Here is a 110,240-nt window from a genome sequence, read left to right as displayed (position 1 = left end):
TGCGGCATCTCCCGTCTTTGCTGCTCAACTGCCGCCGAATGGCAGCGAAATAGCGAGGTCTTGCGTCCTACCAGCGCATTTTGCATTGCAATCATGCCAAGTTAAGCTTTTCTCGGTGCTGACTTGGTAAAGATTCTTATATTGATAGAAGGGTTCTGGATTAGACTCCTTTCAATTAAAAATGCGAAACTTCCATGCCTCCTGCTCAAAGAGAAATAAGAGGAAGTGTAGTTAGTTAATATAGTAATCTTTCTATCTGATGAAGAAAATCCTCTTCTAGAGGAAGACTATGCCACGGTGATTAGTTATATTCGAGGAAAATATCGGCATGAGTGTGAGAACCCGTTGCTATGTGACATCCGCTGACTAGCGAGTGATTTGGACTCCTTGCAAGCCATCCATAAATTTTGAAAGGTGAATAGAGCCGCTAACTAGGTCGCTTCTTTTGTTACTCGACACTTCGGAATATTTCTATGAACGTATGATGTAGTGACCCCTCCTTGTTTACGCCATTTTCTTTTTTTAAACTCAATTGGGTGTACTCTAACACGAGCTATATGAGCTGTCGCTGCACCAAAAAAAACAAAAAAAAAAATTTTATTTGTTTTTCCAACGGCAAGTTTATAGGCAGGTAAGGAAAAACATTAAATTAGAAGTAAAAATTAAATAATATTTCAAAAAAAAACGAGAGAGAAAATAGGGTGTTTTGCCGAAGAAAAAAACCAAATTATTTTCATTTGCTCAACTTTAAAAAAATAATAAAATAAAATAAAATCCATTTGAAGCATCATTAAATCATTATGCCTCTATACACATCTATTAAACACTATAACAGCTGATGATGACAGCTGGGACATGCATAGTAAAGTTTTCTAACCTAGAGAATCAGATGTGATGCAAAAAAATTTGAAGGATCCAATCTTTTTCCTACACTATCCTCTCAAAGATGCCATGTTTGATTACATAAAGTATCAGGAATTGATTGGAACGTAGATGGATGAGATCAATTTCCTAGCCAAAAAAAAAAAAAAATCTAAGAGAGTTATTAAACAAGAAAAAGAAAAGCTTCCATCTCCATCGCACCTGCAAGGAACCACATGCCGAATTGCCGGTGAATTTAGACAGCTTTTCCTGTTACAATTTTTGAGGCCATCCTACAAGTTTCTGCACCACCTCCTAAACAATTATATGCTGTTGCAACACCATAACCAGCTCTCATCTGCTCCCAACAAAAATAACGGACGTTTGTCCTAACGGCCGCCGATAATGGCCCATAATGCTTCACTTAACGGTGATTTCGACTCCCCAAAACAAAATTCCCGTTAGACCCGTTACGTTTCTTTCAACTTTAAGGAGAGACCGCCGAAACCGTGACAAGTGTCCGAATATTAATCCGAGTTCGAGTTTCCATCGGCGCCCAGAACTCCACGTTCGCTTCCTCTCCCAAAACTCCTAGTCCGCACGAATCACAATGCCGCTGAGCTAGCACGGGAGCCGCATGATTCTTCGGGAAAGACCGAAGGCCGCCGCGGCCTCCGTCTTTATAAACACCCAAACCCCTCGGCAATTTCTTTTAATGCCCAAAGATACCATCAGAAAAGGGGCGACGAAGGCATGGGAGGAGGAGGAGGAGGAGGACGACGAGGACGACACCGGTCCCAGCCGCCGGTGGCCACGGTGAAGGCGGCGATGGGTTCGAAACGGCCGGTTCAGATCCGGTCCGTGTGGGCCGACAATCTGGACCGGGAGTTCGCCCTGATCCAGTCGGCCGTTCGGCGGTACCCGTACGCCGCCCTGGACACGGAGTTCCCCGGCGTGGTCCACCGGTCGGCGAAGCACCCGTTCGTCCTCTCCCCCGACGAGCGCTACGCCCTCCTCAAGGCCAACGTCGACGCCCTCCATCTCATCCAGCTCGGCCTCACCCTCTCCGACTCCGCCGCCGGCGCCGCCTGCCTCGTCTGGGAGTTCAACTTCTGCGATTTCGACCTCCGCCGCGACCTCCACGCCCCGGAGTCCATAGAGCTCCTCCGGTCCCACGGCGTCGACTTCGAAAAGATCCGCGGCCGGGGGATCGATTCCCGCCGCTTCGCCGAACTCTTCGTCTCGTCGGGGCTCGTCCGGAACGGAGCGGTGAGCTGGGTGACCTTCCACAGCGCCTACGACTTCGGCTACCTGATCAAAACCCTGACCCGCTCCGATCTGCCGGCGAGATTAGAGGATTTTCTCCGGCTGGTCAGGGATTTCTTCGGGGACCGGGTGTTCGACATCAAGTACATGATGAAATACTGCGATAGCTTATACGGAGGGCTGGAAAGGCTGGCGAGCATCTTGAAGGTGGATCGGACGGCGGGGAGGTGCCACCAGGCGGGATCGGATAGCCTGCTCACGTGGGAGGCCTTCCGGAAGATGCGGGAGTTATACTTCGGACAGGATGGCGCGGAGAAGCACGCGGGCGTCGTCTATGGACTTGAGGTCTGCTGAGATTTTAAATTATTATCTTTTATAGATATCATAATAGGCTGTTCGCGTAGGAATATGATATACCACCGTCCATCTCCAAACGGATCGGTCATGCCCCGGGATATCACAGCTCAGTGGTGCTTTCTTTTGCAATAAAAGAACTGATTGAAAATATGCCTTATATTTTAATATTTTTCTACAATTGCTCTCCCTCAACCTCACCAAAGAACCCTGCATCACCTATGCGAGGCGTATTATTTTTGAGCGAGACTCGATCATGATAATCGAATAGATTTAGAATCGAAAGTACGCTGCTGGTGGGATGTGACTGTTCCATAATATATGTAATCTTTTGAGTGAGTATGCTTTTTATCGGACTATACATGTCTACAAAGAGACGAATAATGCTATAGATTGGGTGGCATTCTATGCAGCTCATCACTTCGAATATTTTATTTCGGAGAGCATGTATGTCTCATCTTTCTTGCCCTATTTTTTTTTTAGTTTTATAGGCTGCATCCACACCTGTTGTATTATGTGTGAGTCGTTGTTATACCCAAAAAAAAAAAAAAATCCAGGCTAGCCACTGGACTCCTTTGAAGAATTTAGGCCGAGTCAAATATTTTTTTGTCTGTAGAGTTTTAAATGATATGGGCTTTTACTAGTAAAATTTTTAATAAAAATTTATCATTCGAAAAGTGCAATGGCACTAAATATATACTCTATTTTTTTAAAAAAAAATGGAACTATACCATGCAATATTGTACAATATTATCATGCAATACAATGCGACCTATCCTATTCTACACCTTATTATCCAATTCTATACCATCCTATCCTATTCTATACTATCCCATACATTACTAAACTACACAATGCAAGGCAGTCGCATGCATTGCTATGTTATCTAGCCCTGTACTATACTATTCTATCCTATTATATCCTAGACTATACAATGCTCTTATCCTAGACTATATTATATATGAAGATTTTGCATACTCATTTTTATCTCTACAGAATTTCTTTAAAATAAAAAACACTTTCTATTAGATCTTTTGCACAAAACTCAAAATTAGAATTTTCCTCTAGTATATACTCTTTTTTCAGCTTTTAGAAGAGTAAAAAGTTGCTTCAAAATTTTTAATACGTACATCAAAATTATTCAAAAAAGTTTTTGGCTCTCCTACTACAATACGCAGCGGGAATTTATTCCCTCTACTCTCCGAGCAACAGCCGTATATTTGTTTTATGACATTTTTCTAGTAAATAATATTTCAACATTACGAGAAGGCTAATGTAATAAAAGAACTATTTTTTGTTAAATAGTATAATAGGCAAGTGATGAATAAACCCGACACGTCACATGGCAACTCGGAAAAAATTGTAAAGATAGCTTAATAAAAGAAAAGTTAAATTTTCTTATTTCGAATACATGTATAAATTGACAAGAAGTGGGGATGTTGTCACCGTCGCTACCAATATAGAACATGGGCTATTGTGGGGGATAAATGAGAAATTCTAAAGCCTTTTGGGCTTAAAAGCAATAGCGATATTAAGACAATGGATATTTCAATGTTCAGTGCATTCTACTACACCCTATTCATTGGGAAATCAAGATAAGGTACCCTTGAACTAAGCCAAGTTTCCATCCATCCGGTCAAAAATCCATTCTCAACCGTGCACAATTGTCTTTAAATTGGCAAGCTGTGCCAATTGGCCGATCCGTCCTCAAAGCTTCCCTAAATCGTGCCATCTTGGGCCGTGCCAGAATTGCTCCTGTGCAAATTCTATCAGGAAAACACTCCCCGGCCATAGTGGGAACAGTGCAAATGGATTGGCTCGGGCCATGAGTAACCCAGACCCAATTCGATTCTTTGTTCGGATTCTAATTTTGGACCCAGATCCAATCCAATAGGTCGGATCAGATCCACTGCTACAATTTTGACCTAACGACTCATTCAGATCAAGTCAGATCCATGTGTAATTCGGATCCAACCAAAAAAAAATTAGATCCGGCTCGGGTCAACCCATCCATAGCTTCAAAATTTGTTTACACCCCCGCGAGCTGCGACCCGTAGACCGAAATAATTTCACAGATTTAGATCGGATCGGATCGTAGATTGAAAATCCAAAATTATCCAAATTTATCGGATTGGGTCTAAATTCAGTAAACCCAAATCCGACACAAAAAAAATAGAACGGTTCCAATTTTAGAACCCAACCCGGCCTCATGGGCCTACTTGACCTATTTGCAGCCGTGGGGTACCAACTAATGGGTCATGCCTCCACTGAAATTTGATGATAACAATCTGAATCTCCACATTGGGAACAGCGGAGTTGGACCAATTGCATATGACGAATGCTAGAGGCAAATCGGCCTGTCTTGGCTCCTGGCTGGCATTAGCGAAACTGGCCCAAACCAGTCATGCGGAAGAGGTTCATGCTAGTTTACTTCAAGGCTGAATTGTGGGAGCCTCCATATAATAATAAGCTCACCCACATCGACTGGGTTGAAACTATATTTGATCTTGATTTTGGAACTCTTTTTGAAGCCAAAATTCATGAGTTTAGTCCAAATAGTTTCATGTCAGAATCGGATTAATTACATGATCCTCTTCCCTTGTAGCCGTTGGTGATTGATTTCTAAGAAAGTAACAAGAGCTCATCTTGTGTATAATTTAAAAAGAAAAAAAAAGATAGAGATGATATACAAATGACTTGCAAGTCGAAAAGAGTAAGGAAAGATAGGTATCCGCAAACAAGGGCTATATTAGAATACAATGGTCAACTTTGCATGTGTGTAATTGAGGTATTTGAGAGCTACACCTTCGCCATATGAAGACCATATTGTTCACTTCTACGTCGACAAAATCAAACATGTAACAACTTCCATATCAGAGGCATATTATATTCATGGAGACACCTTGAATTATTTGCTCCGAACTCCTCTTAAAGAAAGTACATTGGTTAGCCAACAGCCAGTAGTTGTTGTCCCCTCAGGAGTATGCCCCAATACTAACTTCAGCCTTGACTAGCTTTTGTCAACTAACTAATATATAGCTCCCAAATTTTTTATTTATGTGAAAACTATACGAGTTTATGGAGTGTGCCAGACTACTGTTGCAGCAATTCTTCTCTTCGGCAATAATGCCGGATGAGTGAAAAATAACCTTCATCACACTGATTTCTAAAAGGCAGAATCCTACGGAGTCGGTCCACTTCTGGCTGATCAGATTCTGCACTACTCTATACAAAGTTGTAGCGAAGATTCTTGTCCGGAGGTTGCCGGGTATCCTGCCTAGGCTTGTTTGTCTGGAGCAGCGGGCTTTTGTCGCAGAGCAATCCATTTCTAATAATGTGCTCATTGCTCAAGAGTTTATATCTCATCTTCAGAGGGCGCCAGGGCGACGAAGTCTGATGGGCGTTAAGTTGGGTATGAAGAGAGCATATGATAGGATGAGGTGAGACTTTATGGCTTAGTTATTGGAGTGTTTTGGCTTCCACCCTCTCTGGATTAGGTTGATTCAGGGTTGTATCCATGCCGCTTCCACCCTCTCTGGATTAGGTGGATTCAGGATTGTATCCATGCCCTATCCTTTGCCCTTTTGGTGAATGACTCCCCATCGCAGTTTTTCGTGTCATCGGTGGGACTGAGCCGGGGGTCCTTTATCACCACTCCTATTCATCCTAGGCGTAGACTATCTATCTCGGCTACCCTCAGCTAGGTAGGAGGTGGAGGCCTGCAGCCTAGTGCAGGACACGACTCGGATCTCTCACTTGCTGTTCGCGGACGACTGCTTGTTGTTGGCTCGGGCGACGAAGAGATCGACTGTGGCACTGCGGAGGGTGCTAGAGGAGTATTGTGTTGCTTCTAGTCTATAGGTCTACCTAGTAAAATCAACTATTTGCTTCAATCCCAAGGTTCAGGCCGGGTTGAATGCGACCATTATGAGGATCCAAGAGATCGGGGAGCAGGAGGGCATCTTAAGATACCTGGAGGTTCCGAGCACAGGCCGATGTCTTCATAGGAGGGACTGTCTACCCTTGGAGTAGAGTATCATGTGGAGGGTGGAGGATTGGTAGGCGAGCTTCTTGTCCATGATGGGTAGGATTACACTGGTGCGATCAGTGCTCACCTCTATTCCTATTTATCTTCTGTCCAATACTTTGGTGCCCACTAAAGCGCTACAGCATATTGAGCGTCTGTTCAGGAATTTCATCTGGCGGAGGCAGGGGAGCAGTAGTGGTGTCTACCTGTTGGCATAGGACACAATATGCCAGCCGACTAGCTGGGGGGGGGGGGGGACTAGAGATCTACTCTTGCTCGAGCGGTGGGAGATCTTCGCCATTAAGTTGGCAATCAGATTTATACTATAGCTGGCGAGTGTCTGGGGATTCATGATGAGAGTCAAATATGGAGAGCCGGCAGATCCGTTAGCCTTCCGTGTGGGTCAATGTAGCTCATTTGTTTGGAGAGAGATTTGCTCTCGTGATTCCGGAGATCAGGTGGGAGATTGGTGACAGGTGAGCGGTGGACCCCTTGGGGGATAGCTGGTTGGCCGACCTGCCGCTATGTAGGTGGCCTGCCTTACTCGACCCTGGTTGGCTAGAGAGGCGCAGGGTAGGCGACCTAATTATACCAAGAGAGTGGATTTAGGATGAGGACCTTGTTAGATGGGCCTTTAACGAGCAGAAGGCTGAGCAGGTTTTGGCGATGCCGCTCCTGAAGGGTGATGTTGAGGACAGGAGGGTGTGGGGTCGGACTGGCAGGACAAAAGTGAGAACAAAAGATCTATTGGGGCTGGTCAGGAGGATGTTGGCACGACAGATTGAGGGGGGTTGGATCTGGCGGTTGCGCATCCATCCATGGGTGGCGCTGTTTGTTTGGAAGGTGGCTTGGGGGTGCCTGCCTAGCAGAGGAGTGCTAGCTCAACGAGGGATTAGCATTCCCCCAAGATGTTGGGCACACTAGGAGGTGGAGGAGTCTATCTTCGATGCTCTTTTTGGTTGTCAGCGGGCTGTTCAAATCTGGGAGTATGCCTCGGCTCCCTCTAGCTTGACATAGAGGTGAACGTTAATGGAGGAGTTTTGGATCTTCCTGCAGGATTTCTCTCGGAGGCCTGCCTTGGTGGAGCAGAGGATTAGGGCGGCTTATCTGGCATGTCATTGCTGGCTAGATATGAATTCCCGAGTCTTTGAGGACAGAGGTACGCACCCAAGGTTATTGATGAACAGAGCCCTTCTTCATGCGGCACATGTTCTTGGCATCACTGCGTCGCCGCCCCTTAAGCTGGCTAGAAAAATCTGGAGCTTTCATTCCGCTTTTATAGCATCCAGGACTATGCTCGTCTCTTGGGAGCCCCCACCCTCTAGTTTTCTCAAGGTGAACTTTGACGGTGGCGTCAGTGAGGGAGGTGGCAGTGGTGGCGCCGGGTTTGTCATCAGAAATCATAAGGCTAGATTTGTGGTTGCTGGGGGTCGACAGATCTTCGATCGGACTGAGGTCGATGCCAAAGCCAGAGACGCGTGAGAGGGCGCCTCCTATGCGAGGTGAGTGCTGGGCACAAACTGCATCGTTCTTGAGGGAGACTCAGCCACGGTGATCGAGTGGCTTCAGGATCCGAATCGTGCGACCAGTGAGATGTGGTTGATTCATGACATCCACAGACTTTTGGATCAGTACACCTCCCATCGGGCTACTCATGCTTACAGAAAGGCAAATAGTGTGGCGGACTGGATGGTGTCTTTTGCAGCTCAGCATTCTGAAGGTTTTATTTGGGACAACCATATCTCGGTTCCGTTTTCTTTGTATTCTCTCATCCTTTTTGATGTTATGGGCCGCACTCACATCCGTTATATGTGAGTTGCCGATGTAAAAAAAAAAAAAAAAAAAGTAATCTTAGAAGCCCAAAATATAAGTGCATGTATGGTGTTGTAACCTTTATTTCTTAGGAGAGAATGTAGGGAAAAGGTGTGGGGTTAAGCATCCCACTCTTTGTTTGCATCATCTAAACAATGTAAAAACATCTTAATTAATTCTTCCTAATTGCGCTGCAGAATGAAACACACCATTTTTAATGTTTTCAGAACCCATGGTCCCATCGAGTGGTCGGTAGACCATGTGCCAGTGGATACATGAAGGATAAATAAAAACATTTAGCCGCTAGAGATAAATAAAAACATGTTCTCTAAATAACTACTATAATCTGTATCAGTTTAGCTATTCTAGCATGTATCTCCTATATATTCTAACATATGTATATGTGTGTGTATGTTATATGTCCTATATGTATACGTGTATGTATACATACATACATATACATAATTGAAGCTTTTGTTAATTAGGAGGAACAAGAGAACACACGCAAGAGAGAATTAATTTGATCCTACCAATGGATATTTTGCTCTTTTAGAATCCATATGACTGAAGAAATAACAGCAAGAGTTGAGACATTAGCAGCAAATTATATAATGGATTATTTTTTATTGTTTTATTTTAATTTAATTGTTTGGGATAAGTGGCACCATTAGAAACTCAACAGTAATTAAGACACCTATCTGACCAAGATTACTGACTTGCACTCGAGTGTCATGCCTTCCAAGACAAAAATTAATTTTTGAGCCTCAGCAATCAAATGACCACAGACATATAATTAAATGATGTTCAAATAGTCACGAGCCATGCACATAGCCTTTTTGAGTACAAAGGACTCATCATGGTTAGCCATGCCAGGCCATTACTCATCTTGTACCATCTCATGTGCCTGATTAGTGCAAATAGCAGACATGCATGAGAAAATTTCGCAATCTTTTCACCTGGTGTGCTCACTATTCTTTCATAGGATCCTGTACTCAAATTTAATTTTTTGTTTTATAGCGCATGCAAGCGAATGGGTTCAGAAGCTTTTGACATATTTTTTTACAAATTTTATATTGCAAACCGTATCAAATTTTAATCAGGTTTCATATTTTTAATAAAATAATTCTAGTATCGAGTTTAATATTCAAATTAAGATTAAGAGATCATATTCTATAAATATACATATAATATATTATAAAGAAAATTTTTTGAGATATTAATAAAAATATTGTTGAGAAATTTTTTTACTAAATAAATAATTTTTAATTCATTTTTATTTATTTGTTGATCTTTTAAGGTATATTTCATCGATCAATTTTTTTTTCTGGCATTATACGTTGTGGTCAAAATTGAGGTGCCATTCTCTCTTGTTTTTAACTTTTTTTTTAAAAAAAAAAAAAAAAAGCTAGTACAAAAGGTGAAGCAATAAATCCTCTCCCATGATTCAACGCCCCGTTACGTAAATGCATGGGAAACGGCGTTGCCAGCAGTCTGCAATTAATACCTCAATCGTACTCCTTGTTATACACCGCAAATATCTGCTTTATCTCGACAATCTGGTTTTATAAAGTCTTTTTTTTTCCTACCAAAAACAAAAACAAAAACAAAAACTATATCTTACACTAGTATAAGATACTAGACATTATTGCATACATTTTTCCCAATCAAGAGTTCAATCGCTGTATTAAAAAGAAGATGTGATTAACAAGGATGTATCTAAGGTCATGAAAATTAGAAAGAGATAAAAAAAAAAATCTACAGAAATGAGCTTCAAAAGGAGGAGATATAGGAGTGATCGAAATACTTATACAAAAAGTTCGGATGGATATCTGAAGCAGCTTCAATACAAGACTGTCAAGACCCATGAACCAGTAAACAAAAATAAATAATTGGAAGAAATTAGAATATACGTTGCTCAAAGCTCCTTTCCACTGGCCCCTGTCCGGAACTATTCATTGTGTATTGAATACCATTGAAGTCTCCCACCAGTAGTTTAATGCCCAAATGAGCGACCCCACCACCTTCCCTTCTCCTAGCCTTACTTTTAAAAAAAAACAAAAAAGAAAAAAGAAAGACCCCAGCAACTCTAACCTAATTCCACACTCCATCAAAGTCACATCTAAAGACGCACAACCCCAGAAGAATTTAAACCAACCTCTCCTCCGTCCCTGTTCCCAGGCGCTGCTTGGAAGAGAAACCAAATGGGAAGAAAGCTAGGCCTCACCTCTCTCTTCTTCAAACCTAGAGATACGTCAAGGTCGTCTTCCTATTTTTCTTCTTCTCCTTCTCCTTCTCATTCATGGCCTTGGCCTTCTTGTAAGCATCCAAAGACTCTCTCCTTCCGAGCGGCGGATGGCGACGACATCTACAAGACGGTGAACTCGGCCTACGTCTGCTCGACCGAATCGTGCTTCACCCACTCGTCGGAGGAGCGTTCGGAGAGCTTCTCGACGGCGTCGGAGGACTCGGGGGGCGACTCGTTGGAGACAGTCATACGGGGTCTCCGGTCAGACCGGCTCTTCTTCAAGCCGGGGGACACGAGCTCGATACTGGAGGAAGCCAAGGCCGGTGCATTCCCATTCAAGAAGAGCATCGCGTTAGCAATGGAGTCGGAGGACCCGTACCACGACTTCCGGGTGTCCATGGAGGAGATGGTGGTGGCTCATGGGCTCAAGGACTGGGAGTGCCTTAAGGAGCTCTTGCTATGGTATCTAAGGGTCAATGGTAAGAAGACTCATGGGTTTATAGTAGGTGCCTTTGTGGATTTGCTTCTCGGCCTTGCTTCTCCTCCTTCCTATTCTTCATCTTCTTCTATGTCTTTCGAGATTGAGGAGGTGGAAAAGGAGGGAAGTCGGTCATGCTGAGTTAGTTCTCTTGATCCAAAGGAAGGCATGGATCTTTGGTTTTTTTTTTTTAAGCTATAATATATCGTCATCTCGATGTATACTTTAGGACTATATGACATTAAACCTACATATGGTTAGAGTTCTAAGCTCATCCCCTCTCTCTCTCTCTCTCTCTCTCTCTCTCTCTCTCTCACACACACACACACACACACACACACATTTGGGACATGCTCACACGTGTGTAATGAAAGTGCAAAGATGGTTTTTTTTTTTTTTGGTAGGAAAAGTGTCAATGTTGTCAATGTTGATGAAGTTTTTGAACATCGTTGCACTCGGAAGCATGTGATCTTTAATTTGGCAGGCATTGGAATGATATGATTAATTCTTTGGAAGAGCCTGAAAAAAGATGTTAATAACCGGATTAAAGGTAATCAAAATGGACTTTTTCTATCGTTTCCTCCACGGCTTTAATTTTGTCATTATAGTAGGCCAGCAATGTCCCCTCTCTCTTTTTGTTTGAGGTGCAAACAACGTCCCTTTCCAAAAGGTTGAGGCCTTGAAGTTATAACAGTTGTGGCTAAGCATTACATTGTCCCCCAAAAAATTCTATAACCACAAGACAAAGTGTTGCTATTAAAAAATTGGGTACTTTTTCCAGTTCAGCACTTCGTGACAACAATATATATGCACAGCTTAGTAGTGCGGTGCTTTCCATGAATTCAAGCAAGTTGTTTTGTTCCATCCATGTCATCAATTACTTAAGAGAGGAACGATTTCTTTTCCCTCTAGGCATCATGCACTATTCAAAAAAATCCCCAAAGTGATTCGTAATTCAAAATGGTACATGAACCGCTGCTAGAATCTAACTAGGCTAAAAACAAAGTATACTCCATGCTAAATTAATTGGAGATGTGACCGGGTTAGCGTGGGCCACTTGGCCATGTCAAACCTAGCATATTTTAGTCTACCATCACATAGCTAGCCAATTAGCACCTACTATATTTTAATATACTATCACATAATTAGCTAATTAGCCTGGGTCTCCACCTGCAAGCTCAACAACCCCCTTTATTATGTATCTTGCCATATAGTTGCACCAACATTTATGGTTAGGCCATCTTTAAACTATTACATTATTAACATTAAAAAAATAAGATATTGCCTGTGCTTTTTAATATATATACCGATGCGAAAAAATGTCGATAGTTTTATTCCGATGCTTTCTAAAGGGAACTAATTTGGGGCTGAAAAGAAATCAATGGAGTGGGTCGATCAGAAGATTTGGAGGTAAATATAGAACCTAACGATACTTATAAGCCTCGTCTTGTTATTGGCTTCCAATGATGCTTATAAGAGTCGTCTAATTATTGGCTTCTGACGACGCTTAACAAAATGCACCGAAATAGCTTTTTCTTCTATTTCTGACGCTTTTAAGTACCGTAATATATTGATGATACTAACAAGCATCGGCAAATTTTGGCGTGCAAGCCAAACGCTTCTATCTAGAATCGGTATATCAAAATCGAAAATTCTTATTTTTCCTATAGTTCATTAACATTAATGATCGGCATATCTTCAAACTATCGGTAGAAATTAACATTGTATCGCCTTATTTATCATATTCATACCTCGCATGTCATAAAGCCAATGCTATCTTCAAACTGCACAATTTGAAGATGTTTATGCTTCTTTTCTAAATGGAGAAACATGCCAATTGCGGGATTAAGCCTACACTCATTTCATTTCTATAACGTCGTTGCTGGATTAGTAGCTCCGTCTAAGACCATAGAGAAAATCTGGAGAACATAAAAGAAAAGAAGAAAGAAAAAAGGGAGGATCGATTCAGTATTATCCTTTGTATAACTTTCTTTGGTTTATCCCTTTCAATTTATCCAATATTTGAACTTTCTGTTTGCTTCCTCAACTGGCCTCACTTCTAAGCAAAATAGTTCTCCCATGTTCTCGTCACTATTAAGAAACCTCCAACAAGAAATGCCAAAGCTATTGTTGCTCAGGGATAACATACTCAACATAATCAAATGATATAACTATGGGCTTAAACAATGGTGTGTGAGTCACCAGACATCTAATGATGGGTTAGTTGAACCAAGTTTTAAGCTTATCAAACATACAAACCTGGACAAAGCTAGCACATGGAAACACTTATCTATGCCTGCATACACCTAACACATATTCATTAGAAAAGGATCAATGGGTCAAGCCAAACTCTTTTGGTGCCCGTGCAAGTTTCTTATATATGTTTGCAGGGCTCGAGGCTAAGCTTCTAAACCAGTCTGTATGAGCCTCAACCATGTCAGGGTTGCAAAGGCTTGCGCATGGAATTGTTTGTAGAAGGCTTCGACCATGTCCTTTTCTTGTGGTAAATTTATGCAAGCGTACGCTGGTGTTGCGACCAAGGTGGCCAGCCATGACATTGCTTTTAAGAGGACCATAATTGCTTGCTCGCGAAGCCCTAGTGTTTTATTTCTTATCCGCTCTTCTCGATGCAGGTTGGGAGCTCAGTTGCGTTAGTGAGTGAGAGCCACATTGATTAAAGAGTTTTGTTGTTTACAAGATCTGACATTTTTGGTATCCTAAGGCGTTGGATTTCCAAAAACATAAAGTCCTTGAGAATTTGATTAAGATTACCGATAAGAAATTCTCAATGCGAACTTGGCTTGATTTATTTTTTAGCGACTAAAAATAATTTTTAGTCAGCCTTATGAATTTCTTAACATGACCTGCTCTATAGTTACACAACTAACCATCAACTTATGCAATGTGAAGCTTTGCCTCCCTCATCATGAGCGTAGGACTGGTACTTAATTAACAGTGAAGAAGAATTGAGAGGTTATGGTGTTAGAGGATTGGATCCTGCATATTGTAATCCTGCTCGATCTGCATAATCTAGTATGATCAATATATCTAATTTCTGATATGCTAATAATTTGCCACATTTTGATTTAAGTCAACTACATTTCATTAGTTTGCTACGATGTAATCTATTGCTGCTGGAAATCGGTCCGAATAAGATACCGAGCTGGCTGGGCTACTGGAGTACTCCAACAATCGACTGTTCAGGTTTTAAAGATTGCCATCTCCAATGTGGTGGTTTGACAGTTGCTATGCTCGGACGATAATAGCTCCAATACTTATCACTCCCAAGAAAATGTAGGGCGGCGGAGATCGTACTTGGACCTTCACTCCGATACTGGATTCGATCTTAAAGAGCGAAGACAGAGAAGTTCTCTTATCGGAAAGTATCTTGCAGGGATCCTTCGATGCCTAAGTCAAACAAACTCTCAAGGACAGCAGAGTTGCTATGAGAACAGCAGAGTGATAGCTAATTAAGTACGTAAAGAGAGCTCAAGAGCATTTGCTTGGAGGATCTCCAATAGTGGTTTATATAGACGAAAGTCGGCTCCCATTGCCAAAAAAATTGGGCATGTAGATTGGCCGTTTTTGGTAACTGATCATGCATCTTGAAGATTATATGTGGTCAGTGGTCACGATCCGAATTCAACTAGCTTAGCATCTTGAGCACCGTAATCAAAGTAGTTTGGGGACCAGGAGCTAGAAGGCGAATAAGTTGGGCTCACGCCGTCCTTGTTGGGGAGAAGGTGGGTCATGCTACTTCCTCGAGTCTTTAAAAGATCCGAGTTGGTGTCTGCTTCCCAAGTCTTCTGCATTAACCTTCCTCCATCTGACCATCCATGGGGTACTGTTCGTCACGAGATTGGGACGGCTCAAGGCACCTGCCTGTAGAGGTGGATCTTCAAAGCGGCGGTAGTAGTAGCAGGGATCAGGAAAGTCCATAGTAGAAAGTCCGCTTGTTACCGTGCATTCATGGGAAGCCATCTGAAAACTGGGTAGACCCAGAAGCAAGCAACTGCAGCCAAAAGCAGCGACAGGGTTGTCCTATACAGCAGGGGATGATAAAAGCACGAGGGAACAGGCCTTCTGAATTGTTGACGAGTTTTAATGTTTTTTCTTTTTCCATGATAGCCTTTCGATGAACCGGATCCGAACAAATAGACCCAACGGATCCGAACCAGATCCATTTTTTTTAGGTTAAAGACCGGATTATATATGGACCTGATCCTACTCCCATATTCCGTTGGGTCAAAAATTGTAGCCGTGGATCCGATCCGACCAAGTCCAACCCGATGTTCTATTAGGTTGAATGTGGGTTCAAAACAAGAACTCGAACAAGAAATCGAGTTGGTCGACGTCACTCATGATTCGGTCCGATCTGACTATTTGCACTCCTAAGCTAAACTAGGTCGCTTGTTCCCCCGTTGAAGGAAGGCAATCTTCAAAAGGTAATTTAGAAAATCTTTATGCTTCTACTGGATTTGTTGTCGAAGTAAATCCTTCTTGGCAGCACATTGCGTCACCCGCAGGCAAAATAAAGCAACCACGTTGCTTGCATGGGAAACTCGGTGGTGGCTTTCTGCATGGAGAAGCAAGCCTTAACTGCAATGTCCATATAAGGTTGTGCATCGTTCTGACAGAATGGTTTAGAATATTTACAAAACAAAAAAAAAAGTTTAGAACTCCAAATTTCTTGTTCCTATGGATCTCATTCATCATGCATGCAGCTCGTCTCAGATCGTTTCAGATTTTTCCTGTGGTGCATCTGCGATGTAGGGTATAATTTCTCCCTAACCTCCTCTTGCTAATCCTCTTGCTGTTTGAATCTGTAGCCAATTTAACTAACCACACTTCAGCAATTTCTTTGAAGCCAACCTGTAAGCATGCATGGAAAGCTGAACATAAATACTGCGGATACTGAGCAAGGAGTAAACTGGCCATTAATGACAGGAGGTGATAATAATAAGTAGTAGGTTTTCTTACGCAATAAAGTTTTGACATGTGCGACGCTTGTGAATTCAATCGTAAAATAAATATACTGGCATCATGGCAAGCTGGTTTTAGGAACTTTACAGGCCACAAAAGAAAACATTGTTAGTAAATGCTGGCAGCGAACATCTAATTTATGACATGGTAGTATGAAACAAGCGAGTTGCACAATATAGTATGACTTAAGTGCTATATATTAAGCATCATGGTATTAAGGGATGGATTTTTCTATCGAATACATGATTACACGATCCAAATGATGTAAATTAAAACTGATCAGTCAAGTATTACCATTTTCAAGAGTGCAATATATGTCCAACATGATGTGGGACAGATATCTATCCATCGGCCGGGATGTAATGCACGGCAGAACTTTGAGATTCCTTTTTCACTAGATGATTCAAGCAAAAGCATCGAATACTAATCTCAAAGTTGATCATGCATCACTTTCCTCCCCAATCAAAGCATTTCCAGTTTTTGCTATAGAGCGAACCCAAACCATGGTCCCAGTCCGGGCGACGCCCTAGCCGGACATACCTGGTCGATCTCTTGTGATCCCATAACCTTTCAAAGTGAAGAGGAGTGCTCTTAGTAACTTGTGATAAGTCCAAGCTTAAAAAATAAATGATGTGGGGCTCAGCCCTAGCTCATGATCATACATGGTGACAAGATTTCTGCATATATAGAAGCCCAAATGGTCCGCTGAAAGTGGCAACGAGATTGAAGCACAAGATGTACCCAATGCTTCGACCTTTGAAACTGCTCCGAATCATATATCTAGACCAGTTGGCCATCCCTTGCACATTATTTATTTTGGCTAATTTCTATATATCACCATAGCAAGACTAGTTCTCTGAATTGAATCGGGCTTGAGTCTCTCTAAAATTCAAACCATCTTGATCTATGGAATCACGTGGCATGATTTGTAATAGTACTCAAACCATCTCTCTAAAATTCTTCAATAATTTTGCTTGGGGATGATTAATATTGTTTTTCCACCCATTAGTATAGCAGTAGCAAGGAAGCTTGATCATTGCAATCTATCGTGTGTCTTTAAGAGATTCTAATCTTTTTCTATATTTTCATGCATCCCCTCGTATATGCATCTATAACAATAAATATTATAAGCTATATTTCGATGAAATAAGATATAGTAGCTATTATAAATAAAGAAGAATAAAGTAGAATAATTCCATGATTAATGAAAGAACTTCCACAACTCTTTTTGTTATCTAATTGTCGAATAAATATTTTTTTAAAACAATATTTTTAAGGAAAACATTAAAGAGCAGGCACTAGATAAATCCAAGTGTTAAAACAAGTTGAAATAGGAAAAAAATAAAATTAAAATTTTTTGCATGTAAACTCTCTTAAATATGTGAAATTGCAAATATCAATTTGAAAACAACTCTTTTGTTTTTTGTTATGATTCAGAATTCATACCATTCTAGTATGAAGACATTCAACAAAATCAGAAAGTAAAATGTTCCAAAGTGCCCTTGGAGTCGGCATCGTCGGGATCGGCCTGCAGTACCTCACCAAAATTAATATTCGGCTATATTCGAATCTATCTAATTCGCAGCCCCATTTGCCTTACCTTGCAAAAAAGCCCTTACAAAAAAGAAAGTGCCCTCTCTCGCCGGTTGCCTCGCAGCCACATAGAGGGTAAGGTTAGCTATTGGGTATTTCTCGCTGCTTGAGAGCGGTCAAGGTTCAAAGCTGGTAGCGGCATGTACGCTATAATTTTTGAATACCGAGATCAATAGTATCAGCAATCTCTCATATCCTCTTTGCAAACGATTGAAAGATTCCATGTTATTTTTTCACTTATGTGTGAATATAAATATTATATTGGCCTAATTTTGAAAATTTTGTTATCTATTTCTGATATGATTAATGAAGTCTTTCATAATGCCTAACACGAATAAGTGAGTTTGTCATGCTGCAAAGACCATGATCATGATTCCCTCGCCGTTGGCTACCTTGCCCTTCTATGTGGCTGCAAATTATTAAACATCCAAACCACTCTAAATTGTAAAGAAAATTCTAACATTACAACAAGCCTTCATGTATAACATGCATGGCCGTGAACCATGGTGATTAAGTGAATCCATGATCGAAGTTGTCCACTCGAAGATCGGCTGCTGCTCCATGATATTCGCAAAGCACTGGAAAAGTGCGACTCATACCAAACATGCATGTATATCCGTCATCTAGACAGATCACGGGCTATGCCAATGCTTTTATGTAGTATTTTATTTTCTGATTTTATTAACTACATTCACATCCTATGTGAGCCGCCGATATACTAAAAAGAAAAAAACTTACCTATCTCAATTATAGGCCACTTGATTTGCTAAGGGAGAGAAATGGTGAAATATATTTTGGAGAAGTATATATAAATATATATATATATATAGAAGTTTATCAAGTTGTATCTAATATAAAATATCTTTGATCGAGCAAGGGAGAAGGGGCACAGCTGTCCACGCCTCACCTCACTCATGATCTATAGCTAGGCACCTCTGCTCCGGTGACATTGCAGAGAGCCACAGGAGAGCTAGATGACATCGCAAAGAATCCGGAGATAATAGATCCATTGAAAGATATAGTGAAATCTATACAAAAAACGAAAAGAAAAAAGAAAAAGGAAAATCTTGTGAAACCATAGCTCATTCATTAGAACCTCAACCATTGAAAGCTTTGTCATAATAAAGAAGGCAAAAGGCTGGAGGAAATGTGAATGCAAAGCCCACCCCATCCATCAAAACATAACACCACACGCTCCCCCCCAACACCCCATCATTACCATCACATCACGCCTCACAGTACGAAGAGTCAAAAACAGTACTCGGTGATAAGGTCTATAAGCACTCAAAAATACCCACAGGAAGAAAAAAAACCTTTTTTGCCTTCCCTGATTCGAGATCCTAGCGCCACCTGGTGAGATTACCCCACAAGCTACGTCCGGGCCACCGCAGGAGCGACCGCTACTGTCTTTTTTTTTTTTTTTTTTTTGTTCTGTTACTTCCTCGCACGACCGAGTGACGTGCCGGCCGGCGCGCGCGGGAGGGGGAGTGCGATCACCGCCGCCGGCCGCCCGGCCGGGAACAGGAGGCGGAGGCGGAGGCGGAGGTGGAGGAGGATGAAGGGGCCGAGAAGACGCCGGTCCAGATCTCGGCGAAGGCTTGGAGGATGAGGTGGTGGTGGGAGGGAGAGTTGAGGGCGAGGAAACGGCGGAGGAGGTCGCGGAGGTCGTCCCACGCGTAGATCTCCATCTCCATGATCATCTGGAGCATTGAGTCCCTGAAGTCGAGATACGGGTCCGACGACTCCTTCACCACCGCCACGCTCTCCTCCACCACGTCCTTCTTCTTCGCCTTCCCCGTCTTCTTCTTCGACCGCCACTTCGGGTTCTCCGCGACGGAGTACCGCCGCAGCGACGGCGACAACGTCAGGGGGGAGGAGGCAGTGGTGGCGGTGAGGCTGGTGTCCCAGAGGGAGTTGGTGGAGATGGTGGTGGTGGATGTGGAAGGGGAGAAGGGGTCGGGGGATGTGGGGAGTCGAAATTTTGGCAGCGAGGAGGAGAACATAGACGAGAGCTTTGGCCGCCGGCAGCTGCAGCCGATGTCGACGGCCACCGGATGCTGCACCACGAACCTTCTCCGGTTGGAAGACATCGATCCGGACGCAAAAAGGTGGGATTTTTATGGGTTGGGGAGACAGGGGAGGCTCCGAGAGAGGTGTGTGGAGAAAAGGTGCTGGCTTTTGTTTGGAAGAAGGAAATATAGCTCTTTATGGTCTCTATGAACAGAGAAAGATTGGATTTCAGCAGGAGGAACAGCGGTTTTGGCAATGGAGAGAAGGAGAACAAAGGAGTTTTGGTTTGTGGGTTGACGGAGAAGAGGGTGGGAGAGAAAGGAGATAAAGAGGTAAATGGGGTGGGTTAAGACCTGAGAGGCAGTGGCTTTTTCTACGGCGTTTGAGTTGGGTGGAAGAAGGCTTGGGGAGGAGCGAGGAAGGCTCGAAGTTATTTGGCCGTCTGTGAGCTTAGTTTCCTAACAGGGATATTATGGTCGCCAAAGTTTTGGCTATTTGATCATCAAATAAAATAGGGATAGATGCCTGCTAGTGCGAGGGGACGTGTTATATGAAATTGGCAATTAAATACACGGTTCCAACTTTTGGTGTTTCTCACGTTTGTTTGTGATGGTACACCATGCAGATACATGTACGTCAGTACATACGTTAGTAATGTTTTGACATTTATTATTATTTGGCTTTGGTGCTTTTGTGGGAAAAAAAGCAAAGTAATAGAGTGAAGTAAAGCGCTCTCCATGCATGAGTTTCGTCATGTATCTGACCATGAACAGTTGTACCAACTCATCAGCATATTTACGGAAGATATTCGAAGAAGACTGCGGCTTCACAACTGGCGGCGGGTATATTGGGATAATCTGTAATTTTACAAACAAAAAAGCTACGTGAAGTTTAGAAAGCTACTTTCAAATTCTAGTTTCAAGTCTTCATGGAAATCGTAGAATATAAAGTCTATGGCTGATGTAGTCTGAGAATAATAACTTGTTAACCGTTAAGATATTTGAATGCATGCTATTACACTGAACACCTCAAGCTCCAGAGGCGATGTAGGATGGAATCTTCCTTGCAACCCTGTTCATCATCTCTAGGAGCCATTAAAATAAGACTGTGTTGATAGTGTAAGATTATATAATAAAGCAGCAGTTTACACGCACATATGATATAAATTAGGTTTATATGGTGCAGCGCATGTGATTGTCTGATTGATAACTGCAATATATATCATAAGAAGGCTATTGGATATTCTATAAATAGCTGGCGCAAATGGAAGTTTCTCTGAACCGTATCATTTGATTCATGGGCTTCGTGGGAGGAAGAGATTAAAAATTTTCTGGCAATTCTCCAGTAAAATAATATGTTTGAATGGTAAGATAGGATAGAATGGAATAGAATAGAAGCATTTATGATTAAATTAGAGCAGGGGTTGTTTTCTGAGCCTTGAGGCTCGAGTTAGACACTCGTGAATGGGTCCCACCGGTCCACATGGGTCGGGTTGTGTTGGAGATCCGCTCGACAAGGATCCAACAATGTTAGGATCCATGTCCCCATAGGCCAATAAGATCTAATAGGATAATATGATTTGTTGCTCCATTTTTTCCCCCCAATTATCACCTCCAAATTTCACAAATATACCATCCAAGGATTCAAAAGGTATTTCTGTGCCTCTACCTATGCTAATTAGGATGTGAAACAACATCAGAGTGATAATTGAAAGCAGACATTAGGTATAATGATAGCTCGAGTATAATAATAATACCCCTCTGATACTTGATCAGCAGTCGGAGGGAGCACAGGAGACAATCTAGTGGTTAAGAGTTATCAGACACCCATAATTATGCTGTTACTTCCTATAATCCTGTTAGCCACAGGAAAGCAGATCCATCGGTTTGGGGGGGGCAAATGCAGGATTGTGTTCGAGTCTATTAGGAGGGATACGAACCAACCGGTGGCCAGTGAGCTCGTTTATGGGACTCACGTTGAAAAGGGAGATATAAAGGAAGCGCAACAACAGGAGACAAGTGAATAAAAGATCCAACACTCTTTGTCCATCTTTTTTCAGCTTTCCTTTTTATCTCTTTCATACGAAGACAGTGATATTAGTAGGGTAAGCTATGAATGAGGCATTGGCTATTGGTGCAGTGCCTGAATGCCATAAAGAACCTCTCTTGATGTTCAGAAGATTTTTCCCCTGGTGAGTAGGTTGACCAACCTGGAATATAATATCTTCCCCATCTCGCTCCAAATGAGTGGTCACAAGTAGCTCTAAAGCATCCTTCGAAGATTAGGATCCGTCCCAACTATGAGAGGTGGCTAACAATAACCTTGTATATTTCATCTGAACCTTCCATTTTTTTCACCAGAGGCTTCTAACATTAGGATAAAGGGTGATTAGCATGATCTTATTTTAAGCAACTTATAGTACTCAAATACATATTTATCTGCAGGGATTAGCTACACATCTGACCATTATTGATTACTGAAGTAAAACAGCACTCGCATGCCACCTAGTATAAAGTCTTATCCATTCTCCATTCTTTGGATGTTGGGAATTGCTTCTGAAAAGCAAGAAATAATTTAAATTTCCTTGATCTTTTAGCATCTATCAAGCCATAACAAGGGAGAAACCGCCAGTGGCCTGATATATCAAGTGTATGCAGAATCAAACAATTTTCATGTTGCATACGCGGTTGCAAACGAACTGATTAGATACTCAAGATAGATGCATGAATAAACCGATGATAGTATGATCACTAGTAGTGTCAGAAATCGATAAGCAATACTCAGAAAAATATGATGTTGATCCTGTATCCTTGTTTGCATTTCTCATTTTTTTTAAAAAAAAAATGCAATAGTTTGTGCTTGAGCTGAGAGTTATGTTGGTGGTCCCAGCCTCTAAGCTTGGTTGAAACCACGCTTTTCCATAAAACAAAGGCCATTTCCAGATAATACTAGAGACTGTCATAATACAATGGGAGCGGCTACTGCAAAATTTAAGACACGATAGCAAACTTGGGGGAAAATCATCCTGCTGCGAAAAAACTAGCTTATAAAATGTTGATCCAACACCATCAAAGAGCAGTTTGTACTATAAATATAATTAACCATTAAATAATACTTAATGTAGCAGACTCAATACTATAATTTTGAAAACTCAATAGGGCTTATACATGCTGTTATCTTCAAGTTTTTTATAAAATGACTGAAACCATCAGATACGAGTATCTAAAATTATGAGTGAAACATTTTGAAGACCGAACTTTCATGTGAAGTCGCAAGACTCCTCAGCGAGTCTGCTATTAAACATGTCCCCAGCAGTATCATTTCATTAACTGAGTAGACTGTTGACCATGACCCATCAAATTAATTAGCCACCTTTCTAAGAAAAGTGTAGTGATAAGCCAAAAGATTTAATTTATCCTTTGGCTGTCTAACCTTACTATCTTGCAAGCTTCAGTTTGTCCTTTGGAAGAAGTAGCAGACTTCAGAATCTATCACCACTCCCATCGACTGTGAGGATTATATATTCCACCTAAAGATTTGGTTCTATGATCAGTCCAAATAATCTGTTTCAGTTGAAAGATTCAGATGAAGAGTTCCATCATCAGCAGTACTGTTGTTTTCCAAAGCACAGGCTACTAATGTCTGAATCAGTTACCAGGAATTATGCCACTTTCAAGTCATGAACAGCCTCACCGGAAACATTAGAAAGGCAGAGAAAGTAGCATTGCAGCATTGTTCAGCAAACTATTGCGGCACTTACTATCATGATGCTAGTTGCAGTAGCAGAAAATAAAGCCAAACTTAAAAGAACTATAAGGAAAAGAACCTAACCTGCCTTATTTTAATTTGAAATTTGATTTTTGACCAAGTCTGCTACATAGCGGGCAACCCATGCTGATCCAGCCTCACTGCAGCAATAGGCATGTGTATGGCCCTCTCTTTCGATAGACAAAGCAATACCTGGCGCCTGCCTTGAAACCTGCAATCCACCAACCATGAATCTTTAATTGTTTTAAACAACCAGCATCTGGGATGCTTCAGTAAAACCCTTAAGAAGAATCTTACCCGCCTGCCCAAAAACAAGGCTTAAGGAGAAACGATTAATTAATCCCAATTTTCATGATCTCCACCCTTTGCTCTCAGGAGGTCAAAGGCATGATATCTAGTGTTTGAACTTTGACCACATTCTATCTACAAGCACATAGAAGGTTGTCTTTGAAAGGGGTAATTCATGTAAAGAGGGCAGATTACCAGTCACTAGCATGTTGGCAGCGGATGCCGGTACCCATATGCAGTTTGTTTCACTCATTTAGTTATTTATGACATTGTTATCTCAAGTTGAAAGAATAGAACAGTAATCTCACTGCTTCTGCTGTATTCTATTTTATCTACTTTGACATATTAGATTAATTTAATTAATTTCTGAGCCCTAGTTAAAAAGACAACCAGTATGGTCAAGCCAGGCCACAAGATCAAGTCCAAATTTCAACCCATTAAAGGTGATTAACTCAGCCAAATTTTTAAGTGCAATGGATATACAAGTGAGTCCATTCTGCCAGTCAACAGTCAACACGGAGTTAACTGTTGACTGTACTAAATGCAATTACATCAATTGTAAAAAATTAGATTATCCTTAGTGGAAACAATTGCATTATATCAACACGCACAGATATTGAACAATGGAAGAGAGATGTTGGGAGGATATAAATTCACCCATATAACTTTAGTTGAACCAGCTAACTTTGAGAAGCAGAAATTTACACTGCACAGTTGAATAATTAAATCTAGCAGGTAATGCCCAGAATTCCAACTTTTCATGTTCATGATTCTTTCTGGTAAAACAAAAAATGCACACAATATTCACCTCTTCAAAGAGTGATAATGGACCCCAGTGGTCATCAATGCCAAACAAAAGGGTAATTTGGTTTTGTTTTCTTTTCATGAATTCCCAGTCTGGCTCTTCTGCAAGCTAAAAGTTGAAGAACGTAGTTAGCATGACAAAACAAGACATCAGGAATCTTTGCAGCAAATAGATAATATTCTATAAGAAGAATATAGTTACAAATAAAATATATTTGATCCTGGAGCTGACGCTTAGTGTTCTACAAATAAACCTGAAATAAGAGATTTCTTGAGTTGATAAACTACATATTCAATTCAGCAAAAGAAATCGGAAAAAGAAAAGGAGAAATGAGATGGAAAAGTTGAAACTCTTCACTAACTAAATTCATATGGCACAATGGACAAATAGAAACAGAGCTACAAAAATGTGCAAGAGTTTAATAATATCACTATGTTCATGAGGTTTCCCAATCTTATTGTGCTTTCTATGATTCAATTAGAAATTTGTAAGCCACAATATCTCCTAGGATTTGTTTGGTCTTACTTAAGGTTTGAAGATCTGGTTAAAATGGATTGGTTTTTGGCTGGAACCAAACTGAAATTAACCCCAAACTCTGTTTCAGTCAATTTCAGGTGAAACTAACCGAAATCGAACATGTATGCTGCACTTATTCATTATATTGGTACTAAGTGTCATTTTATTTCATTTCTTTATTTCCTTAAGCATACTTTGCTAAATAGTGTTAATTTCTCAATCGTTTTTCACCTTTTTGAGTAAAATGAAAAGGATGATGGAGTGTTTGGTTTGCAGGAAATAAGAGAAAAGCAGTCTTTCCTGGGTACAAAAGACTTCTTTTGGTGTTTATGATATTTAAGGGGCAAACAGAGAAAAGGGTTCTATGAGTTGACATAACCGATAAGATGGTAGATTTGTAAGATTTAAGCTCTAAGGAAGATCTGAGCTTAAATTTTATAGGAACTTACATACTTTTTAGTTTATAAAATATATATTGCTATTTGATATAATGGTAATCAAAATATTAATATATATGAATATTTACGTTGTCAGGCATTTAATGGTTAGGTTGTTATAAAACAATTGAATGTAAATATAGTTCTTTGACATTTTCAATTGTTTCTAAAGTATTTTAATTTTTCATAGATTCAGGCTTTCAGCCCGACACCAAGACCATAAAATCAAAATATATGAATGATACCAAATGCCCCAAAGTTATATAACACATGTTTACCTGCCTTGTTTTATATTTCTCTTTTTTTCTTTTTTTTCTTTTTCCTTTGGCCGAGACTTCAAAAATTGGGCAGAAATTGCTGAGACTGCCAATATCAGCGAAAGTGAAACTCAACAGACCTGACAAAAACCATGTTTTTGAACCTTGGTTTCATTGAACTATGTAAGGGCTGGAAGTGAGTTCAAAAGCGGGTGAGCTCCGGTACTAGGTATTTGCATGATACATAATCAAGCATATTAAATGTTGACCAAGCGTAATCCTAATCAACTCCAAACAACTATGGTCAAATTTGCAACAAAGATATAAACATTGTTATATCTGACTTATTCAAAATGATCTCATAGATTTTTAGGGTCACCTCATGGAAGTGGCAAGTTTGTAATAGAGCTGCATGTGTTACTTGCACACAAAAAAATGCATTGAAGTGGATGACCTCCACCCACCTTCATGCAACCATACTCTTTGGGCCAGTTAGCTAGCAGCTCTTCCTTGCACATGCCATATCATATGACAATTGTGAGTTATGAAAATTCATACTAAAGAAGTTCATTTATAAATTTTATGTGATGATAAAAGAGAAAGCGGACAGAAAGGCCTCCCCTAAGAAGCACACAAAGATCATCTTCTGTTAAAGAGACATCTAGCTTGGTTTAATTTTAAAGTACAAATGAACCTACAATGAAACATCTATACATTAGTCAGAACTCAGAATAGATAACTTAGTCCTTTGAGCTTGTTGTATTACCTTTTTGAACTCTGTCATAGCCATGAAGAGGACATTGCGCATTGTATGGTACTGCATAATTTATGAAAGAAGTCAGAATCTTTTATTTTGAATTCCTACTATTACAACATAGTGTAAAGGATGCTGCATAGAATGCAAAGATTTGTGCAAGTCAGTATGCTTAGCATCAAGGACTTCACTTATTTTTGGTGATAAGGTTGCATTATAGGAGTACAAGTAGTTTATAGACTATCATATCAGCTAAACATAACACAAACGTCAATGTGGCCATGAAATTGAATCCTTGAAGCAATTGGGAAGGAAAATAAAAATAATGCCAGTATTTGCATGAATAAATCCAAATCCTAAAAGTTTTTCTCCAAGAAAGGAACAATTTAGAATTACAGGTAAGGTTCACCATACCGTCTTATACCGGGCATACTGTACCATACAGGCATCGATCTGAGACTTGGTATAGGGTCGTACCGAGTTTCGGTACGTTGAACCGACCCATGTGCCAGGCACACCGATGCTGTAACAACATGGTACCTATTGGGTCCACTACCGGGATGGCAAACCTTGATTACAAGCTTGATTCAAGGTAAAAATATTGCATGTTCCAGCATCTAGTTCAATGGAAAACAACTTCTCCATTGGAATCCAGATGTAGTTCGTGTAGTAATAAAAATCTTATGGTGAAATGAAAATAATTATTAACCTACACTGCTGCCATATTGGTGCACATGCAAAGAAAGAAAAGAGAAATAAGAAATAAAAGATGCCCATGATTCAGGAAAGATGTGACTTCTTTTAAGAGAATACAGGAGCAATTTACAGAACATTGACATTTGTTTCTCAGTTTTTAGCACATGCAACACCTTCTAACCATGCACTTCTGATGATTTCTCGTAAGCTTCTCAAGATGTTTCTTTATACATTACTCATACATCTCTTGGTTCTGGAATTACTTAATTGAATTAATTACCCAAACTTCTTCCCTAGGAAGTATATCGATAGTATAGCAAATATTTGACAGTTATGATTTCAACTGGAAATATATGTAGGCTTCAAAAGGATAAAGAAGGACACTTTAGAACAGCCCAGTTCAAAAAGGCGAAGGAAAAAAGTAATTAAGAAGAGACAACTTATAACAAATCCAGGTCCACTTCAAGAGGGAAAAAGAAAGAAGTAGAAGAACATGATTTTTCTTCTAGAGGTCCCCCCCCCCCCAACCAAACTAAAAAAAAAGGAAATACTGGACAAAGAATGTAACCTGTACAAGGTGACTGCAAGTAACATCAACTGCTGTAGCAGACCATGACTGCCCAAGTGATCTTCTCACAATAGCACTTGTAACCCTGGTTGGAAATGACCCCAAAAATCCTGTAAAAGAACTTATTGCAGCACTTAGAATGGAGGACCTGAAATTTAGAAGACAAGGCAGTGTTTATAATGCTAAACCTTGTAGTCAGTACATTATAATTTTCTATCAAGAGGTTTTCCAATACTTGAAGCTAATTTATAAACTATGCATCTGTCAATATAGTCATTGTTTACATGATTCTGCAAAATTCTGCCAAGGGTACATTGGTTGTATATAAAAGGAGATTCGGAAGTAAGGTTAAGTAATCGTCTTTGGCTGCTTAAGTGTCAAGTAGCCTAAACTACTCATGAATTTGCCTCCCACTTCCTAAAGAAGGTTGACCAGAATACTGAAACACCTGGAAATGGATCTTGCATCTTTGTACCTTGATGATGATGGAACTTGATGCAAAATGCTGTTCTTTTAAATAGAATCTGACTTCAGCAACCTATGATTCAGGAATATACGTGTCCTCTAACAAGCACAGACAGCAAGAAACAAACAAAATAATGCATAAAGAATACTGCATATAAGAGAGTTCAGCATCAAAATTTATTCTTCACTATTTGACTAATTTTAGACTTCAAGCATCAAGGATTAAATGTTTTAAGTAATTATCTCCTCTGTGGCGTATTATATCTGACAACAGTTCCTCTTTTGTTTACAAGTTGGTCAAGGAGGATGAAAAACTTAATAAAGTGGCTCATGCTCAAAAACAACCAATAAAACCTCTCATAGGACTGCAAACTGAAACTCTTATTTTGCCTCTGAATATGCAAATGTGATACAAACTCCACTACGACAGTTTCAGAAAATACTACTATTTCAGAAATCAGCCTTCAAGAAAATTAAGTCCCTTTCTCGGGGGAAAAAGAATCAATGAAAGAAATGAAACAGTTTTATATCTTCAAGAGATTTGTAGAATCCACCACATGAAGTTTTCACTAGCAACAACACTATCCATTTTGAAGTAGCTCTAAGAATATATTGAATTTCCAGAGGAAGCAGATGCCCAGGCCTGTACATAAGAGACCAGAGAGAAAAGAATGCAAGAAAAATGCAAACGAAAAGGTTAACTGCAGAGTTACTTTTCCTCTTCAATTATGCTTAGAGAACACAACCTGGGCATATTATGGAACACTTAAGCACCATGGAGAAGAAGACCCATGCTTATAGCTACCAGATAAACCACCACAAACATTTTAGACTCATTTGGAAGTCATGAAGTTCGTTAGTGAAGACAGGTTAAAAGCGTTACAAGGACATAAAAATTTACAAACTTGTAACCCAATAAAGCTCCAAGCCCCTCCGCTTAAATCCCTTCTTTTTCCAGAGAAGTTGATACACATCAAAAACTGTCACCCGCCTACTGAGGATTCAGACCCAATCAACTACCAGAAAATTGTAAGGTTTTAAAGTTATAGGAGTACAGACTGATTAAAATAAAAAACAGAAAACATTATGTTAATGCAAAAGAAAAGTTGCTGTGTAACAACCTACAACAAAGATAACAGTAACTGAGAGCAATCAGTGAAAACTATACCCTGCAAGCATCCCAATCATGGACTGCTTTCTAGAATTCCTGTTCAAAGATAAAAATGGATAAAGTCCGATAACACACGTCACCTGTAACTCCAAGAAAATACGTACTGAATTAATCTTGAGTTTTAGAGACAGTGTCAAATAAACAAGATAGAACCAGAAGTGCCACCTGCTGCGGAAGCCTCTTAAAGATTTCCAGGCTTATATATGAACCAATAGAATGTCCAACCTTCAACAAAACAGGAATACAAGTCATCTATGGTAAACTTGACATAAACAGGAATAGGAAATCTATCAATATGAGCTATATAGTAATATATTAGTAGAAAATCTAATTTTGGCACCGCATTAAGATTACTTATCTGTCAACATATCAAATATTTTATATTTATTGTCATGCATCCATTTCACATTACATTTGGTTAATAAGCTGAAGTATTCAGGTGTAACCCTCTTTATAAATTATAAAAAAATAATATTTAGCTTTTCCATTGCAGATATATTTAAAGTATAGAAACAACATTGTCAGACATCATTCTTTGAGCACATAATTACAAACAGCCACTGAAACTAAAATTAGAAATCTGACCATCAATTACAGTTGAAGATACTACCAGTATTATTGGAAGTTCACTATTCTGGTGCTCTTGTTTGATAAAATCCACCTGCAAAGGCGAGATTGATGGACATTAAAATTGGAAACAATAAAACTAATACTTGAAGGGGAAAAAGACAAGAGAGAAGTTACACAAGAAGAACAAAAAGAAAGAAAATTACGCTTCATATAGCTCCTAGTATAAGAAGACAAGGAATTACTAACTCAAGTAACTAATGGAGCTACTGATGCAAAAGTTAGACAAAATTAGTTGCTTCCTGCAACGGAAACAGAAAATGCTGAAGCTTTGAACTTATAGTGATACAAGGAGCACAATTTTTTCAGGATAAAAATGACCACGCCACTAGGATTCTGCAATTGACTAGGAGTGAGATCACAAAATTACACAATATCATAATATAAGGATATGGATGCTCAACACAATGGGTTTAACAGTTTAATAGTCATTCCTCCATGACCAAGATGCGAGATAATGAAAATCTTTGTTACTGAACAAAATAAAAGCATCAGCAAACCTTATGATTGATTTGTTCTTGCAATGAAAACATCCTTCCATGCTCCCAATCCTAGCAGAAAATAAATTAGGCATGTCACTTTTATCTGTGGAAAAGTTTGCGCCTAATAAATTTGTAAACTATTGGGTTAACAGGCCTAAATAATACTTTATCGAAAGACCAGATATCCTTCAAATCTCTAACTTTCTAGCTATGTAGTGGTTAACTATTGAAAGTCTCGGGGCTATATAATTAACATTATGGTATCTTTAGAATGGATTCAGTTATATTCAAGGTTCTATTTGACCACTATGTGAGTTATTGAAGACTCATGATTCACACAATTATTCTAATATTAAGGCCCATTAGTAATTCCTATGCACTGCTGTCAAAATATTAGGATTGTTGTCGTACTAATTTTAATAGTTGCATTATACCTTTCTAGAATGGGAAATGTGCCCAATTGCTGAATCAAGAAGGTGGACAGTAGATGAAAACAATTAGCAAACCATCAGGATCATACAGAACTTTGAGTAGCCAAAGTCCAATTTTCTTGCCTGTTATAGATGCCTGCCCTTCAAGCAGTTCATACAATGCTTCAGCAAAGTCTTTGTAATATGACGCGATACCTGCGATGAGCATTCAGATCCCAAAATTCTCATGCTAGATCATTCCGTGACCAATGATAAGAAGGAAAAACTGAAACATTGTTGCAGTATTTACAAAAGAACACTAACAATTTAATGAGAATATAACAATTTCGAGGGAAAAGAAATGATTGATGTTGGACCTGGATTCCCAGGGATAAAAAGAATATGCAATGAGGGATCTTCAGAATGCATCTCGAGCAGCTCAGTTGAGGAGCTACAATAAATAAAGTGTACTGTGTTAATTCTTGTTTTAGTATACACCCACCAAAGCATGTGAACTCATAAAGCCATAAATTAATGCATCGATAATATAAAAAAAATGCTTTGTCATTAACCATTTTGAGAACAGCGGAAATTGGGTCAGCACCTGGAGACGATGCAGATGCGGTTCATTGCTTGCTTTCTCCCAAAAGATGATGATAATGCTACCCTCTCCATTGACCCTGTACACCTAGGAGTAAAGTCCGTCCTAAATAAGCTGGAGCACCTGGGCAACAAGAGTTTTCAGGACAAAATCAATAACATCAAGAAAGAATGACAAAGAAGGATTCACATAGCCCTCGAGGAAGTCAAGAATGCCAGGAAATCGACTATAAAGAACTCAACAAACAAAGTCCCAATATGTCAGTGTTTTTTTGCATTCAATAAGCAGCATTCGCTTAATCAAGATGATACCAAACCCTTAAGCATGACTGCAAGAGTTGTTTCTATTTACCAGAAGAAGAAACAGATTTAGAAAGCAGAGTCAGAACCAAAGTGGAAAAAAAAACCTCATTGATAAAATTTCTGAACACTGATTTATCTATTTATATATTGAAAGAACAAAACACTAATTGATCTGGAAGCAGGGGAAGCAAATTTGTGAAGTGGGCGACGGAATAGGATAAGCATTTCTAGGGTTTAGGGTTTTCTTGCTAATTAATTTCAGCGTCAGATCATGGAATTCAAAAAAATAATCAGATCCAATTCGACTCCAAGATCAATCTAAAAACCAAGAAACATAAGAAAGGAAAGTGCGAACGGTATCAAGAAAGAACAAAATCAACCATTACAACAAGTGGCATCAGAATTCCAGCTTCCGTGCTTCTCCTTTCTCCTCCATTATGCTAATAAGTCTTGCTGTCTAATCAAATGCCAATGCGCCCAAAATTCGTAAGTTGATCGCAATCGAGCTAATATTATTAGGGTTTGAGGAATTATTCGCCCTGGAATAAATACCGCTAATTTTGCAAATCGAACTCAAAATTCGATCGCGATTTTTTAAAGAAAAAAATTCAAGAAATCAGCAAGTTGGTTTCGGACCGTTCGGATAAGAAAGAGCGATTTCAAATTTCCTTTGGCTTCCTTGCAATTTCGGGCAAAAGAGTGGGAAGGCGGAAAGAAAACCTCGAGTGTTGGTTTTCTCCGAAAGAGAGTCGAATAGTCGGGCGAGCGGCGGAGCGAGCGGCGGAGCGCGCGGCGGAGTTGGAGGAGACGGGAATCGCAGCGGTGGGAGAGCACGGAGATGGCATCAACGGTGTCAGCTCGAGAACGGGATGCTTATCAACGGGCCATGATGGAATCCTTAAAGAGTGATGCGAACCCATGCACATCACTAGCCCACGGACCATAAATTCCTGGTCTTTAAAATGGAATCGGGCATCTGCACGTTAATCAATTAGTTAAACTGCAAATGTTGTGATGGACCCAATTCAAAATATATGAACTTTGTAGCTAATAAGATGGACATGAAGCCTTCCTTGCCTACTTAGCTGCATGACCCTACAAACCTGGCCATATGCAGAAGGTAAATGATTTTCATGAGCCTCCAAGCTAATTACGTGTATTGCATCATGATCCACTCTAAATTAGGCTAGGTTCGCAATAATAAGAAGATCTCGAAGCATCTCGATCGAATTTGAACCGGTGCCCTCCTCTTTGCCTACCTTGATGCATGACCCTACAAACCCTTCCACTATGCGGAAGGTAAATAGTTTTCATCAGCCTCCAAGCTAAGTATGTGCATCACATCATGAGGGCTCTAGTTAGATTAGGTTTGCAATAATAAGATCTCAAAGCAATGTCGATAGAATTTGAACCAAGGCCCTTCTTGGTAGAGAGGAAGGTACCAAGCGACTACTCGTCTTCAAATAGTTTGAGAGAGACCGGATGCAAATCAATTTCACATGCCTGAAATTATTACAAGACTTATTCAAGAGGACAAAATTTTCGATTGACAGCCTGAAAAATAAAGATCATGGAATGAGGAAAAGAAGTAAATCATCGATGGTCCCTTAGGTAAATTATCAAGGGTTTGATATGATGCCATCAGATTATTTGATTTATGCAAATTCGATCGCATGCACTTTTATTTATGTATTCAGTATATATTTCTTGCATTGAAATTTAATTCCAAGAGAGGTATATTTTCACTCAAATGGAGAAAAAAAGGAACACATTTTTTTTGCAGGCACACAGGGAAACTTCCAAAACAAAGGCCAGAGGTTCATACAAGGACACAATTTCCATAGGCCATGTCAAGACAACTGCATCATGAACAAGAATAGATAAACTAGCTTCTTGCCTAGTTATCGATCGAACCTATTACTTGCTCTCCATGATGATCTTCCAAGATGGCAGCTCTAGAACATAAATTGTCTTCACTTCTTCTGCAGCTTAATTTCTATGATCTCCATAATCTTTTTTGTTCTTCCATGGGACTCTTAATAAAATCTAGAAGTCAGAAAGCCTCCAGAAATCATATAATTGACCATCATCCTCTTGCTTTCGGTTCAACGTCAACTGGCTGTGTTTTTGTTTCTATAGTTTGACTGGTTGTTGATAGGCTAGAAGCACCTTCCTTCTTTTTCTTCTTAGTGTTTTATTTCTTGATAAATAAAATTCCAATACCCCCCCATGGTCTGATACGTTCAGGGCTTTAACTCGGTTATAGAAAAACCTTCCATCTTGACCATTTTTAAGAGCACGCCATGCTTGATATCATGAACAAGTCAAACGCGACGCGCTTTCAACTTCAACTTGGTGGAGGAAAGCCTCGACATTTGAATCAAACCGCTGTGGATCACAAAATTCTTCATGCACGGAATATTTAAAGACCGAAGACTTGTGAAAGGCTAAGCTTTCATATTTTCCTCAGGAGGGGAGGAAAAGAAAACTAAGCATTTTGCTTGCTTTAATGTTTGTTATAAAAAAGAACTTGCTTAAGTATGATGACTAATGTATGTGATCCTGGTGGAGCATCATGCAGATAGGCTAATATTAGCAGGGGTTATGGGTGATTGTAAATGAGTACATCTGATTGGATTGCCACACAAACAAAATTCATAGCTTTTGATAACTCTAAATCATTATAAAAATCGTTAGTCAGATGGCAACCTAACCAAATAATTTTTTTTTTATTGTTGAAACGAATGATTTATACAATTCTAATACGGATACATCCAAAAAAAAGTCAAAATACAACAAGTTCCCAATACAAAGAATATCTCTGGAATGGTTGGCTATACACGAGACCGCCCAGTCTGCAGCCCCGTTGGCCCCTCCATACATTTGTTTAGCTTGCAAGGCCACATCGCCACAGGCCATGGTCTGGATATCTCGAAGCAAGTGATGACACCCACTCATACTGTCGGCGCTTTTCTAGATCCAGCCAATAACCATAGCCGAGTCACTCTAAACCAGTACAGCTCTAGCCTGCAACACACACCGAGCATGATCTAGATCGGCCCATACCGTCCTCACCTCAGACTCAAAAATTGAAGTGTCAAAGATTTGGCAACTACCAGTTACAGCCACCAAACAACTTCACATACCAGCACCTGACGGTATATAGAACCCCTAGCGATGCATACCGAATCAAATCAATGCCCAAGACCACCAAGACTCGAGTCGGTCGCAGACCCCTGAGTTCACCTATTGCGTGAAGAGAACATCATGTCCTTTTTTTTTTATTCGCGTGCGTTGGAAGAAGCTTAACTAACTTGCCCCAATTAACTACTCTCCTTCGCAACGCCTGGTCTTTGGTCCATACCGACTCCTTTAGACCGAGATACCGCCCGATTATCGTTCTAACTCATGGGTTCCGTTATCCCACCCGGAATAGAGTATCCTGTTTCTAACGGTAACATGGCAAAATGACGAAATACCCTCACTGTCCTTTTTTGATTAGGTCGGAATGTAGGAAACTTTAAAAATGATTATGGGCACGATGGTAAATTCGGACTAACGGTCGACTCCAAAACGAAATCGTTACTTCTCTTGGTCGCCATGCGATGCGTGCAATAAATTCCGCGGGAAGTCGTCGCTCGGAAGCAACCGCCCCTTCTCTCCTCTCCTGTGACGCGATCCCCAGGACCCGGCGAGGATATAAGAGGATTTATAGAACATTATAGATTCATTTGAGGAAGAATAGATAGAGAGGTGGTTTCAAATCCGATCGTCTCCTTGGGCACCAAGTCTTGGAGACATTCTCTTCTTTCTCTGTTCCTTGGACGCGGGACAAGAAAGATATACTTTGGATTCCAAGCAGGGAAGTGCTCCCAGAGCTAAGAGGTAACATCTTTTTAGTTTAATCCAAGGTTTGAACTTTCGTAACTTGGTTTCCTCCCTATCCATGTAACTTGCTATGTAATCTTCTTGCCTCTTAATAAATCATGGTGAAAGTTACTCAATTCCACCATATTTCATCCAAAATAATAAAAACCGAGTTTCTTGGGGTTCTTTCTTCTTTAGTTCTTGTTTGTGTTTCTTAATGTTTTCTCTGGCTTGGGAATTGTAGGGCTTTGTGGGAATTGGAAACATGTTGGGAGATCTCGCCACCGCAGTTCTTGTGTGAGTCATCTTCTCTCTTGGATTTCTTTTTTTTAAGAACTTTTCTGGGTCATTTAAATGTAGATTCTTTGATCTGAGATGTTTAGATTTTGCTTCAAATATATTGGCAGGATGTTGTTTGGATACGCATATCCAGCATTTGAATGCTTCAAGACGTTGGAGCAGAGCCAGCGGTCCCGTGACCGTAAGGTCGAGCAGCTCCGGTTCTGGTGCCAGTACTGGTGAGTTCTTTCTTGATCTCTGTTTTGTTTCTAGCTGTATGCAATGGATTCTTGTCTCAAACTCCGATTAATTGAAGTAAGCTGTTTGCAATGATTTCGCTTGGCTGAACGGAATTCAACATTAGGCCATTAGAATCCCTGAGTTTGAAGGGAATAACAAGAAGAAGGATTAGAGAAATTTCAGTTCTGGTCATTGTTTTGTTTGCAGATGATGTATTCTCATCGGGAACTGCAGTTATTTGAATTTAGTTATTTCTAATGATTTTAATTGGCTGAATAGATGTGGAAGCTTAAGTTCAAAACAAGGCAATCAAATTTTCTTCTTCTTCTTCTTGTTTTTTCTTCTTTTTTTTTTTTTTTTTTGTTGTTGTTGATAACACAACTAATGATATCAAAAGCAACAAGAAAACTAGAGTTTCAAACCCCAATGTCTGCTAGGAATTGGATTTGGAATCAACTTCCATGTGCACTAACATTAGGAGGAATTGCCCGGGTCAATGCTCCAAAACTTCGCTATTTAAAAAAAAAAACAATCAAAGGATTACTTAATTCGTTCTATGGTTGGCATGCTATTAAAAGTTCATGCATGAGACCAATTCTGGGTGATTGACCAAGTCTATAATGTTGTGCAATAAATGTTAAAATTGTCTTCAAGTCAACGTTTTGAAGAGACTTGTTATTAGGTTTCTGGTACCAACTGTAGATATGGTGGAATGTTTCCCTTGGAAAGGACAGTGAGGTTGTAGTAGATAGTTTACCAAAGAAGTTGATTGGCAGCAGGGAACCCCCTCTTGATCAGAGTCATGTTCAGTTGTTTTTTTGTGCCAAATGCTCTTTGACAGACCTTCAATGGCTCATATAGGTTATTCCCCTGAAGATATTAATTCCTTTCATGATTTGTATATCATTTAAAATTAAACATTTTTTAAGCAATATGATGGTAATATGCTACCATCAGGGTTTGAATCTTGAACATCTCCTAGGGATGCTAACCAAATGAGCTAACAATTGTTTGCTAAAAGTAAAAGTTAAGCATGTTTCCATCACTCATAAGACCAATTCAATCAGATAAAAAAACTAAATGATTTTGGAAGATTTTAGACCATGCTTCTGCTTCATATTCTGTGTGCACAATGTGTCAATACCATTTAGGGCAGCAAACCGGGAAGGTTGGATTGGGATGAGGGCAAACCCTAACCCGACACAAACTTTAAATTTTTTAACCCCAATCCAGTCTAACCTGGTCTTCTTGGGATTTCTCTAACCTAGACCCACCTAATGCCATCTTGAGCTTAATTTGGGTTAGATTAGATGGTTGAGTCAAGTTGTGCCATATTAATTAGATTAAATCGGCTTGAATAAGAAATTTAAGATACAAAAAAGGTTTGGGACATTTTTATTGGGTTAATACTTATTGAATCGAGGGCTTAATCTTTCACAGAAAAATTTCAATGATAATTTACACATAATTTAACAAGCTTAAAAATGTAATCATATAAAGAAATAAATAATATATATAAAACATGAATATAAATTATTTGTTTATATTCTTGGTCGTGCCATGTTGTCAAGTTAGGTCAAGTTAGGTCTGATTTGGGTTAGGGTGTTCAAGTTAGATTAAAAGTCAACCTTATCCCGAGCTCACTTAAAGTTGGGCTGAGATGTTTGAGCCCATACCCAAGATAAATTGAACCCAGCCTTATCCATAAGCGGTTAAGGCCAAACCCAAGCTGCAATCATAATGCTATTACTAATTGAAGGGGAACTAGGGTACCTATAGAATCAAATATTGCTCGGTGAAGGGATGGAAATCATGACAAACTTTGCCTATAAATTATTTAGGTTTTTGTCATTCAATGTTTCCTTTTTATCCTATTATTTCCTGAGCAAGTACTACCTTTTTCTTTTTCCCACTTGATTGTAATTTTCTCACATTCAATATGTATATGTTGTCAATCTATGATTTCCTAAAATCATCACTATTTTTCCTTCTAATTGTACCATTCAAGCTGCGATAATTGCCTCAAATTCTGATTGATTGTATTAGCTTATAGAAACATCTAAATAAGATGATTCATGCTGACCACAACTTAAAATTGCAGGGTCATAGTTGCAATAGTGACAATCATTGAGAAATTTGGGGGACCTTTCGTTTCATGGTAATGATAATTCAATTGGTTAAAGGGTTCACTTTCTCATTTAAGTTATTCTGATATTGCTTGTTGCTAATCCATGAAGGTTGCCTATGTATGGAGAAGCTAAGCTAGCTTTCTTCGTCTACTTATGGTATCCAAAAACAAAGGTAATCAAAGAAACTATCCTAATTCATCGTATTTGATGATGCGACATGTTCGTGATGTTCGTAACATAAATTTCAACTGCATTCAGGGATCCGATCTTGTGTACGATGCCTTCCTGCGGCCAATTGTCATGCAATATGAACCTAATATTGAACAGAGATTAAGGCATTTGAGGGCAAAATCTGGAGAATTGCTTGTATTCTACATGAAGAACTTCACGGATAAAGGAACTGCTTTGTTTCTAGAAACTCTCAACTATATGGTCACGGGGGCATCCAGAACACAGGTAATTGATAATTTCTAAAATTACAATATAAATCCATATTTTTTTTTGTTTTTTGTAGGATACTCAGACCCAAGTTAAGAATGGTTCTAATCATATATCGTACCAAATTAATCTTGATGGTTAAATTATGCTGTATTTGATTTTAATGACTGATTTCTTCTGAAGTTGGAAGAGACGAAACCCCAAACAAGCTGTAAATGATTGAGAGTGGCCGAATATGATTGAAAATGACCATTTGGCCACCCTATTGGCTGACCAATTTCAGAAGTATCAACTTAAAAAACTTAATAGGTTTGTAATCATGAACATTTCTAAATGTAATGAATAATATAGAATTGGAAAGAAAATATGATGGAGCACACCAATCCACTTGTGCCGCATGGCATGAGATTTTTTTATGTGATTGAAATGCCCACCCCTATCATTGCTTTGTTTTAAAATATGCACTTTGGATAGACTCCGTTCTATAGTTGGATTCTTACACTTGGAATCCTGTGCATGATGACATTTCTCCATGGACCCATGGAGTAATTAACACATCTTCTAATTTATATCTATTAAAAGTTGATATCATTTGAAAAGGAAATATTTTAGTTTAAATTAAATTTGACTTTGATCAGGACCTTTAGGAATCCTATGGATGAAGAATTGGTCTCCTCTCTCTCTCTCTCTCTCTCTCTCTCTCTCTCTCTCTCTCTCTCTCTCTATATATATATATATATATATATATATATATATATACACACACACACACAGGCTTGGTCTCTATGATCCTACTGAATTTCAAAATTTATAGGTGGTATTACAGAGGGAAGATATTCACGAACTCCTTATCGCAGCTATTAAGTAATTATTCCTTGTTATATTTTAAATTAGAACTCAAACAACCAAGCTAAAGAATAATTTACTTGATTTTTTTTTGTTATTTTTCTACCACAAGGTCTAAAGAAACTATTGCCTGCATTGAGTGCACTACGTGCACACAACCAATAACAGTGATCGGTTCCTGTGGATCTCATTCATCAAGCGTGCATCTTGATACACCACTATAGGGACCAGCGACTGTGATTGGCTGTGTGCACCTAGTGAAGACAATAATTTCTCTATGGTCCCTGCATGTGGCCATGCCTTGCCTGGATGTTCTTTTCCAATGGATGCAAGGCTGTGCCGATTCTCAGCCATGAACATGACTCTAGAGTGTGGATTTTATTCCATGGATACTGACTTGTTACAGTAGAGTTAGCTACTGAGCCAAATTTAGAGATTGGACCATTTTTTTTCTGGACCACCACTCTTGAGAAATTAAACACAACCAACCATCCGCACAATACACACACACACACACGCAAAACTAGTCTTCCACTAGGTCTCCAAATTCAAACGTCCATTAATAGTTTAATACCGCTGCTTCGATCGTGCAGAGCAACAGACGGTCAGGATCGTCCGGCCCATCGAACCCCATTGCAATTTTACGATCGGCCCAGCAGGCTCCGGCGCCGGAAATAAGCGTCCGCGGCAATCCGAACGGCGTCGGGCTCACCGCCGAGGAATTGGAAGAAGACGCCGCCGTCACCGAGTCCCTCCGCGCCGCACGTGCCAAATTCCGGAGATCCCGACACCGCCAATAAAATATACATAGAAAATATATTGAGGTGGAAATAGAATAGTGGTGGGTGGGATTAGCACTCTTTTTTTTTGGAATTTTTTTTTATTTTATAAAAAAAATCAAATCCCAATCAGTCAGCATTGTTTCTTTGTTCCTATCCGTGCTATGTACAAAAAGTTAATTAAAAGGATAAGGGGAAAAAGAAAAAAAGAAAGAGAAAGAAATGTGGAACTCGTGCCGCCGTTAGGGAGACGCCGTCAAGGTCAACGTCAACGACGAGATCGCCGGATGGATTGGAGGAAGAGGTCGACAAAGTGGAAGCAGGAGCCGGCGAGGCCGCAGGAGAGGACGGAAAGAAGCCGCCGGAGGGGGCCGCGGCGGCGGCGGGGGGTGGACTCCCAGGAGGAGGGAGTGGGCTGGAGGTAGGCGTAGGCGGCCTGCTTCACCAGCCGGTTCCTGATCTGGATCTCGCCGGGGCCGGCGGAGGAGGGGGAGGGGGAGAGGAGGCCGCAGGAGGCGGAGGGGGACGAGGCGAGGATGTCGCGGAGGCTGGTGTAGCCGGTGTCCACTCTCCTCCAGTGATGCAGCTCAAGGTCGCCACCGCCGTTGAGGTCGAGCGGCGGCGGGATCGCGATGGCCCGCCGCCGGAGCGAGGGCTTCGCCACCACCCTCCAGTGGCGGAGCTCGTAGTCGCCGCCCGCCGGCGATGGGGGCATGAGAAGCGTGGTAAAAAGAGAGAAAGTTGGGGAGGGGAAAGAAAGGAGAAGATGGAGGGAGCCAAGAGGGAAGTATTAATACTGAGGAAAGAGATTCGAGATAGATTTGAGAAACGGTAGAGACTTTTAAGCTAGATTAGGCAAATAATTGAATTAAGATTTGGGGAATATTGTAACTGAAATGTCGCGGCCAATCATGACCATCCGATGGATTCAGTAATGGTAGATGATGATTCGGGGGTGCAACATCGGATAGACTTTGGAGCTATCCAGAGAAGTAATATCGGATAGAGTTTTTGGACCTGGAAATTAAGGTGCGAAGGATTTTTTTTTTTATTTTTTTTTGAAGCAGATGTTTTGTACGAATACATTTAAAACATGTTGAATACAAATACAACTAAAAAGATCAAAAATAAGATTTTTTATTACAGGATACCTCCTAAATATTGGATTTTGCATGAATACCCTTCCAAAATTGATATTTGCATGTATACCCTCGTAAAACACTTATTTTGTCGTTCTACCCTTTTTTTTATTTTTGTTTTTGCATATGTACCCATGCTATCTAACGATGTTAAAAAATTAACGGTTTCAAATTAAAATAAATAAAATATCTTTAATGAGTAGACATGCAAATAGATTGTAATCCTGATAGAGGAAGAAGACAGGGACAATAGCGTAATTTTAAAAGTTTATTTTATTTTTAATTAATATAAAATATAATTTTTCTTAACACCGTTAGAACAACTGTTATATTATGGGCATTTGTACAATAACAATATTTGACGAGGGTATACATCCAAATATCAATTTTGCAAGGATATTAATGCAAAATTCGATATTTAGAAAGGTATCCATGCAAAAAATTCAAAAAATAATTAGTCTCAGTATGCACCAAGTAATCCTCTCTCGCAACTTTTATATCCTTGTTGGGAGCCAAAAAGGAGTAAAAAGTCCAATACACCCTTTATCAGGCATATATATATATATATATATATATATATATATATATATATATATATATATATATATATATATATATATATATATATATATATATATATATATATATATATATATATATATATATATATCGTCTTTTTATGATAGAAACTTAGGGCTGGATGTCTGTAACGTGGGCATGAGATTTTAACTTTGTAAGATGGTAGATGAAACTGAAATATTTTAAGATATGCGTAGCATATAAATCTGGCATTGGTAATGTAATTGAATCTTGAAAAATGATTCCGATAATTAATTTATGTGTGACCGACATAATAATTGTTGGGATATCACTCTAGTTGAATCAAAGACAGCAACCATTCGATCTTGAAAACCAAAGTAGAGTACATCTGATGGATTCAGTTTATATCCAGCTGAGTAAATTTGGAATTGCCTGTAAATCCTGCATTATTAGAATGGAATAACCTATAAAGTTGTGTGCGCATGTACACAAATCGATTTATCAAAATAAAAAGATGAGTAAAGATCTGGAATATCCATATTATTACTGTCTTTTAAACAAAAATGGTTGAGAGATTGAGTTTTTTTTTTTTTTTTTTGAACTAACGATGTTTAAGTAATGAGTTGCCACAACTGCATGTTTTTCTGTGGCCTTAATCAAATGTCTTACTGCCACCCCATGCACCACGCGGTGAATAATCCTCACCAACCATTAATTTGATGTGCGTCGCACTCGTCATATTCAGATTTGAATGGAATCTACTTTTATTTGGGCACTGAAACTCCGTGTCTACCTGGAAACCGGGGTATAAAATGGAGTATATATTGACTGGTGGATGGATGGGGTTTCCAGCTTACATATGATTGGGAGTAGCTGGCAGGCTTGACCGTGGACGATGAGGTGAGAAGGGCGAGAACCCAAAGGGCGAGTTGCTATCAAGAGCAGTGGGTGGGATGTCGAGGAAGACTCCCACTAAGGACGAAGAATCTTGCAAGTTTTCTAAACCCAAGGCACCAGAACTTGGGTCCAAATAGTTGGATAGATAACTGATCCAAAGGATCAAGTGATTCTGAGCATGTTGGGACCGTGGATATAAGTGGAGACAAACAATTCAGCGAAAAAAGATTACCATGGTTGAGCCTAGCAAACTCGGGCCACAAGGGATTGAGTACACTTGCCAGGCCAGCCGCTTGAGGAGCACTTGGCAGAGATGGTGTAATCTAAACCGAGCTGCAGGTTATGCGGATTTAGAGATCCACTTGCTGCTCGAGAATTAGAGCTAGGATCTCTATGGCTTCTTCGGAGGAGAGTTGACTTAAAGTCATGACTATGCCTCGGTCTGAAGGCTAAGAATTCACCTAAGGTTGCTTTGTTTCTTTAGAAGGTAGCTTGGGGTGCCGATCGAAGCCATCCTGAGTAGACATGGGTTGAGCATCCCTCGACCTATCTTTGTTGCGATGTGGAGGAGTTTGTTGATCATGTCCTTTTCTAGTATGAAAGAGCAGAGCAAGTGTGGGGGTTGATAGACATCCTTGTAGAGGTGCTCCATTCGGCAACCCCTGAGGACTCCTTCCTCCAGTATTTGAGGAGTCAGCTAGATAGACCATATCTCAAGTCGGGGAGCATTTTGGAGACTGATGTTGCATACCATATTTGAATGGCCAGAAATTTCTGAATTTTTTAGAAGAGATGCCAGCCACCAAGGAGAGTACTGGAGAGAGCTCGAGTACAGGCATCGGAGATGACCCATCTCTGTCCTTTGGGAGAGCTCTTGATAGCTTAGGGCACTTGGGACTCTACCTTTGCTTCTATAGCATATTAGACAATTTTTAACACATGGAAGTCCCTATCCCTGAGTTTTCTCGAGGTGAAGTTCGACGAATGTGTGTTGGATGGTGGTAGAAGGGGAGGAACATGCTTAGTCATCAGAGACTCAGAATCCCGACTGATTGCTATTGGTGGGTGCCAGATTTTCACCTGCTCGGTACGTGGAGTGGAACTGAGCGTCGTCTGGGCCGGCCTCAGCCATGTGCAACACACCTTGAGGGCTAACGCCATCATGATGGAGGGTGACTCAGCAACAGTGATTGGCTAGATTAAGCGTCGAGCTAGGGGGGCATGGTCGCATCCTTTAATTTAGGATATCTGGTACTTGGCGAGAGGTTGTATCTCCTTTGGGGCAAAGCATATTTACTAGATGGCCTCTTATGTGGCCGATCATTCCGTGTACTTAGTGTGTTTCGGGACATTTTGTTTTCTTATTTTCTTAGATATATTCTCTTATGTGGCAAAAAAAATCAGATAATTTGGGTTCTTGTTGTATATCAAACGCAGACTTGATTGGTTTTTCCTTTTTACTTGAGATATCTTAGCTCGTCTAGTGCAGATGTCAATTTCATTAGAGAATGTTTGATGATTCTAGCCACTTGTGATCAGGCTTATGGCTAAGTATAATTGAGTTGGTCTTGTATGTTGCATCAAACATCGTTGAGACCCATAAATTGACTCGGTCCAAATAAGTCAGGTTGCGCAACATATTATGCTGGTCCCCACTATAGAGGGAGGAGGGCTTTATTCCAAATATATCAAATCCCTCTGCCTTTCTAGCGGGCGTGCTTTGACTCCAATGTGCTACTGGTCTCTTCTCCCACCCTCCAATATCGTAAAGCCACATCATTCATCATGGCCCGAGCAGCCCAAAGCTGGGCCGGCCTTAATTCCTGCCCAACAATTATCAGCACAAATTCCTAGCCGTATATCAACTAAATCATGCTCTGAAAGTCCAGATGATCAGATTCCACATGTCTGAATCAACACAGGTTCAACAGTTCACATCCATCGGAACGCAAAACGAGCCAATAAAAACCACAGTTGAAGTAATTGGAGGCCCATGATGATCAATATGGGCCAATAGAAGCCCTAACCTATCTCTTTTTTTTTTTTTTTGCTAATGCGGATGGATCATACCCGACGGGTACGGATACACCCAATAAAGTCAAAAAATAGGATACCTCGGAGTGCCAAAGGCAGCTCCCCATCTACAGTCCACAAAGTGCCTCCGGAATGACTAGCTACATACGCAGCCACCTAACCTATCTCTTTCTCCGTGCTCATTTCTAAGGAGTCCCTGTGGGGTTCCAGCTAGTGGTGGAGCCAAGGCCGCAGAGCTCCAGCTATCATCCACGCTCCTTCCCACGAAAAGCCACGGCCTTCTCTACCGTTACCGCCATCTCAAGTCCCCCTCCACCGTTCGACGCGGTCACAGTGGGCTCAGGATCCACGCGCTCTAAGAAACCAAACAGGAGGCGGCCAACTTTAACTTTTTCAAACATTGAAAGCAATCAGCTGAGCGTGCCAACTTGGAGAAATCTAAAGTGGATAAGGCAAAGGAACTACTGACCAAGTATGGAGGGCTTATTTGGCCAGCTCCATCTCCCTCTCATTTCTCTCCCTTTACCACCTCCTCGTGCTAGAATCGTTGGTATTAAACTTCCAGACAGAACACGAGAAAGGCACTCAATTTCTTCTCAAAGTTTAAAGGTCCAACGGGTGGGAGCGGCGGGACGGTGGGAACATGCGCATTGGCTTGCGTAGCGCACAGGGCGGCGTCACCGATTAGGTTACCTCCGACCGTTGCGCGCACCATAATCGTAGCCGGTTGGATCGGAAACACGAGAGCCAAGACGGACAAGTGACTCCTGAACGCAACGAAGTAGTTCTTGTTTTTCCTTGTACTCATTCGTCGCTCGTGTTTCGATGGACGGGTACCTGTAGATTTAGCTGTAGCCTCATGCCTACTAGAATGAAACATTAGCTTCGTTAATGGTGACTTTAAGTTCATCAAAGCAAGCCCCAAAAATTGCAGTGATTTGCATTTCTGTAGAGTCATACAGCAGATCAAATGAAATCAGAAATCAGACAGGACCCTGATAGCAATTAAAAAAGAAAATATGATAGCCCTTCTGCAAACAGTCGAGGTGTCCAGAAAGCATGAATCTCTGAAAGTATCATTATATGCAACCATCTTCAGCAGTTTGAGTGATATGGTCAATCAGTCATTCATCATGCTTACCCTTGAGAAGATTAATGTACCATAAAAAGTGCCATTGCATCTTGTATATGTATACAATGTGATAAACAGCATGAATGAGAGAAGTTAAACATAGTTCTGATGGCTGCCTCATGTATACCTTTTGCTACGAGACTGGTTGAAGTGTCGGGGCATGCAAAAAGGCTTTAGAAAAGGGAAGATTATGATTCATGCCAGCACTATGTAACAAGACATGTTACTCAACTGTACATATGGACCGTAGCTGTTCTTTTTAAGGCCACTGACAGCTTTCTCTTGCAAAAGCATCTTCCGTTAAACAACAGGTTCCCACCCAGAATATTGATTATTCCCATCTCGAAGGTCAGTCCAGTGACATAGACCTTGATGAACATGATTGCATCAGAGGAGAAAGGTACCGACCTGAGTTCCTGAATCCTTCCTCAATCTCATATTCATCGCTGAGTGGAATTTGTACCGGAAGGGACATCGATAACACCAGATGGTGGAGTTTCTGGCCGAGGAGTGCTAGCGTTGCTTGCAATGAAATCCTCTGGATTGAATCTGCCCATTGCATCCCATTGGACTTCAGCTGTGGTTGGAGTTAAGGAGCTAAGATGTTGGAACTGGGATAAACAAAGAAAAGAGGAACATATGACAAGCAGCAAAGGATACGAGCTGTCTTCCACATATCTGTAATACTAACTCCAGCATCTGATAGAAGCCAATAGTCAGCATCAGTCTGCAGAATGAAATAGAGTTCTCAGAATCGACACATTCAGTATAGTCTTTTAAAAATATCTTGAGGTACCATATCATTCCAACCACATCATTGAAGATGATGACACAAAAAGGAGATATTGATTAGTGATGATAATCAGCCTCTAAAAGCAATATCAAACAGAACAGTTCCTTGGGGTGCTTTTTCTGTTTTTCCTTTGAACACTTTTAAGGATCAAGAAGATAATGGACCAAAGTCACTTCCTCCTATAGAAAACGTCCTATCCAAGTCAAACATTCTCAAAGCAGCTGCAGCTAATAAGTTTTTTGTTCTACTGTATCCATGAAATTTTCATTTCCATCATAATACTCAGAGGACCCAGTATAAGATATGAAAATCATTTACATCATTGCAATATTAGTAATTAATAAGCTGAACATCAAAAATCAGGAAATCCGAAAAAAAAGAATTCACAAACTAGATAATCAATCATTTTGTTTAATTAAGAATTTTAGTTGACAAGATATCTGAAATAATGGAGTCGATCATAACTGGATGCATGCTATCAAGGCCAGAGTAGTCTCCATTAACTCAAACCACGTGTAGTAAGAAATTTCGATCTCAGGATTTTGGCCTAAGAGCAGATGATGATTGATGGCATAGGATCCATAAAAAGCCAATCCTAAAATGGACTTGTTTAGGTTTATTATTGTAATTTATTTATGCATTGTTATGACATAGTAATGGATCCTGTCTCTCTTTTCCTTCTCTGCATGATTACTAAGACCATCACTAAAATCTAAGAGGAATGCACTTACATCAACATCTGAAGGAACAATCTTCATCATCCCTCCAACAAAATCATGTGATGCATTTGGATCTGAGTCCATCCTCTGACAGTCTGGAACATTAGGCGCCATTTCCTTCCCCCTGCCCTCTTCTGTAACCACTTCCACTGTGGAGTTCTCAGCTGAACCCGAATTTGATGCAGGTGGGAGCCTTTGGGGTGTCTCAACACCACTCATCTCCTCAAACTTCTCCTCATATTGACTATGTGCGTTGGAAAAGAAAGAAAGAACTCAGAAACCTATGATACAATATATACCAAGAACAACTTTGAATTTCAGGATTCTTCTACATTTTTGAGTGGGGTGGTCAGAAACTTTGCATGTCGGATTAAACAAGGTCAAGCATCCTGAAATATAATTTGGAAGGAGAACATTACCTAACAAGGTAAACATCAATGGGACCCATCGAACTTCTTAGCACAATTCTGTATCTCCTATGGGGATATTCACCAGCCTGCATGCAGAGGGAGCAAAATATATGAGCTATACAAATGCATAAGAAAGTATGACGTGTAAATGAAACTTCTCTCAAGTATGACATGTAAATGAAACTTCTCTCCTGTCCTTGTCTAATCTCACCTCATCAGGATCTGGAACTTCCAGGGTAGTACCATACGGGGCTTTAATTGCTATCAAGGTATCATTCTGCATATAAAGAAAGAAGACATTAATGATTACTTTTTGGCTTCTATGAGCAACTAACAGCTACTGCTAATGTTCAAGTCACTGACAGTTCAAAGAACACAAGATTACTTTCTACAAGCCAGTTAACAAACCTGAAAGCAGGGCAGGCCTTTGATGTCAGCTTCGGTCACGTAAAGCCACCTGAAGACATAGATAATGATAAAATTGACTGTCAGATATATGGAAAACTAACGTGCTTACCATGTGCAACTGAATATAGGATGACATTTACTTTTGATTATTTTCATCTTCAGTAAGCACTCTTAGTTTTTCTCGCATTTCACTGTACACAATGCAAAATCATCAGAGAAATGGTAAAAGCTATTTATAATTATAATGTGGCAGTTTGACCAGCAACCGACTTTATATGATCTTCTACGCTGCGCTCCTGCAAGGTAAGATTTTGAACTTCTGCCTGAACAGAAGGAAAGAAAGAAGAATTCATATTAAGTTATATATTATTGATATTATACTAATGGCTCAATGGAATAAACATGTGCACACTATAGATCATGGTTTTTGTTGTTAGCATGAAAATCCATCCATGCATGATACCTGTAAACTTGAAACATCATCATCAAGCTCTCCTGGCCTCGAGTCATCTAGTCCCCTGTCAAATATTTTCTTATCAAATTAACATATTCTGAGTTCTTGGATGTCTATCAATTTATAAGATAGGTATAGAGGAAAATACATGTAAAGATGCAAAAATAGAAAAGGTTAATTACTTCCAACGGATTCTGTTCTTAAGTTTCTTTTCTATCAGTCCAATCCCTTCAAGGACATTTGTGATGTCATATATCCTTCTCTTTTGGACCTATATATCAGAAACATCTCCTTAAGCCTACATAAAAAGGAGAGAGAATCAAATGAGTGTTTATCAGCTCACCTCCAGTGTTTCTGCAGCTTTATTCAGATCAAGGATGCCATCCTGTGCATGCTTAAGTAAATTGATAAACTTTTTTGTTAAGAGTCCTAGAAAAGATAATGGGACAAAATTGTCAGTGGCACAAGCAAGTGAAACCCAAAATCAATTTTTCTTCAGCTTTAACTGCTGAACTCTTGAAAGTTTGTAATTTATAGAGACCCTGTCTATCAAGTTTTTCATATATAAAAAAATAAAGCTTCAGATTAACAACCACTTCAATCACCTAGAGAGCTGTCATAACGGCAAGTACCAACTGGAGTGAGAGGATTGCTGGATGGAGAAGCTGCAAGAACTTATAATGAATTAATGATACTTGATTAAATATAAAGCTTCCTAAAACAAAACTTATCATCATAAAGCTTCATAGGTTCGGTTAAGGAGTGGTGTAATAACTAATGCAGTCCATCAAAATATATATGTAATTGTACTCGTAAGGGAATTAGTGAATCTTTATTCAAGGGTTAGGTGCAAACGTATAATAATAACAAGATTGGAAAGAGAAGATAACTCACCAGCATTTGACAAGGGTGTCAGAGGTCCAGATTTATTGTAGTTTGCAACCTTGGACCTGCCATAGTTCCTACCTCCTTTTCCTGATACTGGTGTAAGGAGAGAACTGGTAGCAGCCTCAGCGTATCCAGGGCTGGTTGTCCACTCACTTGATTCAGCAGCTTCATTGTCTTCTTGTTCAGTCTTTCTCTTCAACTACATATGGAATACCATTATCATTGAAATATAATCAACAACATCATAATAAATATGTATTATTCAGAGAACAGATTAAAGAACTGCATTAATAAAGAAAACACAAGCTTGAACCAACTTAAGATATGCTTAGATTTTCTCAAAAAACAAAATGCTAAGGACCCACTGCAGCATTAGGATGTCACACGTATTTAGGGAGTATAAACTTTCAGACAATAAAATAATCAAAAAGTCAAATAAACTTTCCAGAGTATTGGATTGGCATTGAAACACAAGCTTGCAACACACCTGTACACATTGAGATTCAGGTCACCAGCTCTCAAAGTCATCTTGCAGACCCTATAAAAGAGCCAGATCTTCTTTTCTGGAGTTGGCACTCTCACTGGCCCCAAAAAAAACCCAATTTTTCATGTTGCAGGAGGTTCAAGCTATCATTTATTCAATCTCTTTATGTACAAAATATTCAGAACTTTTCTGAAAAAAAATATTATCTAAATTTGATTTTGTAGTGCTTTTAGGTGGTAACTTTAAACTAGAACTACAAACCCCATAATATTGTCAAAAGTTTAAGTGCCTCTGACCAATTTCTTCAAAGTTCCAATATCAAATTGAACAACTACCTTTCATGAAAACATCATTTTCAGCTTCCCATATAAATTACACTAAGGCGTAGGACTGTGTTGTTCTGAACATTCTTATAATCTTCCTAGAAGGTGATATGCAAATTGTACAATTGCAAATCCCTCTTTTCTTCATCATATCTATGTATTTATGGGGATTAGATGGTATTGACATGTTCAATGAAGATCTGAAGAGGCTCCAATAAGGAGGGGTATTTTAATTTGTATTGAAGATCGTAAGAGGAGAGGAAGATCTAAGAAAACATGGATGGAGGTTAAGAGGAAAGATATGGAGAAGCTTGGAATAACACTCGAGATGGTTCTAAATAGGAATATTTGGCCAATAAGGATCCCTGAAGCCAACCCCAAATAATTGGGCATGGCGAGCTATGTGTTCATGAAACTCGACAAAAAGGGATTCAATCAAAGTAAAGAAAGGTCTTGGAAATATAATGAATGTTAAAGATATGGTGGTATATTATGAGGAGATGGTGACATAACGCATTGTTAACAAATTACCATAATATTGCTTATATTATCAATTTATGCAATGTGATCATTCATAAAAGTGAAGGCCCAAGGATTGATATGTTGAAGTGGGCCAGATCAACCAAGTCTCCTTTTCATTTTGTTAAGCAAAAGAGGCTTTACCAAAATACGCAATGCCTTGCATCCACAAGCCCACATCAACAGCTCATTTGCATAATGCTATAAAAATAAACAAGATAATTATGAAAGGGGATGAGAACCTATTTACGCCAAAAAGATTTTGCAACTTAGGGGAGGAAAAAATGCTGCCCACAGCACGAACTCCAAAGATGACAAGCATAAAATAGTAGAAAATGACATGAAGCATCTAATATTGCTATAAATGTATTTAAATGACAAAATAGTAAAATTGGTATGTGGATTACACAAAAGCATTTTTAAGAAAAAATTGTGGACTTCATATCAAGATTCAAAAGGTAATAAAAGTTGCTGATCTTCATTGAATGAAAAAAAGAATAAATAATGTAAAAGGCCTGGAAAGATGTATTAAAAACCAAGGGAGAAAAAAGATTAGTAAGGTTAACTATACCCATTTATGATGGTTATCCACTGGTTGGGCTAACATATCTAGAAGTCAGCTAAAGTAGGGGTGTGAAAATTAACAAGGAAAGATGGAATATGTCTGCAAAATTATCGAAATTCATAACTCTAGGAAAACACATAAGGGCAGCACTCTAAACAATATAAGTTGAGAAAGCTCAAAGGATGATGATATGAAAGAATTTTGATGAAGATTCAAAGGTGAGGACCTAGTTAACTAGCTTATTCGATAAGATCCTAAAGTAAGAAAATGAGAAGTTATTGAAAGAAATACCGTATCAATTTTATAAGAACAAAACTAATTTACAGTATTGCACCACTTTATGTCACATTAAATTCATAAACTATATCATAGAATCATGGAAGAGGGTGGTGGTACTAAGACAACTAAGTTACATTATTCCCAGAAACCATATCAACAAAATTTTGGGAGTTGAGGGTGCTTTCCAACATCAAATCTAGCATAGAAGATATATGAGAATTTTTCATAAAAGATGCAAATCAAATCACAATATTTCAAATTCTGGGTGGATGGGTTGAAAATGTCTTTTTATTCTTATTTCCAAACCATAGATAGTTGAATAGAGAAAGTGCTAAAAATCACAAAGATACACTGAAAAGAGATTTGGGGCATTAAAAAATTGATATAATACATTCTTTTCCAATACATGAAAAGCAAAGCCTGTAATTTCCGGAGATAATATATAATTGATATTTTGAACTTCATTGTTAGCTCCAAATCATATGGTAGACTGAGGGATGTATCAATATAAAGGAGTGATTCGAAACATGAAGAAGGAAAGACGGGCAAAGGTAGACTGAAAATCACATAGTATGAAGTAGCAAGAAAGAACTTGGCATATCAACATCAGTACTAAACCAAGTGGAATGGAGAAAAAAAGATTCATGCAGCAGACCCCAACTAGTTTGGGATGAGCACTTTGTTAAGTTGACTTGAGTCAGCTCCAAATCAGACAAATAAGAACTTCAGTTTTGAAGGCAGGTCCAAATCAAGTGTCACCAGATAACTTTGTATGTAATGACTCAAATATCAATCTTGGTTTTGACATCAACACATCAATGGTTGGAAGCACTAGCAGTAGGCTAAACCAGTCAGGTATGATGGGATCCCAAATTACACAAACAAAGAATGACATGCCCACATGATATGATAAATGGATACAATAAAAGAATTAGGCAACAACAGTGCAACTATCAACTTTTGTTTTACATTTGCTACATGATAGAGCACGCGGAGGCGGCAAGCATGATAACTAATGCAAGAGTTGTTGATGCACAAGAAATTTAAGCTATCAACTTAAGCAATGAAACCATAAAAACAGTAAACAACCAAAACAGTGAACAAATAGAAAGAATGTACATTCAGCTGTTCAACACAAATGAAACCAGTCCCTAACTTCAATCAGAGTGATGTCCATTGATGCACCAATTCAACAATAGGGACACAGGGTTGATCTTTATTCTCCATTCTGCATAGAATCTTCTCCCATTCTCCTCCATAACATATGGAAGTCATCACCCCAAGCCTGGTTGGCTACCATGCAATTTTGACAACAAACAGTGATTTCAGTTGCCTTATATTTCTTTTTGCACTCTCTTCCATTCCACCATCTCTCCATTTCGAGCACGTACCAGTCATCTACTATGTCTTTTGCCTCTCTGTTGCACTTTGACAAAAAGGGCTGGTATAATAAATAGTTCCCTTATCAACAGCCTTTGTGTTCCCTTTCTCTCTTAAATTTTCTTACCTTTTGTGCTAACCTTTTTCTTATCTTTCCCATTATCCACATGTTAATCCAAGCTTTTCCTCAAAAACATTTTGACCTTTAAGTTTTTCCTGTTCAGAATTACTCCATTTATTAGTGTTAAATCCACCCATTATGCTTCTAGTTTGACCATCTATAAACTTCTGCATGAAATCAGTGGCGCAGAGGATCAGATATAGCCACAGCATAAGATAACAAAATACCACAATATGCCAATACTGTAAAATGTACTTTGGTGCTTGCATGTTCCACCATGTCAAACATGATACAAAAGAAGATTTCAGATAATCAGCACAGTGAGCATTGCAATCCAAAAGTAGTAAATAAAGAACAAGAGGGGCATGGAGTTGAGAGTGGAAGCAGGAGAGAGGTGTTATTGGGAACAATTGCTAAGAAGAAGGCACTAAATAGAGGCAAAGGGAAAAGATGGAGAAGATGGAAAGAGAGAAGTAGGTGCTTGTCATGATTGGACATCATATTCATGACAAAAATTTCAGTATAACAAAAGGCATTCATCTGGTGAATTTACCTCAACAGATGGGACCCCACACTAGAATCATATTTGATGTAGGAAAAGTATACAGGACCGAATGGAAATCTGATACCAAATTTTGGCAAACTCTGATAATGCTAATTGACCATCGGTAGATAACTACTAACCACTAGTTAAAATTGATTAGGTATGAGTTAAACTCTTTAAGCATTCACGGATGATCAAAACAAGAAAAGGATTAAATGTAGCAAGTATTTGAGCAACATATCAAATCAAAATGAGTAACTCATTGCAAAGGCCATAACTACAACCAGTGAGTTTTGCTCCATCTTTTCAAGATCAAAGCAATCATTTTTAGCTAGTCATATGCTTCATGAATGAAAACTTACTTGTTCTTTTCCCAAAATTTCCATGCAACACTAAGCCATTATCCTTAAGACTCTCTGAAACTATCTAAGCTCCTCTTCTTAAAATCGATCAAGCGTATATCATTTAACATGAAAAAACCACATGTTTATGTCCATCACTTCATCCTCGATTGGCTGGGCTTTCAAGCTTCGGCAATTTGCCAGACACAATTATTGCTAAGCCAACTATCCAAAAGATCCCCACTTTGCTACCTAATCAAGCAATTTTCCAGTGTTCAGTCACAAAATGACAACATACATCTCTCTCTGTCTCACTCCCACTTAAAAAGAGAAAGAAATCAGCACATTCTGCATCTAAATAATGAATTGATGCAGCATTGAATCCACAGATTAATTAAAGCCTTACAGCTGTTTGAGTTTATAAAATCAAAAACGCACTAATACAACATCCGCAAGATGCAAGAAAATTCTAGATAAATCTAGGGGGATCTTTAGGCTTTCTCTTGCACATGCTCCTCGCAAAGTGGCAGAAATATGTGATATTGTTGTTTGATTGAGCATAGAATCACAGCTGTTCTTGTCGGTATATCACCCACAGCGATGCTCATCCCTCTTAATACTTTAAACATTCGTTCTAAGATAATTTACAAAATTTGCAGTTCTTTCAAAAGATGTAGATATCATAAAACGATCATAAATAGAGAACTTGGAAGTGAATTTCAGATCAAGCAGCACGTAAACTTTCTACAGAAAGCTCCACCGATTTCAATGCGAGCTTAACCTTCAAGCTTTACGACAGCACCTCAAAACACAAGTAGCATACACTAATTGCTCCAGCTATCATCCATACTCTCAAAAAATGGCAATTTACCTCTGAACGAAGAAAATCAAAATGATCAAATCAACTATTTACTGCTTCAATGCAACAACTATAAAGAGTAACATCTATAGCTTCAGTGGTTAACGTTCCCAAATAACCAACTCCATTTGCAGCAGCAACAGAAAATAGCACGGATCTATAAAAGCAAGAAACCTCAATACAGCACAGTACAACACTTCTGCACCAATTCGACCACTCTAATTTTCTGAAAAACAAGAAATATATCAGGAAAACAGCTAATTTTAGTATTAGATGAAACAGAACGGGGGAATAGCATCAAGAGCACTAAAAGCACGATCAGAACACTCAAGCAGTGGATTTATCGTTTCCATCTCGAACATAGAACAAAATGAACAAACCTCCACATGAAACTCACGGGTGTCTTAATAACTAGGGCATCGGAGACATCATCGGGGGTGATCCGGTAGCCGTCAGCGGCGGAGAACTGGTGGTACTCATCGGGTGCCACGAACGGCGGCTTCGCCGAGGGGAACAGCGGGTGGCGCTTCAGCGGCCGGAAGATCTGCCCGGCCTGCTGCTGTGCCGACCGGTTCCCCGCTGCCCGGCCGCCAGACATCGAGCCCACCGCGGGAGACGAAATCCGATGAAACGGATGCCGAAACGTACACAGATTGGTACTGGAGGCGAAAGCCGAGAAAAAGACCCCCGATTCAAGGAGGGGATCGGAGGGCGTGGCGGATCGGGGCCAAGATCGAGGGGTTGAGGTGGCCGCCGGCGGGGGGTCGCCGGCAAGAGGGGCCGCGGGGGCTAGGGCTTGGGGGATTTGGGATCTGGGGCGGAGAGGGAGGGTTAAAAAAGCGGAGAGCAGAAAACGAGGGAAATTATAGCCTGGACTTCGGATAGATATGGAGGGAAGGCGTGAGTTGAGTGAAATTAAAAAGGAAAATATAGAAATAAAACAAGAAGAATATAAGAAATTGCCAAGAAATCCTCCCCTGTGGTTATTATACAGGGGCAAAAACTTGTATTGACGTCACCGGTCAGCGACGCTCGTTAGTTAAAATAACGGCCCTTAGCTGTTATAACTGTGAAAGAAAAATTACATATACACCCCTCCAAATTTGAGCCATTTATACTAGGATACCAAAAGTTTAAAAAGTGTGAATTAGCCATCAAAACTTCAAATTCGTTACAATATAGACCAACTGTCTATCTTTGTTATGAAATGTTATTACATGGGGATCATCTGAAAACTAAATTTTTGAAAAATTCTAGAGCTATCTTTTCTACCAACTTAGCGATGAACTTTTGTTTTAGTGTAAATTAAAAAGAAGTGCACGTAGATGAATTATAAAGGGCAAAGTGTTTTAATATATGTGCAGGTAAATGAATGATAGAGGATGAGGTATTTTAAGATTTATATAGATTTATGAATGACAAAGGATAAAGTATTTTGAAATCTATGTAGATGGATGGATGAAAGAATATAGTACTTTGAGATTTGTACAGATAGATGGATGATGGAGGATAGAGTGCTTTTAAATCTATATAGGTAAATGAATGACAATGGAGTGTTTTGAGATCTACACAAGTTAATGAATGATAGAGAATGAAGCATTTAGACATCAATGCAAGTAGAATAATAGCGTGCTTTGAGATCTATGCAGGTGGATGAATAACAAAAAATTGTTAATTGAATCTTTTTCATTCTCAACGTGTCATTATACTTTGTCGAATGACAACTAATAAGAGATACTTAAATAATAGCTTTTATCTAACTACTATTTCCTAATCCAACTACACTATGACAGACCTAATAATGTATACTGGGTATGATAGTCACTACTAGGTAACTTAGCATTTGCATTGTTTATCGGACAAAATATTATTGTGAGATTTAAACTTGTATATTATCTAAAAATAATTTTAATAATAGAAAATATAAGAAATATGCCAGAATAGTATTATTTTTATTATTATAATGATAAAATATGATTGATTATCATGTTTAGTTTAAAAAAATTGAGCATATAGAAATAATTTAATCATTACGATGGATGATAACAATTTATACAGAGATATCTACCATTACAATAAAGGTAACAACCATCGATGATTATTGGCCAAAATAGCAACGAAATGTTGGTTATTATTCTGGCATTTTATTAATATATATATATATAATCAGAGTAAGAGGTTCTGAATTGTTATAACGGCCGTCGTTGTGGACTTTGATCCGGTCGCCCACACAACAAAGAATTGTTAGCAGAGTGCCAAATCTAATAAACGGACGGCTGAGATCATCTTGTCTATGCACGTCACCAAGCCACGCCCGTTACTTTAGGAGGGCGTGAAGGTTGGCTATACAACGTTTTTGTCTGTATATAAGACTCACAAAGGAAAAGGTTTTTTTTCTTCTTTTTCATGTTTTTTTATTTTTTTAACACCGTAGTTTGTCCGGCCCGAGCTAGTGGGAACAGCTCACGCTCGTTCGAATCGGCGATGCCCGCGCTTTTTGGCCTTCGTCTCCTCGCGATTTTTCAAGGGAGAAACCCTAGCGGGCGAGAGGAGAGAGCCGTGGGATCTGGCGGGCGGGCTGCGAGTGGGAGGAGCGCCTTCGGGAGACTTTTCCACTAAAGGGTGCGACGACGTGTCGAGAGTCGAGACATGTGACAGCGACTCTCCGTAAAGTAACTGGTGTCGCTGTTTCGCCTCCAACAGCCACCACGAGTCACCTGGTCGGTTGCAATTATATCCCAATACTTTGAGCACAGGTCTTTTGAAATATGTGGGTATAAAAAAATAAGTTTATACCTAATTTTGCATTATATCCCAATAGTTTGAGCACAGATCTTTTGAAATATATAGGTATAAAAAAATAAGTTTATATCTAATTTTACATGAATATCCTTCTAAAATTGATATAATGACTAAAATATTGTTAATGGGTAGATGTGCCCAAAAAAAACATTTAATGGAGGGCAAAAAAGTAATTTCAAAATTTTATTTTATTTTTAATTAAAATACATATGGTTTTTATTAACGGTGTTAGAAGAACCATTATATTAGGAGCATTTGTGCAAAAATAGTATTTTATGAAGATACAAAAATAAATATAAATTTTAAAAGGATATTTATGCAAATTTAAATTTTTAGAAAGGTATTCGTAAAAAAAAACTCTAAAAAAAAATTGTCTCAATGCACTATAAGAATGAACCAAATGTATGCAATTTTATCAAGGTTATTCTTATATTTTGAATTCGTAACACTTATATCACAATATATCAAGACCAGCCTTCTTAAGACATATAATTTCTCGAAGAGCATCCTTGTCGAGTATCTTGTCTCTCATACTTGAAAACTTTTATTAACACTAGTTTATTGAAATTGGAACTGATCAGTTCATGTTGTTTTTAAAAAAAATCTCTGAGGAAAGGGAGGGAATAATCTCGCCCAGCTCATTGAGATTTGATTTTCTAATGCGAGTTAAGATGCATGTTAACAGCCATGAAAATACATTACCAACTTCCATATGGCTAAATTGGGCATGTAATTGCTATCGGTATTGTTGTGGTTCAAATTTGGCCCAAGAGTGACCACGCCGGTGGAGTCGAGGAAGCCGCCGGTGGTTGAAAAGGGAAGACAGGAGCCACCTCCTGCGCGACGGCCACGGACCTGCACAAAGCCTCACCGGTGTTTCCGATGAGGGGCCTCCGACGTTCAAGTTAGAGTGGGGTAAATTTGGTCCAACCAAAAGTTTCTTAAAAGTTACCTGATCGAGTTATTTATAGTCTCGGTGGAGTGGCCCAGTGGCAGAGGCACTGTCAGCCCTCATCATGAGGGGGCGTGGCTCTGAGCCGGATGACGCGCAGCTTAGGCTAGTTGGTGGCGTGCAGTACCGCCTATTCTTGAGAACTATAGGATGTTGACAGTCACGACAGGGTATGGTCGGAGTAGTTAAGGTGCCGTCTGACTGCTGAAGGCCGATTATGGAGACGTGATACGGTAGTGTTGTGAAGTACGGCCACGTAAGTGGGCATAGGCCTACACATGGGTGCGGTCGTTGGCGAGGCTGAGCTCGTTAAGTAGTCGCGTCATGTATTTGACGAGATCAGCTTGGCGGTGCTGGGAGTAGCTTGGCTTCTCGAGTTCCGAGGCGTGCTCGGTGGAGCGCCCCGAGCTCGAGGATCGGGGCGTACTGCTGGGGTAGGCACCTCGAGCTTCGTCGGGGTGGGTCGGCGAATGTCTGGAGGCGTTCAGAGCTTGGTCGAAAAAGTCGGCGAATATCTGAAGTTGGTGGAGCTTTTAACAGAGTTCCGAAGTGGAGCTGACTTTAGGTCAAAGTGATAACAAGTTTCAAGACCTGCAACAGGCCCACAGGTACAACATTCTGCCTATGCTCAAGTTTTAGATGGACGAATTGGTTTTCCAGGTAGTAGTTGAGAAGTGGATATCTTATTCTAAATGGGAAGGTTGGTGAGCATTCTTTGCTTCACAGTTTGGCTAACATCCAAATACCCTCTGAGATCACAGCATTCTTAAAATTTGATAACCCTGTCGTGATGCCCTGCACCTCTGCTATCACCTTAAATCCAAGAGGAACAAAGAAGAGCACCTGAAACAACTCTGTCGCACCAATATTACTCATTATTCTTGCAGTCTAAAAGTACCATGGAAACCTGATTAGCCTGATGAGGAGCTTGCAAACAGATGACAGGATCATCACTTTCAAACAAATACATAAATCCAACGCCTTTTGGCTTCTGCTGGTAAGTAAGGGTGAGCCGAGTACTATCATCCCTGTTTCTTTACTGGTCATGAGCTGGGGCTCTCTTGAGTTCTGTGCTCAATAAACTCCATTGGTTTCTCAGAGTCAGCAAGCTGGCCAGGAAGTGAACATGGCATGATACTAAAATGTACAGACCAAGCAGAATCAACACAATCTCAATCCCATATTTAACAGACTGGTACAAACAGGAACTATAATGCATATCTAATTTCACCATTTTATACTGTATTGGGAGTGATAGCACTATCTTCTTCCACAAAATTCATTCAGATTTTAAAGGCTGTAAATTGTCATATATGACAAAACCAATAGATCTACCAGGCCTAGACACCTCCATTATATTATAATCACTCGAAACAAAAAGGAAATGACATCCTACTTAACCAAGTGAGCCAGATCTGGGTCATCCATGTCCAGATCCAGCCAGCCATAAAGCTGCATGTATTCAATATAATGGTCAGGGGGCTTTATAGCAGGAGGGTTCTTTGGGGTGAAACCATGAAGCCTTTGAACATCACGAGCAAGCCATCTACCATAGGCTCGGTCCAATGGAGGCATGACCTTAACCAGGATCTCCTCGCGCTCCTGCTTGGCAGGCTTATTCCCCATGTCAATTCAGAGAATTCTGATTGCGTGCCACCTGAATCTGAAAAGGCAGAGGATCAGATTTGTGAGGCTGAAACAAAGGCACAAATAAGGATCAGTCTTGTGAGAAACTGTGCAAGAGAACTTTTAAGGGAATGCATTAAGTTGTTTTCGAAAAAAAAAATCAGTAGCATATTAAGATGCCACATTAGATGCTAAAACAGACTTTGATCAAAATTGAGTGGTGCACAATAGGGGTGCTGCTATTTTCTTCTGGGAAGTCAAGCCTCAAGGGCCATCACAAAACTGTAATATGTTACACTGCACATAAATATGCCATTTCTAACATTCTGCATCTTTTTTCCTTTTGACAAAATTTCTAACATTCCACATCATTTGCTTAGAAAAGCTACCTCCCATTGTACCCTTCAGAAGTACAGACATACATACAAACATATTTATCCTCTTCGAGAGAGAGGGGGGGGGGGGGGGGGGGGGGGTGGAGGGGTTCCTGAAAATGCCGAGTATCCTCAAAATTTTGGCTTCACACTTGTCTTATACACAAACATGATCAGCACTACTTAATCTAGTTCTCGGTATATGAACTTTCAAGCCAACTTCTAACTAAAAGCAGTTCGAGTTTACAAGGCACAACTCAACACATTGAATGCTACTTAAATCATGTAGGCCTCCGCAACAGCCTTCTTTGGCTTCTAAACACCTTGGAGGTGTCATGAGACTTCTACTTCTCCTGCTAATTGATCCAAGTCCGCATGCATTTGTGATGCATGCAACTGAACTGCTCCCCATATTGTTCAGATATTTTATGTCTGAACCAAATACCCATTGTCCTCAAGCAAAGGGAGAACAGTCCAGGTCTGCACCTTTCTGTTACATTTATTCCATGTTAAACCCCCTCTACGTCCAAAATTCCAACCTCCTGCAGAAGGCCTTCATGCGTGTCTTTACTGGTTATTCATGACTAGAATCCTGCAGGTTCTCTGCGCATGAGGGGAAAAAAAAAAACATACTGCAGGAGTTGATTGGGAGCCTCATGAAATGCTCTAGGAGTTTAGCATGTGCTGGACTTCCCACATTTTTACTAAAGATACAGTGCCATTTATAGTGACTTTCCCATTATATATAGAGTAGAAATTATCAATTCAATAACCAAAAAGCATCCATATTTTATTCAGGAAAGAATAATCTCATTTGATTTTCCTTCAGCATGGAAATCCAAGATACTTGAATCCTTGCATATTCTTCCAACATTCTTGATCTCGTTACCTTTTAAACATCCTAAGGAACCCCCTACTCTTTTCCTGCATACATACCCCAATCTATGATCACCTTTCCATGCACTAGATGACAGTATGAGAGAAAATTACCCAACAACTGATGAAAGAAAATTTTCAACCAACCACAAGAGGACATTGCCCGCCTTTGTTTAAATTTACATAACATGACTTTTTGCAGTCATTAACACCAAAATACTTTGATATAATGAAAACTGTACAATAACAACAACCAGAAGAACAAAAATTGGATCTATGTAGGGTTGTCTATCCTACCCACTGCTTCCAAAATGACATGAAATTTGAACGGCATAGTAAATAATGTTTATCAAATATCGTCAAAGAGATATGGCTGAACAAATGATTCAGGTGTAGGCTTGCCAGTCAGCACATATCGTGCCAATGCCAACATTCTGCATTGTTTTGCTCTTGCATATCCATGCAAGTATGCAGTTTTGATTTTTAATAGCCTTACTTACCTCAACCAAAAAAAAAAAAATTATAACAGCCTCACATTGTGATGGACTAATGGTCACTATGCCAATATCATTCAACTTTAGCAGCTTCAAATAGGTTCCTAAATCCCACCAGAATGTTGCAGACTAATAGCATCATGTCATGCCTAATTTCTTACTTGGGTTTTCATATCACCCTCTTGCTATACAGTCGATACATTTACCCCTTTGATTTCATTCATACAACACACCATCTAAACTCATTCCCTTTCATCAGTCCCAGCCAACCTTCAATCCCAACTTAATCATGATACAAATATCAAGTCTTGACGTAATCATTTAGCATCAGCTTCAAATAAGTTCTTTGTCATCATATGTTATCAAGGATTGCAACCTCGTGTTCGCTTATCATTCCGCAGCGATCGCATCCCACGCTTTCGAAAAAAAATCCCACATCATAATCTTACAAAAAAAACTCACCGAAAGAAACGATGATTATATTTCTAGAGAAAGAGGGCTTAATCAGGGGAAGGAAGGAGAAGATTGCAAGTTTTTTCTGATTTGAAGAAGCCATATAAGGAGTTGATAGGAATTGGGAAACTCGAATACTTTCGAATAATAGCGATTCCAGGACCAATTAAGGAAAAGAACCACGGAAAAAATTGAAAAAGAAAAGGGGGTGTCAGAAGAACCGCACCTGTGATGCCGATACCTCTCGCACCTTTCGCGATTGGTTCGGTGGGTATTCCTTGGGGATATGGTAGTGCCGGAGACGACAGGGTTCAGATGCGCCGCGGGTACAGGTTAGTCGCTCCGTCTCTCTCCGCCGCATGGGGTCCAAATTGTCCAATAACACTCTAGAATTTTTTTTTTTTTTTTTTCTATAGGGATCCCTCATACACAACTAAAATGAGTACACCTAAAATCAAAATATATAGCAAATCTTGTAATACCATGGGCAACATTTTTTTTAATTTATAGAGTCCCTCAAGTGAGCGATCACGTACGAAGCCATTTAATTCACAATTCTATTAAAATCTGATGTTCTACGAAAGCAAAAAAAATGGACCCCTTGAGTCCCTTCCGCCACACCCTCTCCGCTAGCCGGTTCCAGCAGTACAATGGACGCTTCACCACACTTGCCTACGGGCGACCACTCCAACTAGATCCCCGGTCGGTCCGGTCCGGTCGGGTTCAACTCGAGATCATGTGGCGCCGGTTCAACCCCCCTCCCCTTCTCCCTTATCCACGCTCCCGGTGACAGAGGCAGCGCGAAGGAGAGAGAAAGGGAGCGCTCCGTCGCCATGGCTCGCTCCGTTCCTTCTATCGTCTCCTCGAACTCGAACCCTAGGGTCTTCCCCTCCAAACCTTTGGCGCCCATGGCTTCTTTGCCTTCCGCGCCGGGGCGTCTTTCCAAAACCCTAGCCATCCCGAAGAGCTTCCACGGCCTGCGGAAGGACTTCCAGCCTCGCTCCCTCTCCGTTTGTCTCCGCTCCCAAATCCTCCCGAAGAAGCTTCGTCGCGAATGCCGTCGGCGGGGTTGTTCTCCCAGACACCAGGAATTTCTATTCTTATTATGATTTGATGGCGTTTCGTTCCTGTTGCCGGATTTCCTGGTCAATCTAGGTTATTCTATTCTCGATCCCGTCACTCTTATCAGGGTTTTGGATTTTTTGTTTTTTCCAGTAATTGATTGTTTCTCGTGGTTTTTCTAATGCAGCGGCAATACTCTTTGGGTTATCGTTGTTTTTTTTTCTTGTTTTACTTCGCTTGAGTGCTTTTTTGGGTTCGGGACTTTTAATCTTCATTTGCTGAGTGAGTTGATTATTTTTTCAGAATGAGCTGCCACTGGCTGGAAATCTGGCGCTAGATTTTGAAGCTGAAGCAGTCTTTGATCAGGAGTTCAGCAAGGTACACACAATTGCATTCGATTTTGGTATTCCTTCCTCTCTTTTGTTTGTTCTCTGGAAAATTCGGCTTTGATAGTAGGTTCTCCCTGTATTATGATTACAGTGGCGATGGTATTAATTAGAAGTTGCGATACATGCTGCACATTCCACTAAATTGGATAATGCATTGCTTGTAGCTGTTGTCCTCTACGAGAAGATTACGATCTTTTTGCCCTTTGTCTTAGAAATATCCTGATAATCTAATCCAACAAAATAAGAGCATTCAGCAGAGTTGAGAATGCTCGTGTGCAATGTATCAGCATATTTTGATTTAAGTGGCCGTAAAGCCTAGGACCATCTAACAGCTCATGGTAGGGAGATCTCCAGTGGGTTTTCAATAGCGATACCCAACAATTTAAACTGAGAAATGCTTTCTTCATAATCATGGGGAAAATATTGTTGACCTCCCGTTTACCTTCTTATTTGCCATTTGTTTTTTTCTTTTTTCAATCTATGGCTGGTTGTTGGTCATCTATATGCTGACCAAGGGTGTTTATTTGTTAAAAGAACAATAATGACCTAAAGGGATATTAAAATATCTCAAGAAACAATTATGGTAAAAGGGAAAAAAGTACAATACAGATGGCATATTTGATGATTTTGGATATTGGAAATTACTGGAAAAATAAGAAAATTGAAACTATGGCCATGACTGATATTTGTTTCATTGGTTGGTCCTGGGAGGCTTCTTTGTGCATGTGTTTTCACTAATTTTTATATCATCAAAGCTTTCTTTGGTTTCTTGTCAAAATTTATTGTTAAAAAAAAGCTTATGCAAAAAACCTGTTTCAATTTTATATCATGCACGTTTCAAGAAATTGGCTGTAGCTGACTTAGAATATGGGCTTACTGCATAGGTGAAAATTTTGGTCGCAAGCTAGTCTAATCATTATGCAAAAGATACTCAAAATTATTCAAAAAAATTGAAATGAGTAATTCAGAACTGTGTGGTATTGTATATTTTTATGGTATTGTACTGTGTAGGCATTGAGTTACTAGCAGTTGCTACTCTGGTCTTTCTCGATATGGGAATTACTCTGAAGATATTGGAAGGTATTGGTCAGTAAATTATAATTCTTTGGAGCTAAGTCTAAATACCATTATGGATGCATTTGTGTGTGCCTATGCATTTCTGCACATGCAAGTCTGCACTCCAAGCTTATGGCTGGAGCTAGACATGCCTGCGCAGGGGGATCATGACAGTCGCAACAGTAGTAAACCTAGTTGTAAAGTCATTGACTCTGGATAAAAGGTTATTCTGCACTTAAAGGGCTAACATGGAGCATGCAACCAGACAACTTGCTGCTAGAATCTGTCAATGTCCTTCATAATATCAAATAGGATGAAGAATTGGCCAAAGCAGCCATGCACCACATGCTGTATCAGCTTTATGAATGACTTAAGACCTCCACTGTTGATTTTTTCCTTCTGGTTTTGTCATTAGTGATACTTGTTATGATGCTAAACAACACCATGAATGCATCATCCACAGAATAAAACAATTCCTTTTCCCTTGCCAAGAAATGATTGCTTGAGAACTTTTAATTTGTGACATCTTTCTTGTGACGAAATGAACTATAAAGTGTTGTTTGGAAGTTAAATTATCATGGTTTAAGTTTTTTAGTTCTGCAGTACATTTTGGTCAGCCTGGCCCAAGACATTCTAGCAGAATCCAGGTGAAATTAGTCTTCCAGTAAGGTAGTGCTGGCTTAGGTTAAACCTAATGTGCCCAGAAGTGAACGAAGAGGTCCAAAACATGGTGATTTCTGTTTCAACACTGGTCAGATTCTAAATCCCAGTAGCTTTACATGAACTTGATTGTCAAGCCAAGATGCTTGTGATTACCAATTACTTGATTAGTAACCTTGCAAGTGGACGGAGTGTTGATGAAACCATGGGGACGCTTCAGGTAAAATTGGAGAAGAACGTTCAGAGCTCTCGTTCTGCTTTATAACAAGATGTGTTTCATTATTTGGTCGGTCACTCCAATTTGCATCCCGTAATCCATTTTTTGCCTGGGGGATGAGCTGTTTCCTGAAAGCTACCAAATCATACATTTTGCTTAATATTTCACCAATAAATTTTAATAAATACAGTTTGTTGCAGCAGTAACCCACTCAAGAACTATCAAATAAATCTAGAATTTGTGATATCTTTTTTGTGGCTGCCAATTTAGATTGCAGATACCTCTCCTGTTGCTTGGATTATTAACCCTGTAAATTTTGTAGGCTAGATAAACTCTACCTGCCCAGATTAATTCAAACTTCTTTACTGTGCTTTTCAGGCATTGCAATATGTCCAAGAGAACCCAGATGAGGTCTGCCCTGCAGGATGGAAGCCTGGGGAGAGGTCTATGAAGCCAGACCCTAAACTCAGCAAGGAATATTTCACAGCTATATAGGAACTGTTCCATTTTGGCTGCTGCTGGTGCTGTGCTATCTGTAAGAAGTGGAAACCAGTCCGTTACCCTGCATTGCATAAAGTCCCTGGATGTCGAGCCGAGGTGTATCCACTTCATGAATTTTTCATGGACCCATACTCGAATAAATGTGAGGGACTTTCACCCCTCCTGATTTTACTTCATGTATAAGATTTCTGTTCGTGGGTTCATATTTATGCCCGTGCTCAGTTTAATGGAGCAGAAGCTCCGCAGACAGCATGTGTTCTGTTAAATGCAGATCGATGAACTGCAGTTGTCATCTTATATCAAATGACTAAGTGGCCGGCAGAACAAATTGCAACTGGAGTTGCGGAATCTTAGCTGCTTGTGCTTGGTATTGTTAAAGTACAAACTTTTTATTTATTTCTTTATTTATTTATTTATTATGCTGTGATGAGAGTGAGCAGAACTGCTGACCAGTGAGTTTAAAGGCTGAAAGCTTGTTAAAAGCAATGAGAGGTTTGCTTGTCAGGGTTATCTATTGTTGAGATGTATTTTCTTGCATGCTATCCTTCCAAGTAGGAGCAGCTGACCAGTCACTACTGTTTGTTATCGCATCAATATATATGCAACAGCGGTATGTTACGAATTACTGGTCTGCCCAACTTGATTCTATTAAACTATCGCTCCTCCTAGTTGTGAGGTAATGGATGCCAACTTAGAAATGCTCTGTTCTGGATCACCCTTGCTATCTTGCAACCTATGTAACACATACAAAGGGAGAGATTAAGAGACTATAGAGGATACAACTGCTCATCTCTCAGACCATAAGAATATGGGTCTACTCTTGATTCGTGTTGCTAATTCATGTTACTCTCACGGTATGGAGAGTCAGAGCTGCCTCCTTTTTGACAGGAAATAGTGGCAAAGAATACTGCTTACTGGATAACAATGTTAAAGCTTGACTGGCTTGTTATGCCACTTGACCATGTCAGATGGCTATGCTAAACTTGAAATGTAGAAGTTACTGACCTTAACCTGCCATAGGTTCCAAACTCCCCGCATTTACGGATGAAAAATGTGACACAGCTCATTAAGCTGTACGACAATCAGAGTTGCCATATGAAAACTAGTTGAAAAAAATACTTCTAGCTGACTAACTGGTTTGCAAGTGCCAAAATGCCTAATGATAAAACATATCGATTTGTAAAGTTGTGTTCCAGATTGTTTTCGATGGCAATCCTGAAATAGCAGGTGAAGTACATGTCCTCATCGAACATGGCTGCTTTTGTCCAAAACCCGATCAAACGATCCCTGTCTTGCACACCAAAAAAAAAAAGAAAAGACTCCTCAGATTAGCTCCATTCAGGCTCTCCAATGCTTAAATAAGAGAGAACTTTGGTAGAACAAGAAAGCTAAGGAAAAAATAATTAAACAAAGGCTCTTTCTTTTAATGAATTCATGCTCTACAGTCTTTGTTTCATCGGGAAGAGATTTAAGCTTTGTTTAATTGGGGCCCAAAAGTTCGAATTTAAATAGTACCACATCCTTTTTTTTTTTTTCGCCACATGTCACCTCCTCATTGGTTGATATATTTTAGCCACATCAATAGCCAATGATTCTTACCAAAAAAAAAAAAACTTGCCAATGAAATTGCAGCATATCAACCAAGAAAACTGGCAAAACATATTTGAACATATCAATCTACGAATTTGTGTCTAAAAGAATGTCTTAGATGGCAATACTAGAATAGAAGGTGAGCTACATGTCCAGGATGTCCTCATCAAACATGGCCTCCCAGTCCTAAAATGCTTGCTGATTTAACTATGCCATATCAACCGATAAATTTGCGTTTCATGCAACATTCTAGATGACCATCCCAAAGTAGAATGCGAATATATATGGCCTGAGCCAGCATCAACCATGGGCTCCACCTTGCTTGCTAATAATAATTTGACATATTAGTTCATAAAGCTGTGAAACCGCGGGGAGACAGCTGAGCTGCGCTCCCTGTAAACAACCAGCAACATTAAATCGACTGCTTCGTGCCCAAACTACTATTTAAGCAACCCTTCTTATTCCCACCGCACGTGACCAGAATCGAGTTGGGTCCGCTCCCAATGCGATCTCCCAACATTCTCCTCCTTCCCACGTAAGCCGATCCGCTAGTCGCCTTAACCTACCAAACACCTTACACCACGTCCAGCCTAACTGACAGGCACCGCCTTCGCACGTGCCGCCATCTAATCCAGCACAAGCCCCCTCCTCCTACGATGTCTCCTGTTTTACACCAGAAATCCTAGTGTCCATCAGGGGAAGCAGATATCCGCTACGCTTACCCGCGAGGCAGGGGAAAGGAGGGGACGTTAAAGAAATAACATAAGAGGCTCATTAGCTGCATGCAGCGAAGGGTTTGATGGAATCTGATACAAAAGATTAATTTGCGATACCATCCCAAAGTGACCGTGATGGAAAAAATTTCTATAAATAACGAACGATAGCTCTCTCTACTTTTACCTTTAGAGAAACAAAAAAACAAATCAAAGAAAGTAAGAAAACGGAGACGGAGCCCGAGCCAATATCGGTCTCTTCCTCGTCTCCTCCTCCTCCTCCTCCTCCTCCAAGGAAACGGGAGAGAAAAACCCTAATGCTTTTTCTCTCTTTTGATTCGAGGATGGGTTGGTTTGGAGGAGCTGAAATCGTCTCGTTTCAAGTAAGCCATTTTAATTACATCGGATTATAATCATCGGTTTTTTCCTCGTTCTTTTTTTCTAGTTTTTTTTTATTGGGTTAGGTTGAAGTTTTTCGGAGTTTTGAACTGATTGGAGTATTCTTTTTTTTAGGAGTAACCGATTGGAGGTTTATAGACGGAGATTGCTCGTCTTTGGTTGTTTCTTTCTTCCGGTGTTGTCTTTTTGATGGTGCATTGCATTAATGTGATTGGTTGATTGCATGTGAAAACTTGGTACTGCTCGTTAGTTTTCTAGGAGAAATCCGGATCCTTTTTTTTGGGTTTTGGTGCTTTTTCCGATCAAATTAGAGAAACAAAAACCACTTTTTCATCTATTGGATTGAAGGTTTCAACAGGATTGGAATATATCTTCTTTCTGGATTTGTTTGGAGGTTTATTACTTCTAGGATTTCTATTAATTTGCGGCAAAAAGGCGCTGGCCTTTCTTTATGTGGGTGTGTGCATGCGTGTTTTTTGGATGATCTATTTGGTTCTTGAATTGTGTTGGTGCCATTGAAAGCCGGAAATCGGTGGTTTTGCAGGATTAGTTTGTCTTGGCCTAGGGTTTTGCTCTAATGGCTCCCCACCCATGGAGAATTCGACTTTGAATGGCTCGTTCTTGGTCCTAAACTTGGGAAACAACACTGTTGGATTGGGCAACTCTTCTGCATTTCCGGTGGCTTCTAATGCTTTCAACCAGAACACAGTAGAGGGGACTCCCAATCTTAATGCTGTCAGCAAAATGGACACTTTATCTAATTCAACAGATGAAGCATCATCGGCATCAGAAAGTCAGAAAGGTAAAAGGACCTCCAGCGAAATGCAGGATCCGGATTGGGTGCCAGAGAAGAAGGCCAGGAAGAGCAGTAGTTCAGCAAGCAGACCCACCAGACCGAAACAAGGGCAATCAGTCGGTAAGAATGCTTCCGAGATACCACCGGTAGGAGACAACAGTATGTTTGGCTCCAAATCAGGACTGCCGCCCCCATACCTAGTGAACCTTTTGCAATTCTTTGGATGGAGGGTGATATTTCGGCCTGGCTTTGGTGACTACATTTACATCTCTCCCAATGGTATTGCTTATTATTCCCTTCCCAAAGCATTCGAGACCTTTCTACATGGTACTTCAAAGTATAAGGAGAAGGCATGGAGTGCATCCCAATTCCGGGAGAACAGGGGGCTTGATGGTACCTTTGTTGGAGGGCTCTCTGCGAGCAATGTAGGCCTGCAAAGCGGAGCAGCAGCTCCCGGCAACTCCATTGCAGAGATCCCTGCTAGCAATGTACCCCTGCAAAGTGGAGTTGCATATGAGGGCGGTGGTAAGAAGGGGAAAAGCATCAAGACAAAGAATTCTACAATCAGAGAGAATGTGGAGCCTGGAATGACGAGCAATGTAGGCCTGCAAAGTGGAACAACATCTGATGGCAATTCCATTGCAGGGCTCCCCTCCAGCAACGTAACCATGCAGAGTCATGTTGCAGCTGAGGGCAGTGGCAAGAAGGGCGAAAGCATCAGGACAAAGAATTCTACAATCAGAGGGAATGTGGAGCCTGAAATGACAAGCAAAAAGCCTCCCCAGTTAAAACAGTATTCTGTCTATAAAATTAGCAAGGCTTCATCAAACATGCCAGGTACGGTGGTATCTGAAGGAGCGAACCAGGTGGTTTCATCGAGCATGGTAGACGAGAAAACAAAATTACATGTCGAAGATAGATGCTTGGACAATGAATCCAATAAGATGGCTGGTAGCTGCAGTTTGACTATAGAAAATGATAGACCCTGTACAAATGGCACACGCCAAGATGGAGAATTGCTTGAAGTAAGGAAATCTATGCAAATTAGCGGGAGACATGTTCCTGTAGAAAGTAAAGTGGATAATGCAGAAACTGACGGCAACTTCTCATATTTGTCTACATGCAGAGTCAGCGGAAATGCAGTAAATGCAGTGAGGGGCAAGGAGGAGCAGAAATTTAGAACTTCACAAGCAAAAATTGTGCTTGATAACATGCCTGAAGTATGCATGATAGATCAATCATCGAACAATGAAGTCAGAAAGTCAAAATCCAGCAGTATGGGGGTTACAAGAAATACACATAGCAGCACAACCTGTGTGGAGAAAGATAGCCAAATAGTTGGAGTTAGGAGGTCCAGGCGTGCAAATAAGAAAAATGTTCCAGTGGATTCAGAAGTGCATGCAGAATTGATGGTAGAAAACAACTTGGCTTCATCTAAATCTGTTGTTAACACAGCTCCTAGAAAGAACAAGGGAAAGTCATTAGTTTCAGAGAGTGTAATAGATGAGAAGATGAATTTTAGTATGACAGGCAAAAGCTCGGGTTCTGAAGCTCAAAAACTGGACTGCAGCATTGCAATCCTTTCACGTCAAACTGATGTCAGTGATATGCATCAATCTGGTGATGTACTTGGAGTCAGGAGATCTGTGCGTATAAACGGCAAACATGTTTGTGTAGATGATGAATTGTATGCAGAAATGGGGGTTGATGATACCTTTTTAGATTTGTCCAAGTTTGCAGCCAACACAGTGCTGAAGAATCAGGAAGAGCTAATAACTAATTTCTCCGGACTCAACGACAAGGAAGGAAGAAGTCCTGAATCAGATAATATGCAGTTGAAGCAAACTAACAGTAAGAAATCAGACAGCCAAAAATTCAGAACACCCAAACAGGTGGAGAGTCATGATTCTAGAAAAGGTGGCAAGGCAAAGAATCCAGGATCGGAAAAATCCTCTGCTTCTCAAAAGGAGATTGAGGTGGCTAAAAGGAAGCCAGCTAGTGGTGGAAATTTAAATACAAAACAAAAGAAAAAGCGGAGTCGTGGATGCAGTCTAATTGTTAGGAGGAATGGAAAAGAAAATCATCATGAAGAGATCTCATCACAAACAAAACTTACTATACTATCTTGGCTAATTGATTTTGGCATTCTAACAGAAAACGAAAAGGTTGTTTACATATCAAAGAACAGCATGGGTAACATTCCTAATGGTTTGGTGACTAGAGGAGGAATTTGGTGCGACAGTTGCAAGGAGGTTGAGCCATTGTCAAAATTCAAAGCTCATGCTGGCAGCGATCTTTACCTGCCTTGGGATAACATTTTCCTAATGTCAGGAAAAACATTAACACAATGCCTCCTGGAAGCTTGGGAGAAGGAAAAGAAACTTAATAAAGTTGGTTTTCAGACAGTAGGAACTGTTGGTTCAGATCCCAGTGATGACACGTGTGGGGTTTGTGCAGATGGTGGGCACTTGATATGCTGCGATAATTGCCCTTCGACTTTCCATCAGGACTGTGTGATGCTTAAGGTAGTAGCTCATGAACCAGTTGCTCCTATATAGTCCCACCTCTTTTACATTTTAAAAGTAAATAGACTTGTCTGCTTGACAAAAAAAAAAAAAAAGAAAAAAGAAAAAAGGCTCAAAAATCAGGTGCATGCACATAAAAAAATGACCAGAATCAAAAGATAGACCAAATTTTGATTGTCATCCATGTATATTTGTAACTTAGGTGAGGTGGTATAGATCAAATTCTCGGACATCTTACAAAACTCCTATAGGGAACTCTTGTTAACATGCTTGTTGTGATATTATGAGCAGAATGTAACTTTTGCTTTGAATTTTCCTTTTTCTAAAAAAATTATTGTGATTACGGCCTTGATGGATCATAATGGTGCTTCTGAGATATAGTTTTGCTAGAAAGGATTATTTGCTTATCATTTTTTTTGTGCTTCTGAAAAACTGTTTTACTGAAAAGATGTTTTTTATTTATTTTATTTGGTTATTTCATTTTTCTAGTCATTTTTAAGAATAGTCTTTTACTACTCTTTTCCCTTATTCCAATATTAAATTTGATGAATATTATTTCTAACATCTGCATTATATGGCACCAGCATGGTCTGTCAATGAACTTCTTTTATTACTCCTTTTGAGTATACTGTGCGCATCCATGGTAAGTTCCCTAAAGGAATGCTTGTCTTCTTTCAGGCTCTTCCAGAGGGTGCTTGGTACTGCCCATATTGTCGATGTGCCTTCTGCATGGTAGCTGAGCATGGATCAAAAAGAGGTCCTGACACCTCAGCTTTGCTTCTGTGCAAGCAATGTAGACGCAAATGTAAGTATTAAGTCAGTGCTACGTGCTTCTTTTTAGTGTTATTTTTTACTTACCTTTGGCCTATCCTCAGTGTTCTTCTAGTTAAGTGATGACTGAAGTACTTGAAAATTCTTTTGCAGATCACCAACAATGTGCCTGGGGGAATGACATTAATGAGATTGGTTCAGTGCCAATTTCATTCTGCGGGAAAAAATGCAAGAAGGTTTCATTTGGTCTTGGATAACCTTTTAGTTTCCTCTAGCATTATATTGATGCATTTACATTTTAAAACAACCATGGCATAACCATGTAGCCTCATCAAGTGAACCATGGTCAAAAGTGCCAATATGTTTGTTTTTTTTTAATATAAAAAATGACAAGAAAGAGTTAATGTTTCCTTGACTGATTTGCTGTTCTATTTGTATCTTGTTAAATAAGCCAGAAGTGGAGGAGAAAATAACCTGAGCATAAATTTATGTATGAACAGAAACACATCTGTTTTCTTTTTGCTACTGATGTGAGACTATTAGCATCTTTCCTGCTTGAATTTCATCTTTTTATAATAAGCTGCCTGTCGTGTTAAAAACAAATTGCACATGCTTGTGTAGATGCCTGAAATTCTTCTGAAAACATCTAGGATTAGGTTGTGAGGGTTGAGTAATTTGATATGCTCTTAATTGAGTAGTCAGTGTGGCTAGGTGCAAAAGAGTTCTGTATTGAGTTTATAAAGGATGAGAGAAAAACAAATGTGCACAAAAGCCTGCAGCTATAATTTGTATCTTGTGGCAAGGACAAGGAAAGACAGTTCTAGGTCTACATGTTGGTTTGGAAACCATATATTTAGATGGGAATTGAACAAATACAAAAGGTAATAATATCCAGATTTCCTTTCTAGTTTTTGGCCAATATCTTTTTTCTTCTTCATTATTATATAATTTTGATGACTTGCACAAGTCCAGCCGGTGGTACTTCATTCATATGGTTGTTTCCTAGAATCGTGCTTTCTAGTCCTTAATCATTATCATGCTTGTTTTATTATTGCAGCTGGCCACTCAATTATCAGATATGCTTGGTGTCTCAAATTCTATGGAAGGGGGGTTTTCATGGACTCTATTGAAATGTCTTGATGAAGAGGAGGGAGTCATCTCTCATGAGAAATTACCTTTTATTATGGAATGCAATGTAAAACTTTCCATGGCTCTCTCTGTACTGAACGAGTGTTTTGTTCCTCTAATGGATCAAAGGACAGGTGTGGACGTGATTTGTCAAGCAGTTTACAACCGTGGGTAAGTTTCATCTTTGTCCTTTCATCTGAATTCTCTGATAAAATATTTAGCTGCGTCATCTTGCTATCTTTTAAGAGAGCTGCTGTTCATGTCTATCTTGGATCTAGCTATACTGTATTATGTAATGTTCATGATTTTTTCTTTGAGTTCTTTGAAAAGCTTTAGCATTTAAATTTCAGAGGAACTTTTCTTTTCTTCATTACAGCTGGACAAATCTTCTGAATTTTATCCATATCCATAAAACTCTCTATTATGATGGCAGCAGGATTATTATTTCTTGTTCTTCATGAGGTTGTTATGCTTCCTCTTTTAGTTTTATTATTATCTGTCAAATCCTATCAATGTAAAATTTTTACTCTTTTTTTCTTATTATGCTCGTATAATTCCAAATAAACAACTGATCTCAAGCTTAAGGTACCTATTTTTTTAATACCATGATTGAAGATGTGATTTCAATATTTCAGTTCAGTTTTGATGATGCAAACTATCCTGTAATCATCTAGATTATTGGGGATCATACATGCACCATTTTCTGTAATCCATTTTCTGATTTCAGTCTTGAGGAACTTACTTCTTCGATATATTAGGTGTATAGATGATAATAATTGTTTAATTTGTTTCCCAGATCAAATTTTAATCGTTTGAATTATGAAGGATTTCATACCCTAATTCTGGAGAAGGATGAGGAAATTATCTCAGTAGCTTCACTGAGGTTTGTATTCATACCTGGTTTTCCTCTTTTATCGCCACTATATATATATATATATATATTCATTATTTTTCGTTTTGGCTCTCTACTTAGCTTGTACTTTCAGCCGTACTCCTTAGTCAATGAAAAAACTAATATTTATCTTTTTTTCTTTTGATATGGGCAAATAAGTGGAACCATTCCCTACAAGAAAAGTGTATTAACATCTGAAGGTGTGCAAAGAGAACTGCTCTTAGCCTTTAGCAGGCAAGCAGATGTAACATTGACATTGCAAGGATATATCTTACCAGTAGGTTGGATTTGGTTCAAAAAATTAAAAAAAATTAAGCCATCTTATAATACCTCACTTCGCTTTAGGTGCATTACAGATGGATTTCTTTGATTCAGTGTCTTGAGACATCAGTATTGAATAAGTCAAGCGCTTTAGAATTGTTGGAACCACATTATCTTGGAGATCACTGCATGTTGCAGGCATGACCTCAACTTTTGAAGAAAATAAAGGCAACGTGGCAAGAACATTTAAGTTAGATTACTTGGATGAATATTGTAAATATTTTCTGAAGCCAAATAGGTTCAACTTTCGATCCAAAACCTAAAAATCCTATAGAATAAACATGTGCCACATCCATGGCATAAATAAGGTGATAAAGAGATAATTTAGGAGTCCGTTGGAGGGTTTCTTGTAACTCTGTCATGACGAATTATTTTTCATTCAAAATGCCGACAAAATTATCAAGCAAAATCATGGTTCTGGCTGACTCTTGATTTAAATCCAAACATAAATATAAGTAGATGAATGTTTACCTACTAAAGATCTACATGAACACTGTGTGCCTTTTTGTCATTTTGTCAATTGTTAAATTGATAACAGATTCTTCAATAACTTGATGCTATATGTGTTTTGACTCCTTAACCTGAACAGGCAAGCCCTGACTCGTCTGTATGGGGTTAGCTATGTGGATTAAAGAATGATCCATACTAGTTCTATAACTTATGACTGGCTATCAAATGCATGAGTGATGTTTCCATGAGATATGGAAAACAGTCTGATCTAACTAGCCATTACAAAAATAAGATCTGTGTACAAGTTTGATTTTGTTATAAGTAAGCTGAACATTACTACATTATGTGTCAATTATTCCATTAACCTATCATTTTTCCCTTTTAGATCACCCTTTAGATCAAAACAAAACTGAGAATCTAATTAGAATATTTGAAGAGCACTGAAGAAAAAAGACAAAAATAAAACCAAGAATTTGGGGAACTTGTTTGCCAGGTATAAGAGCTGGTTCTTTGTGATATTCATCTATGCAATTAGCAACAGATTACTTTTGAGGAAATAATTTTGTTATTATATTCACATATCCTTATCCTATGGTAGAGGTGATCCGTATATCGTACTTGAAGGCAGCATTTTTAATAGGAATGGTTTGAATATAGCCAAAGCTAACATGCATGTATTGATTGAACATGTTCTTTATTTTTTGTCGAGTAAAGCCTTTTTTGAAAAGAGTCTCACATTATGATGCACGTATGGAAATTTCTTCCTATTTCCTGCCTAACATTTAGTATGTATTTGATTTTCTGGATAATTTTTAAATTTTGTTCAATAGAATTTTCACCAATTTTGTAAAAGCTTTTTTGGACAATCCACGTCATTAATTCGACTTATTGTAATATATCTTGCATACTTTTGTCTTTACTTCATAGTACTGTATAAGTTATACCTTGTTATGTGGCTCTTTACAGATTCCATGGGACAAATTTGGCGGAAATGCCTTTTGTTGGTACTCGACCGATATACCAAAAGCAAGGAATGTGCCATCGCCTTCTCAAGGCAACTGAAGATGTATGTAAGAAAACTGCCAATCCCTTTCCAATTGGCTAGTAGACTAAATTTTTTATCACTTAACATCATCTCTTATCCTGAAAATTCAAGTACCAAGTATATTGTACCTTTGTTGGAATTTACATAATAAGCAGCATTATACCTAAAATCTCTCTTTTCAAGGAGATTTCTTATCAAAATAGAAAGTCAAACTATTGCTAAACCTCTTTTTAACTTTATTCATTCATCACCTCATCCTCTATTTTTGTTACCCCATGTTACATGCACATGCTGCCTCTTTTTTCTATGAGACTTATTGTTACAATGGAACATGTATTGGCATTGTCAGACAAAATTTTCCTTCAGGTTCCGCTTGTTTAGCAATCATGCAACATCATAAGCACTTTCCTACTTCACTGTTTCCGCTATTGTAAACCACAAACATTCTTCTATACTTTTTCTTTATCACATAGAGCCACGTTCTTGAATAAAACTCATTGGTTCTACATCTGGAAGCCAATAGTTTTTGTTGATCAAATACAGATTTTTCCCTGTATGCATGAAAATGTGAACACTGCGAGCTTAGATTTGACGATGAGTACTGCAAGATCTTCTGTTTCTGTTGTACTGATATTTTGCATGAAGATTCTACCACTGTTTTCTTTCTAATAATTCATAGACCTTATGTTGCATGGATTTGATATTGTGGAATGTCAGAATGCGAAGTTGTTTTGCTATAAAATGGATTTCTTTCTCTCTTTTTTTCTGATGAAAGGGAAGCTAGATGACAGCCCCCCAAAATTTATTTAGAAGAGAAGATTGAGAATGTACAAGGAAAGGCCGACTCCTGTCTACGGTTGGTCTAGAGTTGGCAAGAGAGTTTACATCATAAGGTGTAGAAGGAAAGGCTACAAAATGGATTTCATTTTCATATTTCTTTTGCATTACTTTTGCTGGACACTCATGCCATAAGAACTGACAGATGCCCCTTCTATGTAATATACTAATTGAAACATTTGTTGTTGAGTACTGTTAGCAATGATACCTGAAGGGCATTAAGAAATGCTGGACCAGTTTCAGATTCTTCTGACATCTCTTTCTTCCCTATTTTTGTTATGACATGGTGCATTAGCTCCATATTTATTTTTACCCCAATCATCCTTTATGGTAGTCTCATTGATATGCTGCCTTTGTGACTTCCCCTTCTATATTATATTGAAATGATTGGGTTTTATTTATGTTGATCTCAGTTCCTGAAAATTTAATCGTTTTGACTTGTTGTAGCAGATGTTATCTTCATTATGCATAAAGAAGCTGATCATTCCTGCCATTCCTGATCTCCTGGACATGTGGATGAAATCCTTCTCCTTCAAACCTCTGGAACCATCCTTCAAAGATGAGATCCGGGATTTGAGCATGGTTGTTTTCGCACGAACAAATTTGCTTCAGAAGTCTATATGCAACATTAGAGCAGTGGATCAAGAAGGTGGTATTTTGCATTAGTGTTTTTGTTATCTATTCTTTTTCCTTTTCCTTTTTTTTCAATTGAATGAAACTATGAGTGTTGCTTCTGGTTTTTGCTTTCTGCAGATATACAGACTGACAATAGCAACAGTCATGGGAAGAACACAAAGAAAAATGATGAACTCCCATGCACTTTTAGTGAGCATAGCGAGACTGGCGGTTTTGTTGCAGCTGACCAAGATTGGTGGAATTATAACACAGAGGGACACATCAATGGCATTCCAGATCCTTGGAGAATGAATACTGATTTGTCAGAGATTCAGCATCCCAAAGTTCCCAATGTATCTGTTTTCAACAGTTTGCCTGCCTTTGACACATCAATGACAGATCCGGAGACCCTGTCACAAAGTCTTACTACCGAACCTCTCTCCTTTCCACCTGTTAATATGGTTATAGACCACAATCCCTTTGGTACGAGAATCATATCTACACCAGATAGTCAGCTAAATAGTTGGTTGCAAAGTGCTAATGAGGCAAGGGATGCCCAATATGATGCCGTAACTTGCACCCTCTCATTTGAGAATCTTATCAGAATGAGAAGCTAAATTCTTCCTACAGCCTTCATTTTGTTTTGTTACACTCCTGTCCTTTTGTATATGCATATTTCGACAATCTAGGATCTGCTAGTTAGCAATCTTTGCATTTTTTCAATTTTTTAGCCTTGCATCATTGTTAAACATGCAAGTTCAGACATACTTACTGCAAAGAAGAAACGGTTTAGAAAGGTCCAGAAATAGTTACATTTGTGGTGCCATTTTGTAATAAGGGCTTACTCCAGCAACGATCAATTATAGACTTTTATTTTGATCTCATTCAAGTTGCAATTCTCTTGTGTATGAGTTGGTACCATCTAAAAGCATGCTCCACTATTGCGTTCCAAACTAACATTCTAAGATTGTTGCAGGTTTACCAAGAAATTCATATGTAGCAACATCTAACTTCTGCATTTTTCTTGTCGTGACCATTTGATTCTTGTATTCAAAGCTTTAGCGGATCATATTCTCTTCGAAACGATATTACCTGTACTAGTCAAAAGAAAGGAGGATAAACTGAGTAATCTTCTCTTATGGGAATCAAACTAGTACCTATAAGAAACCTCGAGGACATTGTGATTGATGCCATAGATTTTTTCGGGTACCTGCAAAAAGAGGCATTATGGTATTAATTTTGGGCATTACAAAAAGTGATTTTCGTCTGCAAATTCAGACTTATCAGATGTTTTCCTGGGTATTGCATTTATCATCCACTCATCTCAAAATTGCTGTTCTGATGATTTACTTACCATTATCTGTCTGCTCTTGCCGTCGATTAACTTTATCTTCTACAACTAGCTGGTGCTTTGAATAAGATTCATGATCTTGTTACTATGTATGATAACCCATACGAAAGCTTACTAATACAGTACCAGTTCTTTTTTTTTCCAATTTTTATATTGTTATAGTTATTTTAAGAGTTAGAAATTTTCGAAATATGATCTTAAGGTTCCACATGTGGTAAACCATCTCATAAATTACACGAAGTGGATCTATATTTTTAAAAAAATAAAAAATATATTTCTAAACATGTTAATGATTTTATGAGTTAATTTTACTTAATATATGTGGTTATTATAAAATAATTAAAATACTATGCATTTTGTCCTTAAAAACATGTCCTAATATATAAAAATAATTAGTTTAATTAATATTTTTAAGTTACTAAACATATAAAAAGTGATATTTTATATAGCAACACAAAAGGTGGCTGAATTATTTCAAAAGAATTTCTAAATTATCTATGCATCACAATAATTTCTGTTTTTACTATTTTATATATTTTAAATTAATTTTTATTTAAAAATAGTATTTAACTATAAAAGTTTAGTTGTAATTTTGCTAAATATAAAATTATACTAGGGATACTACATATATTTTTTTTAGTCTATAGGTATGCCTTAATTAGTACTTGTTTTTTAAATTCATTTGAATTTGGACTTAGGTTCACATAACCATAACCATGCATAAATTAAAATAATTATCAAAAAGGAAAGCAAGTAACATGAATACTCTAAAATGTACTATTAATTCTATCTAATTATTATTATTATTATTATTATTATTATTATTATTATTATTTTTAAATTAAAAATATATTTTTAATCTAAAAAATTATGGAATCAATGAAAAATCATGATTTCTTCTTCAATGCATAGATTACCCTTAGATTTATAACATATTATAAAATCATGTCAAAATATAAAATTTTGATACAATTTTTTATTTTTTTATTTTTAGTTTATTTTAGGTACAAAAAGAAAAACAAGAAAAAATGAAGAGGAGGGAGGAGATTATACCCCATATTTGTGTGGATTTTAGTCACAACCATAGGGGAAAAAAAACCTATTTTCCTTGATTTGTTTTATCTTCTCACATTTTTATTTATGTGCTTGGTAGAAAAGAATTCTCCCTCTTTCATTCATGAAGGGCCTCAAACTAACTTGAATGAGTCGAATTGGGTGGTTTCATTTAGTTCGGACTAGTTTGGACTTGTCTCGAGCGAAACTAGCAAATCAACCTGATTTTGCACCAGTTCGATTAGATACACACTAAAATGAAGGGTTTGGGACTATTTTGTAAACTTTGGTTTTGAATGATAATGTTGTTTATTGATATGTGATACCAATGTTACGTGTCAATAGATAGATATTTTGTGGGTTTTATAGGGTGCATTTACTTGTTAATGAATTAAAGCATAACTGATAATGATACCGATATGGAGGATCAAACTATTTCTCTAGATCATCATCAACTTAGCAAGAAATCAAACAAATCCTCCATGATTACAGGGGATCAAAATGATTCTCTAGATTTTCTTCAACTTGGCAAGAAATCATATAAATCCTCTATTATTTTGTGACTGTTATAGCAACTTCACTCTTCCTTTTATATCAAAGTGATTCTTTCCTTGAAGAGATTTTTCCATTATGCCTCATTTATAATTTGAATGTATTATTCTTTTTTTTGCTAAAAGAATGTATTATTCTTTGTAATTTTAGATGATATATAGAATGATGTACTGTCATTATGAATACAATAACATACATGCTCAATTCTCGTGGAGATTGAGTCACCAAAAATCTATTATTACCTTCCACTTTCATCTTTAAGAGCATAACATTTAAAAACATTATATGGTACATTAGGGAAGGCACATCTCTGGTATAATCTAGATCAGGGACACTTTCTTCTTTAGTTTATTATAGCATTTGCTTTTAGGAAATGGTTAGGAATTATCATAATCCTACTTTTACCCTTATTTATAAGAAGTCCCATTATTCTTCTTGACCATTTCTTTTTTTTTTTTTCAATTTTTTTTTTCAAGGTAGACCTTCCACTGGTGTTTGATGCTCTTATATTCCATTTATCTCCCACATGTCGTAGCAAGTTAATATTTAGGACATCTTAGCTTCAATTTAAGTTAGAGCTGAGAAAGTAAAAAAAAAGTTTAGTTATGAAATGTAAACAAGCTACTTCAAATTCTCAACTTCATATTTTTCTTTGACATTAGATTTGAATTAAACATTAAATAAAATAATAAACCAAACTAGATTTAATCTTCAACTAAGTTTCATGATACCTACACTTGATCAAGATAGGTCTTTAGTATACCCCTCCCTGGATTTGGGTCTATTAGGTCATCTTCTAGCATCTTTATCCTCTCTAATTTGCATGAGGAGTAGAGGGGTGTAGTTCTCCGGTCAAAACTTTCTGCAATTGTTATGATATTTGTGATTGGATGGTCCTTACCAACATGCTACCTCATGTATGGCATGAGGCCCATCCCATCATGACCGTTGCACTAATCATGAGCGATCGTGATCGGAGAACTGGCCCTCCCTAGTTGACATACAAATCGGATGGTATCTTAACTCTAGAGCCAGATTAGCTAAGCATGTCCCTCGGCTTTGGTGCTAAACATGATTACCTAATAACCCACAATAGGTTTAACCTAACTAACCGCATCCCGGATCCGGATGCGGGTTTCCATGTCGCATTCGGATTATGTAGCATCCGACCCGAGTACGGCACCGCACAGTGACCAAGAAACGAGAAATCGATACGAGGGAGGGAGCTAGGATTCGCAGGGGAGAGATGAGGCTCTAGCTCCGAATTCCGCTAGAGCAGCGAAGCCCCCGCTGTCCTCCGCGGGCCTTCGTCGGAGACGACGAGGACGATTTCGAGCTAGAGATCTCTCGCTAAGCTTCGAAGCACAAGGCCCTCCAGAAGATTTGCGTTCGTCTCTTATAAACCCTAATTCTTACCATTGTTTCCATCGATTGAGAAGAAACATTGGCTAAATTTGTGATTTTTTGTTTGTTTTGTTGGATTTCCGAATGGAATTTGGAAAAAGATAAGAGGAACAGCACAACAAGGCTGTACGAGGACCCCTCGGTGTTCGACTACGATGGGGTGTACGACCAGGTGAGAGAGAAGATCGCCCGCCCCAAGATTCAAGACCCCACTGAGAGAAGGTACCCTTCTTTTCTTTTATGTTTTTTGCTGGATTTATGATGTTTATCTTGAGCAAAGTTTAAATTATTTTGTTTTTCCTCCCTCAAAAGTTTCCTCCCTTGAGAAGGAAAGGGATTGACTGTCTGTTTTATTTTAGCGTGAGTGGAAACTTGTTGGTAGTGCAGGGAATTTTATTTGTAAATACTGGGAAACAAGAAATTGAGGTTAATATAGACTTTTCCTCCAGCAGAACTCAAATTCTAATTATGATCCAATATTGATTAATAAGCAACATATATCTTATTGACAAGAATGGGAAACAAAGGTTGTTGTTAGTCCTTTTGTTAAATAGGGCGTTTTATAATGGTACAAGTAAATGAACAACACACAAGGTATTGTTAACAGGACTGAAAATGTTGGTATGTGTAATAGTTGCATTACTAAAATTGCACGGCATTTTGACATGAAAATAAATGTGGGTTCATTGTCCCTATATAGGTACCTAAGATCTACCCAGTGTATAATCGATGTAAGACTAAACATACGCCCGCACCAATACTCACCCACTACCCTGTTTAAGCCCTAGCATTCGCACTAGGCTAAGGGTCGAAATCTATTCAAATCCAATCACAAATACCATGACCAGCTTATAGTCAACCCAAATAGACCTATACTGCAGCGTCTGTTAGTCCACATAGGCTATGGGCCTGGTTTGCTCTGATACTATCTGTAATAACTTGGGACCTCACCGAAAGAAGCCAGCTGAAAGGTGTTTTTTGCGTTTATTGGCCTTGTATAAGTATTCAAGATCTACCCGGTGCACAACCGATGTGGGACTAAATGTATGCATGCACGGGTCCTCATAATAAAAGCACATCTCCTAGAAAATATGCAATATTTTGGGATTTTATGGAAAAAGGATTCAACATGAAAGGAACCAGATCTGAATTGGAGAGCTGAAATAAAATTGTTAGGAATAGTATGAGTGAAAATTTTAGTATTAATAAAATCATGCCTTTTTCTTAAACTGGTATAGATTTAGGAGAACACTTTTGACAAAAATATAAGACTAATTGGACTGTTGCCTGCTAGGTGATTGTTGTAGGAGAAAATAAGATTGGATTAACTGGATTTTGGAATAAGGCATCCTTTTAATGGTGAGATTTTCAATTTGAGAGTTAGGATTTGTAGTCCAGTGAGGGCATGTTTGTTGCAAAGAAATGAAAAATGAGTTTGGTGCACGGTGAGAGGAGCACACAAAGCCTAAGAAACAGGAACGAGCAAATGGTGGTACCCAAGAAATTGAGGGTAGTAAGTCAGGAACTAAAGGACACGTGCATTCTACTTGAGATAGAGAGGAAGCTTCTACTCAAGATAGAGAGGAAGTTGATCATCAATCTGAGAATTTCCTATCGCTCCGAGAACCATTCTGAGCAAGCTGCTGTGGTAACAGCACAGAGGTTCCTGTGGTGAAGTTGAACAAGCATCTTTTACTCATGCAGTAGAAAACCCTACAAGAGAAGTGAAGATGCATTCACTGTAGCAAGAGAATGATAATTTCATATAAAAATCTCATATGAACTCGTGCTTCATTTCTTTGCAACTTTGCATGTGTACTCTCTTTTAATGTTTTTTTATCAGAATCTTGTTTAGAAATGATCCTTGCTGATCGCTTTTTTTTCATTTGTTGAAGAAATAGTTGTTATATGCATCTGCTGTGGAATCATCAATTGTTATGCTGTTAGACATTATATTTTCGTAGTAAGTATTGCTTGGAGATGTAAAACTGTTTCCTGCTTGACAGAAACATGGAGCTGCAAATCTTGCCAGCAACTTGCCATTGGCGATCCAAGTGTCAACAGTCACATTACAGATTATCATCAGCTACTCTGCAGCGAGGTCCCCTTTTTTTTTTTTTTGTTCCATCCACTGAGTATAGAGTGCTCATCATGGTAGACCACTTGGTATGACTAGATCATCCATGCTTGGAGTGCTGGCAGGCAAGCTCTGAAACTTGTGCATCAGCCCCTCGATGTTGAGCAGGTAAAAATACGACAGGGTTTGAAGTGTGCTCTAGTACAAAGTAAGGTTTTCATAATGCCTGCTATCAGTTTGCTAGTGGTGGCTCTGTTACAGCATTTGAATATGAGAAGGTGTTAACTTGCTGTCCTGTTTATCAACTATCTTCTGTAATTCAGTTTATGCGCTCTTCAGAAAATTTTTGAGTACGGGACACCAACTCTTTTGTAATTAATATTAATTGATAAAACAGAGGTTCATATACAACATATTCTTTCTCTGTTATATACTTATATACTTGACTTTTATTAATTTAACTGAAGGCACATTGCTTGGTTCCAGTAAGGATCTTTATTTACTTTCGTTTGTTGACTGAAAATCTCCCAATGCTGCAGATGGGGATATTCTGTGCTGAATTATTGATTTGTTGTGGTTGTCATAATGACTAGTGACTAGTGAAGACGACCACCATCACTACCAATGGCTAAATTCAGAGAGAGAAGTACTCTCAGTTGGTACTGTCATCCTGGGGCAGTGTGGTATGACCATTTTGTCGATTATTTTGACAGCCAGGGTATTACCTGGTTCATCTCTTTTCATGTATCAGGCCTCGTGATAGGCCATCTGAATAGACGGTTCACAACGTTTATCACGAAACAGTTTCTCCAACAATATAATGACAGAAAATTTTCTTGAATCTTTTTTTTTTTTTTGGAAGACAAAAAGGAAAAGCCTTTTAGAACTTCTAATTGCTTAATTACTTGTTAGTTATTATGTATATATCAAGGTTTTCTGTCAAATCTAAATCAATCCCTCTTATTTGTTAGGCCACTTTATGGGCTGAGATATAGGGCTGCTCGGAGCTAATGTTCGAAATCGGTGGTTTGTGCCTGCTGGAAGGTAGATGACAATGGAACCCTGATCCTAGAAGACGAGAGAAAGACTACTATTACCCCCTTAACTTTTCTCTCGACTCCTTTCTAGGTTTTTGGCAAACCCATTTCTAGATCCCTCATGTTGCAGCTTGCTTCTCATGGCAACATTTTATGTAAGTCTTCCATTGATCTCATTTTTGGATCCTGCAAACCTAATTTTAATCCTGTGCTAGTAGTGTTAAAATTACCACTTATCCCAAAAGCTTAAGCTGATAGGCTGAGGTAGATTTATTTATATATTTTATATTTTCTTACACTCCCCTTCACATGTGGGCCTGACTTTCCATTTTAATGGGTGAGCACAACATGTGAAATTTTTAATAATGGAGTTAAAGAGTACGGAGACAGGATTCGAACTCAGAACCTCTGCTTTGATACCTGTTAAAATCACCACTTATCCCAAAAGCTTAAGGTGATAGGATGAGGTAGGTTTATTTATATATTTTATATTTTCTTATAGGTAGTGGTGGATGTTAGATCTTGGATGACGAGGAAGAGCTAATAGCAATGGTCAACTTCGGTCCTTGGTCGGGGACCGCAACATCACACTCAATTTCGGAAGCTTGTTATTTTTTATTTTTTTTATCATGCACAAGAAAATTAGTAGCGTAAATTAGGGGTTTGCTGGATATACCAGTGCGTGGTGGATGAATTGGAGATGCTTTTCTTGATGCAACCTTAGATACAGCCATTGGAAAGCTTATGATGCTGCTGTGGAATCATCATTTGCATGGACTGGAAGTTGAGTTTGAAAACATGAGCATAAGACCAGCATCGTAGATAATGTAGATGTCCAGGTCTCTACGGTGTTGCAAGACTGGGATGGATAGAGATGACTACAGAGAAGGAAGCTTGGAATGGCATTAATAAAGTGACAGGGAACCATCAAAATGACTTGTAATGTCTACAATTTAAGCTGTAAATGACGTGTGCAGAGGCGAGGAAGGGTTCCCTGGATTTAGAACGATCAATCATAAAAGATGATGAGAAGACCTAAAAAGGTGTGGATGGAAGGGGAGTTCTAAATAGGTTTAGTTTTTTTAGGGTTGGGCATCACCATGGTTTAACCCAACTTGGTACCAAGTACAGGATATTGACCTGAATTTGACCTGTATTTCTTGGACAGAAGTCAGGATTAAGTTCTGCATGAACACAAGAGTATGAAATTATCTAGATTTAGCGCTGTTGCTTTTAATGACATGTTTGCCAAGGAACTGTGGAAACATTTTGACATGCAAGGGAGGATGTATGGAAGTTTACAGAATACCCATGGTGCTTGCAGAACTGCATGGGAAAAGGCTAAGGTGCATGCTCAATAAGATCAGCCAAAGGCTTGAGGATGCATGACCACAAAGGAGAGCCACTGGTTTGGATGAAGTGAAGATATGAAGGGTGTAAAAAGATTATGCTAGTGACAAGATTTGTCTCTGTTGATAGAGGACAAAGAGAAGCTAATCAAAACAAATTTGACAACCGTGGAAACAGAATGTGGTGATGAAGGCAAAAGTAGATCACAGATGTAGCAATGAGCGCAGACCAACTGCGGCAAGGAGCCTTAAGCTGCAATGTCAGTGATTCAAGGATCCTCTGAAATGGAAACCTCGGCAATGCAGAACTACAAAGTAATAAATTTATCAGTTTAGGGTACAGGATATCATGAAGATGAGCTTTACTGAAATGGTTGGCTGATGGTGAAGCTGTCTACTTGGCAAAGTCAACTAGCGCTTATGAATAGTGCCAGGGACTAAAGGAGCAGCAGTTTAAAGATGCAAGAAGATGAGGCCAGTAAGTTAGAGAGCTCAAAGTAGCAAAATTCTGCTCCACCTACTGAAGTTTATACACTGGAAAGCTAGGAAGTCTTTATGCAGCTGTTTGCGATTGTTCTTGGTGTTACGGTGTCACTTGCTCCTGAATCCTTTTCTTGTGGTTGTGCATTATGACGCACCTGTGTATGTAACCCATATGCTGTGATCAAGATGCTTGCCGTGCATCTGTCATCCTAATCACTTTGTCGAGCATCCGTGTTTTGGAGTCCTTCCTTGCTGCTTTTGTGCTGGTGATCAGTGGTCTTCATTTAAACCAGGACAAATGTTTCCAGAGTTCAGTTCGTCAAATATGGTTCAATATATGCCATTATATTTTTTTGTGGAAATAGATGTGTTTTCTTCCATAACTATATCAGCTATCAGAAGTCATAATTTTCATCGGCCGACTTGTCAATGAGAAAGAAACGGCAATATTCACTCTTCTTTTGAATTAGTTCAGTGTGTACATCTAAATTCTGTAAGCAAACTTTACCTTTCAATTAAACTCATGACCTTAGATTATACGGTCCCCTGCTCCATGATCGAGCAATCAGAGGTCCTTAATTCCTTTGTTGGTAGTCTAGTCTCGACCTTGAGTTTGCGTTGCTTCTAGCTTTTGCAGGAAGGTGTATGTTGTGCGTAATTATACTGTCAAGGTAATCGTTTTGACAGAAAATTTATGTCTTTGCCATACACACAGGTATAGATGTATTTTGTGTAAATAATTTTCATGTGTTTTGTGTTTGTTGTGTGCTTGAAGATGATGCTTCTAGTCACATGGCTGCATATGATCAGACTCTTAGGGACACTTTTGGGCAGATAATGCCATATAATGCTTTTAATGCTGCTTTGCAAGGGGTGCTTTGCTTTAAAGACATACCCCAGGAATGAAAGGGTTCGATTGGGGACATAAAAGAGAAGATATGAAGGTTAAAAAATGCCCCTGGTTTCTTTTTTTTATTTATTTCTTTTTTTTAAACCTTTAGCATGCACTGCATGGCGTGCACAAAGTTTTAAATGGTCGATAACCGTTAGGAATGGAGAAAGGAAGCAGTGGTGAGGATTTTGTTGCATTCCTTTGAACTGTATTTTCTCCCTTCAATCACTCCTTTTGTAGCATTGCAGGGGCTTTTGCCTTGCTAGTTATTAGATCTGTCCTTTGTGTGCCTTTTGGACCATATTAGACCAAAACTTTTGACTGTGACTAAGGCTAGTTTGAAAAGAGAAGCACATTGTAGTTTAGAAGCCTTCTCTTTGAGCGTTTAGAAGCCTCTTCTTTGAGCATCTAAGCGAGAAAGCAGCATTTGAAAGTGCTGAATCACCTCTCTTACCAGCTGTACAAGCCACCTCTTTCATGCTGGTAAAAGAAATAGTATGTAATACTACTATGTGATCTTACGAAAAAGCTGCACACCTCATTGCACCAGTATCAATATTTGTTTGCTCATTAAACGCATTCTGCCGAACAAATAGAGACGTAGATGATTAATTGAAAGGTATAGAAGGTCAAGTGACACTGTGGTTTGCTATAGATTTCATGCTATATAATGTCATTTTTGCTACACAACTAAATGCGTTAACGTTAAATGACTCGAGTGGATTCTTTTCTCTCATCCTTTCCTTTTCCTTTTTCCTTTTTCTTTTTGGTATGCGAAAGAAGGTATGGTAAGAATACATGCATGAGCTCTCTCTTTGTTCGCCGGTCAATTTTCTTTCTCTCCTTTTTCTTTCTATCTTTATTTTTTTTTCTTTACCCCCTTTCTTCATGGAGTGCAGGCTGATTGGTGGTAGGTGCCGATGGCATGGTCTATGATAAAATTACAAGGTGACGGGAGATCTCTTGGAAAGTGTGAGGTATTTTGTGTGTTTATTTTTTTCCATCCACCAAGGTGGAAGTGGAGCTCTGCTTTCCATGCAAATGCACGATATGAAAGACCGTTCCCCAGCATGGTCCCTAACAAGTATATGTCTTTTAAAATATGCTTCAGTGCCTCTGGAGCAGGAAACGGACCATTGCAAGCAAAGCAAGAGAACCTCAGAAAAACCTTCTCAAACGATGTATTACAATCAGAATGATATATGATAGCGACTCTGTTATTAGCTGCAGTATCCTTGTTCCTACAAAGAGCATTTTAGCTTTCCCTGCTAAAATGGTGTGCAGTGCAGTGGAGTCACAGCTATGTCATTATTTCAGCGAGCTGTGAAAACTTTCGGAAGCAACATTTATACAGAGTGATGTATTTGTCAGCCACCCTGGAAGCTAACACAGTTATTCTATTCACTTGGCTTTTGTGGAAAGAGAGGATGTTCAAAAAGCCTTCACTTTTTATGTGGAATTAATGTGGCGTTTGCGTGCGAAGAAGAGAGGGAGAAAGAGAGAGAGAGAGAGAGAGGGGAGAGGGGGTGTCCTATCCATATGGGCGTAGGGGCACTTTATTCCTTGTTCTTTTAGAGTCCCTAATGAAAGAGGCCGTACACAGTTCCCGATTCTGAGGCCAGACCAGACCAGCAAAGAGACTATAAAAAAACTCACTCATTTTTTAGTAGGCCCTGCAAAAGATGAGAGGTCACAGCCCCACTTCACATCACCCCATGCATTGATACAAATCATTGTTGTCCGGGAATCCCGTTTCCTAAATAAATAAATAATAAGACAAAGAAAAAAAAAGAATTTCATAAAATTATTAGCATAAAAAGCTTTCATGTTAACCATTACTATATGATCGAGGTCATTACCGCAGAACTATCCTCCAAAAGTTCCCCTTTTGGAACAGAGCAGTAATGTGATGGTCTGCATGCTTTGTATTTGGTACAAAGAATACAACTGTTCTTATTACTTTTGGTGGTGAACATGTAATGACTGGAGAAACAAGTAACATAATTAGCACAAGCACGTCAATAGAGTGGGACAATTGTGTTTTCTTGAATTTTCATTTCATCAAATATACATACATATATATATATATATATATATATATATATATATATATATATATATATATATATATATATATATATATATATATATATATATCAATTATCGTCAAGTTTTATGCAAGAGATTTAATTATGACGAGCATTTTTAGTTGGACTTTTTTCCCCAATAATTGGCAATCCCTGGTTATGTGCAATATCTACTACTACAGCGGCGCCATTTCCCATGGCTTTGTGTCTGATATATATATATATACATATATGTAGCCGTTTTAGAAAAAGTGCATCTTTTACAATAATGTGTTGTAATTGCTTTATTTTTCTAGGTCGACTTAAGATCTAGAAGGATACAGTGGGAGAACATTATTAATTAATGAAGGCAAATCAAATAGATGTTTGTTCATCTATTTTTATCCCTTACTACTTGTAATGCAACCTCATTCAACAAAAATAATTTCTTACCTACAACGAATTCATTGCATATGGTCTGAGTCATGCATGTATTTGTAGAAGTTGAACAATTTTAAATTGCTCCTTTTGATTCATATGTCTATTTTCAAACGTCCCACATAAAGCATATAATACGCTTTGTATTGTTTGGAATAACTAATAGTTTCTAAAGTTTTAAATGTTGACACTTCACTAATTGAAGTATTCTAGTTATATTGTGAATATTAGAATGATAGTTTTTACATATATAATGCATGCCATCAAGTATGCAGTTATATTCTCAATATATATATGCACGATATTCTTCCCTCTTAAGATTTTGTGAGCAGACCTCACTCTTCACCTAAACTTGTAATTCTAGATTTTCTTTTTCTTCCTTTTTCTTTTTTTTGAGCACAATGGTTGGCTGACTCTAGCTGTTATGAAATGACTTAAATGATGGTATGGTTCTTAAATTCGATATTCATTTCATGTGCTCAATGAAATCCTCAGCATAGAAAGCTTTTTGCCAATTTTCTAGTACTTAGGTTACTTATAACATTTCTTTGTTTGGAACTATCCAAAAATTATTGATCAAGCAATCCAACAAATAATTATGGTCTTTTTCCTTAACAAACCTTCTTGTCTTTATATCTTGTCCTATGTGACATGTTCCTAATTTACTTAGAACGCTTCATCATGCTAATTTGTATCTATGTCGTACCTTGACCTACCAGCACATACCAGTTATGTGACAGGTGGCCGCACATCCTATAAGATTCAGCTTATAGGACATGCAAGGCCTGCCTAAATTACACAATTTAAAAATAGATATGTATCAAGGCAGATGGTGGTAGATGATAAAGCATCTAGAAAATTTCAATTAAATAGAGTTTTTTCCTCCAAAATTCCATAATAATTTTTTTGACAAAGATTTACTAATCAAGAGACAACTAGCTAAATTATAATTTTTTAGCACTAAGCTCATAACCCCGTCCGAGCTATTCCTCAGTATTTGATAAAAAGACAAGAAAAGAAGAATGATCTAACAGTTCAGTAAGTAACCTCTGCATCTCTAGTTGGATCAAGCATATATATATTTATTAAAATATTTAAATGGGCATAAGATGTCATAATGGAATATAACAGAAACTAACGTGGTATATTTCTAGGAAAGAAATCCAAAAAATTCACTTTTCATAATATTAGTATAAAAACTAGTTTTAAATGCTTCTAATGAGGAAAATCCATTTTTATGAAACTTCCAAAGCAACTACAGTATTTTCCCTCTCCCAGTTGTAGCAATGACGGCCAAGATCAATCCTAAGACAAAGTCCAAAGGCGATTATCTTTTGAAAACAAAATATACCATCGACCAGCATGTGTTAACAATCAGCCCGAACTAGATAAGTTTGAAATGAACTAGCTCTAATTTACATAATCATGATTGGACCCATGACAAGGCCCAAGAGACTAGCTCCTGAATACATAATAACCTTTGACTCGCATATGTTAGCAATTAGCCCCATTTGGCTGAACTCAAAAGAAAATAGTTTCTGAATAGGTATGGGCAAACAATCAGTTCTATTGGCTATACCAAAATTATAGTCAGACTGGAATGTAACCATAAAATCCATTTCAAAATTGGTTTTCTTAGTTTTATAGCGAGCATAATTCTTTCAAATGTCCATGCAATTTCAAAATAGGATTTAACATATCATTTTAAACATTTCCATTGTGCAAATCATTCATCATGCTTTTGATCATGCTGAAGTATATATAATACTTCATTGCTTGATACAAATTTAAAGAAATATATATTTTTATGTAGAGCATACATAATATTTAATTCAAACATAAATGTATATATATATGCAAATATAATTTCCATAAATTTTAATTTTAAATATTTAGGATTTTTTTTTAAATTCATGTGTAAAAACTAAGCAATGTAAATTTTATATCAGATTATATAGCACACGTAATAAAAATACCAAGGATAGAGGTACCTACAACTTTAAATTAATAGGATCCAAGAATTTCTCTAAATAGGGGTGCCCACGATCTTACTTAATGGACTAACATATAAAATCCTCCTCTAAATTTCTCCTTATTCAAATGATGTACCTTTGGTGGGTCGAATCAGTCTAATTCTAGGTGATGATTGATCGAATCGTGCAATGAGAGTCTGATTAGGGCAAAGGCAGCATGACATGAGGCTGTTAAGGGGTACCTGACAAAAGCTGGGTTGGATGGCGATGCAAGGGATGACCGCATGATCGGTTCTAGACCCCCCTACTAAGATTGATTAGAGGCACATAAAGAAAGAGAGTGGAAGGGATTTTCGGGTATGTGGGAGTCCCACCAAGTTGAGAGAGAAATAATAAGAGGGAAAGAGAGAAAATACATGAGAGAGAATTAGAGAGAAATATGAGAGAGAGAGAGAGAGAGAGGGAGGGAGAAAGAGAGGTCAAGAGAGATAATTTTTTTTTTTAGAAAAAAAGAAAATAGGGGATTTTCTTATAATAATAGAGGAGGGAAAGAAGTCTCTTCATAGCTTTCTCGAAGAAGAGGGAAGGAGGAAGGAAGGGGTGGTCTAGTGATAGTGTTGGGAGCAATGATCGAAGATTAGTAGTAAACCTGTTCATCGAATGGGCCAGGCAGGGTTTGGACTGAGCTGAACACAAGATGTAGCTAAAATTAGTCAGACCTGAGCCCGACTCTCTGGCCTATTTTCTAAGCCCGAGCTTGGTACTTACTTGGGCTTCGAGCTAGGTCTCAAGCTCCTTAATAATTTTATTTAAAACCTGTGGAATAAGGAAGGAAAGAGAACAAAAAGGGGAGAGGGAGAAGGAGGAGGATGATGATGGAGGGGAGGACGGAGGAGGAGGAGGAGGATCGAGGACCGAGCTTGGGCCGAGCCATCCAAAACTTGAGTTTGTCCTATTTTAATAAGCGGACCCATGTTTCAGGTCTGGCCCAGCCCACTAGGCTTAAATCTAGGCCTAGGGTTGCACGAAATGCTTCGAGCTTGAGTTGGCTGGGCGAGCTGTCGGGCTTGTGAACTGGTGTGTTTGGTAGTCTGTGGTGGTGGTGCATGATAACAACCGAAAAAAGAGAAGGGAAACAAATATTTAAGATAGGGGGTAGGGTCATGAGCCGTTGTTGGCTCGATATCTGGTCAAGCCTGGCTATCAGCCACAAAAATCAGACTAAGGTGCCTAGATTGGGCTTACAGAAGAAAAGGTTGTGAATAGGAGAGCTTTCGGCTGCTATGCCAAGTTGATTTCAGTAAGATATTGCATGATGGTGACAATCCTCGATGGAGACATGTAGGTAGAGAAAGAAAGCATAAGGCGAAGGTGGTATTAGGTTAACTCTATCAAGATTTGATGTTGGAGTTTGGCGATAACAGGGATAGGGCATGGTAGAAATAGAGAGAGAAGAGAAAAAAAGAGACACAACAAAAGAGCTTAGCTTGATACTCCACGGGGAGGGGAAGGGCTTCAATAATAGTGGAGGCTAGGGTTTTCTAGCCTCTGGTGACTACGAGATGGATGAGTCGATCTCCTTCTTTGACCCATCCTATTTTTGGTCCAATCGTGGTGCTGGGTTGTTTGGGTTGCAAGGTGGCCGAAAAGGCTAGGCTAGCTCAATGGTGAGCCAGGGCCTCCATCAACATTTTCTTTATTTGTAGATTAATTTGCTGAGATCCTCTTGAGTTGAAAGTCCTAATATTTCTAGAATAGAATGACGTTTTAAAGCATGGCACGAGTAAATATTCTTCTTAATTTATAACAGAAAAACCAAAAGCGGTGAGCTGACCTACGTGTGAATGTTTTATTCATGAATTATTTACTGTAGTCACATCATCCTCATAAATAGTTCTATCCGAGAGGTGAGAGGTAAGGCTATGTTCCTTTTTTCTTTCTAAAATATCTATTTGTGAGATAAATCATTCTTAAATATGCAAATAAATCTTTGATGAGATTTTTTTTTTTTTATGATTGTTCCAACTTAAATCTCAATATAAAAATAAACATAGAAAAAGCAACAAGGGTCCTCTTCAATTGAGTTAACATCTTCAAAATAATATGGAGATTTAATCCTGAACTTTGTCAATATCATGACGTAATGAATTTTTTGTATTTCTTTTTGCCTACCTCGCGTATATCCACTTCCCACATAAAAAATTTGATTTTCTAAACTTTTCTAGTTTTCTTGTTGTATACTTGTACCATGGTTAGGGGGGTGGAAGAGAGAGAGAGAGAGCAAAGCTGGGTCGCCTTTGGATGCCGCTTGTCAGCACATGCGTTCCACTTTCCACTACGAATTCGACTTTGGACCCCAATTTACCCTCCCCTGCAAGAAAAGCACAGTCCACAAATCCATAAAATTTCACTACACCTCGCCACCACAAAGCAAATAACCCAAAAGAACCTATAAAAAGTAGACGACAACCTCCATATACATCCTTGCACTCGCACTCACAGTCACATTCCACATAGATCAGCTAAAGAGCGAAGAGATCGACATCCCACCTGACTTGAAGCCAACAAACCCCCCTCTCTCTCTCAAATCCCTCGAAACTCCCCAACCACCCCATTTCTCCCTTCGTTCCCTTCTCTTCACTCCTCTCACGATCTCCTTCTTCCTTGTCCAATGAGCTCCATCAAGACAAATCCCCCACAACCACTTCCTTAAATCTTTCTATTGTCACCTACTGCCACCGCTACCACCACCACTTCAAGAATTACGAAGAAATTCGTTAAGATGCGAGCAGGAGGTTGCACAGTGCAACAAGCTCTAACCCCGGAGGCAGCGAGCGTAGTCAAGCAAGCTGTGAACCTTGCACGCCGGCGAGGCCACGCCCAAGTGACCCCACTCCATGTCGCCAACACCATGCTCTCCTCCTCCACGGGCCTCCTCCGCGTCGCCTGCCTCCAGTCTCATTCCCACCCCCTCCAGTGCAAGGCGCTCGAGCTATGCTTCAACGTTGCCCTAAACCGCCTCCCTGCCTCCTCCTCCTCCACCCCTATGCTCGGTCCCCACCAGGTCCACCACCATCACCACCACCATCCATCCCTCTCCAATGCCCTCGTCGCCGCCTTTAAGCGCGCCCAGGCTCACCAGCGTCGTGGTTCCATCGAGAGCCAGCAGCAGCCGCTGCTTGCAGTCAAGATTGAGCTGGAGCAGCTCATAATCTCCATCCTCGACGACCCCAGCGTGAGCCGAGTCATGAGGGAGGCTGGCTTCTCAAGCACTCAAGTGAAGAGCAATGTGGAGCAGGCTATCTCCTTGGATATGTGTGCATCCACTCCTTCTAACCCTAATCCTAGCAAGCCCAAGGAGGTCACCAGCCCTCTCACCCCTCCCCATGGGACCAAAACTAGGCCTTTGGATCAAGTGAGGAGCGAGGATGTGATGAGCGTCCTGGAGACTTTAGTAAGCAGGAAGAAGAGTCTCGTAATAGTTGGGGAGTGCTTAGCCACCACTGAGGGAGTTGTTAGAGGGGTCATGGATAGGGTGGACAAAGGGGAAGTGCATGAGGTTCTAAGAAATTTGCAGTTTATAACCCTCCCTCTCTTCTCTTTTATGCACATGCCAAGAGAGGAAGTTGATCAAAAGGTTCGGGAGCTGAGGTGCCTGGTGAAGAGTTGTTGCGTGGGGAGAGGAGCAGTGTTATACTTGGGGGATCTCAAATGGGCTGCGGAGTATAGGGCTAGCTGTGGGGAAAAGGGGAGGAACTACTACTGTCCTGTGGAGCATGTGATCATGGAGATCAGGAGTTTGGTCTGTGGTGGCGTCGGAGGGGAGAGCAGTGGTCCTCTTAGGTTTTGGCTCATGGGAATTGCAACGTACCAGACTTACATGAAGTGCAGGATCGGAAATCCTTCACTGGAGGCTCTCTGGGGTCTTCAGCCTCTCACGATTCCTGCTGGAAGTTTGGGATTGAGTCTCAATTGCGACAGGTAGATGCCAAGTTGATTTTTAAAATATTTCAGTAATGAATCAAAATTATTTCAAGTTAATCAATCAGTAGTCATTGGAATTGCATTTCTTTTGCCCCTTCTCATGCCTAGTCCAAGATCTAGTTAGTTCCTTGCAGGGTGGTTTTTCTTGCGAATCTCTAAAGAAAGTTGGAATCATGTCGTCTTTTCCTTAGCAATTGGAATCATGGTTTTTATATGAGAAATAATTTCTTTGCATCAAAATAAAAAAGAAAAAGGTTGGAACTTCAATTTTTCTCTCTTTTTATAGCTTTCCATCTTTTCCTTTTCCTTTTCATTAATTTAGATTTCTGCATGTCAGATTTGGTTTCTGAGGCAGCAAGAAACTGAAATACAGCCTTTCAATTCTGATTTCGAGTCTTTCCACCGGGAACTTGAAGTAAAATGATTAAAATATTTCTCTCAGGAGAACATTAAAAAAATAATAAAAAAAAGTTAATTAGCTTGTACTGGTGATCCATTCAAAATGCTTTAAAAGTAAAGAAAACAAAGTGCGATACTGTAGCATCATGGATATTTGCGTTGCCGACTCTCCTTACCCTACTTTTCTTAATTAATTCTTCTCCCAGTGGTCCGCAAAACCAATTGAAAAGCAAGAGGAATGGAGATGGGTCGTGTTGGTCATTGTTAGAAGATGGACTGGGGAGTCAGCTGACTTGCTGCGCCGATTGTTCCATCAAGTTTGAAACCGAGGCTCGAGGTCTACCAAATACTTCTTACAGTAGCAATGGCTCAATCACCTCAAGCCTACCTTCATGGCTCCAACAATATAAAGAAGATGATAGAAGGACAGCTAGAAATGACCAGGTAGCGTTCATCTCCGCATTCCATTCGGCTAGAGTAACAGAATCCAATAGGAAACACATAAAGTAAGTTCAAGAATAAAGTTCACACAACAATGACATAGCTTTATTTTTTGCTTCTCTCTCTTGCAGGGCTGTCTTCAACTTAGAGATCTCTGCAAGAAGTGGAACTCGATATGCAGTACATCCCACAGAAGTCCGCACCATCCATCCGAGATGACTCTAAATTTCTCTTCAGCTTCTCCATCTTCTTCATCCATCTCTTCATATGATCTCCGCTACCCAACATTGCACCAGAGCCACCAGTCTTGGACATTGCCACTCGAGAGCAGACATCCATGGAGGGAGCATCAGCTCTGGATATCAGAAAATATCGATGAAGGCTTTGAGTCCAACTCAAGAATCTACTCCCAGGAGCACATGGGACGAAGGACTTCACCCCTACCCTTTTCTAACACTAAGGCTAACCCTAATTCAACTTCTTCAAGTGACACCATGGAGATGGAGAGCCTCCCCAGGTTCAAGGAGCTCAATGCTGAGAATCTAAAGACCTTGTGCAATGCGTTGGAGAAAAAAGTCCAATGGCAGAAGGGCATAATCCCAGAGATTGCAAGCACTGTCCTCCAGTGCAGATCGGGGATGATGAGAAGGAAACAGAAGTTGAGGTTAGCTGGGCCCAAGGAAGAGACGTGGTTATTCTTTCAAGGAGGTGACACCGAAGGCAAAGAGAAGATAGCTCGAGAGCTAGCGAGGCTCGTCTTTGGTTCTCCCACCAACTTCATATCTATAGGGCTCAGCACCTTTGCAACAACTCGGTCTGATTCCAGTGATGATCTCCGAAATAAGAGGTCGAGAGCAGAAGTAAGCCATAGCTATCTTGAGAGACTCTTTAAGGCAATCCGTGAGAACGCGCACCGTGTTATTTTGATGGATGATATCGAGCAAGTCGACTATTACTCTCAAATAGGAATCAAGACAGCCATCGAGAAAGGGAAAATACAGAGCTACGACGGTGAAGAAGTTGGTGTTAGTGATGCTATCATCATCTTGAGTTGCGAGAGTTTCGACTCGAGATCAAGGGCTTGCTCTCCTCCGGTTAAGCAGAAGGTGGAGAGTGAGGAGGAGAAGGAAGAATCGTGTCTTTGTTTAGATTTAAATCTTTGTGCCAGAGATGAAGATGTGGTGGATTGTTCCTTTGATGATGTGGGATTTCCCCAGTTGGTGGATCGCGCATTCTTTTTCAAATTGCCTGAGGACTCGTAGTGCATGTGATTGTTAAATTTCTCGGTGGTTGTGTTTTTTTTTTTCCCATGCTGAATCTTGGCCTTTTCCCCTCCTTTTTTGGTGAATTATGAGATGAGAGGATAGAAGACATTGGTTGCTTAAGGTAGATGCACGTAGGAAGCACTTGTATATTGCTAGTTATATTTGTGGCATTGGTTTATGGATTATTTTCTTATGAGTTTTGAATGTTAACATAGTTTGGCTAATAGTTTCCTTATCTTTGTCCATTTGGATCCATAAGATGATGCTGTGAATGGCACTGTCAACATTTTTTATCGCCGAGTTGCTAATAATTTCATTCTTCTAAGCATGAATGGCACTTTTAACCTTTTTCACCGTCTTTTCTTTTTGGAGGAAAATAAAACTTTTCACCATCAAATTTCCAATATTTCGTTCTTTAACCACTACGGAGTTTGGGAGGGAACATATTCATACGAAATGCCTACTTGCTTATCTTGGGAGATATATAGAAGCTCTCTCTCTCTCTCTCTCTCTCTATCTATCTGTCTCTATCTATCTATCTATCTATCTATCTATCTATCTATCTATCTATCTATATATATATATATATATATATATATATGCGCGAAAGAAGGAAGTGAAAAATCCATGAGTGTTGATACAACTGAGCTTCTACTGTTTGTTCCTTTATTCACCTGTTATTCAAAATGAGCCTTGAGTTTTAAATGGCAGCTAACATTAGTTAATATTGATGATTTTCATGACCCATGAGACTAGATCAATACCTGCATTGAACTTTTAGGCGTTATAATTAATGAAATCCAAGATCTCATCCTGAACAAATACTGTATGCTCTTCAAAGGAAAATTTGTATCTGTAAACCTATAATCTCCCCATCCCGTCTGGTTGGTTTTCTCTTTCATACCCCCCCCCCCCCCCCCCCCCCCCCACCCAAACCAAAAAAAAAGCCAGCTGCTATGTTTTTTTCTGCTTTGCTAATTAGACTTCTAAGCAAATTAGACTTCTGTAAAGTTTCCAATGCTACTTTCACCGGAAAAAGCTTTCAATGTTACTTAAACAAAAAAATGCAAATCTAGCTTGTAGCAGGCAGTTCGTAGGTTAAAAGTTTTTCTTTGGTTTAGGTGAATTTATTATTCTTTATGCCAAACTCCTTCTTCTTCTTCTTCTGCTTCTTTTACAATAATCATGATATCTATGTGTTTTTGACCAACATGAAGCTGGAAAACATAGAATAAAAATGTTTATAGTGCAGTGTCCAATCTAAAAAAGAGGTGCACATATCTAAACTATCAAAAGAAGGTAAGAGATAGAAGCATGCGAATAAAAGATAGAAAAAAGGTTGAAGAGGCCCAATATTGCATCATAAGGTAATAAAAGAATCGACCTACAGAAACATAACCTCATTCTCTTTATATTTTAAGAACTTACAAATCCCAAAGCCGCATAAAGTACAACCACTAATCTTTTTTTTTTGATGATATAACCATTAATCTTCAAAGAAACTTCTTGCTCAAAACAAATAAATAAATAAATAAACTCATTGTTAGCTTTCTCACCTCAAATGAGGATACAGCTGGCATTTTGAACAAAATATATAATATGTCCGCTAGTTTTCAATTGGTCAAAACGTGGACTCTTCTTATTTTCTAAAATTATGTACTTCTCAAGCTTAGAGACTCTATTTCAAACTTTGACTAATTGTTACTCTTGGTGGGTACTGCATCAATGTCAAAATCATAATAATTTTTAGAAGTGTATTGTAAATTTCTTTTACTTATTTTCCAATGGATTTAATGTTCATAAATCTCTAACATCGTAAGGAGCAGATCCTAATATCTCTTTGAAATGATGCAATAAATTCTGTTCACTTGGTTTATAGGTTTCGATACTGCTGAAAATGTCATATATTCAAATCCAGTAAATCAATTACTCTCTCATGTGTTCTCTCAAAAAATTACTCTTATGTGTTGGAGCACTGAACACGCGCGTACAATATACACAATTGTACTACATAGGTCGATCTTCTTGGCAACAAGAAGCATTCATTTCATACCATTGGGTTTTTGGGTAGGGATTACTTGATTTCCTTAGGCTATTTACAGCGAGTTCCCTGGGATCCATCAGAGTAATCTTCATGATTGCATTTCCATGATTCCAAGGAATGAACAATAGCATATATTTATTGCGTTCCCATGGTAGGAGCTGCATTCCATAAGAAATGATATAAATTTGAACCATTTCCTTTAAAAAGCGGTTCATATACTAGCAGACACAACCTAGCCTTGTTTGATTACAGAATGAGAATGGTTGAGTATACCAGGGTCACTTGATATTACAATCATGACATGAGCCTCCAATTTAGATGAAGGTGTGGAGACCAATTTAATGATGACATGAGGTGTGCAGAATTAATATTGAAATGAAAGAAATATAAGCGATGTGCAAAGCAGGATTAAAGTATGATTCATAACTTAGGGGTTGTGCAAAGGTGGAGACACTTTAGAAGGCAAAAGCACAATCTTCCTTAAGAAATATCAAAAGGACACTACTTTTTATGCATGGTGATGCGATTTGAAAAAGAATCCCTTTTCCTGCTTTAGATTTCATAACCCAACATTCTCATCTTTGTAAAGTAGTGGAGGGCGAAAAGATTAACATAATAAAGATAAGCATCTTAGTCTTTAATTAGACCTTAAAGTTTGTGCTTTCGAATCCTATAAAGATAACCTTCCCTGCTCTCTTACACCTAATTTTAAAAAAAGAAAAAAAGCAAAGCAAAGAAAACCCATAGTGTAAGCATGGAATTTGTCTTCTGTGGCTTTCGGAAAGGATTATGGGTTTTGAAACTAATGGATATGCCATGTGTGGATCACAAAGAGGGGGAAACTACTGACCTCTCACATGCCTATCCGTTCTTTTGGAAATCCCAACATTAATATATTCTCCATCACTTTTTCATCACTTTTTTTCCAATCTTAAAAAGGGTGAAGCCTCACTCACACAAAACCAAAAACCATTCGCTCACTTTCACACCCACACATCTATACACAGACACAGGGTGAAGTTAAATCTCGCTTTCTTCGATTCCCAGTGAAGATGCCACATCGATCTCTCCTCTCCCATCAAGGGGAACAAGACAGGCTGGTATTCTAGCCTTGCATGTACGGGGTGTTAGCCTAAATAAAAATACAAAGGATAAAGAATAATTTGTCTGGAAATAAATATAATATCAAATACATCTAAATTACAACAAAGGACCCACAACTTTAATACAATGAAGGACCAAATGAAAAAGGCTACGTAGTTTTTGTCCATGCACAAATCGTAAGGGTAACATGGGGAAAGGAGAACCAAACCATATATATTCCCATTTATCTTTCTTTTTTTTTTTTCGTTTTTCCCCGCGGATTCATGCTTTTGATGCACGTATTTTAAGGAAAAGAATATAGGTGTTCATTTGAAAAGGTCGGAAGTACAGAGATACGCTGCTATTCCCAAGGGATTAGGGAGACCGTAATACGCTAGCCTCTTTAGATTTGGCGAAACAATTATACACTTCTTTTTTGGTCAGAAAACTAGAATACTGTTTGAAACCATATGGCAGGCGCATCTTTTGGACCTAGAAAACCCCAAATTCCCTTCGTATTCTGAGTCACGATGGGACAGATCTTAGTTGTGATCTTAGGAGATCTGTGACAGAGAATTCTGCATGCGTTGCATGTGCATGCAACTTAATTGACGTGAACTTTTCATCTGGCCACTTCACTAGATTTGGTTCAGTATGGTTGTATAACCTCCTCGGTCTTCGTGGTTGGTTGTTCTCACACTAGTATTTGACTGCAAATTCCACTGCACCAAGAGCATCCTCTTGCTCTCATGCTCCCGCCTAACTCGAAACTTTTCTCAGAACTCAATATTTATTAGAAAGAAACATAATACCGGCAGGGGGAATCGTCAGCTTTTGGTGTTTGTATTAGTTTTTGCATTTAGTGAGTTTTTTATATTTCTCAAAAGAATATTTGCTTTTGCATCTCTATTTGACTACACTTGACCACAGCTATTACCAAAATAGCCAATATAGATGAAATTTTGATGACATTCATCAATGAGAGAGAAAAGCTTACCAAAATATCAAAAAGTAATAACATAGTTTTGCTCTTATAAATTATAACAAATTCACTTAGTAGATAATCTTTGTCCGCACCTAGTTTCATTTCACAAGATTCTAGTTTCTAGGAAGGTAAAAACTGTAGATTTTGGAAATAGCAAGTTGAAAGAAAAAAAAAACCCTAAAAAAGGATACGTAATAAAGTGTTCTAGTGCATTGCTCAAGAAACAAGGAAATGTTCCATTACTGAAGTTAATGGAACTAGCTAATTCACTAGCATCTTCCAAAATATTTTGAGTTTTCCTAATTATATAATTGAAAATATAAAAATTGAATCATAATTTAATCTTTTCTATTAGTGGTTGCACCCCCTCCTCACCTTGAAGGAGGTTTTGGATTTGAACTTTGGAGAATATTTTCTTAGATTTTTTGTTATAATTATTTTTCTTTCTGGTTTTCTACTCAACATCATTCTACTAGTGCTTCTCCCTATTGTGATTCTTTTTCCAGAAATTAAAAAAAAATTGAAATCTAGAATGTGAAGGTTCATGGAGGTGCAACCATGCAACAAAAATTGATTGCTCATGAAACTATGCAAGAGTACAATATTTAGGATTGCAATGGCAATGTAATGTGAAAATGAGTTAAAATAGATTTATTAATTGGCTGGTGATGGCAATTCGATTGTCATGGGTAAGAATATGTTGCAAAGTAACCCACGTGAAAAGTAGGAAGATCCAATCAATCCATGACAAGTAGAGAGCATGTGTCTTTACTCAATTGTGAGACTCCACACACGAGAGCAAAGGATCTAGATCTTTTGATATACACAGCGGTGCACGCCACAACTAATTATTCTTGATGGTTCTTGTAATAATACAGGTCCTTTTAAGCCCTAATATTCTCATCAGGCTAAGGGTTCAAATCAATTCAAATCTAATCATAAGTATCACGATCAGTCCGTGGTCAGCTTCAATGAATCCATGTTGCAGTGTCTCCTAGCCCATATAGGTTATGGGCCAGGTCCGCTATAATACTATTTATGAACCTCATCCAAAATAGCTAGTTGGAAGATATTATTTGAGTTCATTTATCCTGTATGAGTACTCAAGATATACTCAGCGAATAATCGATGTGGGACTAAACATACGCCCGCACGGGTCTCACAGTGCAGCTGCCAATAAAAGAAGAAATAGGAGAGAGATGTTCTATCATCATTACTACCACTACTATTATTATTATTATTAATCAACTATGTAGCTTCTCTATAAATTTTTAATTTTTTTTTAATATTTATACTTAATATATACAGGATAGCTATACAAATTACAAAGAGTCATTGCCATCACAGAGCCTACTTTCTGATTTAAAAAGGGGCTTAAAAAAGTGATGCATGGCCGAACTGAATCGACTGATGGCCGGTGCATTAGGGAGTTCAAAAAGTGTGGGCAGCACCACACAAGCCCGAGAAATGGGAACAGGGAGAGCAGCAGCGAAAAGTAATAGTTGTTTAATTGGTAGATGTGAAGGGGAATTTTCGGGAATCTCGTTATTCTTCTCCCTGTGGTGTCTGAGTCTCAGAAAAAAAAAAGGACCAAAGAAAGATGCGATGAGACATGATGGATCGATAGTTTGGATCATTCAAAAAAGAGCTTTTTCACATAGCCCCTCAATAATTCAGATCTTACATGGTAATTATGGAATTCTATAAAAAATCTGTTTGCGAATCTAAGCTCTAATTACCTATTAAAGAGAAGATTAAAAATTTTTGTTCATGATAATAATAGAGATGCCACTGTTGGGCTCCATATTTTGGATCTTTTCTATGTGGGGGACCAAGAAAGGATGCCAACTCTCTCTCTCTCTCTCTCTCTCTCTCTCTCTCTCTCTCTCTCTCTCTCTCTCTTTTGGAGGATAAGAAACGATGCCAACTCACGTAGTTGATGCTTGCATTTTAATTGGTGAGGGACGCTATGTAGGACTTGGAGCAGGATCAAACCATTCCCATGTTCACAAAAATGACAATTTTCCAATTCATGAGATTGCCAAGTTCTCTTTGGCTCATGTGGCATATGTGCAAAGAATTTTAAGGTAGGATTATAAGTAGGTTGCAGTCAAAGTAACATCAACTATGACAGATAATGACCGCCATAAACGTGACACAGCTTTAAAGACTTTCTAGGATTTTGTTCACAAAATTTTTGATTATAGCATTGTTTATTCACAAATGAAGTCTCGAAGTCCTTGTTTCATTTACACGTAATGCTTAAGAAAGTAAGATCATGACGATATAGCTCTTTATTAGAAATGCAAGCCGAATCGTATTCAGATTGGTTGTAGGTCTCAGAAATGGACTTAAACCTAACCCATTATCCCTTTGGTTTGACAAGCAATTTGTCTCAACTGCATAGGCTAAAGCCAAACTTTTGGATGCTACTCTACTCCAGTACAAGCAAAAGCGGTCTAGTCTTACCAATCTCTTGTTCATCCAAAATTTAGAAGTATATCTAGTGCTGCGAAAACATTGCCATGGCTTAATACCAAGCCCAGATGAAAAAAAGCAGATGGTTGATGTCAACATTCAATCACAAAATACCAGATTGAATGAGGATCCATAAAACCGATTTCAAATAGTTAGGAAAAGACTGGATGGTTATGATTATGGTTATCTAGAGCTGCAAAGTGAGCTTAATAGCAAATTTCCTTTCTAGGTTTACTTTCAGTCCAAAATCGTGTTGCGTTCGGCTTGGACTCAGACATGCCCAACCAATTTGGAGCTTGGATCGTCAAGAACTTCCACTATAGAAAATTCTTACAGTTTGGATGAGGAATTTTATACCCTGGACGAGGATTGGCAGATTATCTAGCACGTTCAGCGAGCTTTTAATCAAGGTCTACAAGTCTGGCGTGAGGACTTTCCTCCTTTTCTAGCTCAATACATTACAATGGATGCAGGGGGCATCCCCTTCATTCAGGTGTAGAGAGTTCGTCTCCTGTTACCAAAAGATATTTCCTCAGCGAATTAGAAAAAGCTACCGCCTGAACCTACTTGGAAATTCCCAGATCTGCTGCAGCCCACTTAATTGCAACCTTCTCTACCATTACCAAGTGGTGAACATATTTCCCAATCTCGATCATTTTTCCGATAGCAATCTCCTGCTTTAAAAATCAAACATCCCTCTGAATTAATTGAATGTTTATTTTTTTATCAACGATAATTCAGCATTGCTATGTTTTGCTGTGTTTTATATACAGATGTTGTAGAATTAGAATTTTATTTATTATACTGAATAAATTTGCATCGAAGTTGTTTTGCACAAAACTTTGAAGCCAATGGGAGAAGAGAGGAAAGTGGCATTTGGTCGGAGCACAAGGAAAATGGGAATAAACAAAGCTATACCAGGTGGTTTAGCTATGGTAGTTATTTACGACAAATTCTCTTTAATTATTGTGAGGACCCGTGCTGGCGTGTGTTTAGTCCCACATTGGTTATTCGCTGGGTAGATCTTGGGTACTTATACAGGATCAAGGAACTCAAATAATACCTTCCGGCTAGCCATTTTGGGTGAGGTCTTGGGTTGTTACAAATGGTACCAGAGCGGACCCGGCCCATAACCTATGTGAACTAGGGAACACTGCAGCACGGATCTATTAGGGCTGACCACGGGCCAATCGTGGTGTTTGTGATTAGATTTGAATAGATATGAATCCTTAGCCTGACGATGACGTCAGGGCTTGAACGGGGGGAGTATGTGAGGACCCGTGCGGGCGTGTGTTTAGTCCCACATCGGTTATTCGCTGGGTAGATCTTGGGTACTTATACAGGATTAAGGAACCCAAATAATACCTTCCGGCTAGCCATTTTGGGTGAGGTCCTGGGTTGTTACAATTATATAAATTTTTGAAGTTATGTAGATTCTCCTTAGCTATGCTAGCAGCTTCCTGCAGGCACTTCAAGTTATATGATGTAGAATAAAAATTTATAATGGCATTTTTCTAATTTAAAAAATACTTATTGAAAGGTCGCGGCATCTACACTAGAATATAGCGAAAAAAAATAATACTGCATGCAAAAAATAAGAAATGTCATTAGAAATGTGCATAATGACAGTATCTGAACATCTGTTCTTATCTTGGGTACATATAGAAAGTAGACTTCTGTTTGGAAGCTTAATGGAGGAAATCAAAGGATTGAATGAAAGAATAGGCCAGCCAAAGGCCTCCACAGGAATAGAATATTACTAATAGCAAACACTATAAACATGTCAACGTTAGAGGAGTCTAGTTCCTATAGTGCATGGTTATCTTTACACTTTCCACAAAACAAAGGAATTTTCTAGTCCACCAATGCACCAAGAAGCTTTGTTTTGCGTCATTGGTAAGCTGAAAGCAGCCCCTTGGATGAAGCAAGGTTCAAAAGCTCATTAAAAGGTAGCCTGTAATCTTTTATTCTCTATGTTACACCCCATCCTTACATTGACTCAGATAAAGGATCTCTACTTTAATGGCAATACTTCTATTAGTAAGCCCAGCAGTCTGCAAAAAACAAGATATAGTTCACACCAAATCAGATTTTCTAGTGTTCACCCTAGAATCTTTGTGGAATTTACTGAAACCAAGCATCAAATTGAATTTGACTTACTAATTGAAACAGCGAGTTCCATATATATGCAGATAAGACTAACATACGTCAGACTTGCATCTTTATAGCCAAATTAGGCAGCAATCATACTGAGTCATTATCATATTAGGTCCTATCTGTGAATCTTGCTTTCAGAGTGGCCCATGTGTCTGAGTTTCCAGCTCAGATTAGATTCTTGTTATGATAAGTTTCCTTTGATTGGAACCAGCTCGCAGCTTAGTCCATGCATTCAAACATGCATTGGATTATGCTTTTCGTAATTGAATTAACATTAATCTTTTCCTAAATGCTCCAACTCAATAGGTCCACATTGTTAGATGCCTCCGTCAACACCATCCCTAACACGTTTTCTAAAATTATTTTATGATACGTGCTAGATGCCTCAGTAGGCCTCAATTAATGGGAGGGCTTGTAGTGCTATAAGGTTAATCTTTGTTGGTTTAACAAAAGCTTTCAATTGGAGCCATTAATACAAAATAAACTATGAATCAGTCATTCTAGATTGTCTTCTTTGATGAATTGTTGTACCATAAACAAGCATATGCCACTCATACATTTCTAGCAAAAACTTCTTTGGTTTTCTAGGTTTTGGACATGTTCATACTTGCCAGGTTAGCATGCGGGAGCCTTTCTGAAGTGCACTAAGTTGACGAGGGGACCTATGTTGAGAGAAAAAGATTCATGTGCTCTGGATGGAGTAAACTAATTGGATGATACCACCCTCTTTGGCACTTACTCTAGTCCAAATCTAGGGTACATCCTAGATTGATAAAAGGATCTATTGGAATGATTGTATATTTCCATTGGCTAGAATTAGCCTTTTCTCTTAATGGCCTTCATGATAGCATGAAAGACATGCCCTCGAGCTCTTCCCTTGATATAAAGAGAGACGCCACTAAAGCGATGGTTGTATTTGAAAAATGATAGGTAAAGAAGAAAAACCTTATAAGATTAATTAGTGGCATTGGATGAGAAACATACGCATTAAACCAACACTCCCCAACTTTGCAAGAACCAACGGACTTCACCATGAACATTTCTTTCCTTCAAAGCATCTCCCTCCCAAACTTACTGAACTTAGAAGCGAGGATACTCGGCGCTTTTGAGCTTAAATCATATATCTCTCTACAAGGATTCAGTGTCTTTTGGAGATAACGGAGCTCCTTGTTGGTACTTGTCTTTCTTCCTTTACGCTTTTTTGGACCTCAAGGCAAATATCTTTAACAACGATAGCAGCTCTGCGCATTATAAACCTGGTAATTAAGGAATCCAATTTGGATTGATGTCTGTTGAAGCACTTCAACAAGTGTGTTTGTGGGTCGGGAACTAGCACCACAATATAGGGTCCCAGTTCCCATGCACCAGCAAGAGAAGCTATAAATTAAATGTCAGTATATGCGTTAATTGAGGGCAGGTATATATATGCATACATGTAGGCATGCATGACTGAACACTTGATTGAATGTTTACCTAGAATTTATTATTACTCTTGGCAGTGTCATCCACTTTATCAAAGAAGCAACTGTTCTTATACCAGATAATGATATGCTCCAATGTCACGAGCCCAGATTCACCACCATACATAGGAGCTAGTAAGCATAGTGAGATAAAAGGAATTAGAATACATAAAAGCTTGCATGACAAATGATGTGATAGACAAACTTCACGACACTACGTCAAAAAGGAAAAGTTAAAAAATATCTGATGGCACATCTGATGAAACCTTTCACCGGATTTAGCACTTGACAAGGCAAGAAATGACTAGGATGATTAATATGCTTTTGGCGAGCCTCTGATCCACCATGACCACTAGGGAATAACTTAAACGCCTTCATATACCAACGTACCTAATCTTGAGGTTTGGCACGTGGCAAGCGTACGTCCTCAATAAGACTGCTCATAAGCTGTTCGAAGACAAATCAATGATACGTTATGCTCTTCAAAAACTAGAAATCTTACAGCTTTGGAATCATACGCATAAAGTCTATTTGTTCACTAC

General features: G+C 39.0%; 10 protein-coding genes and 2 long non-coding RNA genes across 20 annotated transcripts; 7 read left to right on the top strand and 5 right to left on the bottom strand.

Moving 5' to 3' along the window:
• The first annotated feature begins 1,458 nt into the window (after positions 1-1,458).
• On the top strand, positions 1,459-2,910 carry LOC103703126 (probable CCR4-associated factor 1 homolog 11). The gene has a single exon (XM_008785870.4). The coding sequence runs from the start codon at positions 1,615-1,617 to the stop codon at positions 2,479-2,481; it is 867 nt and encodes a 288-aa protein (XP_008784092.3). The 5' UTR covers positions 1,459-1,614; the 3' UTR covers positions 2,482-2,910.
• A 7,162-nt stretch (positions 2,911-10,072) lies between these two features.
• On the top strand, positions 10,073-11,328 carry LOC103703127 (transcription repressor OFP13-like). The gene has a single exon (XM_008785871.4). It carries the CDS (start codon positions 10,522-10,524, stop codon positions 11,182-11,184), a length of 663 nt encoding a protein of 220 aa, XP_008784093.2. The 5' UTR covers positions 10,073-10,521; the 3' UTR covers positions 11,185-11,328.
• Positions 11,329-18,703: 7,375 nt separating this feature from the next.
• On the bottom strand, positions 18,704-22,595 carry LOC103703237 (transcription repressor OFP8). Its single transcript, XM_039130736.1, has one exon. It carries the CDS (start codon positions 19,707-19,709, stop codon positions 19,113-19,115), a length of 597 nt encoding a protein of 198 aa, XP_038986664.1. The 5' UTR covers positions 19,710-22,595; the 3' UTR covers positions 18,704-19,112.
• Positions 22,596-22,719: 124 nt separating this feature from the next.
• On the bottom strand, positions 22,720-32,708 carry LOC103703128 (lipid droplet-associated hydrolase). Of its 4 annotated transcripts, XR_005513607.1 has the most exons (15): positions 32,497-32,708; positions 31,478-31,597; positions 31,251-31,324; positions 31,018-31,089; positions 30,898-30,926; positions 30,482-30,532; positions 29,965-30,015; positions 29,520-29,579; positions 29,352-29,434; positions 27,719-27,866; positions 26,467-26,517; positions 24,692-24,743; positions 24,494-24,598; positions 23,461-23,608; positions 22,720-23,158 (listed from the first exon to the last, which is right to left on the bottom strand). XR_005513607.1 is itself a non-coding variant. In XM_039130734.1 (13 exons), the coding sequence occupies exons 1-13, from the start codon at positions 32,700-32,702 to the stop codon at positions 23,471-23,473; spliced, it is 1,188 nt and encodes a 395-aa protein (XP_038986662.1). In that variant the 5' UTR covers positions 32,703-32,705; the 3' UTR covers positions 22,720-23,470. The 4 variants fall into 4 exon arrangements, 2 of the variants coding, with proteins under 2 accessions (XP_038986662.1, XP_038986663.1); XM_039130734.1 differs by lacking the exon at positions 24,692-24,743 and having other exon boundaries at positions 22,720-23,608; positions 32,497-32,705; XR_005513606.1 differs by lacking the exons at positions 22,720-23,158; positions 24,692-24,743 and having other exon boundaries at positions 23,473-23,608; positions 24,494-24,591; positions 32,497-32,707.
• A 2,698-nt stretch (positions 32,709-35,406) lies between these two features.
• On the top strand, positions 35,407-40,508 carry LOC103703130 (putative HVA22-like protein g). The gene is made up of 7 exons (XM_008785875.4): positions 35,407-35,661; positions 35,888-35,940; positions 36,051-36,161; positions 38,264-38,320; positions 38,400-38,463; positions 38,550-38,747; positions 40,169-40,508. The coding sequence occupies exons 2-7, from the start codon at positions 35,909-35,911 to the stop codon at positions 40,373-40,375; spliced, it is 669 nt and encodes a 222-aa protein (XP_008784097.1). The 5' UTR covers positions 35,407-35,661; positions 35,888-35,908; the 3' UTR covers positions 40,376-40,508.
• On the bottom strand, positions 40,467-41,487 carry LOC103703129. The gene has a single exon (XM_008785874.4). The coding sequence runs from the start codon at positions 41,067-41,069 to the stop codon at positions 40,623-40,625; it is 447 nt and encodes a 148-aa protein (XP_008784096.1). The 5' UTR covers positions 41,070-41,487; the 3' UTR covers positions 40,467-40,622.
• A 3,364-nt stretch (positions 41,488-44,851) lies between these two features.
• LOC103703131 (transcription factor E2FB-like) lies at positions 44,852-56,070 on the bottom strand. The gene is made up of 16 exons (XM_039130733.1): positions 55,581-56,070; positions 49,775-49,967; positions 49,486-49,545; positions 49,224-49,309; positions 49,063-49,151; positions 48,890-48,944; positions 48,697-48,749; positions 48,567-48,617; positions 48,427-48,475; positions 48,230-48,295; positions 48,028-48,104; positions 47,621-47,852; positions 46,757-46,823; positions 45,434-46,673; positions 45,126-45,319; positions 44,852-44,957 (listed from the first exon to the last, which is right to left on the bottom strand). The coding sequence occupies exons 1-14, from the start codon at positions 55,779-55,781 to the stop codon at positions 46,537-46,539; spliced, it is 1,416 nt and encodes a 471-aa protein (XP_038986661.1). The 5' UTR covers positions 55,782-56,070; the 3' UTR covers positions 44,852-44,957; positions 45,126-45,319; positions 45,434-46,536.
• A 4,060-nt stretch (positions 56,071-60,130) lies between these two features.
• Positions 60,131-60,600, bottom strand: LOC103703134. Its single transcript, XM_008785877.3, has one exon. It carries the CDS (start codon positions 60,561-60,563, stop codon positions 60,330-60,332), a length of 234 nt encoding a protein of 77 aa, XP_008784099.2. The 5' UTR covers positions 60,564-60,600; the 3' UTR covers positions 60,131-60,329.
• A 2,839-nt stretch (positions 60,601-63,439) lies between these two features.
• Positions 63,440-67,270, top strand: LOC103703135. Its single transcript, XR_603405.4, has 3 exons — positions 63,440-63,915; positions 64,126-64,200; positions 66,523-67,270. It is a non-coding gene; the product is annotated as an uncharacterized LOC103703135 (long non-coding RNA).
• A 1,885-nt stretch (positions 67,271-69,155) lies between these two features.
• Positions 69,156-79,611, top strand: LOC103703136 (increased DNA methylation 1-like). Of its 3 annotated transcripts, none has more exons than XM_039130731.1 (9): positions 69,158-69,331; positions 69,892-72,668; positions 73,347-73,473; positions 73,593-73,675; positions 74,497-74,738; positions 75,364-75,450; positions 77,197-77,296; positions 78,563-78,761; positions 78,866-79,611. In XM_039130731.1, exons 2-9 carry the CDS (start codon positions 69,939-69,941, stop codon positions 79,342-79,344), a joined length of 4,047 nt encoding a protein of 1,348 aa, XP_038986659.1. In that variant the 5' UTR covers positions 69,158-69,331; positions 69,892-69,938; the 3' UTR covers positions 79,345-79,611. The 3 variants fall into 3 exon arrangements, with proteins under 3 accessions (XP_038986660.1, XP_038986659.1, XP_017697300.2); XM_017841811.3 differs by having other exon boundaries at positions 69,462-72,668; XM_039130732.1 differs by lacking the exon at positions 78,866-79,611 and having other exon boundaries at positions 69,156-69,331; positions 77,197-77,300; positions 78,563-78,753.
• A 3,262-nt stretch (positions 79,612-82,873) lies between these two features.
• Positions 82,874-88,570, top strand: LOC103703137. Of its 4 annotated transcripts, none has more exons than XR_003384887.2 (4): positions 82,876-83,309; positions 85,094-86,208; positions 86,293-86,356; positions 86,704-88,570. It is a non-coding gene; the product is annotated as an uncharacterized LOC103703137 (long non-coding RNA). The 4 variants fall into 4 exon arrangements; XR_005513605.1 differs by having other exon boundaries at positions 82,877-83,070; positions 83,189-83,309; positions 85,094-86,356; XR_603408.3 differs by having other exon boundaries at positions 82,881-83,309; positions 85,094-85,847; positions 86,136-86,356.
• A 7,311-nt stretch (positions 88,571-95,881) lies between these two features.
• Positions 95,882-99,717, top strand: LOC103703138 (protein SMAX1-LIKE 3-like). Its single transcript, XM_008785881.4, has 3 exons — positions 95,882-97,383; positions 97,992-98,229; positions 98,358-99,717. Exons 1-3 carry the CDS (start codon positions 96,185-96,187, stop codon positions 99,486-99,488), a joined length of 2,568 nt encoding a protein of 855 aa, XP_008784103.2. The 5' UTR covers positions 95,882-96,184; the 3' UTR covers positions 99,489-99,717.
• The last annotated feature ends 10,523 nt before the right edge of the window (positions 99,718-110,240 follow it).

The sequence above is a fragment of the Phoenix dactylifera genome, chromosome 10 (genome assembly GCF_009389715.1).
Source record: "Phoenix dactylifera cultivar Barhee BC4 chromosome 10, palm_55x_up_171113_PBpolish2nd_filt_p, whole genome shotgun sequence".
Taxonomy (NCBI): domain Eukaryota; kingdom Viridiplantae; phylum Streptophyta; class Magnoliopsida; order Arecales; family Arecaceae; genus Phoenix; species Phoenix dactylifera.
Note: the sequence above shows the minus strand (reverse complement) of the source record. Positions and strands in the feature narration are given on the sequence as shown.

Bases quoted from the DNA above. Each gene is read 5' to 3' on its own strand.
- LOC103703138 (XM_008785881.4), top strand. From the start codon at position 96,185: ATGCGAGCAGGAGGTTGCACAGTGCAACAAGCTCTAACCCCGGAGGCA. The intron at 97,384-97,991 runs GTAGATGCCAAG...TTCTTCTCCCAG, and splicing joins TTGAGTCTCAATTGCGACAG to TGGTCCGCAAAACCAATTGA. The intron at 98,230-98,357 runs GTAGCGTTCATC...TCTCTCTTGCAG, and splicing joins GGACAGCTAGAAATGACCAG to GGCTGTCTTCAACTTAGAGA.
- LOC103703126 (XM_008785870.4), top strand. From the start codon at position 1,615: ATGGGAGGAGGAGGAGGAGGAGGACGACGAGGACGACACCGGTCCCAG.
- LOC103703128 (XM_039130734.1), bottom strand. From the start codon at position 32,702: ATGTGCATGGGTTCGCATCACTCTTTAAGGATTCCATCATGGCCCGTT. The intron at 29,435-29,519 runs GTGGCACTTCTG...TTGGAGTTACAG, and splicing joins TTAAGAGGCTTCCGCAGCAG to GTGACGTGTGTTATCGGACT. The intron at 27,867-29,351 runs GTATAGTTTTCA...TCTAAATTTCAG, and splicing joins ATGATTGGGATGCTTGCAGG to GTCCTCCATTCTAAGTGCTG.
- LOC103703127 (XM_008785871.4), top strand. From the start codon at position 10,522: ATGGGAAGAAAGCTAGGCCTCACCTCTCTCTTCTTCAAACCTAGAGAT.
- LOC103703134 (XM_008785877.3), bottom strand. From the start codon at position 60,563: ATGGGGAATAAGCCTGCCAAGCAGGAGCGCGAGGAGATCCTGGTTAAG.
- LOC103703136 (XM_039130731.1), top strand. From the start codon at position 69,939: ATGGAGAATTCGACTTTGAATGGCTCGTTCTTGGTCCTAAACTTGGGA. The intron at 75,451-77,196 runs GTTTGTATTCAT...GGCTCTTTACAG, and splicing joins ATCTCAGTAGCTTCACTGAG to ATTCCATGGGACAAATTTGG. The intron at 78,762-78,865 runs GTGGTATTTTGC...TGCTTTCTGCAG, and splicing joins TAGAGCAGTGGATCAAGAAG to ATATACAGACTGACAATAGC.
- LOC103703129 (XM_008785874.4), bottom strand. From the start codon at position 41,069: ATGCCCCCATCGCCGGCGGGCGGCGACTACGAGCTCCGCCACTGGAGG.
- LOC103703237 (XM_039130736.1), bottom strand. From the start codon at position 19,709: ATGTCTTCCAACCGGAGAAGGTTCGTGGTGCAGCATCCGGTGGCCGTC.
- LOC103703131 (XM_039130733.1), bottom strand. From the start codon at position 55,781: ATGTCTGGCGGCCGGGCAGCGGGGAACCGGTCGGCACAGCAGCAGGCC. The intron at 47,853-48,027 runs GTAATGTTCTCC...CAACGCACATAG, and splicing joins ATTGATGTTTACCTTGTTAG to TCAATATGAGGAGAAGTTTG. The intron at 46,674-46,756 runs GTATCCTTTGCT...CTCCAACCACAG, and splicing joins AGATATGTGGAAGACAGCTC to CTGAAGTCCAATGGGATGCA.
- LOC103703130 (XM_008785875.4), top strand. From the start codon at position 35,909: ATGTTGGGAGATCTCGCCACCGCAGTTCTTGT. The intron at 38,321-38,399 runs GTAATGATAATT...TAATCCATGAAG, and splicing joins GGGGGACCTTTCGTTTCATG to GTTGCCTATGTATGGAGAAG. The intron at 38,748-40,168 runs GTAATTGATAAT...TCGATCGTGCAG, and splicing joins CGGGGGCATCCAGAACACAG to AGCAACAGACGGTCAGGATC.